Genomic DNA, 144179 nt, shown 5'->3' with positions numbered 1-144179 from the left:
GTGACCCAGAAGGGTTAAATGGGTTAAAGGGGGTTAGGGGCAGTAGAAATCTGCCCAAAGCTGCAACAAATCAAATAATCAATTCAGGATCAATGTTTGAATTGGTAAGTCAGCATACGGCTTCAGTATTTGCTTTTCTTGCAATATCACATTTACTAACTGTTTATAGAGAACATCTGTGAGATTTCTTTTTTTTCTTGTGTCCATTAGAGACATTTTTATTGATCTTCTGTGCTTCTTTCCAACATAAAATTGAACCAACCATTCCCTGTGTCAGTTCACAGTTTTACCACTAATGAGCCACTGCACCAACTGACTGAGAAGATTTTAGATTTTAGTCTGGTGTATTTGTCTTTTTTTTTTGTTTGTTTGTTTTCTTATGTAACCTTGACTACAATCATTTAACACAGTTGTCAAGTTCAATTTCATTAGCAATATAGTTAGGTGCACATTCATTCTGAACGTTCTAGTGTTAATGGTACTATTCACTGCCAGCTAGATGAACAGTTTTTCTCTCTCTCTCCACACACACACACACACACACACACACACAGGTGAAACTGCTTGTCTTTGAGGATGCCTGGCCACAGTATTTGTTGTGAGCTTGGTCTGTCATTCATGCTTTGTGTGCCCTGCGGGAGGAGAGATTTCTCCAAACTGCAGCAGGACAATACATTTTACTGAAGAAAATTAAGTTGCTGTCCTGAATTTCTTTTTTTGTTTGTTTTCTACATCCACTCTAAGTTGACACCCATAGATACTGTAGGTATAGCCTCTGGAAAAAATATAGGTATATTGAGGTAGAGTGTTTATCAGACATGCAGTAAGATACAAACCTAAATTACAAACATGTAGTGTGGATTTTTATGTAAAGCAGAATTTAACTAAAAGTCACAGTTACAGTTAAGAAACGGATGGAGTTAATGATCTTCCTTAATGTTATTTAAAAAAGCCTTTTTAGACATAGACTTTAGATAAAGACAAAACAATGTACTATGTTTGTAGGGTGAAGTCATGTTATTTAAGCCAGTATTATGTTTTGTGTCTTTTCATCCATGTGGGCAGGACGCTTATAAGTACACATTGAGCTACTGTTAAAACCTTGGTGTTAGGTCACCTTAGACTTAAAAAGGCCAAAATATTGTGATCAAATAAACATGTAACACATGGCACATTAACTTATCCATAAATAATGTTTCCCCTTCACTGAATTATTATGCCCCTAATGGCCTGGTTAAGCACAGGAAGAAAAAAACATGAAATAAGAACAACATTAAGTGTGTTGTGTGTCAATAGCTTCACCAGTTTCATTTCAATCTAACTTTGCTCATCTTACATGCACCACTACAAGGCTTGTGACATGGATGACTATACTGTAAGAATACCCATGGTGATCTTGCTTTGTATTATATTTCACATAAACTGTCCTCTCCTTTTTAGAAGTGTTTTAATCACAATAAAAAGCTCAACAGTGTAACAAACCTGCCGAACCTCAATTTAAATACGTTTCTTTAAAGTCTGCTGGGAAATTACTGCTCTTGTGACACATAATTCTGGCCTGGTGCATGCTTTGGTGAAAGCATCTTAATGTGGACATTAACATTTGACCCCTGATGATTTTGTGCAGAATGAAAGCATCAGGACATTAGACACTGGGGAGACCACTTCAAGTTGCTGGTTGTGCTTACATTACTGCTGTCATCTGTTGAATGTCGGAGGGAGCGGTTGCTGAGGTGATATTTCTATTGTGTTATATTTTTGTTCAGCATTTTTGGTCCTTTGGTTTGACTTGTTTATATTTGGGGTTTTGCACATGTGTTCAGGGTTTTCCTCCTTAGCCCTGCCCTGCTCCTTGCGTCTTCCCAAGCCAATCAGCTCCCAGCCTGCCCTTGTGTTGTGCCACCTGTTCCCTGTTGTTTGATTAGTTTTCTGTTCAGTCTTTGTTGAATCCTTTGTCTAGGTCTTGCCAGTCTTTGTTGTTTCTCATCAAGTCTTGTTTAGTTTCATCAGAATAAAAAATAATTTTCTGCAGTCTCTTGCATTTGGTCTTGCTCAACTTTCCATGGCATTGTGTAGGAGATGAAAGTAATACCACAAAACAACTTTAACCTTTTGACACTGACACCTTCTTACTGCTTTATGAAGTTGTTATATATAAACCATCATGTTCATATTTCCCCATTTATTTATCATTATGTTTACTTGGCACAGCATTGGTTAGTGGATTCTACACCTCTTGGATTACCTTTGCTGCCAGCTGTAAATTAAAATTTGCCCTTGACAGGATAGTTGGGATGTTTTTTTTCATATTGTGTCAGGCTCATATGGAATTTAGTTCATTTCACTGGCAGCAGCACAAGCGCTCTCGGTGCTCCCGCTATGCCATATGAACAGAGAGACTCTCACAGTGCAGAGATAGCAGTGTGAGAGAGTAACACAAAGCACATTTTCCACAATGGATTTTAAAATGATGAACTCTTCCTTTAATTGACCTGCTCCGTGGATAAATAATTGTATCACTATCGTAATAGCAGAGACATTGACCATGCAATACATAAAGTAGCTCTCACTAGCTCACCGTTTGATTTCTCTTTTGATTCATGTAAATCCATTTTGTGATTAAGGGGGATTATTTTTTAATTGTAGCATAACTCTTAATTGATTTTCTTCATGAAAATGTAATTTTTCTGTTTTCCCCTTCTTTTTGACAAGCGTCTGGCCCTTTTAACTGTATCTAAATCATTATCCTATCACTGTATCATCAGCTTAACGTGAAGAAAAGATCAAATGTGTTAGACAAAGTATTAGGGTGTACTTCTTAAAAATCCTGCCAGATGTGGTGGTGAAATATACTACAATGCCTGTATAACAGAACCTATATGTTTCCATAAACTACTCTTGATCCTGATAAGAGGAACTCAGACATCTTTAAAATGTTAACAAATGACGCAGGAAGTCCCACAAAAACGAATCCACCCCACAGTTGTGCTTCTACTCTCCCAACTGATGAGTCATCTCTATCAGTCAAAAGTTTTCTCATATCATATCTATTTTTTTTCACTAAACCTTTACAAATGGTCAAAGGAAGCCTATCACCACACAAAGACAGACGGCCAAATTTAGCAGACCCCCCTTTGCAGTACAGCCGTTGTTATTTTTAAAGTTTACCAGAGCTCCAGTGGCTGGAGGGTCTGTGTGATGCAGATGCAGCCATGCAGAACTTTACTTGGCATGACATCAGTTGATTCTCAAGTATACCTGAGGCATTTCCTATGACAGATTAGCTAAGATTGTTCTGTTCTCTTTTTGTTCGCCATTAAATCATTTAACCATTGGTTGTTGTGATAGATAAAATGCTTATTAACCAGGGCCTGTTCATAGCTACCTTATGTATTGTCATTTTGAGGATGCTTATAATGCATTGACTTTGTTCATACTAATGGCTTAACAGAAATAACATGCATTATGCAAGCCTTGTGATTCTGTATTATGAATAGAGAAACATGCCAGTTACATTTTTTAAGTTACATTCAAAGGGATCATTTGAATTGTATTTATTTCCCTAAGAGATGAGAAGCTTGTGAGTCTGACTGTGTGTCTGCTGGGTAAATATGTAGCTGGAGCCAGCTGTTGGTTATCTTAGCGTATAGCATAAAGACTGTTTGTTACTATGCAAGGGCTTTTTCTCAATTGAACAGTCCTACAAATTAAAGCAGACCTTACTGTATATTTAAAAGTGATTTTTTACAATAAAGTGTACCCTATACCATCGACTACATTTTTACTGTGTTGGTAGGAGTGTTGCTCGGATTGTTTCCCGCAAGACAAGTTTCCTTTACAATCTATGCTATTTTCTTGTCAGTTGTCTTGTTGCCTCTTTTTTTTCATCTGTCGGAAAATCCAAAATTCTGCCACACAGCAGATTTAAAACTTGACAGCAGCTCAGTTTCAGTTTCACCTCAGTCCGCGTGCTGTCTCCTTCAGGTTTGTCTACACTGTAATGAGTTCAGCCAGCCTTGCTGCAGGTGTGATGACCCACGCCAAGACTTGCTAGCAAAATAAGTGAACTTTGCTCATGCATCAAACAGGGTTAAGCAGCCACATAATTCAAACTATGAAAAAATGAGAGGTGCTCCTGCATTAATCAGGAAAGGTAGAGTGAACTCCCATTACAGACGTCCATTCTGCATGTGTGTGTGTAAAGTGCCAAAAGTTTCAATGCATATCATCAGGTTTTGTGAGAAAAGAAAAAAAAACAACTTAGTATGCAGCAAAGAGCTTGTGTGTTCACTGGTGTTGTCTGATTTAAAGAAGATAACTTCTTTTTTATCTGCAGCTTGTTCTTCAGGGGAGACAATAGAGTTCCTGGTGTAGGTCTCTGAAGGCAGGACAGGCGACAGGCTTGTCTTTGGGTTTCACAACGAAGAGCTCCAGGGAGCAGGAGGGGAAGCCTCTGTGACTTTGGAAAGCTAGAGGGTGAGAGAAGAAGAAAGAAGAAGCTGTGAGAAACTGTAGTATGAAAAAAAGGACATAATTTGGATGCACAGTGTGTTATTCAGTGTCACAGAACAGTTATTGAGTGAATCAACAACTGATTGCATAAAGTTGTAGGAAGTTAATCATTATGAATAGGAAAAACAGTGACAGAAGTCTCAGTAACTCCAGAAATGTGAAATCAACTTAAAAAGGAACACCATCTGCTCTTGGCAGCATATTTGGGACATGTGACTGTCCACCTCCTGGAGTGAGTGTCCTGTTGGAAGAAACACTGACCTCTTCATTAAAAAAAGCCATTGGTTCTCCTTGGAGAAGAATGTCCCCAAACACCCACGGATAAACAGCTCCTACCTAATCTAACCCCTCTACCCACTGCACAGGTGTGAGAATACCAAACACACTCAGGCGCTCGATGTGTGCTTTGTGCCGTTGACTACACCATGCACCAGTGGTTCATGAAAATTGGGCTCTTGAAGTTCATGATAATTATTCTCACGTACCTCCACATGTAACTGATGCTACCTTGCTACACTTATGACCCGTGGCTAATCTTCTCAATTGAACAGCAAACAAAAAAGGAGGGATTGAAGTTTATATAGTTATGGTCTTTAAACATCCACCTTGTGTTTTAAAAGTTATGAATACAATTACAGTCTTTAAGCCACATAGATTGTAAGATGTGTGTATATATGTCCATGTTCAATGTCATACAGTATCAGAAATAAATGCACAGGACTTACTATGCATGGCGTATGTACAGTAAGTTAAACATTTGTCATTTTGGCCTTTCTCATGTCATGTGATTACTTGGAAAGAAGGTACTTTGTACATTTGTCATGTAAAAAAAGATGTAGGTTCCTTCATGGAGAAGCAAAGCCAGTAATAGTGCAATTTCCAATATGCAGTAGACCATTTTTGGGGGCCTTGCACTCATTTTGTATTTCATGGATCCACAAAAAACTGCTTCCACAGAGGTGAGCAGATTGGTGCAGCTGAGGTTGTTCTTATGCAGAGCAGTGCAGAGCTCATTTCAGTATGAAATTGTGCTTGTATTTCTGATAAAAGGTGATCTGAGTGGGTGATTGGTGTTCCCCTGGTACCTTTGTCCCCATTTTTTTTTTCAATCATTACATATGTCAGGACATTATGCCAAAATTACATTTTCAAAGGAAGCGCCATCCTACGTCTCACCTATGCACTGTTTATGCCTCCGGGCCTGTAACTAATGACTATTCCCATTTCCTATTAATTTACTTATTTTCTCAAATATAATTTGGTCATTAATTGAGAACATTTCATGGTTGTGTAATAAGCAAATTCTTAAAATGACTCTCTTTTTTTGACCTACCGCTAAAAAAAAAGCAAAGGCATCAATATCACAATAATATGAAGAAAAGCAGCCAGTTCCTCACATTTGAGAAAAGCTGTACTGGAGAATGTTTGGTATTTTTTCTTGTTTCTCATTGACTTATATGAGTATGAGAAATTGACTGAAGGTATCAGGAGGAGTTTTGGTACCAATGAGTAGATTAAAAATGTACTCAGAGAGGGATGCTTTTGATGTTCAGTTGCAGTCTTTATGGTTCAGTCATTGTAATATTACTGCATTAAATCTCATTGAATAGGACAGATGGCCTCTTGAGAATTGAATAAACAAGAATAACCCAAATGTTCTGGTCACACGGTTTTTTTTTGCAATATAAGATATTGGTGTACAGACAGCCATACAGGCTACATAAACCTTATATAATGACTCACAACCTGTCTTTCTTTCTTTGTATAAGGATCTTTTTGTTTATCTTCAGCTCTCCCACTTACGATTGGTGTGATACTGAAGGCCAACAAAGAACAACTACCCTTGGTGTTGGAGGTAGGCTGAGCTGAACTGGAAACCATGGCAACACAGTGCTTGCCACTCTAATCCCTTGGCCCTGCCAGAGAATAGACAAATACCTGCGCAAGCCCGGGCCTATTCAACACCTGCATAAAAGAAAAAAACCTTCCCAATCTGCACGATATGAAAATACACCAGGGAGTAACAGTTTTGATCGACTGTTTCCTACAGTGTCTCCATATCACACACCACCATAGATGAACAGGCCTGGTGGAGGCTGTTGTTTCCGTCCTCTTTCTCTTTAATTCTTCTTGTTAGAAATTTACAATGACACAAATTGATCACCAGATTTATTTTTCCAATCACATTTAATAATATAGCATTTATTTTAGTGATTCCAGCTGCAGGTTTGTTTTTCTTACAGTCATGCATTGTGCAGATGTGTATTTAATTAGTTGGTGCAATCATCTTATTTCCACAAATAAATCATACTGCATTTCCCAAGAAACCCACTTTAAAACTCAATTTATATATCTGTGCAATATATTACTAGTGCAATATTTCACCGGACTCTTGCACTCACAGTTTTGTTGTGTAGTTTTATGATGGGTCATAATTGATTATGATGCTGAATGTATGTAGCAGTATGTATGTATGTATGCAGTAGTATGTCAAAATACCACTAGTAGTTCCATTGTATTTTTAAGTACAGTACAGGCACCTTAACTTAACAGGTGATTGGATTGCATGTTTAACACATTTAATATGATCATTATAAAGTGCACTTCTTGCAATGCATTCACCATGCACCATGTGTGCAGTGAGAAGGTGAAATCTACACAACAGTGAGAATTTTGAAGGTGTTATCACTTATTATCAGGAAGCATTTTCACAGTTTTCACAAATTGCAAAGTTAGTTCATTACTTTAAGGTGATGATCACAACTTATTTTAGCAGCAGCGATCAGTAAGTCACAAAGTCGTTTTAAAGCGGTTCTCCTAAAAGGCACATAGAAGCTGATCACATTCATCTTTCATATTGCACTATGATCAGTGAACCTGAATCTCATTGTCATATCAAAGAAAAGAAAAAGCTACTTCTTGATTCTTGCCTTGAGTTGATGTCCTTGAACTTTTTTTTTTTTTTTCAAAGTCCATTATTCAAGATGGATAGTGGATAATGTGATAGACTGTGTAATTACATCTGTGATAAATAATTAGGCTACTGCAAAATGGTGCTGTTAACAAAATCTAATTAAAATTCAAATGAAAAAAAAAGGTGAAATTGTCTTACATGACCCTTGCAGTGTCACCGTGACCCTTTGTGTCGCTACACCATCCAGGCATGGAAGATGGCTGTCACAACAAGAGGACAGAACAATTTAGAGCAGTTTGCATTTAGTCTCTTTGTGTATCACCCTTTCTCTAACAAGTATTCCCATTAAACCTGTGAACATTGCCAGTACTGTTTTCACATAAATGTTTAAATAATAACACACAACAGGAAGTTTCTACCCAAAACGTGAATCGGCCTACCTTTAACCTTGTGATCATTACAATAAAGCGACTGACAGGCAACCGATTCATCATTTAGAGAAATAACAAAAAGAACTCATAACAAATAATTAAGCACACAAGGCTGTCTGTATTCAGCAGCCACTTCATCCACAAGTATACTGTCATTGAAGCTCTGATTAATCCCTGTAGAAAGAGAATTTAAAGTTTATGTTTCGAGGTGTGTGTGTGTGTGGTGAAATATTATATGTCATCATGTGCCATATATGTAAGTCCAAAAACTACATGTGTAGATTCCTCATTTGTGAAATTATGGATGCATCTCCACATTAATAATAACTAAAGATCAAATGATTTAAATGATCTTATCACACCAAACTTAACTTTGTTCACTCCTGTTAGAGTGCATTAGTGGACAAAGACAACATAATGCAGCCCAACAAGCTCCCCCTCCTACCTGTCTGTTGCAGTTATGGTTCTCTCAGCTTCCATGAAGAAGACAGCCAAGGCCTCCAGTGTCTGTACTTTGGGCCAAACACGACAGCGCTTACCATCTGCTGCCACACTTGGCGTGTCACCTGTAACATCTGCTGCTCGACCTCTTTACGGGTGACCCTCAGCTAAAGAGGGTGTCACCTCTGCTTGGCCATGTCCCCCCGTTGTGCTGGACAACCGCTGTAAGAACCTTTCTGAACATGCTGCAACACACAGCGTCTGAGTCACCTCGACCTGCTCCAGGATTAGGACTCATCACCGTGTCTGACCCTTTTCTCACAACCACAGCTTCCACCTGCATGACCTTCTTTTCACTTTCTGACTTTTCAATGAAGAATTTATCATAACACAAAACTAAATTTAAAACAAAGCAGTAAGAAAAAAGACTACATCTACACAGCTTTTTTAGACCATGACTCTATCTCTGCTATGTGTTCAGAGCATTGATCATTTTTACTTCAGTCTTGGCACCAGCAAAGTTAGACTAGTGTGACAAATTAGAGAGACACACAGGGACGATATACTGACCATGGGTATTGCATGCCAAGAAAAGCATGAAACATAAATGGATGGAACAGTTGCAATTTGGAGAAACGGAGCACAGTGTGGTTTTTGTCTTGATCTCGGCAGCCGAGGTGGCAGGCAGAGGTACAACAGCTTTTTGTTTGCCAGTATGGTCACAAGATGGTTTACAAGGGAAGCACATCCGCTACTAATGGAATGAATAAAATGATTTATTTAGTATGTGCTTCCAGGATATTTGATATGCTTGGCTACGTTTAGCCCATAGCCTAATCATAATGAAACAGCACGCAGTCAGAGTTGCAGAAGAGGCATCTTAGTGGAAGAGGAGAGAAAACTGTGCCCGAGGCTCTGTTAAATGATGCCTCCTCGTCCACAGTCACACCCTCATTTCTCTTCTTGTCAATAAGATTCTCAGTGGCAGAGACGGGGTGAGATAGATCAAAATATCCCTGATTACAAATTGCAATTATGCTTTTAACAAATGTCTCCAAATTTAAAAAAAAAAAAAAAAAAACTAAAATAATTTTGAACCACACTGATTTATTTCGTGCATCAGTCTTTCATAGATTAGATTTTATACATTATAGATTAATTTATACTAGATTCCAGTGCCATTTTAGTTAAAAATCCAGTAAACTTAATGATCTGTGAAATTCCTGCAGGATGATGTAGATCTAAAAGTACATGGAATAATGTCTTCTTAATGTCAGCTCTGCTAAAGTAATGCATAAATCATGTTATGCTGACACTTTGTGTGGCGTCAGTGAATACTAAACCAATTCATTTCTCACTATTATGAAAAAAATAGGAACAGGAGCTGCATCAGAATCTCCCAATGTCGTCTCCTCAAGTGTGTTGTTATTTACTGGTTGACAGAACTGTTTCCAAAGACTTCCGGACATTCATTTTTATGAGTCCCGTTCCCTTGACTCCCTTCAATTTTAGATGCTATTGGTGAAACCATTTTTCAAACTGCCGACAGAAAACAGAAAAGGCTGTGGTGGGTGGGTTGGGGGGACTGGTTATCCTTTCAACTGTTTTCCCTTTTCTGTTGGTCTAGACTATTTAGAGTCTTCACTGGCTCAAATTAGCCCACAACAAGCCTGAGGGTTCTATCTTTGGCACAGTTATATCTGAATGTAGCTCTAATTGGTCAAATAATTCCTAAACATGCATCAGTGTCATACCATAAAGTCTGATGTCTTTTAAAATATACATCTTTAAAGATCATTTCAAACTCATCTTTTTTTTAACGTATCTTCACTAAATGTGTTTTGATGTCTGTGAGAAATATTTTTGACATCGATTTTCAACTTCAAATGTGTTTATATCACAAGATATGTCACAAATGATTAGTTCCAATTCATACTTTGATACATTGACACTGACCAGCACCTCAGTAAAATTTTAGAAAATCACTTCTTCACTCTGACCTCTGAATCCTTTCTGTGTTTAGCCATGGCCAACATCGCTGACCTTGTATCGACATCAGCGCCACGGGAAATGCACTCGTCTGGTCCAAGGTCATAGCCAAGAACTACTGACGGCCTTTGCCATCATGACACATACTGTAAGGTTTTGAATTGATCTGCCTCACAACCTCAGGCTGTCACACGGTTCACTTTTACTGTGTGGTTATGTGTTTTACACTGGATTTCCCTTGAACCTTACATCATTCATTCTTTATAACTTGACATTGTCACTGTCCAGTTTCAGAATCAAATCTAATAAATGTACTCAGTGTATGAAAAACATATCCATACAAGTGCATAAGGTGGCTTTTATGACCTGATCTCACACACTGCAACACAACACTCCTCTTGTTTAGACATAATCGTGTTTGTCTAGATTTTCTTCCTGTTGCCAGTTTCGTTTCATGTCGCGCTGCCATCCATCCGTGGTCAGGGTTACTTGAAACGTGACTTGTAGTAACAATCCAATTCAACAAATTTGTGGTCTATCATTCATTATATCAGCTGTTGCAAGGAAGATGAATTTTCCTGTCTTTGCTGTCTGCGGCTAGAGATTGTGACTCCTCTAAAGGAATTTGTTCATCATGCACGTACCTGAGATGAAAGTATTTGCTTATGCTTTCATGCATGTTGTTGTGGATGTATTTGCATAGTACACTCTCTCTGTATACTCTCTATGCTTTCCTTTGTTTGCTAACTATAAGACTGCTGTCGATATTCCATTCATATTCTGCTGTGAGATTCATTATGTGACATGTCGTACCGTAAGTGTGCTTGAATATGACCTTGTATGTAGATAGGTGAGCATCGGAACAAGAAGGTAATTGGTAATTGTCTTCTATTAAAGAAGCCAAGATAGAGATAGAGATATAGATTGCTTTATGGACAAACTCATTTCCATCCACTTCCAACTTGACTCCTTTGTTTGAATTCTAACTTTAATTTGTCAGATCTAACCCTTTATTAGAGATTGGAGATTGTAGGTATGGGTCTTGTTCATCTTGCTTCCATTTGGTCACATTTCAGTTATATTTTGCACCATCAGAGTTATATATCTTTTTGATTTTTGTTTGTTTTTTTGTTATGTTGCCATTTGCCCACCCTGAAGTCTATCCTAGCCCCATTTATCTTTCATCATATTGTAGAAACTCATCGGCCATTAAAATTCAGCAATCTGTCTCCGTGGCTGCTTGGTGAAGATGGATCCGCTTCATGTGTCTGACCCCTAGACTAGACATAACACACAAGCACGCTTTCATTGCTGCTTTTCTTTTTATATATGCTTTCATGATGCACCCAGAGCAGTAAAAATAATCAAGTTCAAATTTAATTGAATCTCATTTTTATTTCCTCCAAATACTCCGTTCAGCTTAGTATGAGGAAGTGTTTATAGTTAAGATATTGGGTTCAGACATGTTTCACTAAAACTCCTGCTACCTCTCTACAGCTACTGCTAATTAGGCTTTTAACGTCCAGTGCATGTAAAAGCAGTATCTGTTGTTCCACATAGTCTAGGTACACACAGTTCAGTAATATCTCCATGTTTTATCAATGGTATATTGATATATTGGTATTCTATTGGTATAATAATAATGTGTATCTGTCACATGTTTATCTGACAGACCTGCATATGCACTTAGTTACATGCTTGTTTCTTCACATTACACATACACTATATTCGGTGTAGGATTTTCTGTTATATCAAGATTCAATTAACTTTATTGTCTGCTCGATGGTTAATTGCCTGACAGAAAATCAGTGCAGGTTGATCAGTTTATCCATTACCCTCACCATTAATATTTAGTGTAACTTTAATTATTTGTTTTAATATTCAAAATGATTCCTCATAGGTATTTCTGGAAAGTATCTCTTAATACAGTAGGTCCCCTTTTCTTCAGTTTCATTGTATTTCATAACTATACGAATATGGTTTCTTTCTGTTGGTAGCGGTAGGGAGAGCAGGATGATGGTAATAAAATCAAGCTTTTTATTGTTTGTATACCGCATTGCTCTTCTAATAAGACTGTGCACAGCTCTACCTGTCTGTCCTCAGGGACCCTCCTAACCAGGCATATAGATAAACCTCAAAGGGGGTTTGAGCACCTGCCGTTTGGCCTCCTAGAGTGAAAATGCCATTTTTCTGGGGTGTTTTTTTTTTCCTCTATTTTTGGTGCATAAATAAATTCCTTTCAGTCCTGCTACATCCAGAGTGACACAGCAATATACTCAGTACTTCATCTTGTTTCTGAGTTTACAAGACAGATCATTAATATTAGGATATGTTAGTGTTAATAGTGTTTACAATTATGGCAAGGTAAAGCCACTATAATTGACAGAATTCAGTAGCGAGGAACTGATGTTATTGTCATCCCATGCAAAGCGGGTATGGATCTTGTCACACACCATGTTTCTCCAAGTTGTTTAAATTAGTTATAAAGTTTTAAGGAGGCTTTGCATATTTATCCCACAACCTACAAGATAACAACTAAAGACATGTTTCTCCCTTTTGGAGTGTGTATTCAGTGTTAGCTAAATTAATCTGAGTTTCTAGCTTTGATTTATTCAAATCTGTATTATCTATAGTTTACTATTACCTATTACCTACCTCAGCATGGGCTTGTTTTAAATACATATATTTCATTATCCCCCTTAAACAGTGTTGCAAAAGTAATCATTCCAGGTATATATGTATTTATTTGAATATGGGCCCTTGCCCCCTCTAACATCCTCTGCACGTCCCTGCTGTTGACACTGCCTCATCAATAACTTGGCTTACTGGCAGAGTTAGTTCTCTCTGCTTACTGACTACATAACACAACAAATTAAATTCTTAATGAGCACAACCTATTATTAATGAGTGTGCAAAGTCAGTGCAGTGTTGCACATCACTTCACAAGACACACATATCACAAGAATAACTGATGCAGAAATTCAAATGCTATAGTTTATATAAAATAGGGCACATTATTTCTTGACAGCAGAGCATCAGTGTTGTGTTTTTTCATCATTGCCATTATTGCCATGTTTTGTTTAGAATTATGATAATGCAAGTTGAAAGCAAAAAATAATAATAATAAATAATTGGAAACAGTCCATTATTTTCTATACTGGAATACCTTGGAGTGCATCATTACACACTAACCCTAATCCTAACCTCACTACAGCCACCTTTATTTAACTATAATCCAATTAGTTTGCTAATTTTTAACCAGATTTAGATTTGAGGTGTCATCTAATGTAAATTAGCCAGCCAAGCAACTTAAAATGGTCCACGTCTGTGTTTATACAGAACTTTATATAAATAAAACATACGCTAAAAGTAAAGTAAGTCATTAGAAAATTAATTTCTAATTGTTTTAGTCATTTCTTAAGAAAATTGGCTTTGGGATCTGTTGGGAACCGTGATCACCATTTTTCACCATTTTCTGTGATTGTATAGACCAACCACTAATAGATTTATCGAGGAAACAATTAACAGATTAAGCTAAAGCTACATTTTGGGAATTGGAATTTGGTAGAAATTACATATGGCTCAATGTACTGGTGTTTAATTCAGGATTACTCACTCTTTTGTAACTCAACTACCTGAAAAGAAATTCTCTCCCTGAGTTTGACCTCATTGTTTCCCTGTTAGATGTTTTTTGAACCTTAAAAAAGACGATGTGGTATTGCTGTACAGATTGTAAAGCCCTCAATGCAAATTTGTGATTTCTGATATTGAGCTAACCTCACTTGAATGTTTTAGGGTGTTTTTGCTGTGTTTTGTTTTGTTTTTGTTTTTTTTGGGGGGGGGGGGTGGGGGATACATTGTTTGCTTATCAGAAGATTATTTTCTGAGAATTTTTGCCTTTATTTGACAGTTTTGAAAGTGCAGACAGACAGGAAAATAACAACAACAGCAAAGGTTCACGGCCTCAATCAACCCGTGAATGTTGTTGTTGTGGTTAAGTAGTACGCTACCAGCCCGCCCCAGCATTTTTGTTTCTGGTGGGTGGTCTTTACAGATGTCCCCTATACCCGTAATGTTTTCCTCGCTGCTGAAAATTAAGGATGTCTCCCCTGTGTGACGGCACACACAGACTTTTGGAAAATGATCTGCACTCTACAGAAATGGTGCCAGCCTTGATATGAGGCATAATCACAGTTGTTGATGCGAGTGCAGAGCGTGCAATTCTTCTGTTCATTAGGATAAAAAAACAGAATATACATCAACTTGACACAAACAGAAGTCTTACAGCCTGGCATAATTAATCACTCCCTGACACAATCTACATCTAATGAGCTATCCAAATTGTAAACAGTTTATCATAAAAATGCTTTTTACAGATCTAAACTCTGCACATGCATGCTACATGTGTCATGTCTCTGTGAATATATTAAAGACCAAAGCAGTATGAGGGAGGCTTTCCCCAACAATGTCATAAATAAATACATTGGAAAAAGTCAAAGCATCTTGTTGCTACTCTGCAGAATTAGCATGATTAGCATGACTTTTTTTTCCTGATGACTAACAAAGTATCAGTGTGCTATCAATACAGTTTGAAAGAGAATCACAATGAATGAATTTAGCATAACATGTTATATGACCTAGTAAAAAGAGAAAAATCATGTAGTACAGACAATGATACTGAAGAATCCATGCCTTGAAGATAAAAGTGCATCATTGAAATAGGTATAAGAAGTTAAAAATAAAAATGAAGTACTTCTACCACTAAGTTGCCATTCTGTTGGATAAAATAGCGAAAATGGTTCAAAATATATGTCCTTGTTTTGAAGAAATATGTGTTTCACGGTTGTTAGTCTGCCGGACAGATGAGAGGGTGTGATAGATGCATTCATGGTCTGCATGATGACACTGTACCAGTGTTTACTGCAGGATGGTGTTCTGGCATGTTGTATTCTTCAGGGGACACAAATCAAGCCTCCATTGTAAGCTCGTCACTCATCGCTGTGTTTTGGCAAACTGCTCAGCTCTCACAGCGGGATACTGGCAATACTAGTTCTGCCACGTCAAAATAATGATGGCAACATTTTGGTCTCATTATGAACTTTTTTGGAGTGCTTTTACAGAAATCCAAAAGTGGAAAACAGAAATATATTCACAAAAAGCATTTCATTCACCCACGACTCATTATCTTATTAAAAAGACTGTTTAAATGTTTGGCTCCACACATGTTAAAAAACAAATCAAACGTGATGACAGGCCTACACATGAAGGCACAATGATAATAGAAATGACAAGAATTTTATTGTGTCAGGTAGTTTTGTTATCTGTGGTAATTACGTCTGTATCTCAGGTGTAGCTGTCACATTTTAATTTCATGGTCATACTGATATATGAACCAGAAACTGAATTTCTCAGCTAAACAGAAAAAACTACATCTATTGAAGTCCAACACCAAAAAAAGATCTCATGTTACAATCTCGGGTTCATAAATCAATAAATGTCATTAATGAATTGACTGCTAAATATCTCTTTCATTTCTGTAATATGAATAAATAATAAATATATGTACAGATTAGACATTCAGGCAGGACTTTAAGATGATAGTGAAACTCTATATACAGTATATGCAACATTGTCAATGTCTTAATCAAAATTTTAATAATTCCATATCCTATGATATCACTACAGCTACAGTATGTGAACAGTTTTCAGGTTTTCAGGGTGTGTTTTTTGTGTGAATAACCATCAAACACGAGGCTTGTAATAGGCCTTCCACATGTACCTACCCTCATACCATCGGTCTGAATTGAAAATGCATGCAACAAAGATGAGGAATCATTCTCACTAATAAGTCTGGTCCTGTTAATTAGCTTTTGGGTATAGGATGCATACACTCACAGTGGGCAGATAACACATTGGCAAAATCTATAGTGTTATAATTGCCAGTGATTTACACAGGTATCACATATGTAACTGTGTCAACACAGTTAATCAGCAGCAGCAGGGAACCATCAAGAGACTCTGTACACATATGAATCACTGACTGTCTTACATCTGTTCGCATTTTTTTTCCCTCTGAAAAATCAAAACAAAGTGATGCGTTCTCCTTTAAGACCCATCATTCTGTCATCTCTATCAAACCTGAATTACAACTAAGTGGCAGCTGTAACCACGTTCCACACTGAAACTCTACACACCCGATCCAACACCCCCTGCTCGGGGAAGGACTGCTCACAGAGTCTCTCAAACTGTTGCTCCCACAGTAAAACGAGGAGCTGTTTCCTAGTCTGTTTCTAGACTAAATTATCAACCACATTCATTAGACAAGGTGCTGAGACACTCCTGAGTCATCCTGGTTGTTAGTTAAATATTTATATGTCCCAATTTGGAAAAACAAGCACTCTCCCACACAATTTGTGACTGGCCAGCTTGTGCTTTAAAACTCACTGGATTAGAAAAAATGAGTTGCTTATTAGTCTGCAGTAGTTGGCGTAACTTTCACAGTCCCATTGATTACTTGAAATACACAGTGTTTATTTGAAAACCATACAGCTGGAAGCCCATGGGAACCGGCCCAGTCACCCTGATTCAATTTCCCTGCTTGCAAATGGGTATGTGATAGTCCAAGTGGCCAATTTATACACCTATCTGAAGCCCAGAGAGCCTGTGTGCTTATAAATCACTGGATGCATATAATTATGTAGTCTGTGCTGAAAGGAATGTTCACTCTTAGGATATTGAATGCTTAACTTCATACTGCAGTTTACTCCACTACAACTCTGCTTTAACTCTCCTTATCATAGCTTCCTTCACTGATGTTTTCTACACATGCAAGTCAAACAGTATCGCAGGTAAACCCATCTACTGCAAATGGGCACGGACAAAAAAAATGTCTTGACTCAGAGGATGAGCTGATTTAAAACTTTACTGTCTTGTAAATGGTGGAGAAAAAACAAAACAAGATGGACTCATAAAACAGAGATGTACTGCCAAAATATTGTTTTTCCCACCACTTCCACCCTCGCAGTAATATCAGTAACAATGGGTGAAAAATTTGCTGACGTCGTTTTATTTGAAACTTCAAAATTAAAAGAAAAAAACAATCTAATAATCATATTCACCCCCTCCCCGGAGCTGCAAGAATACACACTTACGGTGTTATTCCCACACGCACATTCTTAGAAACACAAACACACACATGACGATACACATACACATATTTTTAGCCATTCCCTGTTGTATCCTTGCTTCCAACAGCTCTTTCTAGTCCAGGAGTCAGTGAGTGGGAATAAGTGTTTCTTGGATGGATCCCATTTTGATACAATAGAGATGAAGTAGCACCTGATGGGTTCATAGAGTGGAGAGCCAACAGTGGGAACATCAGTCAGGAAATAGAAATCAGGAGATGCTATTGATCATGGAAACACTGTAAGTCCCCCTAGTTAGAACAATGATATAAGAAGTATGTAAATAGTTAATCATTGACTTATAACACACTGTAATGTAGTATTAGCAGATAATATGTTTTTCCCCACATATTTCTCAACAATTAAACATCCTTATTTGGACACCCAGAAGAGGAGGCTGTTATATAAACCATGATGAATGACAACACAGCTTTAATGATGTAAAATATGACTTAGCAGGCTTTATAACTTATATCTAACTATATCTACCACAAAGAAAACATCTTTAGGATTATTAACTGATTTACTGCATACTAGTATAAAACTGAACTGTATCCATGTGTTTTATTTATTTATTGAAACATTCAGTCTCCTAGTATTTTGTTTGGGCTAACAGTAAAATCACATTTCAGTTCAGCTAGAATCAGAAAAAACTATCTCACCCCAATGTTTATTTAGTAGCTGTTTTGGAGCTTTTGATGACATTGCATAATCCATTATTCTCTTAGCACTTTGAGGACTTTGAGTATCCTGGCTCCACACTCTGAAAGTCAAATTTATTCAGACATTGAATTTGAAATAGATTGTGAGTGAATGAAGGAAGTGAAATAAAATGGCAATTCTGTCTTGTTTATCAGACTATAGACTTGTTATCTACGTTGTCTTAAACGTTTTGGTGTTTCTGTTGATTCATGACCTTGGAAACAATGATTAACAGCCCTCAAAGTGTTCCACAAAAACTGAAATTTGAGCATCATCAATATTATGACAACTGATTAAATCCCACTTGCTAATGAAGATCATAAGATAATATTAAAAGCTTCCAGAGCAACTTCTAAATGGAGCTTTATTAAACTGTTTTGTCTGCTGCATGTAAAATAATGAATTAGATTATACACTGTTGATAACACGTTACATTTATTAGTGAAATTTAAATGAATATGCCCAATTTTGGCTGATTAAACATTCAAGGACAAATATAACCATGAAGATCTGAATTCAGGACCAACGCTTTTACCATTTAGAAGATTTTAGTAAGGAAGAAATGTCAAGGTTCATTTCTACATAACACTTGACTCCTGCTTGTCTAAAGGCTTCCATTTCATTAATTTATGACTGTCCTTAAACTTGATTTTAGTAAAAATTATATGCCATAATGTAAAACTAGGAATAGTACAAGTACAAATAAGTTTGACATAGCATGAGGTGACGATGATTATTGGAGGACACAAACCCCAGAGCGTCCTCCTACATCTCACTTAAAGATAGTTATCTACTGTAAATCAATAGACCTCCTCAATATTGGCACGACTGAGAGCTGACTCAGCCTAATCACCCTTCGGTCCGACCTTTAAATCACGCGAATGAGAACAAATAAATAATGACCAGTTAAAGTACCGCTGTCTTAGCGCTTCCGTCAAAATTGGCATGCACAAATGAATTGTAAATTTATGGAAATGCAACAACCATGAGAACAGCATCTCACATTTTGGGTGACAAATTGAAAACAGGGGAACACCCGAGAACTGTCTGCCTGAGTGCCAAGTAAGACAGTTAATCTCTACACTGTCCTGGGCCACTTAATTCCCACTGAAATGAGGCCCACACTTTCCCCTCGCCTTCCTATTCCCCATGTTCTTTTTCCCTTATCACTGTAATTTGGTGTGCAGTGACAATAGGAAATTTGACAGAGCTATTGACAGGAGCTATTCTACAGTGGGCTAATAACTTCAGCATTTCAGACAATGAGAGGAATATTATTAAAAAAAGGATTGGACTGTAGCCTGAAGAGAAAAATACAGTAATGACACATACAAGGCCTGATAACATGGTACAGTCCCATCAACCCAGGAACATTTCCTTCATTTATTTTATGTTCTCATGTCAGCCCGACCTCACAAGAAAAATGACAGCATAGGTCTAAAATTCAGTCTGGGTAAAAACAACCTATAGTTACATTTGAGTGATAGAATTTTGACCTCTTTCTGTTTTTTGTAAGTGCAGTCTTGCACAGAAAAAAAATACTCTGAAAGAAACTAGAAAATCTTTGTTCTATCTCACACTGGCTCCACCCTCTACTAGCAGCCTCCTTGGCCATGGCACGTGTGCAAATGTGTCCAACCCTGGTTCCAAATCTGCTGCAATATCACAATGTGCAGCATCCACTTGTCTGCCAGAGGACCACCCCTTGATATGAGGTCGGTGCCCAACCAAACATGATGTGAACCCACTGTGCCAAGCGACATCACAGGCAACACCCAGAATACATCCGCAGAGAGGTAAGTGCGGTGAGAACATCATTGCTGATATTAGAAGGACGCATACTGTAGAGCCTACTGTGTGAGATGCATGTAATTGGTAGGTGCATCCTGCACATGCATATTTCAGTGGGCAATTGCATGCGTGTGATTGGAGGAGAGGATTACTCACAGATACCCCTTTTCCACCGAGCTGGAGTCAGTGCTGGTTTGGAGCTAGTGCTAGAGCCAGTGCTCAGTTGGTGCTAATCCAAGCACCTCTTACGAACCTGTTGCTTTTCCACCGGCAAGGAGCCATGCAATTACGTCACTGTATAACGTAGCCAGCGCGCGCCTTTGAAGCACTTCCATGATTTACCAGTGAGAGGCAGCAACATGGCGCAAGGCATCTAGCCTGCCGGAAACGAAGAAGAAGAAGAAAAAGAAAAGAAGAAGAAGAAGAAGAAGAAGACAACTCTGGCAAAAAAATGATAGAAATAGTACTTTTAATCAAGTCCGCTACTGAACGTTAACCCCGCTAGTCTGCTAATAAACGTTAACCCCGCTAGCCAGCTAATAAACATTAGCCCCGCCCCCAGTCCGCTGATGTAATCGGTTCTTGCTTTAGACCAGCAAAGAGTTGGTGCTTGCTCTGGCTCTCCTTCTGAGGCTCGGGGCTGGAGCTTTGGCAGTGGAAAAGCAAAGAACTGGTGCTTAGTCAGGCTCTGGCTCCGAACCAGCACCAGCTCCAGCTCGGTGGAAAAGGGGTAAGAGTTCAGTAGAGGGCTCTGCCTGTGCATATAGAACTAGGGTTACAACATAACCTCCGTTAGTGGTTGTTGCTTAAATCTTTATCATAATGATTACTTAAAATAAATAGTGGCACGGTTGCTGTACTTGTTGCTTAACCATTTTCTCTGACAGTCAATTTTCATTTTTATTTTTGTAGTGTGCAGAATGATGGTTTCCCAAATCTCAAAGTATCCCCTGTATGCTGCTTTCAGTATTACGGTTGACAACTTTACTGTTGTTGAGTTTTTCTTTATTCTCTTTTTTATTATGACGCTGTCAACACTGGGCAGTAAACTCAATATACTTAAGTCCACATTGATTTCCCCTCTTTCTTTCTTTTTTATCCCATCATGTGCTGGGAAATCATTTACAGCACTCTATGGTTTGCTTGTATGTATAAATTACCCACACTTAATTACTAACTTTCAAAAAAGCTTGCAGTTTATCAGCTTGAACCTGATACAGCAGTGTATGAAAATATATAAATGATCATATATTTTTCTTTTGACTGGTCACTTTCAAGGTGAACCACATGAGCTCTGCTGCCCTTATCATTTTTCTAAAGGGGTAATTGAACCATCTGAGATATTTATGACATGACTTACTGGAATTTAAAAACTACTTACATCATAATCTTTACCAACTAACTATAAGAACAAGACTGTGATTGGTCTCACAACATTTTAACATTTTGTGGGAAACATTTTTTTGAAAGCCTCCCTGTAACAATTCTGAAGTTTGACAGCTTTATTAAGTGATTGTGGGATTTTTCTTGTGTGCTTGTTTTGACATAACAGGCTGTGCTTTAAAGCTGCTGTTATAATAAAAATTGATCTGTGTGCTGGAAACTATCAAAGCCTCTTGTGTTCTGAAGAAAATCTGGTAAAAAATATTTGGACTCCTATAGCTGACTATCACGGTTTTGGACTCTAGAAAACATGTCAGAGGACTCTAACAATCCTGCAAGCTCATCCATTCAGAAGTTTGAATTTCCTCAAGACTTATTTCATAGTTTAACACGGATACAAGGGTGTAATAGCATATTTCAACTTTCACACTGATATAAATTTATTTAAGAGGTTCATACAAGACATGGATTTCTCGAGCATATGGTTTTAATGGAATTAATTCAACATTCAGAAAACTAGTGAGCACCTGCCTTTGGAGGATGAACCTTGAGTTTGAAGAGCAGCGATTATACATATAATTAACACTGTGTGCCTAGCCACATTGTATAAAATAATTACAGTTTTCTGTTCTTGTCTCCACTCTGCCATTAAACCATTCTCAGCTCAGCTCAGACATTCTCCATTTAACTGAATCTATGATTTAAGTTGACAGACGTGTACTGCACAGTTTCATTCGTGTGTGATTTATTAATTTATTTTTCTCTTTCTCTGTGGTTGTAATGATGACAGTGTTTGTCAGTCAGTTGGTTGGTCCAGACTGAAATACCCCAATGATTACTGGATAAATCACAGTGGTATTTGGTACTGACATTCAGGATCCTCAGAGAATGAAGCCTAATGATTTTATTGATCTTTTGAATTTTTCTCCCTACTGCCATGGTCCCTAAAGGATGAATTCTAATTACTTTGGTGATCCTTTGACTTTGCCTCAAAAATGACCAGGGGGTCAACATTTTATTCAGTGATAACTAACTAATAACTTTGATCAGATTATGTAAAAAAAAAAGAAAAAAGTCCCATACTTATGATTTATGGCTTATGACCAAATATCTGCAAACCTAATGTAATTCTTAGGAACCTCAGCTGCAATGTCTATTCTGCACTAATTAGCAAATGATAGCATTCTAACAGACTAAACTCACACTATGAAACTGATAAATAGTTCCTGTTAAACATCAGCCCTAACCCTAGCATCGTCAGTGTGAGCTGCTAAAGAGCTGCTGACAGTTATAGACTCTCAAAGCTCTTAAAGTGTTATTGATCAGAACAGCTTGTCTCACAATTTCTGTAACTTTTCGAAAATTATAATCCAACCAGTTTACACCTACTTCACTTAGCGATATATCAGGTGTGTGGAGGTGAGAAAGTCAGCAGGGTTTGAACTTCTATCTCTATGTTCATCCATTGCACAACTATTTCTGTCACTTTTCAACATCATGAATACCTTCCAAGAGAGACTGTATAAAAGTGTGCACCCTTATCTACCATATTTGAAGGATTATTGAGTCCCACCTGTCTCTATGACTGCAGGCTTTTAACCCTGCCCTCTTGTGTGACTGTTCAGCTATAAACACTTTTATAGTCTGACTTGGTTGGACAACCCAGACTACTTCTACTTCTAGCATAACTCAGTCTTTGTTCTTGTTTTTGGATCATTTAAGGAGAGGTGCTGGTCTACTTGAGTCTCTTTACAGTCAACATTTTCTGTATAACATTTACAGCTGACTCAATTTGAATAGCATGCAGCTAAACACTGTTTAATTATCTATCTATATTCCATAATTTAAAAAACAAAAGTTTCAACATTGTGCTAATTATTTAGAACTACTGAATGTTAAGGACTAGACCCAAGTCAGTCAGTCACTCAAAGCTGAGGAGAGTGTTTGCTGACTGTCATGACGCAGTGACAGAACGAGCAGGGGCTCTGGTCTGCCCGGTGGGTCATTAATAGTTCCCCGGGAAATGTTTCTGCCTAGTTCTCATTTATCCATTAATCCTCTTTAATTAATTCTCTTTCATTTACCTTAGTTAGAAGAAATCAATACCACAGGTTTCACTTAATTTGACAAATGTTCTTTTGCTTTATCCCTTGATGCTGTGTGTGCGAGAATGAGAGCGAGAGAGAGAGGGAGAGAGAGAGAGAGAGAGAGAGAGAAAAGAGAGAGAGAGTTTGTGTGTGTGTGTGTGTGTGTGTGTGTGTGTGTGTGTGTGTGTGTGTGTGTGTGTGTCTGTGCGTGTGTATGTGCGTGTGCATGTGTGTGTGTGTGTGTGGACGGCACAAGTGATGTGGAGATTAGTTTGAAGTGATAAATTGAGTCATCTGAGAAAAGTTACAACCGAGGTACCTGGATATGAGTTTTGCCTTGTGGAGAGTGGACTGTATGTGATAGACATATTTACTTATCATGTCTATGTTACACCAATTCTCAAAAACAAAAGAGGTAATTTCAGTGTGGTGGTGGAGTTGTCTGACATATCCCCCACCCCCGCACCCCACTCCATGCAATGTTTTTCACCACGGAGTGTCCTGATCCTTTGAGCTCTTTGTCTCTTCCCTAATATTTATATGCTTTTTTTCTGAAGCTCAAAAGTCAGTCCCAAAGGTTTCAATTAGAAAAGTGTGGTGCATCGTGGTGTATTCACTTTAATAGTACAGAGTGATCTCCTGAGTGCTGTAGGAGGGTACTGCTGGAAGTGTTGCTCTGTCTCTAACTCGGGTTAATTGGGTTTCTTTCAGCTTCAGCCAACAACAGTATGTTGAAAAAAGGAAGAATTCTTTTACTGTGAGCTGCAAATCTTAGCCAAGTGTACATTTTGATGTGTGGCTTTTATTCTCATCCACAAGCAGAAAAGTCCTCTCCTGTTTTTTAACCAAGTTGTATTTTTGATGGATTCAAACAACTTGTGTATACTTGTTAATTCTGACCATTTGGTTTATAGGTCTATTGTTGTTACTGCATTTGGCATTACTGCAAGAAATAGACAGTTTCACATTGTCTTTATTCTCTTACAGTGGTTAAACATTCTCCCTCACTCACAACTGCATTACACTGCATTATAATAATGTAATTTTCACATATATAAAGACATTAATGGAGACCAAGTAAATGTGATAAATTGTATACACTGAAACACTTACTAGGTTTGCAGCTGCACACATCTGTTAATATTCCTTTGTATTTATATTTTATATACTTTAGCTATTAAATGGCACCCAGATATATTATCTCACTGCATCACACTTAATAAAAAAGAATTGCAGTAAAACTCTGCTAAACGTAGTTACAATAGTTGACAGTTAATATTGCATTAAGTTAAATTATTACAAGGTTTCAACTTCAACTTAATAGCAAGTTATATCACTACAAAACCACCTGTGTGCTTAAATAACCATTAAAAATTCATAAGAAGGTGAATTAATAATACTTTAAGATTAAGATTAAGTTGAGTTAGCCGTGCTTAAAATGCATAGAGTAAAGGTTAAATTAATATTTATGGGAATGATAATGTTAATGTAATCTTGTAAGCTATTAGAACATTTATTCCTCCAAAATACTTTAAAAGAATCTCAAATTTTACCAGATTATCCTTTCCGGACATGAGGCCCATTAAATATAATATTCACCAAAGTAGGCTGAGGAAAAAGATAAATCTGTGGAAGTGTCTTAAGACTACATAAAGCTGCTGAATGGCCTGTGTTAATTATGAGGTCTTGCCATCGTGCAAGCGGTGAAAGTGGAATATGAGTATGACATTGGTTGAGTTGTGGTAGGGTGACTTCATCAATAGCACATGTCCATTTTTGATGATGGAGTAGCAAATAAACTGTCCCAAATGGCCTCCATTTTCTCTCCCCTCCTTCGTTCCTCTAGTCCATCCCTCTGTCATCATATTTCTTGTTGGGAGAGGTAGTGGTGAGGGAGGAGAGTAAAAAGATCTACCTAAGTGGTACTCTGAGTGTCCAGGATGGAAAACCATTGTGTTACCAATGTGACCTTTCGTACTTCAGTTTCACCATGAAAGCAGGTAACATAGCGACTGAATTACACGTGCGCTTAAAGGTGAAAATATTCCCTTACAGTTGAGAATGATGCTGAAAGTGTGAAACTGCTTTCTGCCTATTTATGGCTTAGCTACTTTGTTTTTCATCCCTTGAGAGCTCAAAAAAGTTTTGAATCAACAGAATTAAATAATGATATATTATAAATTATTTCTTTTGAATGAGCAGAAATAAGATGATGGTGGCACTGAGGCTATAGCACTGATGGAGGAGATACAAATCTTTCACTTTAATTAAAAGCAAATGCTATTTAGTCAGATACTGCACTCACTGTAAATGTCCTCTAAGGAGTCCTGAGGGGTTACACTTCCCTTCACTAAAAGCTGCCACATTAGAAAACAGTAGGGGATAAAGTAGTTGGTAGTCACACTTCTCACTTTCAACTGAATCCCTCAAGAACTGTATCATTAGATTCCCTTTCAATGTGTAATGGAGGCTTAAAGTGTCAGGTAGGAATTGAGTGACCGGACTCTCCTTAAGCTTATTCAGCTCAAAAGACAGGCTGCCAAAAACATCTTGTTCACTTGTGACAACCATCTTCATTGTGGAGTTGGTAGTCACACAGTATGGGGCTGGTAGTTATTTTAATAGGGGGGGGGGGGAATTTTATTTCATGTTGAATGTTTATGAATGTGATAACCAACACCAAATGTGACACATATTCCTAAATGGGGGCTCATAACCATAAAAAAGGAATTAAAAAGAAACCTATATAAATAATAGCTCTCCGGTCACTTTTCATAGTTGGATGTTTACATTATGACATGGAAATACTAAAAGTCCTCTCACTTCAGGTGTCTTACTCCTGAAATTACCTTGAAGGTGACCTCTGACCCCAATTCTGAAAAGTACCAACATTTTTAACAGCACCTTCTATGGAGCGATATCTAATAAATGTGACAACCAACCCCATTCTACCCTACAGTATTTCAGACTCTCACAATTTCAGTTTCAGCCTAAATGTAATGATAAATATTTGCAATTTAGTAAACTCATTACCTTAAGTAAAATAATGTATGTCATGGACTGTTGTGGATCTCCACATCTGGTCTTCTTCTTGAGATGTATGTACAAGAAAATAAACAGATGTAAACATAAAATGAACACATTACCTCATAAAGTTGTCATAGTAGAGATAATAATAACAATAATTAAACATTTACTACGAAAGCTGCATTACAATGTGCTTCACTAAAGATGAGACAAAATTACAAATAAAGCAGACAAATAAAAAGAGAGACTATAGATTGGTTTGCTATGATTTATGGTGCGAGCACGTGAGCAAGCAATTATCCATGTACACATCCAACAGACACATAACAACAACAGCAGTCATTTGGAGTTGTGTTTCCATCACTTTACTTGTAGCCGTGTTTTGGTCTCCACCATCTCCTGAGGGAAACATCTTGCTCTACAGCTGTTAAATGCTCCATTATGCTTTCCAGCTAGTTGCTAACTTTGGTTTTTGGCTTTTTCACTGAAAGAGCTGCCAGCTGCTGCCAGGGTTGATAAGAGTCATGAGCATGAACCAAAAAAATGAGCTGAAAGGTGATAAACTGCTCCAGAGAGCTGAGTGAAACTGCTAAGTTGGTGATAATTCTCTGTGGGTTCATCACTAAGTTCAGCACCATTGTTACACATTGTCATTTCACCAGCTGTTACTATTAAAATCATGACGAGTCCAGCTTGAAGGAAAATTACAGTACAGTTTTTTTTTTACTTATTTTGATTTATCAAGGTGAGGAGAACCACAACGGTAAAGTCGCAGGTTGTAAAACCAAAACAATGAGCTGAAAGATGTGAAATGCTCCACAGAGCTGAAGGGAATTCAAGTTTGAAATTAAGTCTTTGTGGGTTAATCACTAAACCCCCTTTCAAACATGCAGTCAATCCCAAAAATGTTCAGGAAAATTTCCTGCTTGAGGTCATGTGTGAATGAGAGCAGGCATAGATATTCAAGGAAATCTGTACCACCAATTTCCCACCTCAAGACTTGGTAGCATTTCAGGGAAAATACTGTGTTGTGAATGAATGCAGAAACACTGTAGAGACAGACAAGTAAAGGTTACATCTGTCTGAGGAGAGACATTTTTATGTGGAGTGAGCGAAGTAATCATGAGACTTGATGTGTGGGTCATGTACAGTACTGCATGTTGGCCAGTGCTTGTTTTTGTCTCACCTGTTCAACATAGCGGCGGTCACAAACTTTCTCATATTAAAGTTAAATGATCATCTAAAATATGTTTCTGGAAACATTTAAGGCAAGAAATAGGAAATGCAGTATCAAAATCTTGATTCATATTTGATCAGGACTGCTTAGTTTGAAAGTTTGATCTGAGTTTCATGAGTTTCGCAATCTTCTTTTCTTGAGTTTTATGGCGATAATCATCCATAAATGTTGCAATACTGCCACCTGCTGGACTGTCCCTTGCTCCATTTGTTCTGGCATTGCGATGATATGTGTGAAAAGACGCGAGACGGAAATGTTCATAAACATAGCTGAATGTGTGAATATAGAAAAGAGCTGAAAGATTATCCAAGTAGTTTACCGGGATCTATATGCAAAAGAAGATTTTCAATGACACTTTTCACATTACACATTGTCATTTGTCCAAAAAAATAAATTAAAAGATTAGTGTGACCTTAAGGAAAATTGCATCTACTTGCTTGGATTTGTGATCATGAAAGGAAATAGGCTAGAAGTCAAAACACAAGGACATGTTAAACAGCTTGTTAACAAGCTTTCTGATTAAACTGCTTATAGCATAACATTTTCTAGTGGTTACACGCAGTATATCTGCATCATTTTCTGGGGACTAGTGGGTTTGATTGTATGAGGTGCAATTACATTCTACTAATTATAATTTGAAGCCCAGGTTGCATCTGCAGAAAAGTGCTTGTTTTGCCAAAAAGGTTGCGACTGCTAAACTAGAAATCCTGCGGTTAGAGAGTAGTCGCTGTACAGGAATACACAGCTCCGCACACAGAACAGAAGTTGAGAAACAATAGATGGCAGAGCAGCACCAGAGACTTCCCATGGTACAATAAAACCACATGAGCAGAACTGAACACTGACAATAAAAAATAGAATCAATGGGAGTGCTTCACGTTTCCTATCCCATTGACAGATTATTTCATGGATCACTGCAAACAAAACTGTGGCTCATTCAACAGAGGGAGTGTCTCAGCTCCCATTCTCCAATATGTTCTTTTGATTACTTTAAAGCTGAGGCTGTTTAAGCTTTTGTCAGGAGTAGAATTAGACAGACAGCGAGGGCATGGGAATGTTCCAGTCTGACATACTGCAGATGCCAAAAAAGAGACAGGCGGATGTGGAGATTCACATAATCTAAGTCATTATCAGACGTAAATGAACAGAAAGTGCAACCAACTCAAACGAACAAAGTGATTTCACAGATCAGTGATGCCCTTTTCTGGAGATGGCAAATTAATGGCAGTACTATATATTTTTTCCAGCGCTGTTCAAGTCCTCCTGAGTGCAATAACACTGAGTGTAAGGGCTTGCCATCAAAGAGTTGAAATCGTTTTCTTCCCTGGACATAGAGTAAAGTGAATGGGGGGAATTGATAATGGGATTCACTTAATTGTAAATTAACAGAATCGTGTTAATAGGATTCTGTTAATTTAAGATTTATTTCCTTATTGATTCAGTTTTCTCTTTTGCAGTGTGTGTAAAATGATGTTAGAGGATAATTACCAGCAACCTTAAATTACTAAGAATTGAATCTGTAGCATGTCATTAATCAAACTGACGATCATGAATAAGGATGCAGATTTACTTTATGCTCACAGTTGTTGCCAGCAGCAAATTCCAAATTGGTATTGATGCAATGATGTGAATGAAATATACCCCTGCATTGAAGTAATTTATGTTTGGGCATTTTATTTGATAGCGACATATGTGCATTTCAAATGCATTAGAGATATAAATGTCTCTGTTATAAAATGACAAAAGATTTAGAGTAAGCTCTTTAAATAACATCTTTTGGATTAGTTTGGATCATTTTCTTCAGTCAATACACAACAGTAAATTATGAAAACAGTCCTTCGGGTTGTTATTGAACAAGCCATTTGAATCCATACACATTCCTGCAAGGAATGTACAATTTATTATGCTGTGGAAGCTGACTCTGTAAATCTGTGTCAATACAGTCAGTGTGTTACAGTACACTTCGTAAAATTCAAATATTGTTTGTCCCAGCCCACCCTCCAGGCTCTGTTCCTGTTCAGTGTAGCCAACCTGCCAAAGCGAATCATGCCTTGTTTTTATTTATCACAGAATCTGAAGGTGTGAGCGATGCAAGCAAGAGAAAAAGAGAAATCTGTTTGATGTGACTATTAATACCTCAGTATTAGCGTTTTACAAATATCATAGAAATTAAATAACAGGAACTGTCCAATAGCTCACTGCTACAGTTTAAAGGAATAGATCCACATTTTTGGAAATACACAAATTCACTGACTTGCTTTAAAGCTTATAAGCTGCTTATAAGCTATAGTGTTAGATGAGAGGATCAGTGCACTCTCGTGACTGGAAACAGAAAAACTACTAACTCGGCTTTGTCCAAAGGTAACTAAAGCCACCTACCACCTTTAAATTGTTTTTTTTTAATTTAATCTGTACAAAATTACATATAGGTTATGTGGGAGCAGTGAGTATTGTTGTCTGCATGAGGTTGCCACGCAAAACTAGAAAAGGTGCTGAATTACATTTTATTTATTAATGAGGAATTGACGTCTGTAATCAATAAGTTGTCATCTCTACTTTATATTACAGTGTGACAACTAAGCACATATCTAGTTTTATATTCAGACATGTGAAAGTGACCTTATCATATCATTCAATCATTGTATTCCCTCATACATTTCATTGACAGCGCAAACAAAATAAAGTCACACTGGATCTGACGTTTTCAATAAGGGTATTAGACACTTTGATATCTAATCCTAAATCTGAAATATGATTTGTGACCTCAGGCTCAACAGTCATATCGCAATTCATGCATCTTTCACTGCTAACAGTGGCAGTTAGTTGTCTCTGACAAATTCTGCACAATTCTCTCTCCCTGTGAATCCATCCATGTAACGGCCCCACCGCTCCAGACTCCGGTCTCATATCCGAGTGTCCATCTGCACAAGAGCAACCCACACTGCTCCACAGAAAGTCATTAACATCTCCACCATTTTTTTTGTCTTCCCTCCCTCTTTATGATGTTTTTGCAAATTCACAGTCAGTTGCCACTGCACATTTTCACACAAATGACACCATGCATGATGACATTAGTCAAAGCAACTTGTATTTCATGTCTTATATTTAGCATACAGACGTGAGTGGTATTGATCTTTTCATCCAGCTCTTGGCAAGAAAGAGAAAAATCATGTTTCTCAAAATGCTGATCTATTCCTTTAACACCACACCTCACATGAACATCACTAGCACACTGTACACTTTCACAGATGCAGTGAGGAGAGGTGTTTGGGTTCAGTGTCAGAGGGGACTCATTCAAGTGGAGGAGGAAAAAAAATGCTCTTTCTTGCACAACAATGATGGGTTTGTATTATTATTTATTTATTATTATTATTTATTATTTGTGGACATTCAGCACAAGCACAAATGTATAAGCAGGTTCTTGCACACAAATATGAAAAATATGAAAATACAAAACAGCAGCCACAAGAGTATAAATTCAGCCTTGTAGTCAATCCATTTGTGGAAAACAAATCATTTCAAACACTTTGAGTTGCGGGTGATATAAGTTTGATTGCAACTTATCTTCTAATATCACTACGGTACATTAGTGCAAGGGGGAGCAAACACCTTCAGATCTTTATGCACATGCAGTCAATTTAAAGGAGAAATCTGAACAAAGTAACTCCAGATGTGTTTGCCAGTTAATAGGTGTTAATAACAAATCGTGAAGGTGTTTCTATGGAAGCAGATGAAGTGTATTACTCAGGAGAATATTATGCTTGTGTCAGAGATATTGTTGATGGCCAATTAAAACGATATAACAAGTAGTTTACATACTTAATAATAGATCAAATTGTGTTTATCAAATTATCACAACTGCTGAAACTTCACATCTTTCACTGCAGTAAGAGTGATGTGAGCAATCTGACAGAGAGACAGCAAGAGACACTCAGCTGTGGAAACTTAGAGATTAAAAAAAAAAAAAAAAAAGGACGACAGTTTGACCAGTCGAAGTGTTATGATTGTACTCACATCAGATCTGTTACTTCTAACAGTGCTGCCGAGGACTTTAGTCTGTAGCCTTTCTGTGGTTTAATACCTCTGATATTGACTGCCACGGTTCACTTTCGTCAGTGCTTCCCTGTCAAGCTGTCAAATACTCGAGCTTTTCACATGAGCAGTCAAAATATTTGACTCCTAACTGGGCTTGTATTTTTATGTTAATGACAGAAGGCTGAAATGCTACTTTATCTAACTCTATCTACCAAATGCGCGTGTCAAAATATAGGGTTGTCAACATATTAAACTGAGCATTGGCCATATTATAGCCTGTCCTCCCTGTGCGGGTAGCTCAGGCACTAATGTGGTTTTAACAAAAGCAAGCAAAACATCAGCATTTGAAACAAACATATTGCTTAATAAACACAATTTTCTTGATTATATAGTCTCTTTTTGACAATAATTCAGCCTTGTTTTGGCCAAAAACACTGATTAATTCCACAAACCTTGTTTATTGTAAGATTTTGCCAGAGGGTCTAGATATGACTTTAATCCTCCTCCTCTAGTCTCTTTGAAAAGCAAAACAAAGGGACTGATTTGCAGCCTTTGAGATGTGATCCTCCTAATCAACAACAGAGTCCAGTAAATATTCTGGCCTTTTGTTAGTATCCACATATGTTTCCTCAATAAAGTGTTCCTGCTGTTTGATCAAAATGATTGGGCAGAACACATGCACACCCGCAATTATTTTACCCAAGGTTAACATCACTGTGATAAAAATATCTGGGAAATTTCTGTGAGCTACTTGCCTTCAAATGCTCTGCACTCTCCACACTCCACATTTGTTTTAGTGTCATCTAAGAACCGTAATTTCTACTCTACTGGAAATGATCGGATTAGCCATACACACTTTATCTTTGGTCTGCTCAAATTTCAGTGTAATTATTCACATTGAAGAGACAAACCGGGAAATAAAGCCTGCATGCCACCGCCATCGAAAGCGCCCTTATCACCCTGTTTAAACCGTCTCGAGCTACAGAACCAGGACATCGGCTGAGCGTCACCCTAAATGAAAGAGAAAAGGTTTTAGCAGTCCTCACAATTAGAAGGAGACACTGAGCTGAGTTTGGCTCCATTGCCTGAAGTTATTATCTCATGGTAATTAAGTTTGCATTATTCTCCCTGAACATCAAAATGATTTTTTTCTTTTGCAGTTCTCTGTCATTGTGGACGGGGCGTTCCATGGTCTGACTTGCGGAGATACTCATGAACCAACCCTGTGAGAGTATTAAGACACAGAGGAGGGGATGGGGTGACACATAGACATAGAGACTGTCCGCTAGCAAAGTGAAAACCTTGTCGATGACTTCAAAGGTCGTCAGTGTCTCTGTAGGATTTGATTGCGAGAGTTTGGGATTTTAGGGGTTGAACCATCACGAGAGGAGCCAAGAAAAAGAAGAAAAATGTATTCCTGGTGATTATTACTCTTACTGGTTATAATTGATGTTACATTTATGGAATAATATTAGGATTTGTACTTAACACTACAGTTGATGAGAGGTATTTGCATGTCTTTGGTCATATACTACTGAAAACATTACATAATTACATAATTTTGACCAGATGGTGGTGTTATTCCAGTTCATTCTAAGGGAAATATGAGTGTGTTCATTGCAATGCATCCAATCCAGATGTAAAAAATATTTCTCATCTCCTGCCTCTATTTATGACGAGACACTTTATGTCAAGAAGCAGTATTTGTAGTCCTATTTTTCATAAAGGGGTTAGTGTTGATATACAACTATTTCACGCCTCCTAGTAATTTGTCCTTTAAACTATACTTAAATATATTGCTAAGTCATGAATGTGAAGTAGGAGTGAAATGATTTTGGTATTGACAGAGAAAAAACAACAACAACAACAACAAATTGAAAATAAATATTTTATCACTGACTCCGTTTATTGAAAATATTCTATAAATCAGTGTTTCGCTTTCACAACTGCAAAGCCTTTTTCTGACGAGCGACATCGGTATAAAACGCATACGTCTCGCCAAAACAAACAAGCACAGCGCAGAAACATATGTACTGTAAAATGCACTGGAGCCGCCATGGGAATGTACAGGCTCTACTTGTTCTGTCAGAGCAGCAGTAAGCCGGCAGAGAAGCCAGCTAAAGTAAACACAGACTTTTCTTCTTACAACTCTGGTAAAAGCTCATAGCCCTTTATTAATTCAGCGGCCTTTACTGCAGTTTTTTTTTTTAGATGACTCTTCGTTCACCTGTCAGTGCATCTCAGAGAATAAATAAATGAAAGGCAACTTGGGGCTCTGGATGGTGATGACAATGTAACAATGTAGTCAGGAAGAGACAGCTCGTACTATCACGCAAACATGAGCACAGATATGTTTTAATTTGATCAAGAAATCTGAACAACAACAACCACTGGCAACAACTACCTCATAGCTGTCTGTACATGAGTGGCTACAGCGGTGTGTCAGGCATGTCTCTGGATTTGTATTATAAAATGCAGCATACAGGTTAAAAAAAGACAGCAATTTAAAACTGAGTGGGGAACACATTTCAAGTAAGGGTCTAATGTATCCTGATTTATCTCTAATGGATCGGAGACTGAGTCAGTGTGTGAAGTGCAATCATACCTTTCACATTAATGCAGGTAAAATAAAGCTAGACTGTCCATCAGCATCAACACAAGCCTTCAACCCACCTGATGACTGGTAAGTAACACTCTTTCTTCCTGTTTCACTAAAAGCTGCAGAATTAATCTACTAAAAATGAACAAACATGCAGTTCGTGAGAGAGCAGTTGCTATAGTGACTGCATGGAGTTTAGTTTACTGCCATAAGTGCATACATCTTGTATTGTATGTCTATTTGGTTTAGCATGAGCTTGATATGATGTGGCTTAATGAGCAGGAAAAAGTTAGAGTAGCAGGTTTCCAGGGAAGTGAATGAGTACTTTATCCTGGTTTGCAGCCGAGTCAGTCCAATGGGATCTCCCAGGTGTGACTGTTTGGAGCTATTTTATTTTATATGAGTCACTGGATATGAACAATGGCGTGCAGCAGATATACTCTGCATAAATGAGAGTCAAATGTGTGGCTTGTAATTATAATTTTGTTGTTTTGTGTTAGTGTTTTGTCACTCTGCCATTATTTGTCTTGTTATTGTAGCTCCAGATTGAGTGTTTTCAGTTTCAGAAAAATCTTTGAAACAATTTATCAGTCAATCACGTATTAATGACTACAGAAGGTTGGTGGAAATTGCTTTCAGTAGAACATGGAGGGTAAGCTCAGTTCAGCAGTGTCAATAACATTAAACATGGACAGATATCAGCATCACACCAGACAGACAATATCCACAGATTACCACAAGACAAAAATCACAGGCAAAATGGACACAATGGTGGTGCAGGTGCATCAGTCAGGGCTACTGAGAAGTGTTCAGAGTTTTTATTGCAGTAGGGGAAAAAAACTTTGTTGTAATTCAACTGATGGGACGGAGGTGCCAATCATCTTGGATGATTTATTGGGGGTTTTCTGTGTGGCTGTTCACGCTGCTGTATCAAACTGTTAAGGATGATGTGAGAATAATTTGCTCTTTTCAGTGCTTGGGTTTATTTTGTAGAATTTATGTCAACTGGTCTCAGAAACACTTCAAAGCACGTCAGAGTGTATCACCACTGAGGTTTTGTCAAATAGTCCTTTTAAATTGTGGCACTTTTAAAGCCTCTATATGTAGGATTTGAAATGTTCTGACTCTAGCACCCCCCAGTGGTAACATATAAATCTATCCAACAGCAAGAGAGTGTCTCATTTCTCCTTAAAAAAATATATGCGTTCAGAATTATTCAAAAGTAAATCACATAAAAACTCTACACATTAGGTTTTTGAATGTACAGAAATGTCCTTTTACTCATAGCGAGGCAAAAAATGTATATCAGGGAACAAATATATGCATGTCCTCTTATCAAAATGGTGCCAAATGGAATAAAATCTTTCAATTTAAGAATGTTAACCTTAAATCTGTAAAGCTCGCCTTGGCCCTATCAGTATAATTGTCACGATCCAAAGATGGGAGACATCATCCTTTTAAATTTTGTCAGCTCAAGACCATATCACATTTCACAGACATATTCATATCAAACTCACTCTCCAGCAGTCTTTAGGTCACAGTATTACCAAAGAGTGTTAGCTAATACCCTGCAGATTAGTGCACATGTTGTTTCGTTTTCTTGTTCTGTAAAAATCTCTTTTGTCATTCACCTCAGCGTCTGCACCAGTGGACCTGCTGTCTCTCTGGCTCAAAGTGACTTGATTGAATTAGTCAAATAAAACAGACAGACAGAGAGCGGGCAGCCCAGAGTGATTGTTGTGTGGATAATCGTGTGCAACCCAGAATGCAGTATGTAACATGTTTTTGATGCCCTTGCTCTGTAGCCATAGTATACATCTGATTCTTGTGACTAAATTTTACTGTCACAACTTTTTTTCTACTCTGATGATATCCTGTTTGCTTCTCTATAAAGGTTTGACTATGTTGTACTAGTGAAGTATTGAAATTCATCTGATGTGCGACTGTGTTGTTATTCTGGCGTATTTCCATCCTTACTACCCAACAGTTTGCAACAACAATTGATAAGAAAGGATGATACATAATGATAACTGGATACAATCTTATTCTGTTGCAATACTCTTGGCAGAAGTACAAAAGTGTCTGTGGCTGTTTAGCGTTTCATTTGAAATGGTTGAAAATCCCCTCCAGTGCTCAAGGCTGACAATGAGATCTCTTACAGTAACATCACAGTCATTGTCTCATTTCTCAGTCAAAGTATGAAAAGAATGGGGCCAAAAGCCTCATGACGACAGTTTCTGAATACTCGCAGAACTCTTTGCGGATGTCTTTGCAGATGTTTGCCTGAATCCTTATAGATTTTTAACCTGGAGTATAGAAGAGCTCAAAGAGAATCTGACCTCAGTCATGTCAGTTAATTTCCCTTCAGTCTCATCTGTCATTATTCTTATGAATGCTATGAACATAACTCCATCACGCTCTCAAGGATACAGTACAATGGTAACATCTATTTATTAGTAGACTTCATTGTACCAGGCATCTCAGTGGACCGTTGTTTTGCTTTAAGCTGTGCGGGAGGTTTGAGAGGATTTGCTTTTTATTGTAACGACACGCAGGCTGTAGAGCTTGAGGTGCCAGTTGCTTTGGCAGCTTTCAGTAGCAGAGCTGAGTGGTTCAAGAGAAGATGGACTACAGCACATTTGCTGCTGAATGTGTACTCCTCTCCAACCACCCATCATATTAGAGCTGGTTGCCAAGATCATATAATATACATAAGATAGATTTTGTAAGGAAAAAGGTGGTAAAATGAATAAAGTATCAAGTGTTAATGTTTGATTCAGGAGAGTAGTCTGTCATAAAAGATTGAAGTCAGAGCTGGTCAGAACTGAATTAAAGGTAGCATAGCTGAGTGATAAAAGCATGTAATTTGTCCAATTTTTCAGGAAAAGGGAATTACAATTCTGTCAACCAATTATGAATCTGAATAAATGGAAATAAGATTTTACCTTTCCTTTCAGTCTCACTGCACAGCATATTTCAAATATATTCAGATCATTTTGTATGTAAAAGTCACAATAGTTCAATCTAGGTAGAAGTCCTATATTCAAAATGTCAATGTAATACAATAATACTACTTAAATGTACTTTACTAAGTATAAAAAATAATAGTATTACATGCAGAAAGAATGGTGCTACATAATGTTATACTATTATTATATGTATTTTAGTTGGTCAGGAGGCTAATTTTAACAATTTTATATACTGTTGGGTAGTTTCCTATAAGAATTAATTACATTTTATAAACTCATCATACTACATGTTACATATATTAAATCTTAATTTATAACTGGTGACTACAGCATTCAAATACATGTAGGTAAGTATAAAGGTACAGAAAGGTGAAATGTAAATACATCAATATACCTCAAGTATGTACTTCAATGCAATACTTCAGTAAATATGCATAGTTATATTCCACCAATGAAAATCTGTATATCCTATCAAGTATTCAATTTTTTCTTCCTGCATTTTAGTGTGTAGCAGTTTATCATACACCCAGTTAAGTACATAATCAGTGATGGCATCAGAGGATAAGTGTATTTATCAGCTGTTTTAAAAGCAGTTGCTCTCAACTAGACACATGGCGGATTGATCAGGCTTTGAAATGTGTCCAGGAAATGTGTAATCTATGGATCACTCCTCCTAATCCACGGCCATCATAAGACTCTGTCTGCAGCCTGTACTGCAATATGTACACATCTGTGATGCCCCAGGAGACGTTCATAAATGATCCTGCGACAGATCCCAGGGCTACTGTCCTATGCCCCCACCCTCTTGGTGGTCCACATCCCCTGGGAGAGGTGCCCTTCTTACCTGCTCAGTTAATCCAGGCCTGCCAGGACACTGCAGGGTTTGTGTACAGACATCTGTGTGACCTTCCTTGATGAGCCTATAGTGTGTACATCACTCCTAGCTGTGCCGTCAAGCCCTGATACTTTGTCATCTTCTCATCATCAGGTCTCCCAGGACACAGTCACCTCACCTTTAAGTACCTGCCCTGTTGTTTTATGCTGGTATCAGACTACAGACTTTTTTTTCTCTTTCACGGTGGTCACCATGTCGGATTAGATTATTATAGTGCCATAAATTTTTGCCATGTCTTGGTCAGGAGATGGCAATATTATAAGTATAACCCTGACCAATCATCGTTCATGACCTTGTACAAGTTCATAGTTAGTCAGAGAGGAAGGTCAAAAAATCATGGCTACAGAAGTGCTATGTGTGATACTGGCGGTCCTGTTTGTCAAAAAGAAAAAGAGAAAAAACGATTGTGGACTCTTTCCTGCGTGTTAAAAAGAGACAAAACTCTCTAGCCAGTTGGATGATACTTGGTTTTGCTCTGCGATTTTCAACATGGCAGCTGCAATTCTCATTTTACAATAAAAAGTACACTAAAGAATGTATCTGAAAACATTTGAGGTGTAAAATAGGCAATGCAGTAACAGAATCTTGATTCATATTTGAGCAGCACTGCCTAGTTTGATAGTTTGATCAGCTGGATCTCCTGCTCGCCATAGAAAATGAATGGGATCCGCAGACTTGACATTTGTCATCTCTGCCTCCTTCACAGGCTGATTCAGGCAGGAACTGACAACTGACGGCAGATCTTCCTGAATCAGCCTGTGGAGGAGGCTGTGATGAACTGCTGCTCTCCTCGCTGTCTGACACACTAAATGTGGCTCAGCTCGGCTGGACAGCCATTGGACAGCTTTGACTTTCTCTGTCAGTGTTTACTTTCATACCAGCGACCACTCTCATCCTATTGGTCTTTATCAAGGAATGTCAAACTAAGCAGGAAAATACATAAAGTTCAAACATGCTAGACTTTTTGTCAAGCAGTTCTTTGATTATGTCACACAACAAGGCCCATTCATCGTTCCCAGTGTTCATAATCAGGCCTTTAGTCTGATCCCAGCATTAGACATCAGCATATTGTTTGGTCTAAACATGGTGATGAACATTTGAACTGAAAATACACTATGAACTGTGTGTTTTAACCTTCTCAGTTGACCCGCCAATAGGGTCAACTGAGTATCGGGCCTTCAGCACCTGGCTATCATACCTGTGATGTCTTTTTCCTCCCAGGGTATACAGCTTAAGATATCTTGCAGTCTTCCTCTTTTGAGGCACCAAGGGCATAATAGTCTCTCAGCAGAAGAAGGTGGAGAGGTTGAGAAAGACGAAGAATATTACCTGACTGAAGACCTCATGGTCCACTGCTTGCCTATATGCACCTTGCTGTCACTAGCAGTTCCTCATGGACCAGTTGTAAATGGGTCTACTACTTCCTGTCCATCCAAAATACTGCAGGGTGGCTGGACTTTGTTGCTCCGGAGGCTTTCTCTTTCACAAGTGAGCACAGAATTAACACAAAATGTAACTTTATCTTTCTCTTGTCATCACATTCAATCGTCTTCTGGGAACCATCAACAGGTAGACAGGATTTCGTTGACAAATCAAGGTCTTGAACTTGCATGGCAGGCTTGATTTCTTCACTGCCACCAACTAATCACCACAATGGATGCTACATCCTTCAGGTTGCAGTCAGGTTAGATGGGGTGATGGATAAAATCAGTACAAACACTTCTCTTCCTCAGGAGCAAAGAGCTAGGTTTTGTTACAGTAAAGCACATCTTTACTGTGATGTGAATACGCTCATCTACAACTCTTTTTGAGGCAGCAATCATTAATTAAAATGCTTTTTCTAATGAGCAAATAACCAACTAACAGTGTTTTGCCTATAGTGACGCATCCTGTTTCGCAAAATTGCTATTTTAAACATGATTTCTAAACCTTACAGCTGCATTTTCAGTTACATTTCTACAGTCTGCATGTGTGAAGAAGAAGTGTTAAAAGACATGGCGCTACCCTCAAGCGTTTATACATAAAGTCGTCTTTCTTCATCGAGAGAGAGAGAGAGAGAGAGAGAGAAAAAATCATACACACATAAATAATGCATTGTTTTGAGTTGTTGCAGAGCACTCAGTGAGAGGAGAGAAGAGCAAACGCGACATATTAGAAACATTCCAGTTTGTTCTTGTTCTTGCTCAGCTCTCACAACACAGAGACTATTTTCACACGTCTGCTGCTGCACAAGAGGCTTCTGTCAGAGTTATGATACCAACGTTCCTGTGCAAACAATTTCAAGCAAAAACCACTCTGAGTTACAGTTGGGTAAATTATGTCCAAATATGCTGCTCGCTATTCACAAATAGAAACTCTTCCTGTTTCTCACCTCCTCGCTTTGAATCAATACACCATCAAAGCTGGCTTGTATCATAGTAGCAAAATGTAAACCTTGATAGTTATAGCCCATACAGTAGCCTGTTAATACTTTGGTTTTATTTGCATATTGTATTAGCAAATAATATCTATAATTACAGAGAGAATACATGTTGTGTTTCATACCATAGAAGCTTTGTATTTTTGTAATTTAGTGCCCTGATGCAGTTGAGCACATATCAAATATAGAAACACCATCATGCCACTTTGAACTACACTATGCCAGATTTTGTTTTGTTCAAAACAATACGTCAGGGGCGCGCAGGTGGTCGAGTGGTTAGAGCGCATGCCATATACGCAGCCGACCCCGGTTCGAATCCCGATCGGAGGTCCTTTGCTGCATGTCACCCCCCCTCTCTCTCCCATGTTTCCTGTTGGTCTACTGATGAATAAAGGCGTCTATGCCAACAAAATCTTTAAAAAAAAAAAAAAAAAAAAAAAAAAAACAATACGTCAGTGTCATGAGCAAAGCATTCAAATATTTGTGTGGATTTCTGGTCACAGGAGCCTAAGATCAGGGCGGGGAGCCGCAGCCACAGGGTTTAAAATGGATGCAGTTTCATCCACATGCTATAAAGCCAATATTCACTCACTGGTTTATTGCAGCATTTGCCGCTTCCTCGAAGGGTGAATCGAAAGAAAGAATACTCAGTGTGAGTTAGATTTGCTCAGTGACCCTCTTCATAACACTAATGTTCATTACTGGCTAATGTGAAACTTTGAAGTTCCCCAGATGGTGTTGGTTGTTATTATTCATGCTCAGTGTTCAGGCTTCATGACCTGTAAATAATACTCTAAACTGTGTTGTTTTCAAAGCTGAAGCCACATATGGGAGCCTCGCTTTTTGAAATCAGTATCTGTTTTTCAGCTCTTTTAAATACATGGCCACACTGCTGCGGAATTATACATGTCCTTTTTTTTTTTTACAAATTGTGTTTACTATCTCACAACCGTGTATTATCATAAGGCTCATGACAATAAAGGAAATAATGTAATGAGTCCGTCCTGGATAATTACAGAAATCTGCAGTCACATAACAGCAGTGTACAAACAACAGAACATTTATACATTAACAAACACAAGTGTACCAGTGAGCCCACATGCCATAGTAAAGAGAACACATTGCATTAATATATTAAGGTGGAATAAGCTGGTAATAATTGTACACTAGCAGTTTAAAGAATGACATGAATTAAATGTTGGCACCAAATTAGATTTTGGTGCCAATAAAGGTTTGTGGCCCCATAATTCCTGGTCACACACATTTTGATACTTAACTTTAAGTAAGACCAAGACAAGATGCTGCCTGCAGATTCACAGAGGTCCATTAAACTTCAGACAAATCAAATGCATCATTTTGAACTATAGAGCACACAAGCATTTATGATCACAAGTTTCACAGCAACAGCTACAACTTAAGTGTAAATTCATCATAACTATGTGGTTTAATGCTCATAGTCAGCTGCTGGAGATGATTATTAATTCATTAATAAACACATGGCCGTACCTGAATATAATCAAGCTCTAGACCCACTTACATAGGGTCTCTTTATGAGTCAGTTATAATTTATTACATATAAAAGAAACATGTTATATTAAAAATACTTAAAAGCTTTAGTGACAGCATGCAGGAGCTCAGGGGAAAGAGTTTCATTTAAAACAATACCATTGCAAAAGAATGTGCAAAAGAAGTAAAGTCCTCTAGTCCTCTATGTGCCTTTATGTGCCTTATGATAACATCAGTTCTGGGTGCTGCTCTATTTGTTTAACAGAAATAGAACTTGAGCTGAATGTGATATTGATTGTTAATACCAGCTAAATTCAAATGGACCAATGCATATTTGGATTTTTCTGCCAAGGATAAAGGTTGAGAGTCAGCACTCATTTCTTATCAGGGCTCGTTGGTCATGCTATCTGCTACCACCTTGGATGTTGGCTGGCCTGTTAAATGGATTACTGATGAATCAGTTATGTTTTGGGTGGCACTTTTAGCTTATCACTCACTGCAAATTTGAGCTGTGTGACTGATATTTTTGGATTCCTTTCCACAGTAATTTGGATGAATAAAAGAATCTCTTCAGTATGCAGGTATAGTTACGGTGGCGATGGGAGTAGCTTTGGCACCTCAGGAATCAGAATGAGAGCTCCCGATCCTGATTGATCCTGTGCTCAGGGCAGACCTCTACTGCCAGCACAATGATTCATCCTTTCATAAGATATATATATATATATATATGTACAGGATCATATTTAGAGATAGAAATCAACTTTCAGTGTCCATAAATCTACATTATATTATGGAAAGGCCAACCTTCTCAATTTAGCTTTTTACCAACTTTAGTTTTATCTGCCTTTTTCTGGGTGTTGGGTGTCACACAAATTTTAAGCTTTTCAGCATATATACATGAGAGCTCACAGTCAGTAAATCTAGTAAGTCGAAGCCTAAAACCAAACAAATTCAACTTCTTTTTGATGAAGATGCCGCTAGTCTGCTGTACTCTTCGTTCCCCCTACACACTCAGTCCCCTCTCTCACTGCGTATACATAAATACACACACTCATGCACACATACATACACACACACACAAGTGGAAATGATCTAATATGAATGTGGAGGTTACAAGGGCTGACATTAAGAAACAAGGGGGCGGATTTAAACATCTAACCTGAAACGCAAATAAAAATAAATCAAAGGGATTCATATGACAAACAGAAATATAACTGAAATTAATAACATGAGTTACAGTAAATTAAAAAATAATAACACTGCACAGTTAGGAAATGGCAAATATAAGCAATACAAAATTGGCTAATTAGGCCTGCTGCGTGAAATGAATTCAAAGTTTGCAGTGAGGGATGGAAGAAGAGAGAGAGAGAGAAAAAAAAACTGTGAAACTGAAGACAAACATGAAGCCGGCTGGTTAATCTGAAAGGTCTTATTCTGTATTTAAAACTTCACAACAAAGTCAAATCAGTGGAAAGTCAGACAGGCTGGATAATGCATGAAATATTGAATGAGAGTGAATACCTGATTAACGTCTTCTAAATCTACCTACTGTCATACAAATTTCCTATATAAATAATATGACAGGCTCACCAGCGCTGAATCTGTTAGTTAAAACCAACCAAACCGGTGAGCTGGTGAGCTGGATCTGCTCAGTCTTTTCATTGTAAACCAAATGAATCTGTTTGTTTTGCAGCTCACAGATTCTTCATTCATTATGTCTGGCCATCTGCTAGATGAAACATGGCTGCTTGCAATCTCTCCAGGTTCAGAATAGTGGGAGGACACCAACAATTAGTGTCATACCCCCCCCCATTCATCTATCCATTTGTTGTCTATACTGTACCTGCTTCTTTTTCTTTTCTGACTTAAAATGGGGCTGAGTTTATTGGGAAACACCCGACACAGGTCAGCAGTCTATCACATATTAACACACTTTCACACTCACATTCACATGTGAGAAATTCAGAGGCTCCAGTCAACCTGACCTGCATGTCTTTGGTCTGCAGGAGGAAACCGGGGCACCTAGAGGAAAAACCTTGTGAAGTTGAGTTTATTTGTACAGCCCAGTATTACATAAAATGTCTCAATGGGCTTTACGGACTAACAACAGCAACAGTTCCTGACTGAATCCCCAGCTCTCTAAGACAACTTGATGAAAAAAAGAAGAAAGCTCAGAAGTACCAACTCAATGAAAGATACCCATCTCTCTGGCAGTGCAATGGGAGCCACAGATAAGGAAACAATGGGGAAAAAGAACAAAAAGTTGGAATAGTTAATGGAAATATAAATGCATAAGATAGACCTCTCAACCCAACATGAGACCATCCTGGGTGCAGTCTAGATGTCTTCTTTGTGTCAGGTCATCTTTATCATTAGGTGACCACCCACATACTAGACCCCCCAATAATCAGTTCATCAAACAACTCTGTTGTGCTGTCTATACAGCACAGCAGCAGAGTCGCTACGAATTCCTTTGAAATCTACTGCATGGTAAAGGCAAATTATGGCACTGAATATGTACTACAAAGGTTATTATCTCAGCAGGTCATTTGCCGCAGTCACTTTGAAACTTTGAATGTTTTGTATTAAAAAGTGTTTTTACAAGTAACTTTGCATTGCAGTAAATTTTGCAGCTTGCTCAATGCTTGAAAGAAGTAGACCATGTCCATGTTATTTCATTATCAATGTGATTTATTTTATTTTTGGATAACTGTGTGAAGATAATGGATAGTGGGAGGAGATGGGAAGGGCAGAAGCTGTTTGGGAGGGATTGTATATGTCTGCAGGTGCTGAAATTCAAAATGTCTTCAAGCTTAATATATTTGTCAAAAAAGACATTAAATTGATGCATAATGTGCGACTATATGCATAGTAAGCATACATATTCCCTTTATTGTATTGTATGTGTTGTTTGCTCAACAGGTGTGTGTATAAGGACAGTGAAGGCAGCTACATTTGACTAAATTACTATATACTGTATTTAGGCAAACAGTTAAGTTCAAGCATATTTTTCAGTATTTTGCGGAGGGAGGGAAGAGATGAAGGAATGTTAACTGTTAAAATCTTTTATAAACCAATGTCTAATCCACCTTGTCTAAAGCTTATGTATTGCACTTTAGAATTGTGGCTTAAATGCATGATGTCTTCCAAGCCTCAGTATTATGATATGAGGTGAATTATATTAAACCTATTTGTTGGCACATAGTAATAGTATCTTAGCCATACAATATCAGCTTATCTTCTTATTGCTCGTCATTACTGAAGCAATTATGCTTTCTATAGAGAGGTGGTAAGAGACGAATATGGAGGCGAGAGAGGCAGTCATGCAGCCAGAGGAAGTGCATCTTTGTCAGCAGTATTAAGCTGAGCTTCTGCACATGAGGATGTCAGTTAGAAGGCTACAGTCGGTAAGAGCTGGTTAACATGTGAGGAAAATGTGCAGAAACATACTTAATTTACTTCGCATTTAACAATAATTAACTGTAGCAACCAAGATCCTTTCATATCCCTTCACAAGTCACAGAGTCACAAAAGTAATCATTCAACCCATATATTTATTTAATTATTTGAAAAAGAAATCGCCTCTTATGAATCTGGGCCCCTGCCCCTTTAAAATCCTCTGCATGTCCATGACCAGACTGTTGATGTTTCACTCAGCAATCGATGCTGTTGTCACCAAATACAATGCAGAGCTGGAGGTAATATAAATGAGAGAAAATGAGAAAAAGCAGCTGGGTGTAAGGAAATGCAATATTTATTGACTTTTGTAATGTTTAGTATCTTACAGCCTGTGATTATTGAGTGCATATGAGTAAAACTGGTCATTTTATGCTGCCAAATACCAAAACAACCAAAATACAAAAACAATTGTTTAACTTGCATTCTCTGTCATGGCAACAGAGCCAGCATAAAATATTCAATTACGCTATTCTCATTGAAGCAATTGGAGGGAAAAGAAAACATAATAAACTTAACCTGCAATGAACTACTCACACACCAACAAAAGAACAATACTGTAACCAGTAACAGAGTGTTTATACCCATAGTGGTAATGTTTTTTTTACGGTACAAATACTAGATAAAATTATGTGTGCGTGCAGGAGGAATGCAGATTAACTTCAGCTTGCTCATGTTTCTGCAAGACAGATGAATTTAATCCATTTAATTGTCCGTGCATTGATACAATTACTCACATGATGCAACATATTACAACTCCAAACACATGAAATACCCTGTAATGGATGTACAGACTGTTGTAAGCAAAGCTTTGCTTCTTGCCATGTTAGAGCACTCTGATGTTCTTGTTTGACATCCAATTACTGTTTTTTAAGCATCTTTATTAGGTGATCACACTGTTGTGACACCCACATGTTACAATGGTTGCAGTCTTGGTGTTTATGAGGGTGTGACATCCGTGCATGACAGGCTGGAGACTTAATGGAGCTAAGAAAGAGCAATGGGGTCTGACATAGTTAGACTACACATATGGCTCAAAGCAGCAGTGCTCTAATTAAATTTAATTATTCTCATCATACCTGTACATTTTTGATCAAAAAGATATCTGCAGCTACTGCAAAAATCTCCCTGACTTATCTTTATCAGGACCTGTAAGACCCACAGGAGTCATGCAATTATGCAGGCTGTCAGGCACCATTCAGGTCACTTGGGGATACATGTTAAAAATGATTGAGATGGCCTCATATGGAGCCCTACAAATGTCAGCCGCTCTGGATGTAGGAACATAGAAGGAGGTTACAGTATTCCTATACCTCTAACACTACCACAGCATCAACTTACTACAAGTTGAAGGTTTAATAGCAGAGCATTTTGAAGCAATTAGAAAATTAAATCAATTTGTTCAGGCACTCTATGGATCACGGCGGCTGATAGTAAGACACAGATAAGACAAATATCTCTGGACGTGATTTTTCTTGCCTGTTTATTTGGAGGAGCACAAAGAGAAGCCAGAGTTAACCATTACCTCAAATTACATTCACATCATTTAAAAGAAGCACAACCACTTAAGATAAAGGCAGATGTATCACAGTGTTGGCAGGATTGTTTTAGTAGTCGGCTCTGGAAAAGATCTACAGCCCTCATCTCTTCTCTGAGGAAGACACTCTTCCAACAAGGCATGTCTAATTTGAAAAAGAATGAAGTAGAAGGAGGGGGGGGGGGGGGGTTGGCGATTTCAATGAGCCAGGAAATGTAATGCATCTGGCCGAGCAGCTTTGATGGGAGTCTATCAACTCCAATATTAATGTGAGGATTTGTGTGGCCATTCATGTGTTGGGCTCTCCAGCTGGGAGAGTACACAGTTGTTCTATTACATGGGTTAGCACTTCTATAGAGATCACCTGAGACCTGCTGGACATTTTCACTCCACGTCCTCTCCCACATTGTCACTGCTGTGCTGAGTGAAGTCACACAAATAACACCTACAGTATGCAGATGAGTCTGAAAATGGCCAACATATTGTTTGTTATTTGATTAACTTAAGAGCTTTCATGATGTCATCAAGAAGCAAATTATGGCCAGTGAATGGGAGACTGATTTGTAGACATGGTAACAGCACCCAGGTTTATTTTAGAAAAATATGGGGGTAATTTCTGCACAATGAACTGAAATTAAGCCATTTTGTACATTATAAAAATATATTATGGAAGTCTGAAAATCGAGCATTCTGTATAATACTGTCCTTTTTGGAGTATACGTGTATACATATACCCATTTTCTGTTACAATATGTGCATGTAAAACATAAACAAATATATTTTTGCACCAAAGTCCTCAACATGCCCTCCAGAATAATGCTACTGTCAGCAAAGATAAAACTGTTTTATGATGTGACTGTGCTATGTTTATGGTTTGGTTGTGTTTAGGCAAAAAAACGACTTGGTGGTTAAGGTTCATTGACCTTCGTCACAACGGTTACAGTGATTCATTACAGTATAGGAAACAAGCACAGTCATGATTAACAGATAAAAACGTCAACTGTTAAAGGGAAATTAACTGTGGTCTCTAGAGTCAAAGTCTGACACTTCGCTGACCCAACCATCCACCCGTCCACCTGCTGTCTTCCCTCTGTGGACATTTTGTCGCTCTAATAAGTTACACTGTTTTTCTTTTTCTCTCAGTGGACAAGAGTCGTAATGCCTACGTCCACAAGGAAATCTTATTTTTGGGCATTTGCTGAAACAACTAATGCTTTTGGTTTTCTTGGAAGGGCAATCTAATTTGGGAATTTTGGATTAATGATACCCACATATAGTTGAAATCAGAAATAGAATCAACAGTCAATATGTACAGTTGATTCTGTATTTTCTGCCCTTTCAGATTTTAAGATTGGATTGGGCTTTAAAGATTTATCAACTGTGTATGTGTGATCAATAGCAATTCAAAACCTCTGCTCAAAGATTAACCTTTAAGAATGATACACATCACGTTTGGTAGACGTGAAAAAAATGTAAGACAGATTGCAAAGTGTCTTTTTGGTTTGCATAAGACATTTAAAGGCACCGTCATGTGGATTCAAAGTTTGCATGATTTATTGTACTTCCTTTAAATTATCTTTCTAATTTGCAGACAGAAATGGGAATTAGGATACACCAAGCGTTCAAATGTGATGGCAGCAGTCTGGCAATTCAGAAGTGCTAATGTCAAAGGGCGTTTAGGTGCAGTGGAGAGCATGCAGAGGTTGGAGCTTCTCGAATGAGAAGCCACTCGGCTCACCAGCAGTGGGAAATGGAGGACATCTTGCCAGGGTTATGACTTCAAACATGTAACAGCCTCAGCAGCTCCAGGCCAAGGGAACAGATTGCTCCAATTACAGCAAGCCTCACGCACCAGAGTCCCCTTGACACATGCAACGGTCTATTGGAGTGGACTTAGGGTAGTGGCATGTTGCTCTGGAGCACTGGGGGCCCACACATCCCACTGCCAATCTGTATTCTGTTTGAACCCGCAGACATCTCCTTTTAGCCCTGCTTTCGTTTCAAATTCTGTTCAGACTGGGTGTTTTTGGCTGCCAACTCAGGTGATTGGCACCTTCTCTCTGAATTTATAACAAAATCAATTCTCTAACAGCATCCCTGAGCACATCAATCTAGGAGAGATGCTTTCTACCCCCTCATTTTCAGCTTCACAGGAGCAGAGTGGTTATAGATGAATCCCTCAGTATACTTACCCATATTGGCTCTGAGAGCTGTGGTGGAGCGCTGCTTTAATTGGCAGCATCAAGTAATGCACAACATGTTAGGAGCCAGTAGCATTGGGAATCACCTTGTTAATTGAGGGCCGCAGTAGAGAGATTGACTAATTGATCAAGGCCTTTACAGAGGTAGATAATTCATGGCGGCAACACCGCGGGGGGAGGAGCCTTGTCAGTGATGATTCATGTGTCTCTTGGAGGAGAGTTGGTCTCCATGGTCTCTTTTGTTCAGCAGACGCGGTGTGAAGGGGATTGTATCATCAGCACCTCCGCCCAAACACTCGCCTCTCCCTCTAAATCAGAATTAAAAAGGTGAGGCTGGTGTTGATAGGCTGCCACAAATGATACAGTGTTGTATGTCTGTATGCTTCCCCAGATGGTTGCTGTGCACCCTGAATGCCATCAAGATAGAGGGAAGATGTATGGTTGTATTATAATGAAAGCTTGAAGGGACCCCAAGTCATGGAGGAAATGTCTCCATCACACAGGTAGTACTGTAATCATGCCTCTGTGTACTGTACTCTGGGGGGGAGAATGAAATATGTGGCAACAATGCAAAGCTTATAAATTGAAGGAGAGGCTGAAATACCTGTGATCAGGAGTCAGGATTGAGTAGGTGCATTGTGTTCAGGTATAAATACTATCTGAAGTGTTGTTCTGTCAAAATATATTTACAGGTTGGATACTATATGTTAAAATGGACAGGTTGGTGAGGAGGGTAAATGTCAGCGGATGTAGAAGAAAGAAACAGGCAAAAGGAAATTACAGCTATGTCAAAATAGATAGATAGATATGCACAGTATTAAAAAATAGATTAAATTAAAACTGTTTAATGAATGAATTGTGGGGAAGGCATGAGGAATACATTAAAACATTATTCTTGAAAGATCCCCTCCAGACATGTTTTAAGATGTACATAAGATGTATATACTCCACTACTTTCAGGAATCATTTTTGTCTGTTAGGGTTTTTCCACACACACACACACACAAAAAAATTCAAAAAAAAAAAGTTCAATTTAAATTATGTCTCCTCCTTCTACCTCATAAAATATGAATATGCAAATATGTTCATTTCTGAAACTGCTGGACACAAGATGTGACACGACTTCACTATAAAGTCCATTCTCAATGTATGTACGCTGGAGGTTTCAAGTTTTCTCGTCAGTTCTCTCGTTTCATACTGGACCACAATTGGTTACCAAACTATTTGTGATGTCACAAATCCTGCTCATAGGCCCACCCCTTAAAATCTGATTTTCAGTGAGCACAGAGAAGCTCTCCAATTTAACACTAGGATGAAATAAAATTTACACATGGTGTTTTATATTACATGTGTTAGTATATGTTAACTATACCATATTATTCATCTCCTCTAGGCTTTGACTTCTCCAGCAATAATGAGGCACCCTCTGTTGTTAAAAAAAAGATAAATCTCAATTAAAAACACTGCTAATTATATGTAAACCTATGTTTCTATACATATAATTACCATAAAATTTACTTGTATATGAAATGCATACATTTTTTGTAATTCATGATTAAACATTCAAAGTCGCTAGGCAACGACGTGTTTTTTGGAGTGTGTGATCTAACAGTTACGTTAAGCTATATTTGTCAGACCTGCAAAAAGCCTTCGCTGAGTAAAGTGCAGGAAAGCTGTCAATGGGTGCAAGTGCTGAATATCTCCTCAAGGTGTGTTTGAGGGACATCTATAATGTTCTAATGAAGATGATTCAGCCGGCTCACAAAGGATCATTGTGTGTAAAGCTTACTTCTAGTTAATTGATTATTCATTCATTTTTGTTACTGTTTGTTATTTGTAAGCTGTTTAACCTAATTTCCTGTTGCCTTACTCTGTTTGAGAGAGAGAGAGAGAGAGAGAGAGAGAGAGAGAGAGAGAGAGAGAGAGAGAGAGAGAGAGAGAGAGAGAGAGAGAGAGAGAGAGAGAGAGAGGTAAGCAAACCAAAGGCAACAGCAGGAAAAACTTCTAGACATAAGAAGGAGATAAGGCACAATACCACATTGGTAAACTGACAATCTGGCGAGGAATGAAGTGCGAGACCGGTCCTTAAATACTGTGAGTGGTGGCGAAGGCTTGATTGCTGATAGAAGGCAGGTGTGCAGATGGCAGGTGTGTAGATTGCTGAGAAGAACTCCGACTCCGTCCAGCTCGAGGCCAACCTCCAATGGGGACCAGGTAAACTAAACAGAAAAACACTCCCACAAAAGGGGAGGGAAAAGAGGGAACAAAAAGGAAAAATACAGGGATCCTGACAGTGTCACTGTGTGCTCGACTTTGTCATGTCAATTTTGTTGAGACGTTGTTATTATTATGGCTCATCATTGTTCATTTGGGGTATTTAGGCTACTTTGGTAGTGGGTTATCTCATTATGTGATGAATGACATTTTATAATAATATCACACCACCCAAATATGCAAATATGTCCTTCTCACACAGGTCATAGTTAGACAAACTCATTTTGTGACTTAATACATTACTTTGTGACAAGACATGCAGTAGCCAGATACACTGGTACATTTTACGTGCTGGCAGTTTTAGGTCTTTTAGGCTCAAACATCCAACTGTAGGAAAACACTATTTTGGGTGGAGGGAAACGCTAAGACCCTGAGAGAAGAAATCATACATAAGCTTTCCGTTTTCACCATCTGTGAAATCTGCATCATTCTTCATCCAAGGAGCCAGCTTCTTCTGTTTATATTTTCTCCCCGAGTTAAACTCATCATTTCCAGCTCAACTCAAGCAAGATTGGAGGATGTCCAAATTTAATTTTGTGAGTGTCTCAGGGGAATTCAAATAAATCATATTTTTGCATACTAGTATTTCAGGGGCAGTGCTTAACAGTAACTTGGTTCTTGGTGCTAAAATTATAGACAGAACCTGCATGTTATTTTATAAACTTTTAAATATATTCACTAGGGGATAGGGCTCATGTCTTTATTTTGCATGTATTTGTATTGTAAGTATTGTGGAGAGATTTACATAGTGTTTTGATATATTTCTTGTTTATATTATATAAGTTACAAATGCTGTGTCAATGTTTGTGTCACTGTGACACTGTGGTACAGATTTCCTACTCCTATAGTAGTTTCCTACTCCTTGAGCTTGTTTCTATGTGAGGGTTGTTTGTTGACCTCTGGGGTTATCTGGGGATATATTTGACTTCAGCGTTTTGTCTTAGAAACTGTGTGGATCATGAGGTGTCCAGACAAACTGAATGTGAAGGATGTCCTTGTTCAAAGTCATTGACCATTAGGTGTCTGTGAGATCATTTTTTGACTATACTCTCTGCACTGCATTCATTTGTTGTTGGACTTTGTGGCTTTTACATCATGCTGATTACAAAGTTATATTTAATTTAGCGTGATAATGCTAATGATGGAGGTTGCAATGATGATTACAGTGACCACACATGCTAATGCTTCGTGTCTGAGTAATTACAAAATGACCTTTGATTCCAGACAAATACAATGGAGGCATGTTTCATCTTCTTGCTGTCATGGTAATTTAAAGAAATAGTCTATAATATAAACTTGAACAACAGATTCTCAAGGAAATTAAATGTTCAACTCAGTTTAATTTTAAATAGGTCATATTATGTTTTTCTTTCCTCAGTTTAATATTGTCTATTTATGAACATTGCATGTTTTTATAGTCAAAATGCAGCTAGGTACAGCTGTACAAGCCAGTGGTTGCAGCACCCCTGTCCTACTCAGTCTGAAATGGACTGTTTTGTGTCTGCTCACAGCCCCTCTCTTCTGATTGGCTGACTATTTTCTGAGTGACGCACACCCAGGCCAACCACAAATAGCGGATTGTAGCGGACTGTAGGAAAAACCAGGATTGTGAGTAAGACTTAGAAGGGGGCAACTCCACTCGCTCAAAAAAAGACGTCTATGAGAAAAAGACCCTAGTTCTCATTTGATTTATTTCCTTAGTTAACAGTTTCCTAATGAGTTTATGGCCTCAATCAGTAGTTTCAAGTCTTATTCAATACAGTATGATGTTAATGATGTTAATTTTGTAAATTATGGTTCCATTTAGAGTAAAATAGATGATAAAGCAGGGTATGATTGACAAGTCACTACCAATTGTTAATTGTAACATTTTGGTCACATAAAAAAGTATTTTTCAGTGTTTGTTTGTACTAAAAGACCCCACAAGGAGTCGGGCAGTCGGCTGTTCATTTTTTCCACTAAGTACATTTTGTTTTAATGGTTTTAAAGCTGATTTTTGCCAGGGGGAATTAACATTAGCATTGGCATTATTACAGTTAACCACAGACTGTAAATGCACTGTCAACAAACAAATGGGTGATGTCACAGTGGCTACATCCATTACTTTTTTTCTTTGGGTAAAATTCACCACCAACATGCAGTAGAGACTCTCATACTAAGCTAAAATGAAACAAGTACACATGTATTAGATAAATAACATAAATAAGTTTCTTTCAGGAGGGTATCGTATATTTTGTGACAACTTTACAGAAGTCTAAATGGCTCATTTAAAGGCACCATTTCTGGATACAAGCTGTGTTCATTTCTCTGTTGAGGGTTTTTATCCTTTCACATTATTTATAATAATATACAGTATATTATAAAAATGATCAAAAAAGAAATGGAAACCTCTGTCTACAAATATGTCCTCATTAAATAATGTTTTTCCTCTCTCTGTTCAGGAAGAAGAGTCAGTGACAGAACTGGAAAATTGACTTGAGGTGAACAACTTGAATTATTTTCATGACTTCTCACAGCCTGCATTCTGGTACAGTATTAGCATAATGAATCCATGTTTCTATGTTTTACTTAGCATCAGCATCAAGATTAGAGGAGTATAGCAGGAAGAGGCTTGAGTTTGAGACTTTGGTCTATCCGAGGCTAAAACAGAACCTACTGAGGCTTGCCAAGTTTGCCTGGAGTTAGTGAACTGCCAAATCTTTCACATCCTACAAGTGAAGGATTCATCTCAGTGTTTTCAAGAGTGGGGAAAAAAGCAACTTGAAATGTTTTCTGTGGCCAGACAGAGAATCAAAGGGTCTTCCCACTCACATTTGAACTGTTTCCACAGATTAAGTCCATAAAATACATTATTGATTACTGCAGAACTGCTAAATCCTCTTTACTATGCTGCAAATTTGGTAAAAGTCACTGTTTTGGGGAAACAGTTATCATCTCCTGACCACCAGTGATTTCTTTTGAATACCTTGTGAAATAAATTAACTTCTCATATCAGCATTTCAATGTCAAAAATATCATGTTATCATTAAACAAACAGTAAGGCCCACAGGCAAGGCAGAACAAATCTCACCATCTTCTCTGTATAAGACAGAGGTAACTAATGAATTGGCTCACTAAAGAAGCTCATAGGGGACAGCAGTCCTTCAGCAAGTTCAGCTGTGTGTTGATTTAGATGTTTTATTGAGTCCACTTTCAGATATGCACAAATAATAAAAAAAACAATAACTTGTATAGTTAAACACATTTCTTTCTCATGTTCACCAAGCTTCTACCCTAATAGGGGCTCTAATGAGACCCTAAGTGGATTTATAACATTTTGTGTCACCTTGAAATACATGAAAGTTGTGGATGGTCGGATAATCTGAAATTTGAAGGACCAGTGCCATAGCTATTTCAAACAAGGCTGCAGTTTCCAAGGTTACCAGTAATGCTTCTTTGTTTTTGTTTTTTAGGTAGCAGGATTTGGGAATAGATCACAATTTGTTTTTGATGGGGAGCAAAAGAGGGAAGCGAAATCTGTAATAGGAAATGTCTGCTGTGTAAAATAAGTGCAGGAAAAACTGGCGATGGCCACCTGAGTCTGCCCTTGGTAAACTGTACAATAAATAAAAGGTCGGGGCACACGCTTTTATTTCATGAATGTGTATATTGCTGACAGTCAAAAATTGGTTTTGTTTTGTTTTTGTTTTTTTAATATGAACATTTGGCTCTGTAAATTCCAGCTCAAAAACTGAATGTTCAACTCATCCAAATTTATTCGGAGAGGTCAAAGTGTCAAAATGTGAACACAGAACTTGGATGATGGATCAGCACCCATTTGACAGCTGGATGTGATAAGAGCCTTTGGGCATGTTCAGGGATGTGTCTGTATATTTGTTCATTGGAGAAGCAAGAACTGAATTACTTTGGTCTGCTTTATTCATTTTTTGGCTTCCATTTCTCTTAACTCAAAAAAAAGTGATGAGTTGTTTTGGCATAATTTATGGAAAGTTATGTAGATTTTGACAAGGATCTGGAATGATAATGATGAATATTGTATACAATAGAAAATACTTAACACATGCAAAAACTGAGGAGAGAAAAGCTCATTGTTGAAATCCTACCTGTAGAGTTAAAAAAACATCAATCAGCTCTTCAGGTTTCTTAAATCAATGCCATGCGATGACATTTTGGCAGAGCTCTGCATAAGTCTGCCTGAGATTGTTGAGACAAAAACACAAGACTCCGCCACTGAATCTGCCACAATACATCTTCCTCTCTCCTTCCTTATTTACCGAGGCAGTTGTTTGTGACAGAAACAGTGGCAGGTCACAGGTGCCACGAAAATTAACCATCTTCTTTCCTCCACAGCAAACAAGTGCGAACATTTACCTTCCCATATACTGACACACAACTCTGTGGATGCATTCACCCGCAACATTGGACTTCAACTTGTGCACAAATGAAGAATAGACTCCTCTTCACAAGTAAAGGTGACTGCTGACCCAGTTTGAAGCTGGTAACGTGTGCCAAGGTCAAACACCCACACAGCTTTTATTTGTTCGCAAAACCGCTAAAAGGCATTCTTCACTCAGGTGTATGTACCGTTATGTGGTTTTGTGGCAAGTTCATACTCAATTCTTTCTGGTTTTCTGTCACCTTTGTGTGCCTGTGTAATGCAATGAGAAGGATGTGTTATGTAACTGTAACAGGTACTACTATTACATATAAACTATTTCAGTACAATCTTAAATTTAACAAATGTGATGATAGGACAAAAAGAGACACTAAGCTTTATTTTACACATTTTGATAAGATTTCAGCTTATTGTTAGAAATTAAGAAGCTCTGTTATTTATTATTTACAGCTGGGTCAGAATCACCTGTTTACTTACCTGAAGTAATCATTCTGCTGTATAGTTGTAGGTGTAATACACACTAAATTTTGTGAGTTAGTGTACAGTGTACAAAGCTAATAATTATTTTCTCTCCCTTGACATGGTTTTGAACTCTTAATCTCTGTTTCTCAGCCTCTCTCTGTAATGTTGGGTATGCCACTCATGAATCTGACCTGATGAAAAAGCCTTTTGGAGTCAAAACAGTGTCAACAATGAAAGCATGAGATACGCGACTATCTCTGTTTCCTCTTTGCATACTAAAGTATTAAGCCGGGAAGGGCGAGCACTTTGCTGCCACAATGCTGCTCTCTGCTGGTAAATGAACTTCTTATGTCAGGCTGACCTTTTATCAGTTCCAGGACACAGCAGGAAGGAATAAAGACTCTAAGTTTCTATTTGTTTAAAAGAAGATCTTTTTATGTATGCAAAACAATCTCCTTTAATTACACAAGTACATTCAATTCAAATCCCCGGATGAGCATATACTGTTGATATATTATTAAAACTGCATATACTGTATCTTTGCATATGTATGAAGTTAAAAATTAATCATCACACGAGTATCATACATTTTCTTCTCTGCACCTCAGAGGAGCACAACATCATGTATGCAGAGTCCTCGAGCAAGTTTATAGATATAGATCCAGCACCTTGCAGATCTACAGACTGTAGGGGGCCAGTTTTAGTAATGACTTTCAGGATCCCCAGCTGCGGGGACCTCCTGAATATTTGGAGTAATAGCACTTTGTTCAGATCCCTCACTCACATGAGCTCCACACTCACACCTTGTCAAGAGCTAAAGATTTCCTGCAGAGCCCCTGAAGCTGACCACCCACCTCTTTTTAGCCTTGTTATAGAACCAAAGGGAAATCATATTTCAAGATGGATACCCTCTCTCTTCATCTGCACTATGCTTATTACTGCATCCAAGAAAGATCAAAGCTACCTAAACTACCCTCCGAGCTTGCAGCCCCCTGAAGATTCTTCACAGTACTAGAATAAAGAGGTGAAGACTGCCTCCACTTTTATCTTCACCTTGCTTAGCAAGTGAGTCATATTTGTCAGAAGTGTCTTTTTGGCCAGAAGTGCGAAATTCCACAGAGGGAGAGTTGAAAACAGGATTATTCAAGTAGGCAAAGACATTAAATGCCATTATTACTTTTGTATTCACTACTAAAGGGTGATGCCATATATTTCCACAGTGCCAAGTATTGATACATATATCAGTATTACCCAAAGCTTGCAGAAATAATCAAATGTGACCAGTATCAAGTGGTGGCTGAGGCAGCACACTAACCTGGGGACCCTCTCCCTCTCTGTCTATCCTGAAACAGCTGTTTGAGCTCTAATTAAAGGGAAGTAGCAGGTGTCACCTGAGCCCCAACTGCAGTGGCACACCTGGTTGCATTAATTTGATCCAAAGTGGATTTGACGGACTGCCTGCACTCTGGCGTCCCACATTAAGCCACTGGAACTGAACACCTGCTTGGAGCGAGCAGGCACTAACACCACTCTGTGGAGGTACGCCAAGCTGGCGAGCCCCCGTGTCTTCGCAGTGGCCCAGGGGAAGGCTCCGTCATCTCTGCCTGTGACTTACCAGCAACATCTGTAAGTGAGCAGACCTGCGACGCGGACCTGTAGTCACACTGAGCTGCAGGCTGGGTGTGCCCAGGATAATTGTCTGTGGAAACCTCCCTGAGGCTGTAAAGGCAGCTTGTTTCAGATCTCCTGATGATTTCACAGGACATTTAACTTTACACCTATCATTTGTTACCTCTTCAGGGTATTTCCAAATATCCATTACCAGGTTTCCAAGGAATGTAGCAACCCTTAACCCGCACTAGCTTTTATGTGTGCATAAATTACCTCAGGGATAAATGTGACTCTACGTTTAGGGGTATTGACATGAAATGTGTTTGTGTGCAAGCTTAAGCAAACAGATGACCTTCAAAAGTAAGCAGAGACTGGAAGTGAAAGTGCTGGCTTTGGAATAACAGATGCAATGTCATGTCGTCTCTCTGACACTTCAATTGCCTAATGAAATTTACATCAACCAAGAATAAAGCTGCATTGGTTTGAATGGGTGTTGCCTCAGGTCATGCTGCACTCTCTGTTGCAACAGTTTCTTTGTGCCACAACAATACATTAATTTCATGAGTCAACAGGCTACGACTGGCAGTTTGTGTCGAGCTAAACAGTGTTTAATTGGATTCTGATCCATGGCAACACCACCGGAGGCTTGTTTCCATCTTTTATTTCAGCAGCACCTGGAGCATAATGGTGGTGATTACATCCCTCCTGTGGTGTCCCAGTAGTTCAGCCTTTGCAGACCCCTGGGAATATGCCGCTGACAGTCACGGTCCGTGTTGCCCTGCTGCCCCGTTTGGCTGCCGGCAAATCCTGCGCTGCTGCTGCAAGTTTTTGTTACAGCACTGCTAAGACAAGCCTAGGTTCAAAGGAAATTATGATAATACAAACCAAATTAATTGTTTACTGCATGAACTCAGGCATAGTCAAGATTCTAAACAACGTAGCAAGGCAGAGTCCTATTAGTAGAGGCATAAAATTAAAAAGGTTTACTTCAAAGTAAACGAAATAACAAAAAATCCACTTGGAGAGAAGTTCTATGAAATGCAATCAATTCCCTTTTGAACAAAAGTAAACTGAGCACATAGCACATTACAAAGAACAGTAAAGTATAAACTATCTTTTTCAGAAAGATTTTAGTAATAAAATATTTTGAAGGCCATAAAAATGCTCATTTTAAAAAATCGGTCAACTCCATAATACAATCAAAAGCTCCAGAACAGAGATTGTGTTTCCAACTGGATTTTTTTTCTTTCTTTCCTTTGATCCTTTGATTGAGAAAATAGTGTCTTTGTCCAGGATGTAATCATCAGAGTACTTCTTGTTTAAAATAGAAACTCATTCAATCCATACAAAAACTGCACTGTAAAAATGGCAAGTTTGGGAGACCCTTTTGGTTGCAGGGGCACTATACTGTTTTATTTGAGTGAGCAATACATACATTCAATATAACATGTTAATTAGAGAGATTTGAATGTGCTGCTAGTGTATAGATTCTGATATTGTTGGATAGAGTCAGACTGTTTCCCCATTTCTAGTCTTTAGGCTAAGTCAGGGTGTATTCAAAGTGTTAAGAAACTCTCTTTTTTTACCAAATTCCTATTATTGGAAAATAGTGTCATTAGTGAGGATGCAGTAAGCAAATTTTAAAGGGTTGAGAATGAATTGTTATGTAACAATTCAAGTCAATGTTCATTTAAAAACCATAGAAAATAGCACACATTAAATATTTCTGAGTGACAACAACTAACAAGGTCCTGGGAGGAACAGACAGCGCAATTGCCTTCTTCCTCGGCGTAAACCTGAGAAAGGTCACTGACCCCTGCCGATGAAGATTTGGGAGGACGGCCAGTGCATGAAGTCAGAGCTGACAGCACGGGGAGGAATAACATTGCTGGGCCGCTGACCTTCAGTGTAGCCCCACACCATCTTACAACCATAGAGTCAGACACATCTGAATAATACATCGGCCTCTCCTGCTGGGACCACCCCCACCGCTCACACAAGCAGAGAAACACAAACACAGCGTTCACATCATGGTGCGAGGGTTGTCTCCCTCAGCATCCCATACAATAATGAACATAGTGTTTGACCAGCTAAGACCAGCTGTCTGTTCTTATCTTAAAATACAGTTGTACAGGAACTTGTGTTATCAAGTGGCTTATTTAGCTGCAGTGCAGGTTGAAACTGATTCTCCTTTGCTATAATTGAGTCTTTTTTTTATTTGTGTTGTTCAGCTTATCAAACAGCTCTGAAATATTTGTCCACCCCACATCATTTCCTTTATTCTTTTACATTAAATTTCTAATTAACTTTTTTTTCTTTTAGTCCCTTTACTCCAAAAGCAAAATCTCAAAAGAGAGGGAATAAATGCACGACCACACCGCAGTTTTGGCCTTCTCTGTAATTTCTCACCTCCATGCAAGTAAGTGAACAACAGATCGAGCCATGAGAATTCCGCTGTTTACACAGTAAGAATGAACAGATATGCATGAAACATTTTAAAATCCCCTGTGATTCCTGAAAAAGTGAGGCTTCCTTGTTTCCTTGTCCTTTTGTTTCCATCTGCTTTACATAAAGGAACAGCTCCACAGTTTGCACCAAGATTATTTGAATTTCATAGAGTGTTTGACATTTGATAATAGTGCCGTGTGTTTATAGATTCTCGACATCCCTGCCGAAGGGTTCCTATCATGTTTGCTCAGGCTTCCCCCCCTAAAAAAACACAAGAAAGCAACTGAATATGAAAAACTCAAATATCTCTGTGTGACATCAAAAAGACAAACCCAATTATTGTTTTAGCTTTGCGTGAGCAGATACATATCAATCAGCCTTCTAGGAATATCTGCATTAACATAAAACATTTCTCAGTAGACAGAGCAATGACAAGAGGGAAAAACAAATGTTTGTGTTGTAACAATAGTGCCATCATTTATTATGATGGAGGAACTGTTGCCTCAGTATAAACAGATAATCACTGGCCTCTATTGTTCACCTGTTGAGACTGATCTATGATTTTTAAATTTTTTTTAAATGGGTCTCTCTGTAGATGTAAATCGGACCGTGCTGTCACAGGAGCACAGCTTTGTCTTTAATTGACTGATATTTGCTACAGTTGATAATCTGAAAAGAAAAAGGCTCATATGACAATTTGAGTCTACTTGGACCCTCATCAGGTCAAAGTGTTTAAGAAAACTAAAACCACACCCATATTTAGCCTCAATGCACACATGTAGGCTGGCTAAGCTCTGTGATTCAGTTCAGTTCAGTTCAGTTCAGTTTGGTTTGCAGTGACTAATGTAGCGTGGTGCAGAGTGAAGCTACCTTCCACTACACATTTAATTTGAATGTCTTTATTTTTGTTCTGCAAAGAGCAAAAATATGTATTTTATATCACAGTTCGCCACACACACACATCTTAACTTCCGACTGAAGTGTGTGTTCTCATTCACTGAACAGATTCACTATTTTAACAGAAACATCATGAACATCTGTACCAACATCAAAACAATAAATCATGTGACTGTTGTATCTCTAGTCTCGGCCAGTTTCATCATGTACATTCAATATATCAACTTATTTAGCAAACACCCAGTATCAATCACGTCTAAACATTGTCAAATTAATCATGTATCTATTTTAACCTATTTATGTATTTATCTCTGAACTACACGAGCAGTCCGGGCTGACCGGCTCATAGTTTTCCCGGTTGCTCGCGGTAACTACGCAACCAGTGCTAACTACAGGCTAGCCGTTTTCGGTACGGTACATTGGCTGAGTAACCTCTATAAACAACAATACATGACGTCCGAACGGGATAACAAACCAGCACATAACACATTCACCCACTCGTTACACATCTCTAACGCTCCCTTCTTACCTGCAAAGAGCAAAAATATGTATTTTATATCACAGTTCGCCACACACACACATCTTAACTTCCGACTGAAGTGTGTGTTCTCATTCACTGAACAGATTCCCGCGTGACTTCTTTATTCCTGAACACATCGTGTAGCGAACGCGCCCTCTGCTGGTCAGAGTTAGTACTGCACATTCCTAGGGAACTACATTTTTCAGACAATAAACCACTCTTTTCTCACCATAAACACACAGACAATTATTAACACACTCTGAACTTGAGCTGTCCTGTATGTAAATTATATTAACCATGTAAATAATAATAATAATGTAGGGATATTGGCTCTGTATGCCACACTAACACAACAACCATCAATAAATAAATAAACAGTGACATAACAAACATCATCTCAGCATACAGCACAACCAGACTTGATAAGAACAAACACAATTGGAATAAGAGTAGAAATGTCAAAAAAGTCTCGCCACACGAGCAATGCAATTAGGGTTTGTACAAGTTAACTGCATTGATTACACATGGGACAAAGGAACATTTGTACCTATTTGTTCGTGCTCGAGGTAGCCTAAATCTCTGTCCAGATGGTAGAGGAATGAATTCCTCCAAAAGTGTGTGATCAGAGCTGGACAAGATTGACCGTGCTTTCTTTAAAACATGCCTGTCAAAGATCTCTGAGAGAGAGAGCTGCTGCATGCCAATTATCTTAGCCTACTGGCATCTTTCACAATTTTGAACAGACGATTTTTGTTTTTTACTGACAAGTAACTGATAGCAGGTGTGGTTAGCCACTACCCTCTACTGGGCCACGGGGTGACTGTTTATCAAAGTTTCTGCCATATTACTAAACCTAACAAAGATGACTCTTGAAATTGCTTAAAGATCCCCTCCACACATGTATTAAGACATAAAAATACAATAATGTGTATTAAATATGGAATTTATGCCCCCCAAAAATAGGGTTACAACTTTAAAATCCCTAAAATGGCATTTACTCCTTCACCAAAATACAGATTGTATGAATATGTAAGTTTATTTCATTTCTAAAGTTTAACTACAGGGCACAAGATTTCTCCTACTTCACTGAGAAGTCCATTTTCAGTGCACAGTGGGGGCTTCAAGTTAAAAAAATGTAACCAGGACTGTCTTCCAAACTAGTTGCAATGACACAAGTCGAGCTTTTAGCCCCCAATCCTTTAAAATCAGATTTTTCAAGAAACAGAGAAACTTTCCACTTTCAGCAGACGGATGTGAAAACAGCCTTTCAATGTCAAACTCAGTCTACATCATTCTGCACAGTGAAACTCAAACATCCAACAGGAAGAACAAGAAGAAAAACATATTTTTGAGTGGAGGGGGGCTTTAAATTGTGAATGAGAACGAGCTCATGTATTTTTTAAATCATGTGGGAGGCTATTTTTGGGAAATTTTGGAAACGTTAAACACAACACGGAACTAATGTTTTTTCGATGTCTTAGTTCCCACCCGGCGTGTTTTTGTTGGCACACCGGCAGCAGAGTGGCTGCAGCAGAGTGGTTTATTTTACTGCACAGTCAGATAATATTGGATAGGCGGATTTAATGTCATAATTAAAGGTAAATATAGCATTTAAAGTATTACATTCAGCTGTATCTAGCTGTGTTTAAATGTGTCGATTTCCATGTCGGTCACATTAGCCTTGAACTTATATTTGTTACTTTTATTTTGCACATTTTGAGAACTTAAAAGGTTGTTTTCACTGAATATCATGTTATTCAAAGTGTTTCTCACTGTTTTGGGTGTTTTGTTGAGCAGGAATCATTTATTTTCTGTGAGTTGTAATGAAAGTAGCAGGTATTTGCAATTCTAAGTTGGCCATTTCATATCGTATTTTATTCAGAATTTTAAAGTTATTATAATTCAGCCTTGCACCAACAAAGCTGATGTCAGGTCAAGTCAGTGAAGCTGTTTCTGTGCTTGTATTGAGCACAGAGAAAACTTCATGGTCATTTCTGGCACAATTTATTAGGCTTTCAAAAAAAAGAAATCAAACTCGTCCTCCCACTACTTGTAATTAAAAACTGATGAGGTGCACTTTGAGAGAAAGATCACACCGCCCAACTCTCTTTTAATGACTCACCTTCATAAAAGGTGACAGCAAAGCCTTGATTCCCCAAACATCCTAAATAATTGGAGCTTCTGTTTAGTTTGTCATCCCAAACCTTTCTGCTTGTTTGATTGCAGAGGATATAATGAGTTTGGCATCGCCTCAGTAACACATAACATTCAAGCATGGAGTCCACATACCATGTCGCAGAATGTGTCACACTGGCAGTTGTGGCTCATTTACTTTTTTTTTGGTTGCCAATTTGAAAATATTGTGTTTTTACTGCAGTAGTGAGGCAGTCAGTGATGGAAAAAGTGTCCTATATATGTGGGGTGGGTGGTGGGGCTGGGGGTAGGCCTACTGTGCAGTGTTGGGGAGTAACTAGTTACATGTAATAGCATTACGTAATTTAATTATAAAATAAATGTAACTGTAATCCGTTACTGAGAAAAAATGTGTAGTTAAATTACAGTTCGATGATTTTTTCCCTCATTCTTTAATATTTAACATATTACTGAATTAATACCTAATAATGAATTAGTCACTGGACTGTAGTAAATTTTGCTTTATAGAAAATGATCTCACTCATAGATCACACCAGTATCCATGAAAAATATGGCTACAAGTAATCAAAAAGTAATATAATGTAGTAAGTCACATTTCTTTGATTATGTAATTGAAAAATATTCTTTACTTATTACATTTTTAAATACCCTAGTACTATGGCGACCAGTTTTATTATTGAATTGCAGCTTTTGTCTCTGAAAATCAAAGTGAGTTGTTAAAGTCAGGCAGTCTACAAACAGTGTGCATGTACATTTAACTTCTTAATTTAATGTTTCTTTATTTTGCCTTCAGTTTGGGCATGTGTCTCCTCACCTCACCTTCAGTGTCTGTTCCACAGCAGAAATAAAGGACCCTCTCATCGATGGCCATGCTGTGGTCAAAAATCTCCACTGTTCTGCCTCCTAATGAGGAGCAGTTCCCGCTGCAGTTCAGTGACAAAGTGGAGTCAAGTGTGGTGGACATGCTGAAACGTTCCAGGCAGCAGCTGTACAGTGGCGACGCTACATCCTCCAGTCATATGCTCAACGCTCAGATCATTTTGGACATTTCATGGGAGAAACTGAACACAGGAACGTGGCGGGACGTGGACAAAGATTGGAGACGTGTTTATTCTTATGGCTGCTTGTTCAAAGTGGCCGCTCTGTGTCGTGAAGATTCGTCAGAGGACAAAATTGTGCAGGCCATCAGGACTTGTGACATGGGGTTACTCATGGGTGCGGCCGTCATGGATAACATACTTCAGGTTCTGGTCCAGATTTTGCAGGGGGAAGTTAGGAAACCCCCAAAAGAGGAAGATGAAAGTGAACACACAAACATCAAGGTCAGTGGTCTTTTCCTTGGATTTCTGAGGTTTAAAAGTAATTTTTTAAAGCACTTTTATTGTCAAGCTACAAAAATTATAACTGTAGATTTTCATTGCTGGTTTCATTTAAGTGACTCTCAAGTGCAAGTTAAAGTAACATCAAAGTTGTGCTCAGACAACATCAAAGAAAGGCACTTTTTCCTGTAATTCCAGTGGAGCAATTAACAAAATGTTCTTGATTTTTTTTTTCTCCTTTTGATTCTTTATGATGCAAAGTTTGCAAAAGAAAAAAAAAAGAGACAAGGACACATCAGAAGAAGCCTTTCAGAAGATTTCCCTTGTTGTCCTTCATCTTTTTTCATTTTACCAGACATCATGGAAGATTAAATGCAACAAATACTGAGATGTCAGAACACTTTGTTTAGATGCCATTGAAAGTGAGATGAGGTTAGAGTAACGTTAGCAGGATGTTTCAGGGTTTTTCTTTTCAACTTAAATACAGTCCTGATCACATTAAAACTCCTTAAGAATCCACACTAAAGAAATATGATCAAAATATGTTATTTCTTATTCGTGTTATTTTCCTGTAAAAACAAAAAAAAAAGCTCTTTGGAATTGAAAAATCAGAATAAATAATTGACTTTTTTTTTTTTTTTTGCATCATTAACAGAGAATAAAGATTGAGTGCCCACATGTTCCTGTGATCAAAGAAGAGTTTGCAGTTCCCAGAATAAAATGTCCTTCACTGGAGAGCTTCAGGACAAACTACCTACTCCCCCTCAAACCAGTTATTTTAGAAGGGATCATCGATCACTGGCCTGCCCTCAACGAACACCCCTGGAGGTTTGTTTGTATTACTACCCAATTAAAGACTGCTATGACTTGTTATCGTCGTCAAATAAACCTCATCCTGGCAGATTTTCATACTTATGTGAATCTGGTTACCATTTTCATTATTATGTTGTGACCGTAGTGCACTAAAATCGTATGAAGTCATTCAGTTTCATTGAGATAGTAGTAGTAGATTCAGTCTATAGGCAGAATATAAGTTATAAGCATATACTGCACTAGTCTGGGAACACTAAACATGAAACACTAGTGTTCAGTCTAGGCATTGTATTCACTTGTGACGCCAGCTGAGTGCACTTCTCTAGCTGAGAGGACAGAAAGCCTGCATGATTCTGGTACTGAAGCAACCACCTGATGCAACATACAGTTTACATGTGTATGATACCAGGCACTATGACATATAATGCATGTTTCAGTCTTAAGTGGTGTAAACTGAGTTCAGGTTGGTTTTCTCATCACTGAAGTCTGACACCAGAGTCTGATATAACTGCCTCTACATTTAAGAATATCCCTCACTGTCCTCCCTCTCACTGCCGACTCTTGACAGCTGACTATTTACTCTGACATCTGACATACGGCTCCTGGTATCTGACAGTGGAGGAGGACATCCAAAAGTGCACACATGACATTTTTTTTTAGCATTGCTAGAATCTAGAATGAACAGGTTTGTGTGTGTGTGTGTGTGTGTGTGTGAGTTGGCATTACAATAATGTTTAAGTCATGTATTTTCTCACTCCTGCAAAGCATAGAATACTTGAGGTCTGTCGCTGGTTGCCGGACTGTCCCTGTCGAAGTGGGATCCAGGTACACGGACGAGGAATGGTCACAAACCCTTCTGACAGTCAATGAATTCATTGATCGATACATTTTAAATAAAGTAAGTGCACCTCTATCGAGTCGTTTATTGCATTTTTAGCACGTACATATAAAGATAAAACATGTTTGTGTGATCTCTGACACAAAATTTTAATTTATTTTTCTCTGCAGATGAAAATCTCAAAGGATGGAGAGAAAGGTGTGGGTTATCTCGCTCAGCACCAGCTTTTTGATCAGGTATGCTTCAGAAGGTTATCTCTATTTGTATATTTTCAGGTTGCTATGTAAGAGTAGGGGGTTATTTGTTGTTCTTGTTACTGTTGAGGATTTCACCCTTCAAATGACTTAATTATTATAGAAATAATAATCTATTAATTTGATTAATTTTTACTAATTTCACTAATTGATTATTCTGCTGATGTTTTCCAGACTATAAAGAAATGAATACCTCTTTTTTTCCTAGCTGTTATCCTCCCACTGCATTACTTTGAACATTATTGACTTTTTAGTCCTAATTTTCCCGTGGCAGTCGATGCATTGTCTGAATTGAACTTTACAAAAAGGGCACCTTGTCAAGCTAAAAGCTGGCGTGGGGTATTTTGGGCCGTTTGATAGATTAGAATGAGGCCAAATGCGGATCATCACACATCCAGATTTTTGTACATTGCATCCTCATTCTTCAAGAATCAGCTTCAGGCCTAGACGGCACGTCCACGGATATTTTTGAACACGGGGGTTTTTCCTCTCTTACCCTGGAAGGAGTTTTCCTAAAGGTCTGTTTCCTAAAACGCGTTTAGCGTGTGGACAAAGGCCAGAACGCATAAAAAACTCTTTTCATTTCAATTTTGTGTGGATGTATGTGTGTGGATTAGGCCTTAATCAGCTTATTTCTACATGTGTCTGTTTTTTTTTGTATATCCTTTTCCACACTGAGCTCCTTTTTTTTCTGGGGAACCTTCTCCTAAGAGATTTCTGCCTCTACCAATAGTTTGACAGCCTGTAAAGCAACGAGGGTCTCGTCCTCCTGTTCCTTCAGCTCTTATTTGAGTTTGATGGTTTCTGCCTGGAGGGCCTGGCTTGCCTTTTTTCAGCCTGGAGCTGAGTGGCAAGCTCAAGGTTGGTGGAGGTCTGTTCCTCGAGTCTTATTTTCAAGTCCTTTACCTGCTGCTCCATCATTTCATGGAGGGCCCCCGGCTCAGCCTTCAGCTTATCGATCAGCTCTTGGTCCTCGCTCTCCCTTTCAGCATGAGACTTCAACTCTGCCTCAAGTTTTTCCTGATGGGTGGCTCTGTCTTTCTGAAGCTCATCAGTGAGTTTCTGCCCTCTCATTTTGGAGCTTGCTGGTTAAATGATCCGCCTGTTTCCACAGAGACTTATTTTCTTTCCTCTGTCTCCAGCCTGGTGGAGAGCTCAATAGCCTTTTCCTCCTGACACACAATGTGTTGTTCTGCACTTGGGAGGTGAGCCTTCAGCACCTCCACCTGTATTCCCAGTGCCTCATTTTCTATGGCCAGCTGTTTGGAGTCAAAGGCTCCAGATTCTTTTTCAAAGTCTTACTGTGTTAGGTTGCGCTCTCATCTAACCTTTTGAAAGGTGTGAAATGAACCGCATAGAATATGCTAAATGAATATATTGTATATTGTACATTCAGTTCACACAGACCTTGTCACAGGTTGTCTTCTATAGTTTGTTTCGGTTTCATGTTACGTCACTCTTTTCGCTGAGAGTCTTAAAGCAATAGTCAGGTGTCTGAATGGACATTGACACAGACTTATCTTTCTGTAATCATTCCTCCTGTTCATACTGGCCAATTAGGGATTGCTTCATAATGCACTTTCTATGGAACTGATGGGGGAGAAAATCCTTCATTCTGTGCAGAAATGTTATAAAAAATGTATTAGTAGCTAACAAGTAGCCAGCTAAATTAGTCATATCAAGTCAATATTTTTCAAAGTTAGTCTTTTTAGTGCCAAATTTCCTCTTTTTGTTACTATACTTCCACTGCAGCTGAACCGTAAAACACTGCCTGTTGACACATATGACTTTTTACTAAAAAGATGGGAAAAAACTATGGAAGATATCCACTTCATGGCCTCATATCCTCTTCATAAACTTTTAAATTGGTTGACTGTCTCTCCTCTGCTCCATTGTGTGTGCAGCAGCTCAGTGTGAGTTTCTGCTGTGTTTTGCTGTCATTTATGGTCACACTACTCTCCTCTGCTCTGTTTGGTTCAGCGAGGGCAGGGTGAGCCCCCCCCCCCCCCCCCCCCCGCGCCCTAAGTTACTATGTACTAAAAGCTTTACAAGTAAATAGCCAATAAGAGTAATTTAACCTTAATAGTACTGACTGGGGTACCCGCAGACCCCACAGGTGCTTTATTCTATCATTCCAGTGTTTCCTAATGTTCATCATTTTGTTCTGAATGACTTCTTATCATTTTCTGTTTCTGTTTCAATTTGTTGCTTTATAAAAATACCATTGTATTAATGTCCTGGGGGACCCCAGTCAAAGACACCCAATTTCGCCTATGCAGTTTTAATAGATGGAACAATTTATTGAGTTCATGTTTGTCATGGGTTCTAATTTAAAGTGTCACACAGTATCGGTGGTGGTGGTGGTGGGGGGGGGGGGTACTCTGTCATTCATTTTGAAGGCGACAGAAACAGACGCAGCAGATTTCCTCATGTGGGTTGGATATAAAAGCTGCAATTTGTATTAAAGTATATATTTTCCTTTTACACAATATGCAAATTAACTTCCTAAAGTAATAATATGAATCTGTTGGTTTTTTTAGATGACATTAATTACATAACTAATAATGTTTTGAGATGAAATAACATTTTGCTATGATGGTTGTTTTGTTAACAGTAGTTCATCCTTGGGGACCCAAAAGACAGTGAATTTAGTATTAAATACTTGATACCTTTTATTTTTTTTAAATTTTGATTTTGCTTTAGATACCAGAGCTGAAGGAAGACATCCGCCTCCCTGATTATTGCTGTCTTGGTGAAGGAGATGAAGATGATATCACTGTGAATGCGTGGTTTGGGCCCAGAGGCACAGTGTCTCCTCTCCACCAGGACCCTCAACAGAACTTCCTGGCGCAGGTAACAATAATAAGAGTGTTTTATGAATCCAGTTAATGTCAAAGGTCTGTCATGTGATCGCTGTTTGTTCACCCCACGGGATTTTCTTATGTGTTACGTCAGGTAGTGGGAAGCAAATACATTCGTCTATATTCCCCAGAGGACACAGAAAAGCTTTACCCTCATCAATCAAAGCTCCTTCACAATACCAGTCAGGTGGGATTGACTGTCCATATAGATAGTGTATGTTGTCGAGTGCAAATATATGCAGTATTTCCAATTTCTGACTCCTTCTATGCAGGTGGAGGTGGAAAATCCAGATACGGTGCAATTCCCAGAGTTTGCAAAGGCTCCGTTTCTCGAATGCGTGCTACAGCCTGGAGACGTGCTGTTCATCCCTGTCCAACACTGGCATTATGTCCGATCCTTAGAACTCAGCTTCTCTGTCAGCTTCTGGTGGTCATGATTGCAGATTCATAATTAAAAAATACAATTTTGGCCGAATAATATTTGACTTCTGCTTGTTTTCTGCTGCTGCTGCAGAGAGAAATCAATCACCACTCTCCTTCGGAGTTCTTGACTAATGCAAGGCTGATTCGCATAAATGTTAGGACAACCGCTGATCACACAAACCTTTAATCCATAAACAATGAACACACACTGCTGAATGATTAGTTTAATTGTGCTTCTGATGATTGCAACAACTTCTATTGTGCGTAAAGCTACCAGCAGGAAAAAAAAAACAAACAAATGAGCAGTTAAAACTGTTTGTGTTCATTTCATCCTGCATATAATTTGTGGAGGGTTGTTAGTCATCTAATTTGATAGGATATGTTTTTCTTTTTCTAATTGGCTTCTTTAATTGTGTTCTCAACCTTATTCCCACAAATATCCTCAGATGTGTGATTTCCATAATTCATGGAAATGAGGCAAGTCTTCAAATTTAATAAGCGAGTCAGCTACAGGTACAGAAATATGGTTATAAACACAACTCTCTGGTTAAACTGACAGTCTGAGGCAATCATGCAGGTCACAGATGAGAATGAATTAATTAAATGAATTAATTCCCTGAGCACAGACAGAGTTTGAAATTAAAATTGTCTGATTGGTTAAGTACCCTGACACTGAAACTCTTGTCTAGAACAGAAAAAAACAGAACGCAGCGCCTGACTACAAAGACAGCAGCACTTCATTTCAGATTTCAGACCTCTGTATCCTGTACGTTCATTTCAATCAAGCCTGCTAATTAGAGCCATGAAATATACAAGGGTGTGACAAAATGAAATAGATCAGGTCTGATGTATACATCTGAGCTGCTTTTCAGGTTAAACTTGCAGCGAGCTGAAGTTGTGTTTTGGGAAATCAGAGGCTGCAAAAAGGCACACAACTTCTAACGAGGAGCAGAGGAGTTATGTGGGATTCTTTTTTTAATAAAACAGCTCCAGAGAAGGCCATTAAACTGGGGCTGGAGTTTTTTATTTTATTTTCTCTTTTTCCACTCACTTTATAAAAGATGAGTGAAGAATTTTAACAGAACAATGTAGTAACAATTTAAAACACAAGAAAGTGGCTGAAACAAGTAATTTGCTGTAAAAAAAAAAAGAGGTTTAAAGGATTTCATTTTGACTGAGATATAAATGACTGTTGTCTCTAAGTGCTTCTTAATGTGATAAACGCATTGATTAAATGAGTAGTTGATATTTGCTTCTCCTTACAACCTCTGTGGCAGTCCTGCAGATGGAAAAAGCCTCATTGTTATGAAAAAGTTGGGTTTTCTTTTAATTACATGTTAAGAATTCCAATTGAGAAATGGCATGGACTAATTGCTGATGCATTAAGCAAGCCGTGCTCAGGTAATAGACTTATCCCATTACTTACCTTACAAGGTTATCTCTCTAAACTAGTAATATGAACCCTGCCAGAATTCAATTCTGTGAGTAAATGCTGTATACTTCACTTAGACCATCAGTGCTCTGCTGTCAAGTAAGTGGCACGATTGACTTAAGATCACACAAAACTGCTTACTCTCATTATAAAGTAATCAATACTCAATTACCAGTGAAGTAATGTGGGACCTCTGGGTCTATAACCCTCTCTCTTCCACCGAGACCCTCGTCTCCTGCTCCGCTTTTGATTAATAGCCTCATGGCTCTTTGGCAAATTGTGGATAAAACCAGGAGATTTATCTTGTTTTGTGATACAAAAAAGGAAATACTGGATGTACATTGGTTAAGTTACAAGGAGTAATACACAGCATAACTTCAGATATGGAACACTTAATGATAAAAAGATCTTTTCAAGGTTTTAATCAGTAAGTTTAACCAGATTATTCCGTAAACCTGCTTCTTGAAACAAGGCCGTAGTCTATGTATGCCACACCTTTTAAAGTATTTAAATTTAAACTCTGATTAAAGAGGAACATAGAGAAACTTTCCACTTTCAGCAGGGAGATACAAAAACAGCCTTCAAGTGTCAAACTCTGAGCACTGGAGCTCAAACATCCAACTAAAGGAACAAGAGGAAAAAGATCATATTAACTGGAGGTAGACTTTAAGCAAAGATCATTCTGTTCATTCGAGGAACTTAAAATTCAATAATGGGTCAAAATCGGTGGTTGAATCAGCCAGTCGTTCTCAATTTGTCTAATTTACATGTACTTAACAAATAGTTCTCCTCAAGATGAATATTTATCTAATGATGGATTTATTCAATCATTTTTAAATGGTAATATTTCCATACTTACAGCATCCTGAAATGTACAAATACCATCTGAACTACATGTGTATTGAAGAGTGCATATAAGACAGTAGATATTTCTACTTACTAGAACAATTAAAATGCATAAAACTTTATCAAAGATGTAAACACTGACATTACAATAATATGCAAAATATACATAAAGTTAATAACAACGATTGTCAAGCGTTATTTAGTAAAGATCCACCTGGGGGAAAAAAGACTGGAGATATTCTCCATTATATTCTCTCATTACATTAAATCAAACAGTTGGTCTTTCTGACAAACTATGAACAGCTTTGAAGTGATACAACTTAAAGTTTTAGATATATAAAATATTTTCAACAAACCTGAGCTGGAAGCAATGCAGATAAGTATGAGATAAGGTGAGTGGTTATTTTTACAGTTCCACAGTAAAAACAATAATGCAGGAGTGCAGTGAAAGATGATGTTAATGATTAACTATGGTCTCTGTGTAATTTCCGGTAACAAAATAATAAAAAAGTGCAAGGTACAATTCAAGCTTTGATGCTGATACTGTAACCATGTGATACTATTGAATCATTTTAGCCAGGCAACTTGATTTCAATAGTATCAATTCAAACCATTCTGATTGTAAATGTTATTGAAATGTGTATGACTTTCAGTGCATTACTATGTAAAGAGAATTTAAAATCACCCCTCATGAAACAAAAGCTGCAGGATTCCTTTTATGAGGGCTTCGGTTACTCCCAGAAGGTGTCCGTCCCACAAAACTGACAGAGAAACATTGGTTCTAATAGTCCGGCAAATCCACAGAGAAGTTCTGCATCCTCTCCACCACGAAGAAGCAGAGTGTCCCAGTGAAGCCCAGGACGACCATCAGTAGGAGCTGCCACATCAGCAGGAGGTAACCACTGTAGAAGAACGCCACTGCTGCAAAAACAGACTGACAAGAGATAAAAGTTGTTTAAAAGATGAAGTTACTCTCGCATCACTGGGCAGCTAAGATGCCCAGCAGTGACCCCTCGACTGTAGCAAGTAACACTCAAAGTCAAAGCCAAACAGATCCCGATGACACATTTACTGTCGCTAAGGACACATTAACACCACTGAAACTCATAGTACAAAGAGCTAAGTGAGACTTACCTTTAATTCAACATGAATACGATATTACTAAAAATGTACAGAATTTCATGTTGTCTTACAATTTCATACAATCTTTACTACTTAATTCCATCTCTGTGCACACATATTCACGACAGATCTCATAAAGTAACATGTAGCAACATATATTATGTAAATGTTATTTCATATATTTTGTTCTTATACTCTACATCTAAAGTGGCTGTTATGTTCACATTTTAACATCTATAAAATATGTTAAGAAAATGCCATAATTTATAGGGTTTATTTCTTGAAACAGAAAAGGTTTGCACCACAGGGGATAGAGGAAAATAAGGGGGGATTTAGAGGTGTCTGTGGGCCTTGTTGTTTTTATTTTAATAGGGCTCCAGGTGAATTTATTTCACACTTGACAAGACAACATTTTAACCCAGCTTTGCTCGGCTCTGTCTGAGAATTGGCAACTCAGGATTACCTGGATGAATTTGAAGATGGCAAAAGCAGGCGTGCTGTGTTCTGCATAAATACAGCCTAATATGCTGTAGAGCTGTGTGTTGAAACAGCTGTCCCCAAGTCCGAGCAGGAAACTACACAGCAGGGCAATGGATACACTGAGGAAGAAAAAAAAAGTTATTAAAATACAAGTTCATCGCCTTTCCTAATGTTCACTGACCAATTATTGGAGAAGTTACCTTGGAGTTAGAAACGGGTTCTTTTGCGTGGTGGTTGTAGAGACCACAGGGGCATCGTTGGGGATGTTAAGGAAGATCAAATAGAAAGCAATGAAATGGACAACCATTCCCAGAAACACCACTGAGGTACGCCTAAAGCGATTGTTCTTACACAACAATCCAAAAAAGCCTCCACCTGGTGAAAGAGAACACCTGTATGAATGCAGCAACTTTCACAATACTCAAAATGCATCAAAAAGTGACTGTAAATGAACTGAACAAGTTCTGAAAGAGGGATGTAAACTTACCAACTATTTCTCCAATGCCTATCACAATCCCAGAGATCCCAATCAAGCCTTTAGCTGCTTCTCCAAACTGTGTAGTGGCTCCAATACACGTTCCATACACTCCACTGTAGAAAGATAGCTCCAGGCCTGGTGAAGCAGGAGGGTACACTGTAGCTGCAAGCCATCACTGGAGGCCAACATACTCACTGCATAACATTACATTCTCCATTCCACTTACCGCTGTACGCCATGCAGGGACTCAGGAGAACTATAGTTTTAGTCTTTAGAAGTTTCAGGATGGTCTCTGAAGAGGAGAGGGCACAATAGACTGATCTGAATTCCTAATAAATAAACATTATATTCATGGCACAATTACACTTCCTTTACATCTGGATTAAGCACGGATAAAAAATGCACACGTTAAGGCTCCATTTTCATCTGAAGAAATTAAAGTTGAGTGCAGGTAGAAGATGTTAAAATATTCTGTCTCAATAAGTCAAAAAGCCAAATTTGAATGCAGGCAGAAAAACATCTAAAAGATACTTTCACTCAGCCAGTTAGGGAAATTCTGATTTTTAAAAGAAGAAATCCCTCTAGGTTTGTTACTATGTGCCTTGATGCCCCCTTTTTTTGACACAAATCAGCGTTTACTTTGATAAACCCGATACCTTTAAGGCAGTCGTACACAAGTCTACAAGCACACAAGCTACGTGCAAGACAAAGAGCAATCTGATCACCTAAACAACTTGGGGCTGCGCTGAAGACAGGTGTAAGTGCAGCAGCAGCAGCAGTTTCCAGTAGACAAACAGAGATATTATCTGAAATAAACACTCGCACAGGCAGTTTCTGTGTACTCTGATGTACAAAGCAATTTTTACTTTCAAAAAATTGCCTGACTGCTTTGCTAGATTCAGACTAAGAGCAATGAAATGTGGAGTTTACATGCAGTTTGCCAAAGAACTGAGAAAGGAAAATAACCCATTTCTCCAAGTGCTTTAGTGTATTTTTTCAAAAGCTTTCATATCAACTATGAAAAAAATCTACCTTTAAGATAATGTTGATTTACATTGTATGTGCATTTTGACCTGTGTAGATTAATTCTATATGGATACATAATGAATACAGTACATTTATGTTGATGCAATGAGTAAATTAGCGGATCCAATCATGTATTTTATCAAATACATGATTGGAATTCGAACAGCAAAACTTACTGAACTCAGACTTGGCATCTTGCATGGCAGTGTTTGCTCTGTGCTTGTACCTAAACAAAAGAAAACACATTGATTAAAACGCCCACAAAGCTGAAACACATCAACAGCACATACAGTACAGCACACACAAACAAGGATATAACTTCTGTCAAGTAAAAAAACAGAGAAGTTATTTACAAATTCAGAGACTTAAAACTACAGATTACAAAAGATTCCTCAAAATCCCACCAGACTGCAAACAATGCTTTTTCAAGCTAAATGTTGTTTCCCCATAGGAATTCTTTGTTATGCTGTTGGAATTATGTGCACACTCAAACTCTGCCAATAAGCACGGATCAAATACCTACATCTAGCAGGTGTCCAGAAAACACAATCTGTTACCACGACGCAGTCAATAACATGCAGAGAGAATCTGTTTTGTCCACAATTAGCAGCCTAACGACATTGTTCTATATGATCACCTAACTGCAGTATAGTGTAGTTCTGGTCTTCACATACCCTTATGTTTGAGATTTTATTGACTGACAGTGGGATTGATTGCAGCTTTATATTATTTTTAACTCATAAAATTTTAAATACATCTGAAATAATGAGTAGGGTCGTGCCTGGAGAGATCCGAGACTGCTGTCACAATCAAAAAGTCCCATCACAGTTGCCCAAAATCTTCCCGATTGCACCCTATGCATGTATGTGAAGTGCAATGCTTAGGTTTGACTGTCAGTTTGATTTGGACCAAAGGGTATTTTTTGTGATAGACGAGAGTGTGAAGTTTAAACTCCTCCAAAGCTGTGGTGGACAATCGTCTTTCACACCTTCACGAAATCTAAGGTGAAAAAAGAGAATTCTCTGGATTGTTTGGTTAAAGCTTAAAGGTATACTATGCAGGATTTGTCGTTTGGTGTTTGCCCCTCTCTCCTGGCTCAACAAGTGAGAGAGAGAGAGAGAGAGAGAGAGAGAGAAAGCAGTGGTGGTTGAGTGAGCTAGAAAGTACATGAGGAGAGCGAGCAGCCCTGCGGAAAACAAAGCCGTTAATCAGATAAATTAAAATGTTCTTATTATTTCAAATTCTAAAGTACAGATAAACACACCCACACCTCCACACAACCTTTGAGGAAGGTGCCACATTGCTGAATTTTGTGTGAATGCAGAGCTTCATCTTGCCCTGGCCTGAGTCAAACAGACACACAGACCTGCAGCTCTTTAAACATCCATGACGCAGTGACAGAGAACAGACTGAAGCAGAGCAGAGAGACGGAGACAGTAGTGTAATCAGGTCACTATGAACTCACACTCTGTTGTTGTCTGCATGCTGTTATTGGCTGGAGGCTACACACACACTGCCTAAAGGCTGACACCCTAAAACATCCCGAATGCAGCAAAATAATAAGAAAATAATAAAGCATAGAGGGAGGCTGAGTCTCTGCAGATACATACACCACCACACACTTCTACTGGGTGATGATTATTATTATTATTTTTTTTTTAGGAAAATCCTGGATAGTATACCTTTAACATGGTCAGCTGAATGAAAGGTAATTCAATTGCTTTTTATGGTCACTCTATAATACTTGTACATGTTGTCTACTTTTTATTCATCACTTCAGATTCATACCCAGTGCACTTTTTCAATGGTTGTTCAGACCTGTTTATACTGTATATTCTGAGTGATTTTGTGACACTACAGTGAAAACGATGTAATTACAGTATCTCAAGGATATTGATTTACATCACACGGGTTGAGAGCAGGGATTGCCCTTCCTCTTCAGAGAGCATCTCCTCTTCGTCATGGCTCTTTCGCAACACCAGGAAGCTGAGTGTACCGAGTACGGAGGTGACCAACAGGAACAGGAAAATATTTTTCCTGCTGCTGTCTGAGAGGGAAAGATTAAAATAAACCGGTTAATTAAAATACACAATATATATTATCAACATTAAGCTCGAGCATATTCTGAATAACAAATCACCCGTATAATCCTCCTGATAATTTGCTTTCACCATCATAATACATTTTGCTATTATAATCATGACAGTGCATATTAACCCTACCTGATATTTCTGTTCTTCCATTCCAATCAAAATAAATGTAAAGATTGCCAAACAGCATGCTGTAAATGAGATAAATAATATGTAAATAAAATCAGTAAATGAAAATCATGACATAATTAAAAAGGCATTTTTCACACACAAAGGTCATAGCATGGCTGCTGGAGGAAATCTCAACTTACTTTCATGCTTTCAGATATCTAAATGAAATAAGTAACTTAACGCATCCCTTCCCTCATAAAACATGTTAATTAATGTTAGAAATGCATTGTCTTCTGACTGAAATAAGACTTTTTTTTGTTGACACAAGGTTTTCATGAGGAAACAGATGGAAAATTAGAGAGCTGTAAAATCTGACTGACACGCTGTTAAATTAATATGCATTGTCTAAAATCACCCCTTACTCATTATATAGAGATTCAAATTAAATATCAAAAAAAATACATTAAATCATTACATTTGAGACGCTAATCATTTTAAAATTATTATTAGATTATTTAAATAGTCACAAATTAAATCTCTGATGGATAATCCTGTTTCATGTGGACTTTAAACCCTTACGAGACATCTTAACCTTAAACTGATTTAGCATTTCAGTTCACATTCTTTGTACATTTTTACCACAATTTATATGCATCAATTAATCAATTCATTGACAAGTCACACTCTCTCTACACTATATTTATTCTCCAATATTTTATTTGAGGGACTAAATTATCTGTGTGAAATTACATATCTACTGCATACACACAGACACACACACACACACACACACATATGTATATATAGTTATCCTATGTTAGCAAACAAAAACACAAAGTAGTGCCCATGTATGCATGTACACTACCTTCTGCATCACATTAGATAGATGTACAAATTGGTGTCATGCAACACTACACCTGTCAGTGGTGCCTGAAATCTTTATTTACTGCTCACTATAGAATAAAATATGTGAGTAAATCAGTGAACAAAGCCCAATCACAGACGAGATAAATCATCCCTATAACTTTCTTTATAATCAGAGCAGAGGTGTCTGAGATTTTACACTTCTGTTAAACATTTAATTATAATGCTGGCAGAGCATTTTGTTGTACACAGCAAATTTCACGTGTATCAAACCTCTCTGGGCCTTTAAGAGTATAACATTTTGACCTTTAATTATAGTGCTCCCATTAGGACAATCAGTGTAATAATAGAAGAAAAAAAAAACACTGGAGACACAGTATTATCTGAGATGTCATCTAAGAAATCATGTTTGATACACTGAAAAGTCAGACAAGGACAGTGGACTCATTTTGGGTTGAATCAGACGCTTACTTTATAAATGCAATCTAAAATAATCTGCATTTCTGCCTCTGAGGATGCTTCTTTCAGTTTTTCAAGCTGTTTATTCGCCTTTCATGGTTAACAGTCCACTCCTGTAAAAAATGCCGTGATCTATTTCTGTCTTTAATTACATATCACCTAAACTAAAAAATGTAAATGAGCAATTAGTCAGTCCCACAGCCTCAGTGAGGAATAACAGGGGGTTATTCATAAAAGATAACTAACTGCATTCTCTGTGTTTATGCATGTGTGTGTGTGTGTGTGTGTGTGTGTGTGTGTGTGTGTGTGTGTGTGTGTGTGTGCACTTGGATGGCCATAACTGTGAGCACCAATTTGAGCTTTACACCTGTGAAATGAGGACACTTTAGGAAAGTGAGGACATTTTGGCCTTCAAAGAGCTTTTTGAGGCTTCAGACTGGGATTTAGGGTGACGGTTAGAATTAGGTTTCGGTTCAGTTTAGGATAAGACTCATGGTTAAGCACTTAGTTGTAGTGGTTAGGGTTAGGGGCTAGGGAATGCATTATTTCAATAAATGTCCTCACTAAGATAGCTATACAAACATGAGTGTGTCTGCGCGTGCGTGTGTGTGTGTGTGTGTCTGCAGGCTGTGAAGAACTGATTCATAAGTTTACTGTGGCAGGGATCAACACTGCGGAGTCAGATTAGCATTGCCCTATTGTGAGCCTTGGCGCAGATGACAGCCAATGTAATTATTATACTAATTCAATTTGCATAATTTAACAAATACAAATTAGTTGTCCAAGCCAGTGTGCAAGAGCAGAGGGCCAAATATGAGTGATGAAAAAGGCCAAAACTCACCTGCACCTGCTTCAAGCGGCTGGGGGTGTTATTGTTTTTGGAGTTTGCAAAGAAACTAATGTAACACTGACAGCTTATGACAATTTATTATGACAATTTTTTTTTTTTTTAAATAAGTATTGAGTAATATCCTGTCAAGCAAAAAACACAGAAGGGTTGGGGGTTTGCTGGCTGCTGCAATGTAATTATACTTTTGATCAACTGAGGCAGATGCATCAAACAGAAAAAACATGATGAACTGCATTGAATGTAATGATGGGAAGGAATAATACAACACAGACTATTAAATCACAATCCTGAGTTAGATAAGGCAAATTAATATGAACATTTCTGAATGTCAAATAATAAATGAATTTATTATGTAATTTTTTACTAAAGTTAAATCACCTATATATTCTATAATCATTCAAATGCAGTGTGTGTTTTTAAAGGAGACTTTTCAATGAAGTAAAGCATGGAGCTAAAGGTATCAAAGTATACTCTAACATCACTGCATCAGTAGCTGCATACCTGCACTGTAATAGAGCCCAGAACATCCCTGTGTTCCTATTGATGGTGGACGCCTCCGAGTTTTCCACCAGAAACTGTCCTTGAGCTGTCCAGAGCACTGTAGAGAAGTAAGGGAGCGGGGGAGAGAAAAAATAACCAGTCAGTTAATTGCTGCCTTTGTGAAGTGAAAAATTATCTGTTCTGTGTTGGTAAGAAACGCATCTAACCATACAGTAGCCCGAAGGCATGATAAAAATTCATCACACTGCATTAAAAACAGCCCAAATCATTTTTCTTCATTTTTTTGCTCGGTGGAGGGATGCTTTCTCAGTATTTTCACTGACATCTATAAGCAAGCTGCATACTATTTGCAGTAACAGCGCCTAACCCATTTAAGGTCTAATTTGGGATATACTGTTTGTATGCATCATCACGTCATGATAATCCCTGTATGCATGATTAAACACTATTTTGAATTTTAATACAAGAACTGAGCTTGCAAAAGGCTGCAAAAGAAAAAAAAAAACTCAACAGTAACTAGTATTTATGTGCCACAGTATCTCAGGCTAATATTAATATACTGTAACACACTCCAGTGTTGATATGCATAGCTCTGTAAATGGAATTCATGTGCCAAGCTAAAAAAAATAAAAAAAGAAACTTGCTTATTCTGAATCAAAAACACAGTTAATCCGTATTTTCTAGTTGCTGCATCATAAGTGAGAGTTGTGAGAAAAGGACAAAGGTGTGAAGAAGCAAAAGAGAGTGTTCCTTAATTACTGCAATTTGCTCTAATTACAGGAGTTTGGCCTTTGACTTGAGAATGGCTTTGTTTTTTTCACAGTTTGAACTAAAATGTTCAGTGTTGTTAAAGAATAAGTAACAACAACAACAACAATATTACTATATTCTTAGACTGCTCACCTCCCTCTAAGGATTTCTGAAAGTGCCTTTATAGTGTGCATGCTGCTGCAAACAGTTCCATTAATAGCATTAACGTTGTAGAAAAGAATTAAAGCAGTTTAATGTCTGGCTGCAGGTTAGTTAATAAATAATAAAAGAGGAACTTACTAGCTGCTCCTAGGCCGATCAGCACAGAGGTCAGGTAAAAGGCCCATGTTGAGGGGGCAATGAACACTGCAATGTAACCACTAGACAAAAAACAAGTAGATCAGTAATGAGTGTTTCAGTTTCAGCATTGTCATCTCCGTTTTGTGTGTAATTATCATCACAATGGTTACCTGTAGAGTAGGCCACTCAGAAACATAGTAATTTTGGGTCCAATTACCGCAACGACTGTTGGTGCGAGTAAATTTGAGAATGAAAAGACCCCATAGATGATTCCCAGACTGTGACAGAGGAAGAAGACAATTATATTCTCCAAGTTACACTTTAAAAGTCAAGTGTTCATTAAAATGAACAGAATATCCTTTTTTTTAAATAAAACTTGTGAATCCATCCTGAGCTGAGTGAACCTGTCTGACCTACCTGTGATATCCACTTCCAGTGAAAGTATCATTCTCCAGGCTGTTCACTACAGTTTGCTGAAATGTAAAAAAAAAAGGAAGCAGAAGAAGAAATCTCAGTGAAGCACAGGGTCAGGGACTAGACAGGATGAGTCGTAATTGTGCTCACCAGTCATTCATCCGGTTTGATAATTTCACTGACCATTGAAGAAAATGAGAAACACGAGATGCGCCTGACATACAGTCCTGATTGGCCTTGTTTGATATACTGCCTGTGTGCCCAAAACTCAACTTTGAGTTTGTTTTTGTTCTTTGGGATGAATTATAAATATATGAATATAAATGTACTAATCCATAAGAATGATCTATATATTTTGTATTGTTAAAATCCTGTTAGTGGGATTTGTGATGGTGGAAACATGATAAAGTTAGAAATATGAGAGCAGCATGGGATCATCTTTTTGAATGTGTTTTCCAGAGTTTCAGGAAATCTGTTAGGTCCATTAAAAAAAAGAAATCAGTGAACTGTCTCCTGCTCTGCATGCTCACTGAAAATAAGCGTTTGAGGGAGAAAAAAAGCGATTTGCAGAAAGCAGTGCTGGTTTTGGCTGCTGTGTAAAAAAGAACTTAAAGTGTGAAGTATAAAGTTTGTTGACTTACTTCAACGTTTCCACAGGTGGTGAAGGCGGTGAAAATAAACAGAAACCCAACACCCAAAATCACAACATTGAAAGTCCTTCTGTCTGCCATGGTGTTTTCCCTTCTAGTCACATTAACATATTCTTTTTTTTAATCTATTGCTGACTAATTTGAACTACAAAACTACAAAAGACTCCATTTCCACAAAAGTCGCGCCAGAAAAAGTTGACTTTACTGTTTAGTTACAGCTTAATGCGCCCACAGCAGCAGTGTAAGAAGAGTAAGTGGAGAAAATATGGGACACACACACACAACAAACAGTGCAGCTCTGTTATGAAGACACTTCCCTCCTATCATACCAAGTACGCATGACAACTTGTGACTTTAATTTAAAGCAATTTTTTTCCTGCGCTCTTCCTTTTCGGCTGACTCCTCCGTCATGGTTGTCGTCACCCAGTCCGGTCGTGTCCACCCGGTAACCCTAGATATGAGGGAAATATCGCGAGAGTTATCGTTTCAATCAAAGTTTTCCAAACGCAAACCAAACGCTTTTTGTGCCTGGACCATGCCTGGACCGCCTGGACCTTACCGGGGCTCTCGCGAGAGTTTCACAAATCTAAGGTTACCATCTTACAACACGGACAACCCGCTCCTGTGTCTTCTTCTTGTGCAATAGCGGTAATTTACACTCATTTAGCCTGTGCTGGCCTCCAGAGGTAACCAAGAGGAATATTCTCCCATGACAGAAAAGTCCTTTTGACACTTATCTGACAACTTTAAATGTCTTATACAGTGCACAGGGCTGGGAAGGTTACTTTGGAAATGTAATAGCTTAAAGATTACTAGTTACTCTATTTAAAATGCAATAAGTAATGCAACCATTTCAATTAGTTTATCAAAGTAATGTAACTCATTACATTTGATTACTTTTTTATAACTTTTCTAATTTTCTAGCAAATGTTTTCAACCAAAATCTAAGTTCAGGTGTTTTTCATGGATACTGACATGATGTATAAGGGATATAATTTGTTATAAAGCAAGATGTATCTCTCATTTGAAAATGTATTCATTAGTTCATGTAGATTTGTGAATATAAAATAAAGATATTTTATGAAACAAAATTCAAAAGTCTGACATGGGCTTAATTGGTACTGTGACACTATTTAAGCCCATGTGTACTCCAAATAAGCCCACGTCATGATTTATTTACACAATATTTGAACAAATATATTGATTTCAAATCATTTTAAAAAACAACAATATATGTATGTAGGTTCTCAGACAGGTTGTTTAGCTTTGAGCAGCAATGTGGATTGATTTCATTGGCAGACTTGTGGCGCTGCAAATTCAAACAAGAGAACCATAATAGCATCAGAATAGCATCAAACAGCTTTACTAAATTACCTTGACTGTAAATGGCAATGACATGCAAAGCAACAAAATGAATATTATTCAGCATATAGCCTATAAGCTTTTTACAGAACATATTCAGATGTAACCTCCTATGTAATCATCAACATTTTCATATGTAACAGTAATTTAATTAGGTAACTGTAACAGATTACAGTTACATTTATTTTGTAATTAAATTAGGTAATGCTGTTACATGTAACTAGTTACTCCCCAACACTGACAGTGTGTAATGTTAAGAAACTATTTCTATGACACTTTTACCAGAGTCCTCCAGTATGTAAGTACAGTTCATAGCCTCTAGACACAAGAAGGGCTGGGCAGGTATAGAAACTGAAATTGATAGATTTTCAAAGGAAAGAGGGATTAAGATCAATATGAGTGATGAATTCTCTTTTTTTTCTTGTCCTTAAAACATGTGAACAGTCAGTGTTGTCATCTGTAGTGTTTTTTTTTAATTAAGTTTATTTTAATCTTATTTATTAAGTGATAATTAGAAGAAACTTCATGACCAACCTCAAATAACCCATTAAAAAACTATAATTATAATCCCGTGCTACGTTCCCACATGATTAGGAGAATCGTGATCATGAGGGATAGAGTAGGAAAAGCATGCCAGAGTTAAAGTAAATAAGCTGTATTGTAAAGCAGTATGCTAAGAGAATTAAAGATCATTTGTTTCCAAGTGATCTAAGAGAATAAATTAATGTTATAAGAGTGCCTCAAGTAACTCATCTGAAATAGTACATGTTGTATAAGATCCTTGCACACATTTCAGAACACAGTTACTAAAGAAAATGAATTAAGTATAATTACTTATTATTAATGCTTTTGAGATATTACTGTCAGATGTGTGATTATACGCAGACTATATATGTGCAACATTTATGAGTTATCATTTTTATTAGAATAGCATGAGCAGTCACATCTGAAAGTATACTGAGTTATCAACTAAGATGTTATGATAGTGTTTGGTTTAATGCATTTTAAACTAATGGATCCTCAACTTTCAAATCAATATGATCAAATGTATGCCTTACAAAGAAAGTTTGGATTCAAAATTCTATGAATTTCAATAATTGGACTCAAAATATTGTTAATATTTTAATTGCTATTATTTTACCTCTGAAAATGTTTTACCTTACCTTGTACCTTGGATATTATATAATTTGCATATATACAAAGTTTAGGGGAAAATACATTTTTTTCAAGATGTTTCGAATCCTGACTTTGCTTACACCAATTTGATTTGATGGCCTATAGGAAATGTGTTGCCGTGGTCAATTTTCCAGTTGATTTTCTCATACATACTACATACCATGCATCATACATACCTACCATTTACTACATTAGTACTAGAAGAAACAGACACTTTTTTCTACATTTTCAATTAGATTCAGAGGTCCTTTCTGTTGGAGCAGATTACCAGCCCATATAAGAAATTCCACCAGGCTAAAATAATTTATTTAAGAAATTAATCATACTCTTCTTTCTGGATCAATTAAGTTATGGAGCATCATAACTGCTCTCACTATTCTACACATCAGTAAATTGTCAAATTTTTGTTGACACCTTTAGTATTTTTTTGTTTAGCTTTTGTATGTATTTGTATGTATGATTTCATAGAATTGAAAACAGCAATAGGCTATATGTATTTAGTAACATGTTAAATATATAAAAAATGAGGAAAAAAACATCCTCCTGAGCAAAATCTTAAAGGTCTGACTTCAGATGTACCCCCCTTTGTAATCATCAACATTTCCTGAAGTGACTGTGATTTAATCACACATTGTTTCTCAGTGTGTAAATGTAACGGATTACAGTTACGTATATTTTGTACATGTTACTAGTTACTCCCCAACATTGGTTTATTAGGCTATTATTGTTTTCTTTTTCCTAATCTGGAAAAAATCTGCATGTTACTTTTTTTAATGATGTAATTGTTTCCTGTATGTGCAATAAATAAACAAACGTAAACATTATAAACATTTCATGAAATCCAATAGTTGGCGGTAATGTATCATTTTAAATCCCAAACGTCATGAAATATAAAAGAAGAAGAAACCTTAACCAATAGCCATTGGGTAAAGTGCCACCTCTCGGTGTCTGCATCTGCTTCTGCTGACACAACTTCAAAGACGCGTTGCCAGATGAGAGAACTATCTCCCGATCACTTCCGCCTTTGCTAAAAACCCCGTATGCAGCAAGCTCTAATAGCTCGTATTTTCAACTATTCGAATCAAAATCAAATAAGTGGGACGTATAATAAGTTTTATACATCGCTTATTTAATTAAAAGTCAAACATATTGGGTGTATAATTCCGTTTTTAACCAGAATTTGTCAAAAACAACTTTATTTTTTCCAGTAATGTCCCTGTACGCATGCGCATTTCCACTCTGCCTACCCGTCCAGTAACTGAAACAACAAACGTGTTAACGCCGTGACGGTAAGTGGAGCTGTTAGCTAGCTGTTTTTACGTAATGTAATTTTAGAAAAAGATGTACTAATTTTGTCTTGTTTTTTTTCTGTTGTCACACGAAGATGAGCACGACATAAGTTGTAGTTGTGACTTCTTGCTTCCTGAATATCAGCGCTCATCCTGCTCGCTGTAAACTCTTTGCCACAACCTACAACAGATTGTACACAATCATCATGGCGACCCAGGATGGTGGGTACAGAGAAAATATACCAATATTTCCTTCATATATGTACATTCAGCCTGAACATTGTTAATGAAATAACGCGCGTTTCTAATTGATATGTTTTTATATGATGCTATCCATGCAGTGTACTGTAAATTCACGTCTGTTAGTTACGTTTATTACCTAAAAATGTTCATCAGTGTTGTATAGCTAGCTCACGTTACCGCTTGCTAACGTCAGTGAAATGTGGATGTGCTGAGGTCTATAGCTGAGGTTAATGTTAACCACAATTTAGTTTGAATTGGTGAGCTGTGGCAGATTAAAGTCTAACCAAATATGATGAAGTTGTGAATGGCAGCGACGACACTGCCATCATACAGTACGTTAAATGATGCTAGTTTTATAAGGCCAATATCATATTATAAGATCTAGTGTGACACATTTTTTTGTAGGAAAACCGTCTCTGTTTTAGCTCGCTGTTTATTCTATTTGTTAGATCATCTAACACACAAGTAAGCCTTACTGTTAACTTTTCAAGATTAATGGTTAAACGAGCTCCAAAAGACCAGAGAGAGAGAGAGAGAGAGAGAGGGAGCACTAAAGCGAAACTAGACTTAGTCACACACGTTTTTACTGTTAATTAACACTATATTCCCATACATTACCTACTGTGTGGAGATGTGCATCATAAAACATGTCCAAATACATTTTTAGTTTTTTAAAGGAGAGCCATAATAATTTAATCAAGAACCAGCTAACCTACAAATGGTTGAATGATCTAAAATATATAAATGTGGTAGACCTTAAATAAGTATAATCATCAAATAAGATCAGAAATAATAATAATAATAATAAACCTGAAAGTATCCAAATATTTTAAATTAGAGAAAGCCTGTATGTTTGAAAGAAAAAAAGAAAGAAAGAAAGAGTTGAGCTGGGTTTCCCCCAGGAACTATTTTAGCAGAGGTGATAAGCCACTAAGGTTGCGACTCCTCTGACACGCCTTGTCTTGTGAGCAGTTTAGTAGATAGTGACTTAATCAATAGCCACACTCATTGAATAGCATTTGATGTGTGACATAGAGAATTCTGCTCTTTAGTTCATAACAGTGGTGTCATTTTTATAAAGTTAGTGGATGTGGTCTTAATTTCAGGCAAAGCTAAGAAATACTGAATATTGTTGTATTTCAGTTAAAGTGTTTAAATATATAGAAAAGTTAAAGTGAAGAACTTAAAACCTGTAACACACTTGGTAAGTTTAAAATGTTTGTAATAAATAAATAAAATAATTGTAATAATTTATATTCACATTTCTGCCTGCTGTTACTTTTCTCAATACACAGCCAAATAAGTTGTGTATTGAGAGAGGTGTAACAAGCTGTAGCTTCAGCCTGCACCGTTGCTGTCTATAGAAAATCTTTAACGTTGAATTTTTCTGTTTTCTGCTGTGCGGTTTTGTTTTGAGATTATTTCCCCTTGTGTTTTTTGCTGCATTTTACAAGAATACTAAAATACATTTTGTTGTGAATGAAAATGAAATGTAACTTAACTGAGCTGTGTTTCATTGCGTTAACTACATAAGAAGACAGATAAATTAATTAACACAGATAGCAGCATCTTTTGTATTGCATATTTAATTGCAGTTGTTGCACTCTTGACTTTCAGAATATTTACATCAGTGTGGAAAAATGTGTGATATACTATTTTGTCAATTTTATATAATGAATCTAAATCTAAAGTTTTTATGCTCTTACAGGAAGTGAGGAAGTTATAATGGAAACCGAGGCAAAGTCAAAAGAAGCTGAAGCTGAAGCTGAAGCTGAACTCGGTGAATGTGCTGAAAAAGGTGAAGCAGAAGCTCTGTCAGATGCGGGAAACGCCACAACTCAGGACTCTAGTATTAGCAATGGAGACAACATAGATGAAAAGCAGGAGATGGTCGACTTGAAGATTATCTGGAACAAGATAAAATATGATCTGAAAATTCCTGTTGATAGCACCGGAGCCAAACTAAAAGAGAGCATCCATTCTCTCACTGGTAAGAAGTCATACTAGTTCAGACTAAATATCGTTGTGAGTGTTTAGACTGATTGTCAAAGACTAGTAATGTTATTACTGTTCTCCTTCATCTTATTAGGTCTTCCACCTGCAATGCAGAAAGTGATGTACAAAGGATTGCTTCCAGAGGACAAGACGCTACGTGAAATAAAGATTACAAATGGTGCAAAAATAATGGTGGTAGGATCTACAATAAATGATGTATTAGCTGTGAATACACCCAAAGAGGTCATTCAGCAGGAAGTAAAAGCCGAAGAAAACAAGAAAGAGCCTTTATGCAGGCAAAAGGTAAGATTTATTACATGCATGCACAACATAATAAAATATTTATGGTTAGGGTTTTGATTTTTTAAAAACTTTATATAACCTCCATTGTTGCAGCAACACAGGAAAGTTTTGGACAAAGGTAAACCAGATGATGTAATGCCAGCTGTTAAAGGAACAAAGGTGAGCACACAAAGTTTTGAATGGTAAAGCTAAAGCAGTTCAATGCTGCTGATGCAGATGTGTGTGTGTGTGTATGTGTATATATATAATGTATATATGTATGTGTGTATATATGTATGTATATGTAATTTTAATACCAGACAAAGTGACTAACTGCTTTATCCCACTACAGGAACGATTACCAACAGTGCCTTTATCCGGGATGTATAACAAGTCCGGAGGAAAAGTTAGACTCACATTCAAACTGGAGCAAGATCAGTTGTGGATTGGAACAAAGGGTGAGATCATTGCTCTTGGCCTCATTTGCCAAGTTCAGTACAACATCAAGTTACTGCTAATAACTTTTTCCTTATCTTTGTCTATTCTCCCTCACAGAGAGAACGGAGAAAGTCCCAATGGGCTCCATTAAAAACGTAGTGTCTGAACCCATTGAAGGCCATGAGGACTATAGCATGATGGTAACTGTTCTTGCTTCTACCTGCATGTCAGACTTAGGTTTATGAAAATGCCAAATGCTCAGAGGCCAAAACCATTCACATTATAGTAGTGTATAAAATATCAGAGGTAGATTAACCTTCATGTTTAAAGGCTGTTATTTGAAAAAAAAGGATCTCTTCTTAAGTGTCATTTAACAACATTAATATAAAGATTTCAAAGTTTAGGAGAACATAAAGCTCAGTTAACAGTTCCATCATCTGAATAACTGATGTCTTCTTAAGTTGGATGTTTTACTGAACAGGGTCAATTACCAACAATATTTTATTTCTCGTATATCTGTGCATTCTCTTCCAAACCTCGTTCAGTATCTCACTATGGGAAGCACCTTCAGGCATAACCAATCGTTGAAGCTCCAATATCACAGTGTTTGTTGGGAGACACACTAGTCATCTTGAGATACACAGGAGAGCCCGTCCCTCTTTATAAACGCCCATTGCTTCCCGCCTGTCATTCTCGATTTCCCTATAAACATCATTCACTTTTCTGTCCTGACGTCTGGATTGTTCTCCTACGCTGCTGTCAAGGTATTTATTAAACGTGGAGATCTGGTGTCAGGATTTATTTTTGTTAAGAAAGGGTTATTATCGTAGATTTAGGTGTTCTGGTGTTGTGGCCAACTTCTATCTGTTTCTGCAGCTTACAGGACAAGCTAGCATGTCAAGGTGAGCTGTGTGTCCTTTTCTGCTGTTAGCCGTTAAGGTTATTTGTAGTTAGCTATGGCAACCACCACATCCTTGAAGCAGAACGCTGGTGGCAATAAGGTTAAGGATGTCAAGTTCCGTCAACTATGTGTGGAATAACCATCTCAGGGAGAGACCCCCATCCACTCTGTATTGCAAGTGTTGTAGTTAAGCATGTGTCACCTCTGGCTCATGAGAGTCATGGACTGTAACTCAGAGACACAGTGTGCTCACTCAACCAGGAGTAAGGTCACCTCATGGGCCACCTGTTTTGGGGCATTTCTGGTGACATTTGTGCCACTGCTAGTTGGGCATCCCTACACACTTTTAGTTGGTTTTACTGACTATGTGACGGTGCCTTCACTGTCTCTCTCAGTTCTCACTGTGGGTTAACTGTGTGTAGGCTCATGAAGAGGACCTCTGGGTCGAGGTGTTAATGGCTTTGGAGCATGCAATCCAGGAGAGGGTTACATCTCCCATAGTGAAATACCCAGCAAGTGAGGCACATCACATCACTGCTCTGCTTGCATGTGGAAGAAATCAGCTTAAGAATGACAGGCGGGACACCACAGGCATTTATAGTGCTGTGTTGTGCACCTCCAGATGATTGGTCTGTCTCCTGACAGACGTCGTGTTATTGGAGCTTCCATGATTGCTCACACTGGAAAGCACTTCCCATAGTGAGATACCTCACTCGTCTATCAGAGAACTGAAGCATTAAAACCAGGAAACTAGCTAGATCATGGAAGTCATCTGATAAATATCCATCTAGTAAACTAATATCAGTATAAAGCTGTGGATTTCATGGTAGGTAGCCACAAGCACATTGAAGCAAAAACGTTCATCATGAAAATTTAAAAATGGTCCACCCAAGTTAAGAGTAAAAAGGTTGAGCTAAGTGAAAACAATAAGACTCATTTTTCAAGTGTTTGCTCCTACTTACAGCCAAGTGTAAAAGTAACTTTTAAGACCAACTCTGAAGTGATCATGTATGTTCAGAGCAGGACCATATTGTACAGTATATAAGAAACTTTACATTTTATTTGTATGAAATATTTAAATTTCCAGGAGTAATTAATGTGAATTTAACAAGCTAATACGTTCTGATGTACAAGTATAGATATTAATTAATCGAAATTTGCAGAAGGCAAGGCATCCTGTTGTTGGTAGATGAGAATTACCAACAGTGACAAGTGCAGACAATGAAGTGATTACAAACAAAACCAATGCAACATTTGTCCTTGCTTTGTACCTCTGATGAATGCCAAAAAATAGAAATAGGAGTGTAATATTTCTAAAATTAAATCTCAGAGCCAGTCACTCAATTGAAACTTGTTCCTGCATTTGTGCAGAGTTGAAATCTATGAGTAATAGATTGGAGAAGAGATAAGGATGATTTAAAATGGCAATGGGCAGGCAATTTTTCTTCTGAAACTGTAAGATAGTTATCATCGATATTGGTGATTGACCTTGTTTAATTGACACTTAAACCAGGTTAAAAGGATGGACAGTCAAGATAAACTGAACAGGAAATCACTTTAATTTGTGCATTGCAGAACATCTATGGCAGTGATTCAGTGGGCTGTAATATACTGCAAAAGGCATTTGTTTTTTTTACATTGAAAGGTCTTATTATAGCCAGTTTATTACACATATACCTACAGTAACTATCAGGCCTATTGAATATTGATTTCATTCACTTCATTTATTCATTTTCATAATTCATTCTCATTTTAAATGGTTTAATCAAATGTAATGTGTATGTTATGTAATATATGGGATGTCCTGTGTTATGATTTGCTGTTAAAAATGTACTACCCTTTTTTGGGTTTCTTTCCACCTATTTTAGGCTTTTCAGTTGGGTCCAACAGAAGCTTCTCAATATTGGGTCTACTGGGTGCCTGCACAGTTTGTTGATGCAATCAAAGACACAGTCCTTGGAAAATGGCAGTATTTCTAATGTGCCTCTTTTTTTTGACAATGATGAACTGAGAATGAAAGGTGGAGCCAATGAAAAAAGAAACTGGAGTCAACAGTGAGGCTAAAAGAACTAATTGGGATGTATTCGAAAGAAACGGACGGATACCTGTGGACTAATCATATTCTTCTTAGGTTAAAAGTGCACTATGTGGCAGCATAACATTTCTCAGCCCTGTTGATCATTCAAGGCTTTCAGCAAATCCAAGGGAAAACAATGAAACAATTGTACAGAAATTGCTAACACTTTTCTTCAGTTATTCTTAAAGAAATAAAACTTATTTAATGAAATGAATGAACTAGAGCATTGTTGTTTGTCCTGTTGTTGTCTGTGTTGAGTGTGAAAGTCATCCAAACTTTCTCTACACTTGTTTTTGATCCAGTTTGTGTGGAACCAAAGTTTTACACATCATGACACTGCAGTTTCTCATAGTTCCTCTTTGCTTTGGGACTGTGAGAGAGCAGCCGTTTTCAGGTGCGACCACAAATTGTGAATTAGACTGATGTCTGACTTGGCCATTAAAGTCATTCCTTTCCAGTTTTGGTTTATGTTTTGGGTTGTTGCCTTGATTTAAAAATGGTTAGGATTTCTCTGTACTTATCTTAACAAGTCTTCTCTGCTGCTATGTGTAGCGTTTAGCTTATATTAAATATACAGTAACTCTCAATATGAGGACCATAAAACTTTGTTCCACTTTGTTTCAGTGTGTCTCGTGTGTTGTGGCAAACAGTTGCCTATATGCTTGTTGAACAGGATCCCTATGAATGGAGGAAATAAAGCTGGGTGTAGGCTAGTCCTCCACACTGCCTTATTTCTCTAACAACTCATTGATTACGTAAAAAGTGATAAAAGTCTATATGTAGATTATTCATGGCTAGAATTGCATTACATACCGTGTTAAATATGATGAATATATTGTTGTGTATCTTAAAAACAAAAAAATGTAGTTAATAGGAAGGTTTCTAAATTACTAGTACATTATGCATGATAATTTTGTAGCTGTTTTAGTGTTTTTCATGACTTCATTAAATGGAACGAGTGCTCAATTTTCTTACCACTTTTTCAGCATCAGTATAATTTTCAGCTTACACTCCTAAGACTTATGATGTAGGTATAATACAATACAGTTAACTATTTTTTCTGTTCCTAAACACATGGACTTTGTGTCTTTGAGGGGGAAAATGTTGCTTGGACTCGAATCATCATTATTTCACACCCTCCATTGTAGCAAAACAAGTTTATTAAACTCTTAATGCCATTTAACTTTTATATTCTAGCTTGTATAGAAAAGGTCCAATATCCCTATAATGAATGAACAAAAATAGCCCCCATGGCCTGTATTTACTCTTTTAATGCTGTACAGCGAATACAAACTCACAATTAAACTGAGTGTGTCACTTCCAGGGCTTTCTTTTATACAGTGTATGGCTTAATGCTGTTACTGTTTTTCCTAGGACGGCGAAGTCATGGCCCGCCTACTCTGCCTCTGATTGGCTAGTACTCGTTGCATTCGTTGGTTGGATTGGTTTGACTTTGGTTGAGAATATCAGATAAGCCAATCAGAGGCTGCGAAGGGCGGGTCGTGACTTTGCATATTAGGAAAAAGAAATATCACGGCTGGTACTGACAACTCCCGGATTTCCGGTTTTAGGATTGTTGTCTACGGGACGCGGGAAGTGTAAACGGACGACGTAAAGCGTGGGCCATCGTTAAACGGACAGCAGCAGCCGGTAATGTACAAAACAGAGAAAACATCCGTAGACAGAAAACGCCCACCGCCCGTTAAGGTCCTCTCGGGTCAGCTGAGGACGGCAGAGAGCCGGGGCGCAGCTGACAGCGGGGAGGGATGTGTCATCAGGCTGGGCAAGGGTCGATCCCTGCCGGTGTCAATGGTGTGGATGCAGGGGACTATCCTGGAGGTCCAGTCAGACCGGAACACCGTGCTGCTGATGGATGAGACGGGGACCTTTGCTGTCCAGGGGGTTAACAACATCCCCAAAGGAAAACCATGTCTGTCTCAAGGTAAATAAACCAGGCCTAGGTCTCTGCTTAGATGCACGAGTGACTGGACCCTATACACTCTTCCTTAAGTGCCACTTTAGTCATTTTGGAAAAGAATAATCATTTGTATTATATTTTGGTCCACATAAGAATGATTTCATGTTTGAAATATGTTTCACTTTTTAACATGTAATCTGTGTGGTCCACATTCCTGACAGTCACAGTTCATAAGAACCAAAGGGAAGCTTGGGGTAGTAATACAAAAACTAGAGTTTCTTAAAATGTATAAAGGTAAGTTAAACATTGAAATGGCATGATATCAATAACATGTTTTTTGAGGATTAGATGGAATATGAAATAACTTTTCATTACGGAGATACTGCAAGAAACAACCTCACCGGGACATTTTTGACCCACTTATGCACCTAAGTGTTAAGAAGTGATCATTTCAAGAAGTGTTTTAGACACTTTTCTACAAATAAACATATCAACTAGGTCGTGATTAAAACAAATAACTAAGTTACTTGAACCAGGACTATATCGCCTATCCTAGGGACTGCATTATATTGAAACTTATTCCTAATATTTTGCCCCATCATGAAAGGTGGATTAGGGTTAGGGTTACTTTTTTTTAGGGCTTAGAAATATTTAGATTTATACAAAGCAGCCTTATCTGCCAAAACTTTCTGAAATGTGCACACCCATATTTGCTCATTTAATTTTGTCAACCTACATGTTGTTTTGCTTTCTGCATCAAAAAACTAGTAGCCTGTATGTTCAAATGTGTAATGTTAAACAATATAACTCACACCATTTGTATATACTAGTTATCTTTAGTATAACTGAATAGAAAAAGTTGTCCCATATTACCCTAATCCACCCTATATTAAAGGAGTGGACAAAATATCAGGAACACCATTTAACACCAATGCACTCTACCACCCACTACGACCTAAATAATAGAGCCCGACCAATATATTGGTCAGCCAATATTGACCCATTACAGATATATTGGTATCAGTGAATATGTTGTTGGATAAGTGCTGGTATATTCTTTTCATTTTATTATTTTTATCTTGGCAGAATTTTATGCATATTTTAATTTTAACCCTAACACTGAAGTAATTCTATACAATTAAGTTTATTGTTAAACTGTAAAATATGATACCTTCATAACATTTTTGAATTACAAAAAAAAATGTGTTTATCTATAGATTTTGTACATATAATATTATTGGCCAATATATCAATATCCAATTGTTTTTCTCCCTAATATCGTTATCGGCATAAGCCCCAAAAATCCAGTATCAGACGGGCTCTACTCAATAGTAGTCATAAAGTAAATGAAGAATTTAGTTACTTCTCAGCCAAAGTATTTCACATGATTGTACTTGTATAACCGTTGTGACAGTAAACATCTTGAATCTTGAATATTTTATAGTGAGTGAATAAAAAGCTCTTTTGACCCAATCTAACCGACCGTAAGTAAAATTCTTAACTCTTAATTAGCTGCTTAGAGGAACACAATGGTTTCTGAGTGTTTGTAGTGTTGGAGGGTCAGAGAAAATGTGTAAAGCTTTGAAACTGGCACCTGCTGACATTTCTTAATGACAATTGTTGACATGCCTGCAGCTAGGGCTGGGCGATTATGGCAAAAAATCAAAATCACGATTAATTGAACTTTTAACCTCGATTACGATTAATGAACGATTATCTCCACCCTTGATGAACAATTATGTATTTACACAGTTTATTTTGTGATATTTTCCAGTCATTTTTCATTTTAGGTTGTAGTTTGTGGTGTTGTTGAATTATATTGTGTTGTACTGACAATATTTTGTCCACCCCGTGTATAACGATGAGGATGTACTTAATATTAGAAACACTTCTCAGTGTAACAATCACTGACTGAATCAACGCTTCTATAAAACAGTTTTTACAAAAACTTAATGTTATTTATCACAAAGCTGTTGTGTTAAATAGCTTTTGACTTAGCTAAATGAGCACCCATTAAGGCATTTTACAGCATATTAGTGTTTAGTGTCTGAATCAGGCTATAATACATCCAATCACTTATGCAATTACTGTTTGATTTACATGAAAACCAACCACATGAATCTGAAAAATGAAGTGTGGCTCAAGCAGGTACATTAAGATAAAAACTAAATAAATAATGAATACACATGAATAGTATCTTGGTCTCTGAAAAACAGCCTCATCTCCTGCTATCATCATCCTTGTTTCCTGGAATCTATTGTCACCGAACAATGGGCCACCTGCTGCTGTTTTTACAGGCAAATATGTCATGGTGATGGGTGTCATCCAGGCCATCTCCCCGGAGCCAGTCATCCGTGCAGTGAAAATGGCAGACCTCTCAGAGCTCGCCGCACTTCACAGACGGATGTGGAAACTGGAGGTGGAGGACCTGCAGCAGGTGCTGGCCTGAATACAGAGCTGTTGGTGAAAATGCTGCCTCGCTTGTGGCAGGATGACCCGCTACTGTCACACATGTTCAGCTGGGTATGCAGTTTTCATGACAACCGACAACTACCTCACAGGACTGAAGAGCAGATTGTCTTGAATGTCAAGCCTGCTAACAAGGAGTTAGGATGCAAGAGCGATGAAGACTTTGTAAATACTTCTACTGTAAAATGTGAACCGGAACATTCAGACTTTTCTATTGACCCCTACTCCAAATAGTCCTTCATAGAGCAGTCCTGGACATACAATTTGTTCATTTGAAGATCTCTCCAAACACCTTTTTAGTTTATAGCCATCTACAATATCTACTAGTAGGGCATGTGGAGAAGAAATAGAAGCTTTAAGTGTAAATTACTTTTTTAACATGTTGGATTACACCAACAGCATTATCTTTGTAATAATTTCATGGTGTTATAAAATCTTGACTAAAGACTTAGTGTTAAGTTCTTTACCAAAAATTTGAAGACTGAAATAAATACGGATGGTGATGTTTGTATTTTTCTTATTGACTACAAATCTCATGTGAGGTGCCAAACCAACAATTAATTGTTCATAATAAATTCCTGATATCTCCTATTCCTCTGTGCTGTAGATTGTAATTGTTATCCAAAAGCTATTTAAAAACATGCTAATGAGCCACATCGCTGCACTAGGTGACACGCTCCTTCACCTTGAAGGCAATGGGTGCCGTAGTTTGGTTAGAAACATCTCCAAAGACTAATAACAGTGATGAGATTGTAACTATCAGGAGAGAGGTTCCTTGTATAGTGTACACCAGCACACAGGAAGTGTTCCATTTTAGTGCTTCGCTAGTTTGTGCTACATATCACATCCTTTTGACTTTGTGCCCAACTAAAGTACAATGTCATGAGGTTGTGATTTGTAGAATAAGCTAGCAAAGCACATGTAAAGTCAAGGAACCACACTGAGTTACAATCTTAATGCAGCTGTTTCTAAACAAACAACGGTAATCATTGATGTCACTCAATGCCAGAAGTGTGGCTCATGAAGGTGTTCTTAATCATTTTTGGACAATAGACGGCACAGTAGAATAAGATCAGGCTTTAGATACAGTGTAAGCGGGATCAATTCAATGTTACCAGATTTCTTGATAACAGGAACAATGATTGAAAATTATGTCAAGGGCCATTTGAACTAAATAACAAATTGAGATTGTGATTCAAAGATCAACTACATAGCTAACATCCCTCCACAATGAAAAAGTGATGTAATATAAGTACATTTCTTCCTGTGACATGTTAGCGGTAACAATTAAAACAAGTAAAACATGTATTTAAAAAAAAAAAAGCTTTATTTGGTGTGGTGCCCATTACACTGGTAACACTATTGGATAAATGGAAAGTGGAAAGTGAGACCGACCTAGGCTGACAGATTAAAATAAAGATGTCAAATGAATTCTGAATTTAAGTATCCCATACCTCAAACTTATTGAAAAAGGTAAAGGTATTTAAACATATACAAACTGATGAAAAAACAAATTTTTTTTAGGTCAGCTGGGAGTATCTGAACACATCTCTGATCAAGGCTTACACATGCTATTCTTATCACCATCTCCAGATTTTCTACTGCCAGGTGCATAGCAAAGCTTCAGGTGCCTTACACTCAATATTTGCTGTTAATGATAACACTCCTGTTGTTCAGATCAGAGTAAACCAGCCAACAATCAGAGGGCCGGTCCTGAACGTCCCGCTTTAAAATTCATGCTGTGATCAGGGTATTTCCTGTAGACCGCCGAGGCCCTCACAGATCACCTGACTCAAGACTTTTTATGAATACTGCCTTCCTTAGAAGTGAACATGAATATTGTCATCACATAATTATTTAATGTCTTTAAGGAGAAAACTGTATTTTCCAAAGTCATTGTCATTTGGTGCTATAAGATGGTCTTTTCTGGCTTTGGCAAGTTTCATCAAAAGGAATTCCCTGCGCTCCATCCACTCCTTTAGCTCCTGCTCCCCGTGAGCCAGCTTACACAAGTCATCCTCCGTGCAAGTTCCTTTGAGGAATCTGTCAAAACACATGATCAAAAAAGTCAACCATCAAAAAAACCCCACTGCAATCAGAACGGCTGAGGCCTGAGACATATTTTGCTGCCGATAATCGTACCTCTCACAAACTTTGAAAGTGCCCGTGGGAAATCGATACTGCCAGCAGTTCTGATCATCCTCAGAGTTGAAAACTCTGTCTTTGTGTTTTTCTGACGTGATATGCTGCTGCCACTGTTTCTCACTGTTGCAGTTTTTACCACACAGCCAACAGTGATTGCCAGCCTGCGAATGAACACAAACAAAGCAATCTCATTTACATAAATCACTAATTACTGTTTCTTAAATCATTCAAATTTAATCACTGTTTATTTTAATCACCCCGTAAATAACTTAATGTTCACAAAATCGAATAAATATGCATCAATAGTTTTACTGCATCAACACATTCTGACAGCTACATACAGAACATAAACAACAAAATTAAAAAGGACATGAACGCAACTCTTTTCAAAAACTGTGACAGCTTGGTAGTAACAACTTTAAGACAAAACTCCACACTGACCAGATGACACACAAACTTCACTGTCACACACTTCCTGCCTCGTCAACTCACCACTTCTTCTGCGTAGTCTGTTGGCATGTGGATCTGCTTGCCGTTTTCCCTGACAGAGTTATTCGAGGTCTCGTCCCCCCAGCCCGGCTTCTGAGACTGCAGCCACTGCTCATAAAGCTGATCCATATCTGGAACTAAAATGAGAAGATGAAATGAGTGGACTGCTCGAATACTGACGAAACTTGACTTTATGGAATTCTGCTGAGAGCTCATCTCCTCGACAAACTCACTGTTGTTATCCTTCATGTAAGTCCAAAGGTCTCTTTCTTCTACACTGTGAGCAAATGTGCAATTCCCAATGTACTGACACTTCTTGCCAGCTGTCACATGCATGCAAATCTAGGGAAGAAAAGATACATTTAAGTGATTCTTCTTGCTGGAAATGTGTTTTTAATTAGAAGCTCAAAGAGGAAAGGAGGAGTAGGAAAACATACCTCAAACTGCGATGGGATTGGCTTTTTGGTTGGAAGAGGTCTAACTGTTGTCCACTTTCTTCTTTCATGGGAACTTACAAGCACCACCCGCCTGTCTTTTGCCCACCTGGAACAGAAAGACAGAAATCAAAGTTGGTGGTGATGTACTGCTTTCACTGATCAATTCACCAATATCCACAATTCATGAGACTTCTTTTTTTTTTTTAATATATAAATACTTACGTGTGTCTCGCCTTGGCTGAGCAATACTTCTTGTTTTTGTCAGCTTCACTTAGTTGACCATTTCTCCAGCATTGGCCACAAACAAACATCATCTTCAGATTTGGAGGCCCAAATCTTCTTTGCACAGTGGAAAGCTGATGATGAGATATGGTGGAAAAGTTAAAAAAACATTCTGAACTAAAAAGAAGGAGATTTAACCACCTATTAGACACTAATGCTGCAAAAATATTGATAGACCTTCAGAATTACAAGAAATTAGGAAATGCCAGCAACAAGTCATAAGAAATCAGTGACTACAGAGTTAACCTCACCTGAGCTCCCTGCAACGAAGCTGTTGCATTCCAAAACTTCCTTGCCTCTTGGACAATACTTTCATGTGTGATACCTGGATAATGTAAAAAAAAAGAAAGAAAGGAAAATACACATAATATTAAAAGTCACTGAAAAGTCCTTTTACAGTAAATAAAATCCTACTAATCCTTGGAGGGAGGAAATGATTTTAGAGGAACCATATTTAAAGTACACTAGCGTCTGAGTGAATCTTACCGAGCTCATGCTGCATCATCCAGGCCTTCAGCTCTATGAGGCTGTGGGCGTAGAAGCAGTCGTCCTCTCTCACGCAGCCGTAGCGGACTTCATGGCGACAAAGATCAAGCTGGCACTGGGGACTGAGGGGTCGGATTTTGGAATAACGCACAGTGTTCTCCTTCAAAATGTGGACCAGGCACCTAAAAAAAACCCACAAAAAACACAAAACAGTATTATAATGCTCACCATCATCCTCTAATCTTATTATAGCGCTCACATATTTCACGTGGTCTTGTTTGCTTTGGTAGATTATTTCATCTCTAAATTTACTGAGCTGTTTGTGATACACTCTTCTCTTCTAGTAATACCACAGATGACTGTTTCACACTTATGAAATGTAGACTTACTTTTTATCCTCAAAGTCATGCTTTGTCACCGGATGAGAGCAAAGTGACGGATCATCTTTGTTGGTTTTGCTGATTATTCTGGGTTTGTGGTCAAAGCACACCTGCAGATCAAACAATGTGTTATAATACATATAAAATAAGTTGCACATCTAGTATAGTAATAAAAAGTATTAAGTACTATCACTCTGAAATTCCTTAATGACTATCAGATGCTACTGTGCACCAGAAAAAACTAAAATGACACAGGCAGAAGAAACTCAAAAAGGCAAAAACTTTTAAAATTCCACTTATCACATTTTTTATATTTGCCTCATTTTTGTATTTTGTGATGCAAGTGCTTAAAAATGATGAGTCATTCTGATGAAATTGTCTTCATCTCACCAGCAGATTGTTTCTCATACAAACAAAAAAGTGTTTATAGTGAGACGAGCAGAGTGAAAAACAGCCGATGAGCGTCATAGACGACATCATTACATTAAATGCAAAGCACCTTTTGATTTAATACGATGTAGTTCACAAAAAAGTCAATAAATACTCACCCCACAGAGAAACATGAATATCCCATGATGCTCCTGTAAGATCTTGGGGACAGTCAATCTTACATTGGAGTTTGGCCCAAAAGGATCGAAGAGCAGCTCCCTGGAGATAAAACCTTTCCTCTCCAGAGTCCAAACATCAATCTCTTCCTGACAGTATGCAAATGTGCAGTGGCCAGGGTACAGGCACTCTTTTCCTACAGCCACCTCTGAAACAACACGCATTTTAAAGATTATTCAGACATGATTTTTTTGTGCAACGACAGCAAAGACATGACATATATACCAGTCATCTTTATTATTTTACATGTTTGTGTAAAAGATGAAAAAGCACAGTTGGGTTGAGTTTTTAAATATACATTTTAACTTGAATCATCAGGTAATGGTACAAAATTAAGAAGCTAAAATGCAAAAAATACAATACCTTAATATTAATACATTTCTAAATATTACCTTTGCAAATGTAATAAGGTCCAACATATTGGGTTTTTGTCGGTCTGGGTCGAATGAGTTTCCATGTTTTGTCCGGCGAATGTTTGATTCGGCCAAGTAAAGCGTCCTTTTTGCATTTATGCTCTTCAGTATGAAGCGTATAATCCAACACTCCAGGCCCTGCAGACATGAAAGTGAACACCAAGAAAATAAAAAGTTACACATCCCTATTCTTGACAAGACAATAACCATATCCGCCACACCACAAGATTGAAAATGGCCAGTCACACCACTGTTAAGTTCCTCACCAGTTTTGACATAGCAGATTGAACACGCTTGTTTGAATTCATGTGTTTCAGCTAAGGGGTTTTTTGCTAAATCCACAGCAGCAGTAGAGCCTTTCACATCTGGCATACCCACAGCCATTCCCATTGGACTCTCATTGTTGTTCAGCTGGATTGAAAAAAAAAAAAGAAAGAAAAACTAAATCAAATGTGAAAAATAAAGCTGTTTAAAATGTCTAAAGTTACAAAGTCTTGTCATAATTTCATAACATGAACACAGAACAGTAATTACCTGTGGAATGAACGGAGGCTGAGCATAATCTGAATTTTGAAAGAGGGGAAGGGGGGGGGGGCAAACATTATCAGCCAACTAATACTTAACGTGCTTATTCAAATAGTAATAATTCAAATAAATTGAACCTGAGGAAAAACTACATGACTAAGTAGTAACCAAGTATCATACCTGTCTGTTTAAAATCTGATATGCTGAGTCTATCCAGGGAGTCCAGAGATGGGGTCAGGCCGTCAAAAGTGTCCATACCAAAATACGTACTTGAGCCTGACTTGTGATACAGAGGGGGCAGATTTACTGTGCACTGCTGGGAACTATTGTGGAGAAACGTGTTCATGTGTGAGGGCATTAGGAATGGTATCGACATGGAACTGCCCGAGGCAATACTGGTTGGCAAAGGAAGAGGCCCCTTCACAGTGGGTATAACCTGAAGGAAGAGACAGACAAAAAAAGTCGCACTTAGTGTTCAGGTATCAGGTATCGATAAGTTTGTCGCATTTTATTCATCGGTGAGATCCTGCGGTGGGATCTGCTCACTAACCATGGCTGCTTCAGGGCCCGCTTGGTCCAGCAGATCATCTAGGTCATCCCCGATGATGTCTGCGTCAAACTCTTGACTGCTTTCAAGCAACAATAAAGTCTTATTAGTTCTGCACCCGTTTACAAAAGTGGACACAGGAAGAGGGACTGACGTAGGTACAGACACAGGCAGGGTGACAGACTCAAAGCCTGGAGGCTCAGATGGGGGCGCAGATAAGATACTGTTACTGGAAGGAAGTTCATCCACTACTGTGTCGTTTAGAGGCGAGGGCACCGCCACTGGAACCTGGATGGGAGTTGGGAGGGGAACCAAAAGACTGCTATCCTGGGTCAATTGAGGCACTTCTGAAAGACATGAAGAGAAACGTGGTGAGTGATGTATATCTTGCGCCTCTTTAATGATCAAATCGAAAGCTGCTCGAAGCTATAAAACTTACCAATTTCTATATCTTCAACTGAAGACGAGCCATGAGAGGACTGAATGAACACAGACAGAATTTCACTGAATGATGCAACTCTTCAAACACACATTTTTTATACTTTATACTGTGTAGCAGAGGAAGCTGTCATGTCGTTACCTTGTCAGATGATGCATCTTGATAACCTGGTCCTCGCAGAACATTCAAGGCGGGCTGTAAGAGGGAAGAACCAAACAATAGATTTAATTACTTTATGCTAATTATCCAGTTAAGACAGCCTTCAGTTTATATGCAAAATAGCATCTACATTTTTAAAATCCATGATTCAAAGAGCACAAATTCAAACACGTAGAGTGACTCCTTTAGAAATGATGACAGACTTTGCGCTTTTAACCTGTTGGTTGCCAGATATCTTCAGTAATAGGGGGGTGGGTGTCTGAGAAACACTCACCTTACTCCTCACATAAGCTTTACGGATTTTCAATCCCAAAATTTTGGCAAGGTCCTGAGTCAGCTGTGTGACACTGGCATCCTGGGGGGAAAAATACAAAGTCACAGCAGTTATTCAAAACAGGCTTTGGATAATAATCATATTTTTATCGTGCTATAAAATCAAATATGTTTATAATTTAATCATGTCTGTGAAAATTGCTTTTATAAAACAAGTTATGCTGTCAAAATTACCATGTTCATTTTTTTACTTATTTTAAATCTTCATCGTATTTAAAAAACTTGACCTGATTAATGCATTACTGCCTTTCAGATGCTATAGTGGCCTTTAAAGCTATAGTGAAGATCATACTCATACTATATGAAATTAGACGACATGAAGCAACCACTGGTAGCAAACATCTCATGCTAGCTTGTCTGGAACGCTCTAAAGTGAGGCTAAATTTCAGCGAGAGAAAAGGGATCCCTTTAAATTCTCTCTCTGTGTCCTCCATGTTTGAAACCTTTCCTTCTTCTTTTTTTCATATTTGCGTGGACTATTGTGGGTCCTTGAACATGGAAAACATTTATTGCTATTAATTATTTATATAAGTCAATATAAAAAATGATTGCCTTCTAAGCCGATATTTCATTTGAGCCTTAAGGGTTTTGAAACTCAACTGTTACCTTCAGTTATAGGCCAATATTTCTACACCTTTTGAGCAGCTTTGATGGTTTTATTGGAATTGTATAATTCACAGTGGAGAACCTGTGTTTTAAGTTATAAATATGCTTTTAAGCAATAGTATTTTGAATTTAAATAGACTATTTTATGTTATTCAGTGATTTTACATGTTATCCATTATTGCAAGCTTCAATATTGAGATGGAAAAAAGTAATAAATCACAGCAAATGGGGCAATTTATGAGTTAATAGTTCAATTAAACTGACAGCCCTGAAGTCTAGACTCTTTCAGCAATATTTAGAAGATCTACAGCTCAATCAACTCTAAAGTGTTGCTGCTCATGAACAGTGTACATTTCTCCAACATGATAAAACACATCCCTTCCAGCCACTTCGAGACTGATACTCCTCTTCATGTGCATTACGCAAAACTGTAGGACAGTGATGAAGCTGTGAGGGCACTGATGTACTCAACTATGAAACATATCACCTAAGTCAGACCCACACTATGTTGAGTAACAAATGTGTATTTTATGAAAAGATAAATAGAAATATAATAAAATAGGACCAGACTCTCCATCTGCAAAAACATCAGTTGAGTTTCTAACATGAGATAATTATGTTACACCTCCATCAGTCAATGTTTTAAAACTGTGCTTAAAAAGGCAGCAAAACAAACAGTCACATGTCTTTTAAATGCTGAGCTGATCTTTTAATGTAGCCTGTGGACTCGGTGTCAGGCAACCTGCCAGAAACATCAGAGCTCTACTGGGCCTGCTGGCTGCCAGGATGATGTTTCAATTTGGTTAATTTTACCCAAAAATGTGCTGAGATAAAAACAGCGGGGAGATTTCTTGCATATTTGGATAAAGAAACATAAAACACGGATGTTGCATCTTACCTGAGGCACTGCTAGAGAGCATTTGGCAACAGCCTCATAGGCCTCTTGATGTCTACCCATCTCTTTCAAGGATTTTGCTTTTCTGTACAGCGCTCTGTAGTTCCCATCGTTCAACTGGAGAGCCTTTTCACAGTCTTCAAATGCTTGGTCATACAGACCCTAAGAAGAAGAAAATATGTTCCAGAGTTAGAAAATACATACCTAACTATTGTGTTGTTGTTGTTGTTAACACAGAGAACAAAAGGTGCCATTATTTGGTAATAAACTGACATGTTCAGTGAGTCAGGTGTGGGTGTGGTGTCCCTGAAGCCAGATGTGTTTTTTTTTCTGCCATGTGATACAATTTGATGCCAAAAAACACAGTGACAAGACAGAACTGCAAATGGACAATTTCTTTACTGGAGTCAAGATTTAAACTGTGTTGCTCAAGTTTTGCAGAGTTTGGTGGGTTGGCACTGGGTATAAAAAAGGAGAAGCACGAGAAAAATCTGTTTCCACACTGTTTAAAAGTAACCACTTCTGATTCAATGATTTGTGGTGCTTTAACATGACTGATACTGGATTTTTGGGGCCAATATTTTTTGCACTGCTCCCTCAAATGTGCTTATTAATCACTTGTGACAAAGATATGTAATATAGGCGTGATATTTTGCACTTTAACAATAACCTTTATTGTACAAGATAATATCATTGCACTGAAAATGTAAACTTCACTGTGAATTTAATTATCATAACTATAAATTAAAAAAGCAGACAGAACAAAAAACATTAAAATTGAATTGAGAAAAAGGATCAAATATGCAAATATGACGACAAATATCAGACAGCATATATGTGATATCAATATCAGCAGCTAATATATCGGTCATAACACTTAGTGATATCTTCTGTTTTACATAGCAAACAAATGTAATAAAGAAGCAGAGCTTGTGAGCTTTTCATATATCAGCACATCACATGGCTTTTAATTAAAGTATTGTATAAAAGTATAATGAACATTTTGGCAATTAAACACACCAGATGTCAACAGCCTAATTTGCCTAATCTTTAACAATAAGTAACACGTGTTTTTAAATGAAATGTCATCATTACAAAAGGCTGGCATTAAGTAAAGCCTCATCTCTCTACTTTAATCTAACCTTGATGCCCTCAGGCTGGGCAAGACTGTCAAACTGAAAGTGCACCGTGTGGCACTGTGGGGAGTTTAACACAAGCACAACCTCCACAACAACTTCATCAGCACTGCTCTCATGTTGGAGTTGGCGAAAAAGAAAGTAATACTGGCATGAAAATGAAAAGTCTGTATGGTGAGTACACCAAGTACAAGAAGTCGTTCTGTGTGTTATGATAAATGATGTAATGGGAGATTCCAGGTCCCATGACACATATATAAAGTCACTTTAAAAAGGCGTGGGCACAGCAGAGTTTGTTTTTAAAAAGGGTGGCTGTTATATGTTTTGTATATTATACATAAGCAGAGCAGGGAGCAGATCAAAGTGTTGGAAATCCTTTGAGAAATAGAAAATCGAAAAAAAAATGGACCTGTGTTTGGTTTCTTTTAAGAATAACATAAAAAAAGAAAGTATTTAAACATGTTGTTGTATTCATCATATTCTATAAAATGTTCTTCTGGACCATAAAATAGTGATTGTAAATGTATTTTTCCCCATAAGATTAATCACAACATGTATTAATGACTGACAGGGAATTTATGAATGTGACTTGGTGTAGAGACTAATTATGAGTCAGAATATGAACAGTATGTAAAGGGTTAACATTACCTAAAATCCCACAAACAAATGTAGTTAAATGATGTGCTCTTTGGTTAAAGTGTGATGCTCCTTTACTCTAGCAGAAAGAAAGCTAGTTAACCAGCTATGTGTACTGTACCTATAAAAGCTTATGTTAGAGCAGATAAAGAAGTTGAACTCATGCACAGAGGTGGGCAGGAAAACTCCAAAATGATGACCAATTCAGAGAGTGTGTCAATCGAGTGTAAGTCCGACAACAAAAACAAAACAAACTGCCCTCACAGGTCAGTGGCTTGACATTATTTTGACCAGTTACAGTACAGTCTGTCCCTGAGGCTGCGATTGCGAAATATGCGAGGGACATGTTCCAACAAAATTAAGTCAAGATTAGAGGACAATAAAAATGTCAATAAAGCTTTGTTTTGTATTTCTGTTTTCAATTTAATGCTGCAGTGAGATTTTTAAAACAGTGCAAACAATCCTCAAGTCATCTGTTTTGACAGAAGTTGACACCTTGAATGCAGCACTGGGGCCCTCCCAATATATAGTGGCTGATACAAAGTCCAACTTTTACCAATGTAGAATTTACAACACAAAACTGAAACATGCTCACTGTGTTTTAGACTTTGCTTGTGCCTGTATTTACTATTTAATTGCATGTATAAACTGTTTATAAAGGACATCTTAGGATGGGAAATCACAGCAATTCACTCTGAAACTGAAAATGTCACAGTCACGACCTACTCACCGGCCCGATATTTAGGCACGCTGCAGCTCGATTTGCATACAGCTTTTCCAGTAAACCTGTCGGCACGCTGATGTCTTCTGAGTCGGCGTAGTCTGCGATACCCAAGGCTTCAGTGTACATCTCCATCGATTTTGTCCAGTCACCCTCTCTATACACGTCATTTCCTTCTCCGAAAAGATTCCACACGAGCTGCTTAATGAACACCTGTGAAAAATATGAAAGAAACCAAAATCAGTACAAAATGTAAAATGTGAAAAAAAAAAGAGAAAACCACAATTTAATCAGTTTAGCTTAAAAATAGTGAAAGTGTTGATGCAAAAAAAAAACTGGAAGGTACCCACATCAAAATGTACATAGCATACCTCATATTGCTCTTGACTTCCAGGATATGGGAGATTTGATCTAAAAGCAAAAAAAAAAAAAAAAAAAGATGAGTTCAAGTGACGAACATCAAAGTGTCAGCAGTGCAAAAATAAAGCAGAGTGAATGTTGACAGTTGAATCACATTCAGACAAACATTTGAATTTTGTTAGCTTATATATCTTAATCTACATATCTATAAAAATCAATTGAGTGAAAGAGGCTGATTATTAGTTTTATTATACAGGCAATAACATTAGTATGTATTATTCTGGTGTATCTAAGTTTATCTATAACACTTCTTCAGTATTTTCTCATGCCAACGCAGGTTTCTCGCCTGTCATTAAAATACAAATATGAACTGGAGACACAAGGGCAGGGAGACAGGAAGGTGTGCCTGTGTTGTCGTGTCAGTGGTTTGATGGGTTGCTGTGCATGCAGGTACTGACTACGCTCGCTGCCAAATGCAAACAAGTCAGCAAAAGCAAAGCGTTCAGTAAAAACAGCCTTCCACCACCGACAGACTCAGCCCAGCACGCAAAAAATATTAACAAATGTTTGATTTTTTAAATTTAAATTTCCTTCATTAAAAAGTCAGATATGAATTAGATATTTATCATTTATGACGGCTTGGATAGTTACACCAAGTGATAATGAAAATCAGGTAAATGAGGTCTTGAGTTTGCTTGTTTTACCCAACAGTCCAAAATGTTCAGATATTTAATTAACTGAAAATGAAAATCCTCACATTTGAGATGCTAGAACAATCAGATGCTTTTTTTTTTGCTTAATAAATGGTGGAAATGATTATCAAAATAGTTGCTGATTCATTTTCTGATGACAGAAACAATCAATTATTCAACTAATTGTTGCAGCTTTAGTCTCAATATAATTATAATCTGGACAGACATGTATGTATAAAAAAATATCTACTAAAAGTCTTAAAAACAGACATTAACGCTGATCAGCTGACACTGATTTTTGCTTAGAGCAAGGTTAGAGCCAAGGTTAATACCAGCGAAAGTTATAAAATATCTGGTACCCTGCTACATTAAATAAGTGTTATAAATAAATAGATGTCATTCTTACTCAGTGAAGAAGTTAATTAAGAAAACTCACAGGACAAAAGCTGTGGGAACATTACCTTAGAGGTAACACCAGCAACGTGTGCACTTAATAAGGAAAGGCAGTTCTCATTGGCCTTAAAATACTGCTGCTCCCCTTTCTGATAGACTTCAAGTGTCATTGGCCTTCAGGGTTTGGGGTTGGTGTGCTGTAAATGTCAGTATTTAATACTCACGGTTCACTCATTACATTTGCATTACACTTTGCGTTTCCATGACATCCACATAGTTTCAAGCTGACTGCACAGTAGTATTTTAAGTATCACTTTTGTTTTAAGAATAAAAGGCCCTGTCAGATCAGATGAAATGCAACACTGCGCTGCCTGGCAAAGCTCGGAAACAATATGCACACATACTGTGAGTCTGTTCCGTGCATGAATACAGAGATCTGATCAGATCAGGAAAATATAAAACACTGGAAATGTTCTTGCATCATGTGTCCTATCGGGAGAGCCTGAGATCTGCCATAAAAATCTGCAAACACAGGCAGCAGCGGTGTATTTATAGTGAAGATCCAGCCAATGTTTTAGTTGCCTTCTACATTATTTCCATGTTAGGATGATAACAAAGACCGCTGGTCACTGCATCATTAGGAAGTGTCAATCATGGTGTCAAAGCACACAAAACACTTCCACGACACTAAAGCTGCAACCATTAGTTAGTCAATCGGCTAATTTCAAACAATTAAATTAGTCGTCTTTTATTCTGATAATTCATCATTCTGAGTAATTTTTTAAGAAGAAAATGTCCATATTCTTCTATTCCAGCTTCTCAAAGGTGAATATTTTCTGGTGTCTTTGGTCGTGTGTGTGTGACAGTAATCTGAGCATCTTTGTGTTGCGGACTGTTGTTCAGGACAAAAGAAGACATTCAATGACGTCATCTCAAGCTTTGGGAAACAGTGATGAACATATTTCACCATTTCCTGGCACTTTAGCAATCAGGGAACCTTAAAGAGGGAGACCCACCCATTCTACCCCTAAAAACACACACACACACACACACACACACACACACACACAGTGACCCTCATCATGGCACTTACTGGATGAACTGTAGGTTTTTCTGAATCTCCTGCCAGCGGCTCCTTCTGTCCTGACACGCTCCAGACATGTTTGCGTGTTTAAAAAAATATCCACTCCTGTGATTCAGCGCCTTCAAAATGAACCACAAGCAAGTACATTAACCGGTGACAGTCAGTGACAACATTAAATAACTTCCGCATCACCATTCACACTCAGCAGGTTGTCCAACTTGTGGCCCTGATAGTTGATTCGCTCATTGTTTATAGCTTCCGCATTCAAGAGATGACGACACGGAAATTGAGGTTGAACATGTTTTTTTTTGTGTGCGTTAGCTTGGGAGACATTAACGTCATCAAAACAGTTGTTCATAGTTTAGATATGTTAAAAATTACACTGAAAAACTTCACATCTGGAGTCGTAGATTACAAAAATGCACTCACTTAGCATTTGAGAGCGAGATGTCCATTATCGGACATCATCTACTCATCTTTATTGCGTATACTTTCCAACATATTCAGCTGTTTCAGTCACTAAATACGATTATTAATACTTTTTTTCTTCTTGTGGTGCCTAAATAGTTTGTTTATGAGCTTATAAAAATGGTAAAAGTGACCTATTTACTATGTTTTGATTGAAATATTGCAAAACCACAAAGTTAAACTATCAAACATGCCTCGTCATAGCTTCTGTGTAATATTTCCACTTTCTTTACTACACATTTCTTTGCAAAATAGCGGAAAATAAAGTGAGAGATAATTACAACATGACACCAGGAAGATGGTGGTGATGTTAGCTTTTAGGCGGCAGCGCCCATATCTTTCAACAAAGCTTATATTAACTTAATTTTTGGATATGCATTGTCAAAATTGAATACATAGCTTTTACTTCTTTCATCACGTTGGACTAACTTGGTAGAAAGCTGTCATTTGAGTTAGGTTTTATAGGGGCAAACACGTAGAGCTGGTACATGGAAGTGTCCGATGATGGACGCATGACATTTAGCGCACATGTGTTACCCTGCGGCCGGGGCAGACTTCTTCTTTAGCAAAAAGCATCATCTGGTAGCAATTTGAAAGCTCTCGCACACAAATCAAATTATACTCTCCATTAAATGACACAAGGGTTAAGCTAAGGCGCTGGAGGGGCTCGGAGCTAACCAGCTACATGAAGCTACCCGGCTAAGTTTGCAGGAAGTAGTGTGAAGCTAACAGAGCATAGGCATGTCCAAGTTGAACTAGTTCCCCAACGCAAACAATAGCGAGCTGTTGATGTTTCAGATCCTGGCTGAGACCCCGGGAAAACAACGCAAACATTATGTAACAGTGGCCGCCGTGCGTACTTACATGAATGGATCTTTACTCCAAACAATCCCCACGTCGGTCATGTAAAAGGAGGGAAAGTGATTATTTCGTTTTAGCTCAAATAACTTGGCTAAATGTGCTGTATCGCTGAAGGCCGCCCTTTGCTTCTTCTTCGTCTCTAATATGATTGCGCAGCACGTCACCTCCAGCGCTGTGCTGCCCCCCGCAGGCGTGCACACAAATTACATCCAGTTCAACAAGCAGGGGCAAGGTTGGGAAGGTTGCGTTGGAAATGTAATAGGTAAGGGATTAGTAGTTAACCTATTTAAACTGTAATAAGTAATGTAACTATTTCAATTGCTTAGTCAAAGTGATGATTACTTTTATAATTTTCAAACAAACGTTTTCAGCTGTTGGGGTAAGTGTACCCATTAAGCCCATCGGTTCTATTAATGGTGTTCCTAATATTATAGTATGGGAATCAAATCCGTGTGGGTACAAGCTGACTGACAGCCAGCGGTGGAGGAAGTATTCAGATGCTTTGCAATTAAGCATTGCACAATGAAAAAATAATCATTAAAATATTCTAAATATAGCTTGTAAGTATTATCAGCTAAACTAAAAGCATAACCAAACATATCAAAGTGTTCATTATGCAGCACAAATGTGATAACTTAGGCAGCATTATCAGTTTCTGTCATTATCAGTTCATCAGTTTATTATTTCTGATGCATTACGGTGTAAGCAGCATTTTCATGTTGTAGCCGATGGAAGAAGACACATACTAGATACATACTGTTGGTTTGTTTAATCTATAACAGTTCACCATATTTTATAAACTAATCATATGTTTTGGATGTAAACACAAAACATATGATTAGTAGTCAAGTACTGTACCTGCGTATATGTGCTTTTTTACATTCAGCTGGATGCATGTGCAGCTCTAATCAATATGAGATTTTAATGATTGATCATAATATTATATAATGATGACTGATTTTCCCTCCTCTGTGTACATTAGATTATTTACATTAATTTATATGGAAACCTTCATCATCCATACCAAGGATTTCCCACCTTGTCTGTCCTTCAGGCATTTTTTAAAATATATATATGTTCTAGTATGAATATAATATATACATACTATACTAGATTCAAAGACACCCTGTTTACTTCTCTTCAACCAAATCTGTAAAGCACAAACAGTTCAGACTATTAAGCCTGAGGCATGAAAATCCCCCTCACCCTCAGCTCTCCTCTGTTTAAATCTTTCATCTGGAAAGGGAATTTGTTTCTTCTTTGAATTGATAAAAACACCAAACCTCTCAGTCAGAGCTGTTCCTCCACTAAATGTGAAAGTTTAATTCACAAAGTAGAGGTTGTAGTGAAAGCCAAGGGTCCTTAAGTGAGCTCCAGATGGTTCCCACATAGAATAATTTAATTAGATGTTAATGAGATATTTTTTTCCATACTGTTTTAGATTATAGCACAATTTAAAATGTTTTTGATAGGAGTAACTGGAAATACAAATGAATCAGGCTCCATGGGTTCATATTAATCCTTACACACCTATTTAGAAACACCTTAAACACTGATAAATGCGGTTATTATGTGTTCATAAGGAAGAAGACATATCAAATTGTATGTTAAATGAGGATAGTTAATTTTTATTTGCACATTCATGAAGCCTAAAAACTATTTTAACTTAACAGGTTACTATCAGTACTATTACAGAGGTAATGTTAGTATCAGAATGACAAACCCTCTCTTATTTCTTTAGCAAGTCTAACCGATTTTCCTTTTCTCTTATTTCTTAATCTGTAATTTCTTCTGTTCACATTCATTTTATCATGCATAAATCAGGTGTGCATTCGCTTGTATAAAATTCACCATAACAAGCCCGATAAGATATAAAAAAGATACAGATCTGTTTGAGGAGGCAGACAGCCAACTGCTAAGCTTCATCTTACTTTTCATCATCTTCTGATTTCTTTTTCTTTTTCAAAATTAGGTCGGAGCAACTGTTTGATTCTCATTCAGGGAGAGTTCATCCATACACTCTCAGCTGGACTGATGACAAACAGTTCAAACATCTCTAACACAGCGCTAATTATCCTCTGGCACCACAAAAAAGGTTTCTTTGATTTTTATGTTAAGTGTGAAATGTCAAATCTATTATGCCAAAACAGTTTTCAGAGTACTGTCAGTGGTTTGAACGTCAGCAGCACAGCATCAGTTTAGTGTTTTGTAAAGTGTGTTTGTCTTAAGAGATTTCTTTTCCAGCATGCGCGCTTCTTTTCTTTAATCAAAATCAGGAAGGAGGCGTTTGATCTTGATCTTGACATAATCTTCACGCATATTAGACTTTCTTTAGGCCTGTTTTCTAGTTTGAGTTTCTTTCATTTAATCTGAAAACTTCTTCTTGAATCTTTTCTGAAGCAGTCTACCCTTCATGCCTTATCTCACCTGCTGCTTTACAGAACACTAATGTTGAGAAAACCAGTATCAAACAACTTAAAATGTCTGGGGATTTGCTTTTTGATAACATCAGTTTATTGCACATATTCACTGTTTATGTTGTTTCATTGCAGTTACATTTTTCAGTCAGGTGTGTTCAGCACGATATGATGGTTATATTGTATGTGGCAATGGGAAGGTTGAGCTCAAAACAATCAGATACACAGGGATCAAGGGATGTGTCTGCTCATGCAGTACAGTCTTCTTGGCAGATATAATAACTACCAGGAGGAGGCGCTTATCACACACTGAGCAGAGGCATCACTGAGGAATTGCTCACAAAAAAAAAAGAAAAAGGAAAGTGCCCCCTCTTATCAAAACCTAAAGTATGTCTTTTATGATTTAGATTCCCTGACATTACCACAATATGAATGAAAAAGGTGTCCGGTGTGACAGCTGGAAATATACACACTCTCAAAACATAATAAAAAGATGAAAAGTAAAGATATGAAACAATATATGCCATTGTCAGATTAGGTCTGCAATTTGTCAACTAAATCATCTCAGCTGTTAAACTTAGACAAGCAGAGTGCTGCTCAGTAAATCATGCTGACAATAATGATAGCTACAGTGTGTCTTGAGTGTTTATTTTATGGAGAGACGGCCTTTTCTGTTCACCCCACTGACATGTGTATCCACAAGGGGAACAAGAGGGATGGGAGTCATGAGTAGATCTCAGGAAAAACTATATTATTAGAGTGTATTTACTATAATTATCAAGACTGTCTGTAATTGTTGTGAGAAACTGGAACCGTATATTGTGTTGATTACAGTAGCTAAATTACATGAATTAGCTCTGCAGCTCAAATTTGTGTAGATGAACTGTGTTTTACAGTGTGAGACAGATGTGTTTTTTCTATTTAATGCATTCTCCATATCTTTTTTGTTCCAATTTAATGAATATAGGACACCCAGAAAGCTTGATTATGATGTATTAAACATTAATCCAGCATTAAAACCATCATCATCTACAATAACTTGTCTCTATAGTGTTTAATTAGTTTTCAGTCTTTGTGCCTGTTATGTACAGTTCAGTAAAAGAGTCCTTTTCTTAGTTCTTTATCTGATGCTTCAATCCTATAGACAGAATGTCTATAGGATTAGATTTAAGTAAGAAGTTGTAAATACATAAATGAAGCAAATCTTAAAAGACTGACTCTATCTCATGTCTTTTCATTTGTTGCAGTGTATATTTGATCTTTATAAAGCTCCAAAATGTCTCATATTTACTAGAAAACACAATTTTTCATCCTTCATCCTGGAAATGTTACACACAAATGCATAAACACTAATCCCAAAGACCTGTGAAGAAGCACAAAACACCTCCAGGTTGTTTCCTCCAGGGGGAGCACAGTTCATCCAACATTGGATTAGCCTTTGGCCAATGGTGATGCTCAAGAGATTATTCAAACAGCATCTAAAAAAAGCTCTCCACTCATACGCTCACAGACTTGAAGCAAACAACACTTTCTGTGGAGTTCAGCTGCCTGTTGCGTGCCATGACTGCATTTTACCGGATACTTTTCCTTTTATCTGGTAAGTTGATAATTCACTTTGAAGTGGAGTTATATCTGGTGAACAAATCCAACAGTTATTCTAAGAACACAGCGGGAGTCATTGCAGGTTACAACCTTGAGGGGAAACTACTTATTTGCACAGTGATCTAGTCAAAATGTTATTCTAGGGGAGCAAGTGAGAACAAACTACAGCATTATGAAGGGAAATATATTACCTCTACACTGGTGACAAATGCGTGTTTCATAACCTGCAATGTTCAAAAAAAGCTGTATGTACATGTATTACAATTTGTGGGTACATTTTTCCAATCCACAAACGATTATGAACCAATTAGTATGTACAACACCTGAAACCCACAGAACACTCTGTACACTGGTGAATAGGACTCTGATGATTGACGATTGATTGACTTTACCCACACACAACACATCATGAATGCCTGAACACCTTAACCAGGTTCAGACTTGACATAATGGGATAGTGCAGATAGAAATTAGTTCCCTTACTGGAGGCAATTGTATGTGTCTTGATCCATAAATGAAAACAAGAATCAGAAATAAGTAAGGCGTGAATGAATAAATGAATACCAACCAAAATTAACAGATGTAATACAATTTCACAAATTCTTAACCCAACATCAATAAATGTTAATTTTGCATATCATATATTTCCAACTTCAACTTTATCAATCTGACTTTTGAAATGCTTCCTGTCCATAAATGTCATAATATATTCGAATGTGTGTGTATGGATCACAGCCTTAAATGCTGCGAGAAAAAATGCAGATGGCTTGGTAACAACCTGTTTGTCTGGTCTCACTGATACTGAGGATACAAACAAAAAAGAAGCTGTTAAATACATAGTCCTGCCCTGCATTAATAACTGCAGAAAAAACATTCAAATGGCTGTATAAATTGTTTTCATGTTGGTACGGAAGCAGCTGATAAACTGGTCTATAGGGGTCAGGAGAGGGACACAGCCTCTCTATGCTTGATTGGACAAAAACAGCACAGAGTGAATTTAAAGTTGCCAAAATTAAAGCCATGCTTCAAAAGAATGAGGTATTGTATGTTTTTTGGAAATCACTCACAAATCGCCATACACATCTCTAAATCTTGTTTTTATTTGTGAAATAAAACAGGCTTTTGGCACCAGTACAGGGACTAACTTCATATTTTCCCATCATTTCAAGTCTGAACCTGGTTCAGCACTTCAGGCTGAATATATCTGGTATTCATTTTAAATGCGAGTAAGAGTAAAGTCAGTCCTGTAAGTGCTATACACAACTGCACAGAGGCTCACCGGGGCTGCAGAAACATGGACATTCCTGTAGAAATAGCCTAAAAATGTGCATGTACCTCTCTCGATTTCTTTGATCCTGTAGCCAATTAGAAAAAGGATTTCACGCATGCAGATTGGCGATGAAAAGGAACACTTTACCACATAACACGAAACAATAGTCATTGTCTTTCTAAAGGGTTTTATGTTTAATTTTGTGACTATTATGCCTTCTGTGTCCACCCCCTATAAATCAAAAATCCTGAGACAAAACCTGTGGTCAGTGGGTACTAAACAATGTGTATTAGTGTGAGAAAGCTGAATTGAGTTTGTTCCACCTCTTTTATTGTTTATTGCTCTTGCAGTGGCCATGGCCTCTGAGGTAACACGCAAGTCCCAGCGGACTAAAAGAGGACTACTGGAGCTGGCAGGAGCTATCAAATGCAGCACCGGAAGATCTGCTTTGGCTTACATGATGTATGGATGCTACTGCGGACTGGGTGGTCAAGGCTGGCCCCGAGACAGGGCAGACTGGTGAGGCACCAACCAGGGCTTTAATCATACTCCTCTTGAATCTGACAGAAAAATACAACTCAATGTCAAACCTGCTTTTATTTTTTTGTTTTCTGAAAATATCACAGATATAGACAAAAATGTCCAATGCCATTGACACTCTATATAGGACCCACCTAAACATTATGTGGTGCAAAGGATATCATTCAGCATCCACTGGAGGTGTTTAGCCCTCTGTGGTCTGCACGCATGATTCCGGTTCTTCTCAGTCATCCTACATCCTTGTGTACACAGCAATTCTGTTGATGAATGAGTAGACTGAACCACAAATGCTGTGCGACGGGATGGAAGGAGAGAATGATGCCCAAATTCAGCAGACTCACATGGTCCAATGGGTACAATAGTTCAAAAGAGGTCCAAAAATTCCACACCCAGCTCCTAATTGCCAACTCCTTCTTTTCCTCCTTCTCCACAAAATGTCGAGCCCCTCAAAACCAGTTAACTGCTAACTATCTGTTTCGCAGAATCGTGTGGTGATCCTGCCCTGCCTTTTAAAATAGCTGTGGTGCAACTGAAACCACAGCTCTGTGACTATCCACCTATTGCCTTCTTAACTCTGTCTAGTCTAAACTAAGTTGTGAGTGCTGCTGCCTTGAAATCAACACATCTTTGATGCTGTTAACCGTCTTAATTCTCTGTATGTAGGTGCTGCCACAGGCACGACTGCTGTTACGGAGAAGCTGAACTTCTTGGTTGCTATACCAAAACAGACCAGTATAAGTGGACATGTGATGACAAGAAAGCTGAATGTGGTATTGCTTTTTTAACCTACATATGTTTGTTTTTTTAGATCATCATCATTATTGTTTTACCTACATAACACACCTTCAGGGGTAAACATAAATGTGACACATAGATGAGGCTGTGTGTAATCAACAAATGCTTACAGTGCTTATGAAAACAGCACGCAGACAGCTGATTAGAGGGAAAGTACTGGATGATTATAAACTATATTTAATTGTATTTTAAGTCCCCTTTAAGACACAGTAATTACATTTATAAATAGCAACATCCTTAATGAAAGCACTTAAGCGCTGACAACAGTGGGTTGTTTATGATTTTCTTTATATGAATCAATGTAAAATGACTTCACAATAATTACGATAACTGTTTATTTGTGTCTTTCACTTCAGTAGCCAGATTTATCTCATTCTTAGAAGAATCACACCAAATCAACCATTCAGAGGGAAAATGATTAAAGCTGGAGTTGTCTGTAGCAGTAACAACCAATATTTTGTAACAACTACTAATGATGGAAACAAGTAAAAAGCATGTATATTTAGCGAAAATCCTCTTTTCAGCTTATAACTGAGAAAAGACGTTTATGTTCTTCATTGCAGATGATTTGAAGGACAAATGTGAAAAGCTGCTGTGCAAGTGCGACAGAGACGCTGCCAAATGTTTGAGAAAAGCACCTTTCATCCAGAAATATGCCTTATGGCCAGATTTTCTCTGTGGCCACGATCATCCAATGTGTAATATTTACTGACACAATAAATGCATGTGCATGTCATATGTGCCTTTTATACATGTTACAGTAATAATGGTAATGGCAGAAATGTAAAATAGTCGAGAAACCAAATCTTGTGGGGTTCTTTGTTTTTTTTAAAGCTGTTTAATTTATGTTATGATCAGGATTTTTTTTATCAAATATGATAGGACATAATGAGGTTTGTTTATATCAAATGTTGTTTTAACAAAACAAAAAAACTGCTGTTAAAACTTGACCGTAAATGAGCATTTAATTTCTTAAATTATGTCTGCCTGGAAGGTAGTGATGGTGATTATATCTGCCCTGCATTAACACAATAGAAGGGCAACTTGTGCATTCTTCAGATGAATCACAAGATTAAATATTAATAAGTAAGGTAAAGATCACATAGCCAGTCCTTACAACAGTACTGTTATTTGCAAAGGGTGTGTTTGCCTTATAACTCTGAAGTTGCCTCCCTGCGCTCTGGAAATATTTTTCACTACACTTCATTCATTGGGTTTTTTTCTTTTAAAGCTATTTGGAAACTCTGTGCGCTAATAGGCAAACTGAGGTGTTCCTGCTTTTCTATTTAAAACCTGCTGTGACACAGCATTTGTACTTCTTTCCCCCCAAACCCATGTATGAAATAATTCAGCAGCATTGTCAATGTTATTTCTGAATTCTCTTAAGTGTTCATTTCCTTTTAAAGCGTTGATAGCATCACACTATAGTGCTGAAAAGAACTTTCCCATGAAGTCTACAGTTTAACTTAGAGTCAATAAATAGCTATGAAGTGATCTCAGTGATATATGGGCATCTGTCGAGTCTTCAATCTCATTGGCTGGTCCACAGTGAAGTATTTCTTCTCTCTTTTCTTCTCAGAACAAAACCAAATGTGACCTTTGAGCCAGGGCAAACCTCTAAAAATAAATAATGTCATTAAAACAGTGTGAATGTGTGAAGTATAAATCTGCCTGTAGGTGGTGCAACATTCAACTAAATATTGCATTGATTCCACTTATACAATGGCAAAGTTTATTCTTAATGATCATCATTGATGTCATTTAATATGTTTAAAAGGAAAGATAATCATTTCTGCATTGAGTTCAATAGAAACAAAGTTTTCTGACAGTGGTTTTGCTGGTTGTAAATTATTCTATTTTGTTCCACCGCAGTTGGTTTTGGGTTTGGGAACCTCCTTCAGATTAAATTGGTTCAAGTCAAAACCCACAGACACCCATTAAACACCATCAACACTGTGGCTGTAATCACAGTAAACAAAGCCCTCTGCCAGATGTTACTGCTGGTGAGCTATTACACTCCTAAGCTTTGTCCATTAGTTCACAGAGGAAACACAGTTTCTGAGAGCACAGCTCATGTGTGGACTGAAATGGTAGATGGTGCTGTGGTTCAGCGTCCAAACTCCAGGACTGGAAATAACTATTTGGGTCATGGGCCACAAACACTTGCCCAATTGTATCCTTCACCTTCCACCTAAAGTTAACCTAAAGTTATGTGGATGGATCCAGATATATTTTCTTCCAAAATTAATGAATGAAAAGGAAATCAATTTCATGGTACTACCATTAGACTGTTGCTCTAATGTTTTACATGCTTTAATGTTTTAATGTTTGCTCTACATGCTCTAATGTTTTACAATGTATGATTTAATAATATGATTTAAAGTATTTTTAAATTTGCTATAACTATGTAAATATTCTGTTTTATATACTACATACAAGTTGAAAGCAGTTACTTTTTTTTAAAGAAAATTGCAGTATGAGTCACCACAGCAGCTGTTTGAGTTCATGAAAACAGAAACTGAAAAGCAGTTAGAAGATCCTCATTCATTTTGCATTTCTCACTGTGTAAAACTGTCTGTATTTCTGAAGTAAAGACATTGTTTTCTGTAATGTCATTAATGTTGCTTGACTGTTGTGCTGAGGCTGACATCTCTTTCTGGGTTGTTTTTTTTCTGGGTTAGTTTTTTTTTTGAGTGCATCATGTTTCAATTTAATTTCTGGCCAGCCAGCTGTCTGGTGAACCTGCATCCTGGTCCTTTCTTCTCCCTGCTGCCTGTGAAGGTTGATGAGGTTTCTCCTCACAGCTATACTCTGCCAGCACTCTCCTCTCTTCTGTTGATGCTGCCTTGAAGTAGCATGTCAAGGATTTCAGCTCTTGACTTTGTTGATGATCCCTCACCTGTCGTATGTGCTATTGCCAAATACCATCATCACATAGTCTGTGCCTTCATTTTTCATGTTTCTGGGGAAAAAAATTAACCTTTGAAAGCCTCTGTATTGCCTAAACACTCCCCTCTATTTACATTAAATGGTTCAGGTGGTTCACATGCTAGCATTGAATTACATGTGAGAAGTGCAACACCAGCACAATGTCCCAACAGCTTCGCAAAACACAATCATGCTTCTAAAAACGAAAACAAAGAAAAAAAAATATGCCACCCATAAAAAGGTGGGTCTAGTCCATGAGTGATGGGAATTAACCTGTTAGCTAAGTTTTGTCCACAGTAAAACGGGATAATGTTACATATCGGCCTTCCACCATTTAGTGAATTCCACTGTATGCCTAATGTTGCATTAATATACACTGTGCTATATTTTCACAGCTCAATGTCAGTAAATATTGTACAGTTAGTATTGGACTACAATAGTGTTGCAAACCTGCACAGGTAGAGGTGCTCACAGCAGTTGTGCAAGTTTGATGTGGCCAATGTGTGTGGTGGTGGTATGTGTGATATCTTTTCATGGGGCCGAAAATCCCTGGTGGCGCTCCTACCTGTATGCCTGAATGCTTGGCTTTTCCCCCTCATTGCTTGCTGAGGATCAATAGGATCACTTTACTTTGTTTTTTTTGTGTTTTTGAGGAGCCCTGTGAGCCATGAGAACTGCATCAGAGCTCTAAAGTTGCAGATAATTAAAGTTTCACTTGTGAGATTTTGCCCTAAAATTTAGCCAGTGTTACTTTACAGCTATAAGAAGCCGCATCAGTTGATTTTGGCTGCAAGTGACACATAAAGTCTGGTTAAAAATGGCTCAACTGACCTCATATTAACATTTCTGGAACATTATGACACTCGAAGAAACCATGCGTTTGAGGAAATGCTGAAATGCTGGTCCCTTATCCTACATATGCATGACAGCGTGGATGCCACAAAGAATGAGCACATTCTTTAAACCCTGCCGGATGAGCTGACAGAACATGTTCAACACTAATTGCATTCTTTAATCAACTGTTTGTCTCCCCAGCTAAGAGCCAGATAGCATACAATGAAGTCTTGGATTAAAAAGCTACAAACATAAACAACCACGTGCAAAACAAAGTATGACTTCAATACTAGAATTTGATCCATATGCCTTGTTGGACATGCTGTATAAAGAGATTATTTGTTCTGCTGATGTATTTTTGATTGTATAAAATAGAATGACGACTAAAATACAATAGCATACATGATCTGGAAGGGTTTCAAACCTTTGCATTTATTGTGTGAAAATAACTCCTTTGAATTCAGAATGCGACTGCCTACACAAGCACAAAAATCAATGTGAATGGAGCCCAGAGCAGACTTGGACATGCTGCCAATATACTGTATGTTGCAGACTCTTTAGTCATCCTCCTCCTCCTGTTTTTCTTCTTATTTTTTTGTTTGTTTTGTTTGAAGATGCTTTTTATTTGCAGGTGGCAGAGGAGAAATGAATGGAGATGAAAAGTATTGTACAAATGAATAAATGTAATTATAAATAGAGATTTATATGTGTGTGTACAGTATAATCTAAGTGATGATCACAAACCTACTAATTATTTGACAAAGTTCAGGTAAAGAACAACAAATAAAGCAACAATATCATCCTTCTACATATGAATGTACAAAATTCTGATACAGAAAAGTCTTGCACACAGTATGATGTGAGCATTTTCTATCAGGATTAAGACAGGTGTGTGATTATAAAGCAATTTATCAATTGTTCAAGAAAAGGATTTCAGATTTCAGAAACCAGAAAATAAACTGAGGGGTTTAAGGAAAGGATGAGAAATATATGAATATACTTCTTTAAGGATGAAGACTGAGGTGAAGAATTGCATCTTTTGCCGGTAGTGACCCCATCTGGCCAATTACCTCCAAGTTTCCTCCAAGGTATATGTTGTTTTGCTGGACTGCACATTTCTTACAGTGTGTTGTTTAAAAATTGGAAGGACAGCTCTTATTCTCCCTCTATAACCAGCTCAAGGAAGGGTGAGAGCGTTTCAATGAGGGTGCATGTGAAAACATTGAACCACACAGCCTCCACCTGGACTAATAAAATACAAGGGAAAAGTGGGGTAGAGGTAGGATTGCTAAAACATAAAGAGAACAGAGACACTTATACTGTTGCTATATCTGGGATCTGAATACAAGCTGTGAGAGTGAAAACTATTTAGAAGGGTGCTGATAATTGCGTTCCTGATGTTGGAGGAAAACGTCATGTCATGTGACACACTCATTTCCACTAAGGTGAGATTGTGTCATTGCACTTATGAAGGTATACATTCAGTATACTTTTATACTAAAAATCTAATTGAACCGGTCTCCAGTGGCCTCTCTTTTACCAGGTACAAGTCAATAGAACAATGTCAGGAAATGTTTTAAGCTCAGCAGCAGAAAATCATTTCGTGTAGACAACAATAATAAAGTCCTCATATTTTCTCCTAATATTTGTTTAGGTTATTGGATCAATGTTTTATATTATTATTGACACTTAAAAAAAAGAATCATTCAGGTTACCATGGAAACAAGCTGCTGGCACTGCAGCTCAGTCAATCACAATGGCCTTGACTGCATGTTTATGAGCTATTCTTTTGTGTTCACATGAAAAATAATTGTGGGAAACATGAAAAGTTTCTCTCAAACATTCGTACACATCTTATTCACAATATGAAATTATCAACTAAGGAAGTGTAAAAGGTGCTTTCCATGCATTTGGTTTGTTTACATTGGTAAAAGAGTTGGTCATCGTATCATAAAGTACAGCGCCTTTTTTTCACCATTATGACAATTAAACTTTAGAACCAGCAATTTTGCCTCAAACTGAGGAAGGTACAGATTTATATGTTAAATGCAGCATTTCCTCAGTTGGACTAGTTTAAAGGTTTTTGCAAGCCACAGCAGCAATATCAAATTGTTTCCTTCCTATAATCACACCTCAGTTTGCAGAGGGTCACTTGAACAGATGGAACGTGATGATATGCTGCAGCATGAACTAGATATGAATCATTGATGCTGCAACATGGAGCGTTACCCAGGAAACTGCACTAGTCGACTACATCAGTGTCAGCTGAGTGTGCATGATTATGATGAAATCATCCCTATGATGTGATGTGAAAACATACTTGCACAGGAGACCTAATGCAATATTGGGTACAGTGACATTTGACTAAGCTCAGCTGTGTTTGCTGAGTGTCTAAAAAAATCAAACACAAGCTGTCAGACAAGCAAACATTCACCTAGAAGATAAATGCAGGTGCAACAACAAATTTTAAACACAACTGAGGTCCACTCATTCTATATTTCAGGCTGCATGTCTGTTTTTCCATTTATTTTAAATGAGACATAATGTATGTTGTATTTTATGTGAGATGAGTGCACTGGCTTGTTATATGCATCATCACAATGCAGGCCCATGCTCAATTAGTTTGGCCCCCAGTGACCCTCAGTTAGACTGCAGTTAATCATGAATTACATTAAAATGATTAAAGTAAATTCTACAAGTAAATAATCTAACAGGCTAAAAATGCAATATTCTTAAAAGAAGCATTTCCTTTCCAGTGTCTATGATTTTAATAACAGTGTTGTTTTGATCAACACAGAATCACTGGACTACCTTTAGTGTACTGTACCTACTATACTTCCTCACATACTATGTATACCAGTGATTCTCAAGAAAGTCTATGGACCCCCAGGGGTCCTTTGGGGGGATGCAAAGGGGTCCCCATTAAAAAAAAAGAATCATTTATTTCCACCATAATTCCATCCATAAGTTACACAATGACAGAATGTATAACTACTTTAATCATGATTTTCATACACTTTCTGTAATAAAGCATCTAACACTGAAAGCAAAAATCTTATCAGATGGAGGACACTGGGACAAAATCTTAGCATATGAAGGTCTTTAGCCTAATTTGTGGCATTTTAAGGGTCCTTAACGTGAAAAAATGTGTGAATCACTGGTTTAAAACATGTCTATAATGTTCAAAAGGCACGGACGGGGTTCGAACCCGCGATCTTCGGTTTACGAGACCGACGCCTTACCACTTGGCCACCGCGCCTGCGCTGATCAGGCAATCCAGGTAAATATTTCTCCTTTTATAAATGCCTCTATGCTATTGATTTTTATATTTGGTACATGTGAGATTACACTTTTTATTGTCTTTCATATGCGGTCGAGGCTCCACTTCCTTTTCCGACCGACACACACAAAGAGCGACTGAGAAGATCCATCAAAATGCATTGTTGTAATTTGGCCACAAGAGGAGGCTGTTATCCACCGTGTGTGATGAACAACATGCCTAGTCAATTGCAGCCTTTAGCCAGCAGATGTCTCCCTTCTACTTCCAGATTTTACAACAAAGGAGCACATAGTAGGTGAGCCGACTTCAGTCTCTGCTATACTCAGTCCTCTTTACTTTCTGTTTTGGTTCAACATATAGGTTACAAGTGGTTACAAGTAGGTTACAAGTGTAAAGCTAATTAAAGTGAAAATAAACGTCCAGCACTGATTGGGACAAACCAGTTCAAGCTAATCAAGGTATCCCGACCTAAATGCACAGTCGACACAAAAGTGTAGTTAGGGATGAACAACATAACAAATCCTTTTGTGCTATTATTTACCTTTTAGAAGTAGTGGAGGTTTATAAAGAGTGTCATCAGGTAGGTTGTAAAGAAAAAGCATACAGTGCCCTGCAAATCTGACTGCAAGCTGCCAGCTGTAGGCCTACATGTTAGCTACAAGTTGAATGCACGTTGTTGACATTGTCCACAAAGACTGCTGGTGGTGGAGCTTTTATGGAAATCTGACTTTCCATACGTTTTTGAGATAGATTTAGCCTACCTTCATATTGTATTAATCAAACACAAAACACAAGTGTCCTCAAGTCTGCATACTCATCTGACATACTCTGTCATGGCATGGCCCGAGATTGAAAAAGATAAAGTCAGTAAAATCACCCAAAATCATTCCTGCAATATCCCAACTAAATGTAAAGACAATCTGTGCTCTAGCTGTCAACATATTTTGTTCAGAGTTGGTTTATTGAACAAAGCGAGATTGAGCTTGCATAGCTAATAACTCTGAGAACCATGAGGCTGCTTGTAATTCTTTACCAAGCAATACAATATGCATGAAGCCAGACTGCAGCTTTTCACTGTCTTTCTTTTCCAAACATCAAAGATGAATGCTCGCCTGAGGGGATTTTATTTTGGGGTGGGGGTGGGGGGTTGTTGGGGGGGTCAGATATCCTACAGGCTGTTTGAAAAATGAATAAGACTCATTTCCATTGGGAATGAGTTAGTGGTGAAAATCACAGATGTGGAGTATTCACCTTGACCTGCTTATATCAGCACACAGACCAAAAGAAGGGCTTCCCTGGGATAAACCTCATGTGTAGATGTAATTAAGAGCACCTAGTAATGTGACACTGTTTCTGTCAAAGGCCACACTTGCTTTAGTTGATGGCTAGCTTTAATCATTGCTACATAATGTCTAAACAAAAAGCAAACTACCCTCAATGATAAAGGATGATAAACAGCCTTGAGTAAGATTTCAAATGGCTGGAGGTGCTTATAGTTTATTTTATAATGTCACATCATTGATTTTTAGCAGCTATGTGTTTATTTATTTATTTGTTAATTATAAATCACATCCTGTAAGATACAATATGTTCCAGTCAGACATTTTTGTTCATGCCGGGAACGCCAAGAAGCTCATACCCGGAGAGAATAAGATGTATTACTGTAGCAAAGCTATTTAATTATTTATTGCTTTCGAAAAATCATCTTATTTTGCTGTGTTGCTTGTGCAGCAGAATTCTCCTGTGCCCTGAAATCTGAGAATGTTTATTTTTTTTTGTTGAACAGACATAACTTTTTTTGCACAGAGCTTGCTCTTTTTCTATGTAAACAAGAGTTCAAGTCATCAAGTTCTGATACCTGGCTAGCAAAATGATACACTGCACTAGTTAGGCAACCCTACTCTGATTGCTTTATATTTCTTTTAGCATCGTGGCTTAGTAGGGTTAGCGACAAGATGATGTTATTATGGTTGTCTGACAATCCTGTAGGACATCTTCTTTTGTAGCGTTTCCTAATAATCTGGATCAAATTATCTGTATGAAATAGCTTCAGGTATCATGTAGAAAATCATTTTTAAAGCTGGAACAGAACAGAGCATAAATCTTAAAGCTACATGCCTCGATGCTGATGTCACCAATTAAGCTCAGGACACAGCCAAGCAGATTAATTAAAAATATCTTTAGTGCTTAATGGTCAGCTGTAATTTATTGTAGGCCTATATTGGGCAAAACACTAAAATAAACTAAAACTAGGATACCAAAAAGCTCAAATACACTGTCAAAAATGTTCTAACACAGCTAAAAAGGAACATTGGCCACACAGCTCATAGCCACATCTAAACTAGCCTGCTTGTCTAGCTCTTCACCTCAACCATCTGCACAGTCCAACTGCAATCACTCTAAATCAGATATATTTTTATTAATTTCTGCCTTAGGGATCCATTGAATATTCCACTTACGTCTATAATTGCATTTGAAATAATTATCTTAGTTGTAAAGTGCTCCGTTGTGGCACCTTGTAAGATGAAATGTCAGCATTTTTAATTGAATTTTAAAGTTTCAGCCTTTTATTGTGAAAAGTGTTGATGGTGTATTAACATACTGTGCATTGAGGATTGAACTGACTTTTTACACCTGTCTTACCATTGAAGAGGCTTTACACCAAACTGTGAACTGAACACGCTGTGCTGATGAGCAAAACAATCATTTTCTATGTTATGAAAAGAATGATTACAGCAAATAAAAATACTGTGTTCATAGACTATTTTATGAATGTATGAGACAGTTTTGTTTGAAAGAGAGATTGTACTATTTGTACAATTATGTACATTGTATATGATTTCCTTCTGAATAACATAACATGCATTCAGATTTAGTTTTTTTTTAATCATTAAAGTCACAAAAAATATATGAGAGAGATTATTATCCCTTTGGAAACGTGTTCGTCATATGATATCTTATGATCTCTCTCCTGTTATTCTCTTGCAACTGAGCAACTTGCTCTATGTTGTCAAAATATAACTTTTGGCATTTACTCTGTTTCAAGGTGCAGAAATAAAATAAAAAGAGCTTCACAATCCAGACAAATGCAAGTGGCAGCCAACACAGCAGGTCTTTGCTGGTGCAGTGTGAGGAGAAAATTGGTCATTGTGAGAAGGGTATGCTGGATCTGACCCTGGTCACAGCCAGACATGCGAGTGTGAAATCCAGTTGAAAGGTAAGCAGCTGATAAAGCTACATAACAAAAGCAATATCATCTCTCCCCCTCTCTCTCCAAATTTTCTTTTCACCCATCTCTCTCTTCCTTTCTTTGCATTCATCTGCTCATTAACTGGGCTGTTTTCACAACTTCATACAGCGAATGATTGTAAGATTTAATAAAATATCATCGCATGATGCAACTGATTGAAAAGCCCATACAGCTGATTTGATTTAACACTGCCTAATGTATGTTTCTCTTTTTTTCTGTTGCTTAATGTGTACAGAGCAATTAGGTGCACATCACTCATGTCTGTTGGGTCTGTTACCATAGCTACAATACGATAGTGCAGACAATCATCTGGTCCTTATTTCCTCCAATGGGGTCGCACGGCTGAAGCTGCAATATACAGTAAAGATGCTCATCTTTCAGCATCACACTAGTAAGAATCCGAAACAGATTCATGAGTATGAGAAAGTATTGCAGAGTGGCAGGCAGGGGACTGCGCCCAGTCATGGCGGACCACAGAAACGAGATCCGACGAGCCACACAGCAGGAGAGGAAGGTGAGAGCATCTACCATTTTGAGATTCAACTCCTCTTATTGTTCATCCAAAGAGTTTGGCGGAACAAAACAGTGGCAGTGTAACAAGATGAGTCTTATAATTCAGGATTTGAATACAAAAAGGGTCCAGGATTTACAAAAAGGAGGTGTCACTTAAAACGCATCAGTTGGACGAAAGCAGACAGAGTCTGCATATACTTATTAATGTAGTGTGGGGCTGTTGAGGTCAAATTTAGTTTGAAGAGGTGAGATCAAAGAATTTCAGCTGAGCTCCTTTTACGTTACATTTGCAATAACAACTGGAAAAGGGGAAAAGTTATGAAAACAGCTTTTTTGATTCAAATGTTCAGGATTTATTGTATATAAAATCAGAAATGTGAAAGTAAATGCACAGATGTTTTCTTCAATCAAAGAGCGCTCCGAATCCCATTAGTCAGAACATCTGAGGAAAAGATACGTTCAGGGACTATCATGGAGGAGCTTTGAGGCCAGGCTTGTTGAAATCAAAGGCCTGAGAGCTGAAATAATTTTCTATCCGTATCATTCTGAGGAAAATAAACGTGGTCAGTAAATGTTCGGCTTGGAAAAGGACAACAGCCAATGCAGCATGTTCAAGCTGCCCCCCTACTGGGCGGCCCATGAGCCTGTCGATATGGTGGTTTGATGTTGGATGGAAAATAAGAACCCCCCACAACAAACAGAGAGGGCTGGAACAGAGAGACTGGAACAGAGGAAGAGAGGGTAGAAAGGGAAGAACCATCGACAGATGGACTCTGTTGTGATTAAAGATGGCGGCAGTCTTTACTGCAGACTACGAAGGACTATACTCGATCCATAGAAAAGCGGTGGGAGTAGTCTACGATTCAGCACAACAAAACCAGAAACCTCACAGAAAGGTAAACCAGCAGGTATAATGTCTGCTTTTCAATCTCTGAGGATGAAAACTGCTGTTTCCAGTAACTTTCCATTGTACTGTTTATCGCTCTATTATGTCTGTCATCGTTTTTCATGTCAGTGCCACACTGGTTTTGTTGTGTCCTCCTCCTCATCAAAAGCAAAGCAGATCATTTGATTTGACCGTTGAATGTGCATCCCATGACCAGACTACTGAAGACCACGACAGACTGGACGCTTAAATTAATTTGAATTTCTTCAAGCCAGCGGATGTCTGACAGTGTACTCCCACCATTTGGTACATGGTTACGGATTTATGTCTTAGGTATTATGTCACCGTAGGAAATATGGGCCTTTTTTTAGAAAAAATCAGATTGTTGTTGTAATATGGTGCTCTATGAGCTAGAATATCCGGCAAAATAAACTCAAGTCTGCAAATTGCTCAATCCTCTGTGCCTAATCCACTCCAAGGCTTGTTAGTCATGATATATTCAGCCTGGACAAAGGACATCAGCAGGACTCCAGAATACATTTTCTGACAGTCTTTTGATATTCCTCTTTAGATCATTTTCAGAACTTAAAACAAATATGAAATAGTTTTAATGTCCCTGCCACACTATTCTTTAAACCTTCTTATCTAAATATCTCTTTTAATCATGTCAACAGTTCTTGAGTGTCTCAATTTAAAATATAAGCCCTGTGTATGTTTTCAATCTTTAGTTTCGAGGGCTTTAAAACATTATTATCTTGTTTGTTGTTTCTTTGTAACTTGAACTGGTTCCCTTAAGACAACCAGTTTGAAAAATAGAAATCTCTATTGTGTGCTTTCAAAATGGGAGCAATCGCTTAAACGTCTTAATGGGCTTTTGTTCATCAGAGAGTCTTCAGCAGAGATAAGCCTATTTCAGCCAAGGCCTTACAAGGCAGTCTAAATCCACACTGACAGGTGGAACAAAAGACAACTGAAAAGACTGAATTGGGAAACATGAATTTGTCCTCTAGTAACACTTAACTGCAGCAGGATGCTCAAGAATGTGAAAGTATATTTAAATGTCAGAATATTAGGAGGAGTGAAGTTAAGCTTTTACAAATTAGTAATGTAGAATTTTCTGTAATCAGAAATGATTGTCAGCAATCAGTGAGCACAATAATAATCAATTGAAGGCTACATTTAATCAATACTGGCACAAAATACAGTTTTTAAATAAGCGTTACAGTTTTTTAGCAGTACGTAGGTCTGGCTCATACACTCCTAACACCAGAGCTGAACAGAAACATCTTCTATTGTTCCTCCATGTGCAGAGCAGCTCCACTGGGCCAGTCGCTTAAGGGCATCTTGTTTGTAGTTTCGGAGGAATAGAAGACTGTTTTTCATTCACCTTCCACACCCAGCCGTCTCCAGCAGTTCAAGGGATTCAGTTTGCAAACCCTCTGGTCACAAGTTTTCTGCTCTTGCATGACTGAAACCTTTCATTACTGCAGCTCACTGTAAAAATGTTTGTACAGTGAGTTTTTGGATGGTGTGCCAATGGAAGTCAGAACACATTATCATTTGATATTGTGATGCAAAGGGAAAATGTCTAAAATCTGAGTATGCTCCACAGTGTTTTTTTTAGTTTTTATGGTGCAAATACATGTTTATATAATTGATAAACGCACTCAAAATGAGTGTCAAAAATGACCATAAATTACTCTTTTGCAGTTGTTCTTATTCTACTGTCACTTATACACAGTGGTGGAAAGTAATTAAGTACATTTATTCAAGAAGTTCACAACTTTAATTGAGTATTTCCATTTCATGCTAGTTTATATTTCCACTTCACTACATTTCAGAGGAAAATATTGTACTTTTTACATCACTACATTTAAGAGCTGTAGTTAATTTTCAGATTAAGATTTTACATACAAAATCTATCTTTATGCTGCTAACTGTGTTTAAATTGTTTCTCCATTCTTTAAATATATACACTGTGTACACTTATATATAATATGATGCAGTACTATTACTATTAATCTACCCACAGTATCTAAAATTTGCTCCATGCCATTGAACTACAACATCAAAAAGCTCTCACATGTATTTGTTAATGATAGAAACAAATAATATAATATACTATAATAATATAACACTGTCTGCATAATGAGTACTTTTAGTTTGGATACTTAATGTATATTTTGCTGATTTACATTACACTGTACACAGTAACATTTTTAATTCAGGACTTTTACTTGTAATTGAGTATTTTTAGAAAACATTATTTCTACTTCACCCTCCACTATACAGTCAAAAGTTTGGACACACCTTCCAATTCACTTGAATGAAAAAGTCTATCCAAACCTTTGAGTGATACTGTACATACTATAAATGTATGCAACTGTTTCAGATTTTTACCTAGTGCTGTATATCAGGTCTGTACTCACAGTTGTTTCTGTACTGAGTAACTTGTACAGGATCTAGTAGAATATTGACATGTATGCATATCATTCCCAGGGTTAAAAAGCCACAAATGTGCTAAAAGTATTACAAAAAAAGTGAAATGTGTCAGTCAGTTTGGTGTAATTTTATAAGAAACAAACATTGGGTGCAGCTTTTAAGTATTAGTTCAGTAGATGCCCAGTAGGTTACAGAGAAATGCATTACAATAGATAAAAGATTGCCATAAGTGAATAAGGAGCTGCTGTAAAGGTGTAATTCCACCAAAATGTAGTTGGCTATCATCAGTGATGTAACTTTTAACCTCTGTGTGTGCATCCAATATGTACTATATACTGGTGTATACTGGACAATCTCTTAACTAACAAAGAACCTGTATCTGCTGGTAAGAGACTGGTCTGATAACCTCATTACAGCTCATCTTCATGGACTCCCACCTCTTCACCTGCTGTCATTCATGGGATCGTTGTTTTCATTTCATCAATGCTGCCCTTCATTGAATCATCCCAGGTTCTGACCAGCAGCTTTGATGTTTAAAACAGCTCTTGTGTGGGTTCAGCTTTTCTTTAGTTAGCAGAACAGCTGGGATGTGATGGAGAGACTAATTGTGTATATGATTTTCCTCTCTGGGTCCTGGATGACCTACAGGATTCTGTGACGAAACTCCCAGGCTATAAGCTAGGTCTTTGATTTATGTAGTGACAATCAAATCAGCTGTTTAAGGGAGTGTCAGTTTGATCATACTAAATTTGACCACTGACACTTCATGGTGGGACCAAGCTGTGGAAGTAATACATGATTTCTTTCTCAAAGCTCTAAATTTGGAATATTGAGACTTCATGTGTTGCGTCTTATGACATGTAAGTTAAAAGCATTGGTAGCAGTATTAAGCAGTACAGATAGTCTCCATCAGCAAGCCTTTTCTAGTTGATGCAAGAAAGTTATTCTGGGTGTTGCATGTTTCTGGTCGTAATTGTACCAAACGTAGTTGTTCAGACTAAACTTCAGATATATTTACATCTTTCAGAAGATAACTGATATCATTTAACTTAAAACTGCCATTGTAACATGTAATCAAATGATCTGAACTTGAATTTCAATTATTATCCCACTGTAAACCCCAAAATGTAGAGTTAATTTGTTAATTTATGACTGTCAAGAAACATTTATACATACAAATGCTCACAAGCCTGTTGAACTGTCTCTTACTGTTGCAAAAATGTTAAAACAGATAAAAGGAAATATTTTAAAGTCAGTAGATCATTATGAAAGTCACTGATAAAAAAGATCAGTGGTTACTATCAAGATGAAGTTCATGGTATGACAACTCAGCTCTACCCATATTGCTGGTATCTGAAGCTTTGCCGTCAGATAAATGTGTCTTTCTTCTGATTTTCATAAAGAGGACTTAAAATAATTCTTCTGTTTTAGGAGCACATGGATGGAAAAGACAAACTATTATGGCGACATTCTGCTTTTGCCAGGCCTTTCCGTTTCATGGTGGTGAGATGGACGTTACCATTACTGCTGCCCAACGTGTTGAATAACTGCGCAATGGATTCCTCATTAAATGGACATACTGCTGGAGGATGCACAAGGAAGGCATTTAAACTCAAGGTAAAACATGTTGATTAGCATGTAGATCTGCATTTTTTCATTATCTCTAATGGAACAGTTCACACACAAGCACAGATAGGCAAAACATTTCTCTTGTTTCAGAATGCTGAAGGTTTATCCTTAACTTCCTCTGCTGGGGAAGGACATAACTCCTCCTTTATCATTTGCAACCACACCACTGGGTTGTTGATGATGACATAATGACACCCAGTTAGATTCAAAATGAATGCTCACAGACCAGGAAAACTATTTCTAAATGTTATGTTTGACAAGCAGCACAAGTAGGCTGCTTTTGGAAAGTTTTATTCACCTTGAAGTAAAACTGCAAAATTGTAAGTACTTTCATGCATAGTGTGTTTTTTGCAAGTTACTGGATGTATATATAATGAACAAAGTGGGTTTATCTGCAGACAAGCAGCAAAAAAGGCAGAGAGAAGGCTCAGGTCCTCAGTTCAAGGGCTGTAGTATCCAAACATTCTTCTTATATCAGGCTGTACAGTGTGTAAAATCAATTTTTTAGACATTTAAATAAATCTGTGTCATGTTTGGTCCTGGGGGTAATGTGATATATTTTATAAGACTGTCACATCTTCACCTGTGATTCTGAAACATTACTTGAAGATTTCTTAGTGAGGAAAAAAAAATCAAGGTTTGATTTCTGTGGCATGACAGCTGATCGAAATCATCAAAAGACTGAAATGATGTTGGAGAATGATAAATGGTGTTATAAAGAAAGAAAACTCTATCTGAGTTTCAGGATCCTTAAATATTAGCTACCTATAATCAATTTTGCCCCAAGGAGGCTGAAGTCTTTTCAAACTTTTATGTTGCCGACATACATATTGTAAGCACCATGTACAGCATACACTTGAAAAAGATTTCTAGGTCTGAGCAGGAAATTCAGGTGATATGATGAGACAGAGTGTGAAACATACATTCCTGTTCTTTCTGGTGCTCTGAAATGGTTTGATCTAATTACATAATCAAATTTGCTTCCGTTTTATGCTGTTCCACCAGCCTTTCATCTTAGACTCAGTAAAACCGTGTGACTGCTCAGTGATTGCCAGGTATAAAAGCATAGAAATTTATGACAGCCGCCTTTGCTGCCGCCTTTGGTCTGTGCTTATGACTGTGAAGTCATAAAGTCATGACATGATCAAGTGTATCTAACGGGGCGTGTTCAGCATTGCTAAGTCGCAGCAAAAGGTTCTGTTGAATTGCAACAGAGGTGCATTAAATGTCTAGTGGCAGCTGCAATACTATGTATAAAGGCAAATGAAAGCAATTTAGTGTGTCCACATCTCAGTTAGAACAGTAAAAATAAATATATAGATTATGTAAAGCTGTAAAGATAAACTGATTTGTCGATCAACAGATACTTAACTATACATCAATTATTCTTATTAATATTTTATTCATTTTTCAAGCAAAATTTGAAGATTTTTATACTTCTTGTATATCTTATATGGCAGCAAACTCAACAACTAAAGAAATAATTAACAGATTAATTGATAATGAATTTAAGCTGTTTGGTAGTGTCTGGTAGATGTGTCAAATGGATTGGACCATTGAAGAAGCCACTGTAATAGTAATGGTGGTGTAATAGTGGAAACCTGACATGAAATCCACTGTTTTCACATTTGTAGGTAGTTACAATAATCATAATGTAATGATAGATGCATAGACTCTAAATAACCCATTAAAATGGTAAGATGGAGACATAACTCATAAACTCTCATATCAGTCTCAAGTTTACCACTCTGTCAGCGCCAGTTTCTTGTGGTAAAACTGGGAATTTATTACTTTACAATTTTACTAAGGCTGCCTGAATGCAGCGACTAACAGGAAATGTAAATCCTGTGCCCTGATAAGCTGATTTAACTGATTAAAGCACCTTCAACCAAAGTAACTAATCAGTTAAGTCATCTTGCGGTCTTCTACTGGAATGAAAACCTGCAGACTTTCTGCCTCCATTGCACATTGCTGTCCAACCTGCTCTATAAATACCTGTAAATATGCACTTTAAATATTTTATCTGAAAGGTCTCTAGACATGGGGAACATCTATTTGTTTGCACTGTAAAGGTAAGCTGTAGTATTATTTTTCCACTAATAGCCATGAAAGATGTAACCTTTTCCAAAGGGTTACTACACTTGTTTTACATGTGAACTTCAGTGTACTCATTATAAGAAGTACATCTGACTCTGTTAAAAGATGTGTACGATAACTCTAGTGGGAGCGTTCAAAAAGATCATTGGGATTGGAGACAAATTTGCAAAGTCATGATGGAAAGGTTGTATTATAAACTATAAAACAGTTTTTCAGAGACATTGGCATTAAACAGTCAGGGGAAGTCAATTGAGAGGCACTATGGAGTTGAACTATGGGAAATGTAGGTTCCAGCATACTTAGCATTATAAATGAGGACCACTTGGTTTTTGATAATTTTCTTCAATGTATGACTTGCAAGAAACCTTAAAGTTAACTAACTTTATGTACATTGGGATCTACTGAATGACTAACGGACGAAGGGTGTTATAGGCAAATGCTTCAGCCCACACCTTTTTGGTCAGAAACTGCTTTATTTATTTATTTTTACGTTGTTTTTCCCTTTTGGCTTGTCACTAGTTCTGATGACGATGAAGGACAAATAACGGGGACATACGATTGTTTGCTTTGTTTGTACATGTGTGTTTGAGTTCGGTTAGCAAAATAAACCTAAATAAACTAAAGTGTGACCGTAAATCGCTGGAGTCCACCTTTAACACTATGTGGGCTATAGATCTGACGTAGTAAACTGATGCAAACATATTCTTCATTTATATACAGCATATAATACACAGAAGTTTGCCATTACTTATAGTTATCGACATTTAAAGGATAAGAATGTAAGATTTAGTGGCATCTAGTGGTGAGGTTGCAGATCGCAACTATATAGTTTCACAGATGTCTCTTTTACAGTGGTGGTCTATGTTGAAAATGCTTTTTGGGCCACATTTTTGTTTTTTTCTGCAATACCACAAGTGGCCACTGGGGAAATCAATTTATGGGCAGAGGGTGGCACCTTATCCATCTCTTACAATACATCCATGGGACCTGCTCCCTAGATAAGTAAAGAGCTCATACAAAGATATTGAAAACACATTGATTTTTATTTTCAGGTGAATACACACACATTAAACAATACTTGTGAATATTATATGTCTTGTCTGCCAAGTCTGCACTGCTAGATGCCACTAAATCCTACACACTGGTCCTTTAACGCTCATACAGCTCCATTCAGATGAATATATTGAAGGTTATTGGTTTAGATTTGGAAATGCCAGCCTATAAATCATACTTTTTTGTTGTTTTGGTTGTAAATGATTGTATTTTTTAATTTGCATTTTCCAGTGAATAGCCTACTCCAGCCTCTTCTCTTTTTTTTCTTTTTCTCCAAGCTACTGTAAGCATGTTAAATCTTGATCTGGAGAGAAAGGGAGCCAACCAGTGAAGCACATGTAGCAAAAAAAGCTAAACACTGGTAATGTGTGTAGTGAACGGGCGAGGCGCTGTGCATCATCTGCTGCTTGTGTGTAGCCTCGGCTCCGCACAGACAGTGAGAGACAGCCATGGAGAGGTGGAGAGCGGGCTGGCTTCTTTGTTATTTTTAAAGTCCTGCAGTTCGCAACTATGACACACTTCGCGCTGACTTGTGCCGGCCCAAATGCCCGATGCACTCCAAAACGGCGACAAGATTTCCTCCGGTGAAGTATATGTCACTTTTTTTTTTTTTTTTTTTTGCTCCCCTCCTCTCTCTCTCTCCTTCTCTCTCCCTCTCCCCCTCTCTCTCTCAGACAGCTCAGAGATTGGGATTGCGGTAGTCGGGAGAGATATGTGCCATCGCTTTGCTGGTTGGAAGTCTATTCGGGAAATTGGTTTGGGATTCCCTCTGTGTCCTCTGGCGGTCGGGGGGGAAATGTTTGCGGTCGTCATGTTGTGCGTTCAAGCTTAGCAGCTGCTAGCGGGGATAGTGCGGATATTAATAGGTGAATAGTGTGACAAAGTTGTGCACTTGTCGGTCGGCTGCTGAAAGGCCTGTGTGTGTGTGTGTGTATGTGTATGTATGTGTGTGTGTGTGTACGGAGTTTGTTTCTGGCTCCCCTCCCCCACTCTCCACTGCTGTTCTGCTCATTCTGGAGAGGCCAAGACATGAATGTGATGAGAGGCTCACTTCAAAGCAGACTACAGTTTTACAGAGAGAGAGAGAGAAAAAGACAGAGAGAGGGAAAAAAGGTGGATATTTTCCTCAATTCGGCTCTTATTGCTAAAATAAGCGCCGAAATGTGTCTTTAAATCCCCTTTAGGGCCGCACACCTGTGACCACGGAACCGTCCATTTAAATAGTAATGCGATAACTGAACACCTGACGTGCCGATACATCATCAATGTGCTTACAAGTAGCGAAGATGCCTGCTATTGTCTTATCGCCTTATTGCATAGTTGTGACATGTTGCTTGTATTAAAATAGCCTATGTAATATTTTAAGGTGATAATGTTCAGTCCTGCACGTGCTGCTCACACTTCAGGAATTGTGCAGAGGGAAAAAAGTACTGATGCCATTTTTTTGTCTATTTGACTGGCTTTGTTCAATCAGGAAAATGATTTGGAGCTGTATTGGACAAGACAAGAGAGTGGGTGTGCCCTAGAGGGAGCATGATAGAAAACCAGCACTAATATTTGTAGTGAAATATTGAATACACAGCTACAGTAAGTGTACACCGCAGCTGTCAGCCGCTATGAAATTTAGTCTTAAATCGATCTCGAAAAATTCAGAAAATCATTAGTGTACAGTGCACAGAGGTAGAGGAATGGAAGAGGAAGCTTCACAAATATGATGTAGTCTTTGTAGAAACCTCGTACTGAATGATCACCGTTCTCTCCTTCCCACAAAATATCAAGAAATGGACATCATTGCAAGCTGTAGGCCCTAGTGGTTGCTGCATGAATGTGTGAAATTTAACACTAAGAGAAAAACTGGTTTTATTGCCATTAAAATTGTTATGGACCGTACTGCTTAAATATAAACCAGGTATACAGTTGGCACCTTTTTGTCTTTGCTCTGCAAGAAAGCTCAGGGACAGTGGACGAGGACCAGGATGTGTCCTTGAACAAGACATTCAATCCCTAAAGTCATTAGGCACACTATTCTGCAGCTGACAGGAAGTAAGTGAAATATAAAGAGAATATGATACACGGATCAATGAAGTATACAATTTCAGTACATTCAGACTTAGGGGCTGTATGGATCTTATATCTTTTGAGCGCACAGATTCATTATTTTCAATGGGGACGTGTGACAAGCACACTGAAAGCTGAAAGCGATGCCGCTGTGATGTTCCTGTTTTTTCAGGCACGTCCTTGGCGCACTCAGATGGAAAAATCTCAACTTTTTCTAATGCGGCATGTGCACTGCAGGTCATGTGACAAAAATTAGCTAATTAAACAGCTCCACAAGATTTGCTTCACTCTTTCTGTCCAATAATCAGTCGGGGAAATTCTACAATTTTTTTTTTCCAGGATAGAAGGATGACACCCAGACAAATCAAGCAGTGACAGTACTGTGAGGGATTTATGGTGCTGGAAATCCATTTATCTTTGTTTTTTTTTAAACTTTTTTCATAGTTAAGTTAGTTTAGTGAGTGAGGCGTACTACTAATTTGTACAGGCATCCTCAGTCTTTGGCCTTCTCTCGCTCACCTCCTCCAGTCATTGCGAGAACTAGCCCTGGTCCTTCCCCTAGTTCTTCTATTGGTTTTGATTGCTTAGTAACGGCAGGTTACTAGTAGCGCAACCTCCCAAGCATCTTGGATAAAAGGATGAAAGCGATACCGCTGACGTTTTCTGCGCATTTTTAGATGCAACATCGGCTGCTTAATTATTGAGTTCATACTGTAAACCCCAAGTGAGTTTTAACACCGCGATGATACACTAATACTAATTTGGATGAAAGTAGAGTAGCTGGGTAAAGTAATGACATGCTCATGCATATAAATCAGTAGGATATTGCTGTGCACTACATTAACACTGCATCATATTCATACTACTGCCAAGTAGAAAGCTTCCTCCAGGGCCAGACAGAACTGTAGCCACGACTCTTGGCCTGGATTACCACAACACTGCCACATAACTCTGAACATGACTCAGTGTTACACAATTATAGAGTACCAAACCACATTATAAGCCTAGTGACCTCAGTTTTCAATTACCATGCAGAATCTGCCCACAGATCAAGTGCATGAAAGTTTTTCATTTTATTCTGGCATTATAAGAGTTGTTCTAGCATATTGGTTTATGCATTTAAATGTGTAGAACGTGATGCATTTAAAGGTTAACCACAAACTGCGTTCTGACTATGGGGTGTCACAGTAGCTCGTCGCTCATTTACAAATCCTGTGGATTTATGCAGAATTGGCATCAATTTTAATGTTCAGCTGGAAACTGGCCTCATAATTTTTCATGAAAATCGAATAAAAATGCAAACGGTGCAGAATTTAAAAATCCCCAGTAGGTAGGAGTCCTCTGCTAACCCAGGCGTATGGCATATAATCGTCTGACCTTTAATCAATATGTTATGAATTTACTTTGTATCACATGTTTGTTGCATAGATTTTTTTGCCATTAATTCAAAAATGAGTATTATATATTATATATCTTATATTAAGTCTCTGTAAAGGTTAGCAAAAGTCTACTGTTCATTTTCATGATTTGATGAAGCTGCGTCTCATTATATATTTTTCCTACTTGCAGGAGTTTTTCTGCAGTGGCGTAAATAGAGGTCTGGATCTAATAGTTGTGCTGTGTGGGCTCTGGGACTATGAGCATAAGCGACAAGGGGGGCTACTTAGTGGACCTGGGAGGCAGCTTCACTGAGGATGCTCCTAGACCTCCAGTCCCTGGGGAAGAAGGTGAGCTGGTGTGCAGTGATGGACACCAGTACAACAACCTTGGCTTTTCCTCAAAGAATGAAAGCCTCAAATGCGAGGCCTCTGTCGCTACACCCAGGCGACCTGACTTGGACCTGGGTTATGAGCCGGAGGGCAGCGCTTCCCCGACACCACCTTACTTAAAGTGGGCAGAATCTCTGCACTCCCTCCTGGATGACCAGGATGGCATCCATCTGTTTAGGACGTTCCTCAAACAGGAGGAGTGTGCAGACATGTTGGACTTCTGGTTTGCCTGCAGCGGCTTCCGTAAACTTGAAGCGAATGAAGGCAACGAGGAGAAGAAGGTCAAATTGGCAAAAGCTATCTATAAGAAATACATCCTGGACAACAATGGGATTGTTTCCAGACAGATCAAACCAGCCACAAAGTCCTTCATCAAAGACTGCATCATGAAGCTTCATATTGATCCTGCAATGTTTGACCAGGCTCAGACTGAGATACAGACTATGATGGAGGAGAACACCTACCCTTTATTCCTTAAGTCTGACATATATTTGGAACATACACGGACAGGAGGAGAGAGTCCTAAGCTGTACAGCGACCAGAGCTCTGTTTCTGGGAATGGAAAGGGACTGACGGGTTATTTGCCGACATTAAACGAAGACGAGGAATGGAGATGTGACCAAGAGCCGGAGGAGCAGCCCGAGTGTGACCCCACACCAAGCAAACGGCTTACTCAGAAGCTGCTAATGGAGACGGCACCGCACCGCGTTGCCAACAGCGCAAGATTCCAGGACAGTCACGAGTACAGGTAAATCCTCCCTGCAATCTAGAAAGCTTCACTTCAACTCTAACTTACACAGCTTTTCTCTGCAAACTGCTGAATTAGAAATAAACCTGAAACCCCCACACCAGCATGAAGGCTGCCTGAAGTTTAGAAATAAAACGGGAGTCTGGGTGCAGCTCAAGAGACGACTCAGATAAGAGAAATATGGTGTGTGTGAAGTGTTTCTAAGAATTTGCACCTATGGTGAAGTAGAGGCTGCAGAAGCTGCTTTACTTGTTATAAAGTTGAAGCAGCGGTCTTTGTGTTTCTTGTGCAGGTACTCTGGGAAACGAAGGTTTTTCTATTGGACAGGGGTTTGCAATGAAAGAGTTCAACATGATTTTATTGAAGGTGGAGCTTTCTGAAGTCAGTTACTCTCAAATCTCAACATCTCTTTCTTGCCTTCCTCTTCTTCTTCATCTTCATAGTATTAAGTTTGTATTTATGTGAAGAATATAAATCTTTTTCTGTAAATGTCATAAATAGAGTATCTTTAAAGCCAGAAACATGTTATATACCATACACCTTTGCATCATAATCAACACCAAAGCGATATTTGAATTTAAACTACTCCAGATGCTCAGTTTTACTTCTACAACTGTGGCTTATCCTGTCAGCAGTTGAAAGTTCATGATTTCTTTGAAAGAACAAAACAAATGACTTTTTTTCTGTTGCTGCAGTTCATGCGGTGACTGTTTGTGCAAAAGCAGCATTTAAAACAGTTGCCCGTGTGCTGTGAATTGCTTTTCATCTTCAGTGTAGGAGGTCAAAGTAGATTTAGCCAGATGTCGTTATAACCCCTGCAATGCAAAACCTGCTGATGCCAGCACACTGATGCTGAGAAACGTTGGCTTTTAGGCAGTTCGATGCCTGTAGACGCATAATTAGTGCATTCATTTGTTTGTTTGGAATTCATTCAGTTCATCTTCATCAAAATACTGAGATTAACTTTAATTGCAGCTACTCAGCTGAATGACTGCTGTACTTCCTGTCTGTTGACTGAGCTGTCTGCAGTTTGCCCTCTATGACTCTTGCAGATCCAGTTATGCTTCTTTTTAAAACCAATGTTGCTGCTTTGCATAATTTACACACCTGCTGATTTTGACACTTAACACAGATTATTTTTAAGAGAAATGTTTAGTGTGAAGTGAACGTGTCCTTCTCTTGTGCTCTCAGGAAAGAGGGATTTAAAAACAATTCATATTGACCTTGTAACAGTGATTAACTTTATATTCCATTCATACTAATACCTCAGTCTAAAATCTAAACACTTTTTCCTGCATTCACTTCAGTGGAATTGTTTTAATTTTACTCTTTAACTAAATGCAACAAACAGCAGTTACCCATCAGCCCAGCTGCATATCAGATTTAAATGTCTGTACTAATTATTCAGTTTTTTCACTTGGATGTGTTTCAGTCAATGTGAAGTTGAAACTCAAACAGCAGCATTTGTTCCTGTTCACCTCTTTATCCTTGAGATAATTCCCTGCTAGGTTTTTCTGTTCAGTAATTTTATCTCCTAGATAGTGTGGCGTATTATGTGACAGCGTAGTCCATGTCTAAATTGATGACTTTATTATCAAGTAATGAGCTGTGTTCTTCAGTGTCAGAACACAATAATTCATCCTGGTATTGTCCTGATTTTATGTTTCCATAATTTATAACCCTTTAACAAACGTGATGAAAATGTTGATGTTCTGCAGTTTTTTGTAACATAATAATAAGCAGGGGGAAAAAAACTGAGAATGTCAATGTCAACCTGATTAAGAGATTCTCAGCCTTCAGCAGTAATAGATATATAGACTATAGTTGTACTGCATAGTTCTCAGTTATGAATTCATGTTACAGCAGA

The 144179-nt window shown here is 37.9% G+C and overlaps 7 protein-coding genes and 1 non-coding gene across 13 annotated transcripts in view; 5 read left to right on the top strand and 3 right to left on the bottom strand.

Moving 5' to 3' along the window:
* Positions 1-63442: 63442 nt before the first annotated feature.
* On the top strand, positions 63443-70626 carry kdm8 (lysine (K)-specific demethylase 8). Of its 3 annotated transcripts, none has more exons than XM_053339277.1 (8): positions 63443-63521; positions 64917-65399; positions 66052-66224; positions 66975-67107; positions 67218-67283; positions 70005-70154; positions 70257-70349; positions 70435-70626. In XM_053339277.1, exons 2-8 carry the CDS (start codon positions 64941-64943, stop codon positions 70597-70599), a joined length of 1239 nt encoding a protein of 412 aa, XP_053195252.1. In that variant the 5' UTR covers positions 63443-63521; positions 64917-64940; the 3' UTR covers positions 70600-70626. The 3 variants fall into 3 exon arrangements, with proteins under 3 accessions (XP_053195252.1, XP_053195253.1, XP_053195251.1); XM_053339278.1 differs by having other exon boundaries at positions 63459-63521; positions 64920-65399; XM_053339276.1 differs by lacking the exon at positions 63443-63521 and having other exon boundaries at positions 64781-65399.
* A 2462-nt stretch (positions 70627-73088) lies between these two features.
* On the bottom strand, positions 73089-83347 carry LOC128379591 (UNC93-like protein MFSD11). The gene is made up of 13 exons (XM_053339275.1): positions 82950-83347; positions 82312-82367; positions 82065-82172; positions 81895-81974; positions 80845-80941; positions 78192-78250; positions 77872-78016; positions 76146-76195; positions 75170-75235; positions 74953-75078; positions 74666-74840; positions 74449-74584; positions 73089-73797 (listed from the first exon to the last, which is right to left on the bottom strand). Exons 1-13 carry the CDS (start codon positions 83037-83039, stop codon positions 73645-73647), a joined length of 1341 nt encoding a protein of 446 aa, XP_053195250.1. The 5' UTR covers positions 83040-83347; the 3' UTR covers positions 73089-73644.
* A 3387-nt stretch (positions 83348-86734) lies between these two features.
* ubfd1 (ubiquitin family domain containing 1) lies at positions 86735-92935 on the top strand. Its single transcript, XM_053339280.1, has 8 exons — positions 86735-86785; positions 86881-87007; positions 88737-89018; positions 89118-89326; positions 89420-89485; positions 89658-89763; positions 89861-89943; positions 92513-92935. The coding sequence occupies exons 2-8, from the start codon at positions 86992-86994 to the stop codon at positions 92621-92623; spliced, it is 873 nt and encodes a 290-aa protein (XP_053195255.1). The 5' UTR covers positions 86735-86785; positions 86881-86991; the 3' UTR covers positions 92624-92935.
* A 1398-nt stretch (positions 92936-94333) lies between these two features.
* rmi2 (RecQ mediated genome instability 2) lies at positions 94334-97450 on the top strand. The gene is made up of 2 exons (XM_053339283.1): positions 94334-94663; positions 96937-97450. Exons 1-2 carry the CDS (start codon positions 94375-94377, stop codon positions 97086-97088), a joined length of 441 nt encoding a protein of 146 aa, XP_053195258.1. The 5' UTR covers positions 94334-94374; the 3' UTR covers positions 97089-97450.
* Positions 97451-98425: 975 nt separating this feature from the next.
* zc3h7a (zinc finger CCCH-type containing 7A) lies at positions 98426-112322 on the bottom strand. Its single transcript, XM_053339269.1, has 23 exons — positions 112205-112322; positions 110882-110991; positions 108715-108754; positions 108353-108556; positions 105854-106012; positions 104291-104371; positions 103999-104052; positions 103858-103897; positions 103422-103765; positions 103052-103307; positions 102881-102909; positions 102613-102757; positions 102326-102484; positions 101876-102081; positions 101337-101437; positions 100948-101129; positions 100713-100786; positions 100402-100535; positions 100180-100285; positions 99976-100084; positions 99746-99879; positions 99251-99414; positions 98426-99151 (listed from the first exon to the last, which is right to left on the bottom strand). The coding sequence occupies exons 2-23, from the start codon at positions 110947-110949 to the stop codon at positions 98962-98964; spliced, it is 2979 nt and encodes a 992-aa protein (XP_053195244.1). The 5' UTR covers positions 110950-110991; positions 112205-112322; the 3' UTR covers positions 98426-98961.
* A 3856-nt stretch (positions 112323-116178) lies between these two features.
* Positions 116179-119537, top strand: pla2g10 (phospholipase A2 group X). The gene is made up of 4 exons (XM_053339284.1): positions 116179-116215; positions 117841-118009; positions 118694-118800; positions 119389-119537. Exons 1-4 carry the CDS (start codon positions 116179-116181, stop codon positions 119535-119537), a joined length of 462 nt encoding a protein of 153 aa, XP_053195259.1.
* Positions 119538-125774: 6237 nt separating this feature from the next.
* Positions 125775-125846, bottom strand: trnat-cgu (transfer RNA threonine (anticodon CGU)). Its single transcript has one exon. It is a non-coding gene; the product is annotated as a tRNA-Thr (tRNA).
* Positions 125847-138206: 12360 nt separating this feature from the next.
* Positions 138207-144179, top strand: part of axin1 (axin 1) — a 24099-nt gene continuing 18126 nt past the window's right edge. For 2 of the 4 annotated variants that reach the window (XM_053339274.1, XM_053339270.1), the window contains exons 1-2: positions 138207-138321; positions 141365-142312. In XM_053339274.1, the coding sequence (XP_053195249.1) occupies positions 141432-142312 (881 nt within the window). In that variant the 5' untranslated portion in view covers positions 138207-138321; positions 141365-141431. Of the gene's footprint in view, positions 138327-138545; positions 138604-141364; positions 142313-144179 lie in introns of those variants that run through there. The other 2 variants (XM_053339271.1, XM_053339272.1) reach the window with 2 other exon arrangements.

Source organism: Scomber japonicus, chromosome 18, assembly GCF_027409825.1.
Source record: "Scomber japonicus isolate fScoJap1 chromosome 18, fScoJap1.pri, whole genome shotgun sequence".
In the NCBI taxonomy this organism is placed as follows: Eukaryota; Metazoa; Chordata; class Actinopteri; order Scombriformes; family Scombridae; genus Scomber; species Scomber japonicus.
The sequence above is the reverse complement of the archived record's forward strand: the minus strand, read 5'-3'. Positions and strand labels throughout refer to the sequence as shown.

Bases quoted from the DNA above. Each gene is read 5' to 3' on its own strand.
- kdm8 (XM_053339277.1), top strand. From the start codon at position 64,941: ATGGCCATGCTGTGGTCAAAAATCTCCACTGTTCTGCCTCCTAATGAG. The intron at 67,108-67,217 runs GTAAGTGCACCT...TTTTCTCTGCAG, and splicing joins ATCGATACATTTTAAATAAA to ATGAAAATCTCAAAGGATGG. The intron at 70,350-70,434 runs GTGGGATTGACT...CCTTCTATGCAG, and splicing joins TCCTTCACAATACCAGTCAG to GTGGAGGTGGAAAATCCAGA.
- LOC128379591 (XM_053339275.1), bottom strand. From the start codon at position 83,039: ATGGCAGACAGAAGGACTTTCAATGTTGTGATTTTGGGTGTTGGGTTT. The intron at 74,841-74,952 runs GTAAGTTTACAT...CTCTTTCACCAG, and splicing joins AGGCATTGGAGAAATAGTTG to GTGGAGGCTTTTTTGGATTG. The intron at 73,798-74,448 runs GTAATCCTGAGT...ATCTCTTGTCAG, and splicing joins CCATCTTCAAATTCATCCAG to TCTGTTTTTGCAGCAGTGGC.
- ubfd1 (XM_053339280.1), top strand. The intron at 89,486-89,657 runs GTGAGCACACAA...ATCCCACTACAG, and splicing joins CAGCTGTTAAAGGAACAAAG to GAACGATTACCAACAGTGCC. The intron at 89,944-92,512 runs GTAACTGTTCTT...CACCTATTTTAG, and splicing joins ATGAGGACTATAGCATGATG to GCTTTTCAGTTGGGTCCAAC.
- rmi2 (XM_053339283.1), top strand. From the start codon at position 94,375: ATGTACAAAACAGAGAAAACATCCGTAGACAGAAAACGCCCACCGCCC. The intron at 94,664-96,936 runs GTAAATAAACCA...CTGTTTTTACAG, and splicing joins AAAACCATGTCTGTCTCAAG to GCAAATATGTCATGGTGATG.
- zc3h7a (XM_053339269.1), bottom strand. From the start codon at position 110,949: ATGTCTGGAGCGTGTCAGGACAGAAGGAGCCGCTGGCAGGAGATTCAG. The intron at 101,438-101,875 runs GTGAGTATTTAT...TTTGATCTGCAG, and splicing joins TATTCATGTTTCTCTGTGGG to GTGTGCTTTGACCACAAACC. The intron at 100,286-100,401 runs GTAAGTATTTAT...TTTCTGTTCCAG, and splicing joins TCAGCCAAGGCGAGACACAC to GTGGGCAAAAGACAGGCGGG.
- pla2g10 (XM_053339284.1), top strand. From the start codon at position 116,179: ATGACTGCATTTTACCGGATACTTTTCCTTTTATCTG. The intron at 116,216-117,840 runs GTAAGTTGATAA...TTGCTCTTGCAG, and splicing joins GATACTTTTCCTTTTATCTG to TGGCCATGGCCTCTGAGGTA. The intron at 118,801-119,388 runs GTATTGCTTTTT...TCTTCATTGCAG, and splicing joins TGACAAGAAAGCTGAATGTG to ATGATTTGAAGGACAAATGT.